Raw genomic sequence first — 104,535 nt, forward strand, 5'->3', positions numbered from 1 at the left:
CTTGTGTCATGTTCTTTTAAAAAATATTTGTTTTTCCGGGCGGTAGGAGCCCGTCCCTTTAATCCCAACATTCAGGAGGATCTCAGTGAGTTCGAGGCCAGCCTGGTCTACAGAGTTCCAGGACAGCCAAGGCTACACATAGAGACCCTGTCTCAAAACAAATCGTTTTTATTTTAAGCATAGGAGTGCTTTCCCTGCACACAACTAAGTACACTGCCAGCACGCCTAGTGCCCAAGGAGGCTTTGCAGACGCTAAGCAGGCACTCTGCTACATCCTCAGACCAAAGTGTCTGTTAAGAACAAGAGGCTGTTATTTTTGGGGGGCTGTGGGTAGGGGAGAGACGAGTGCCAGGGGCGGTAGCTATGTGGTTCTTCTAGTGTCCATCCATCCGTCTCTCTCAAATGTCCGGCACTGCTTGAACTCATTCCCTTGACCTTTCTGACGCCTCTGGGTCTTGGAGTTTCTGTTTCCCTCTTCCAACCCTGTTCCACATACCAGGGCCTGAGACTTTCCCACAAGGGAGGCATTTCCTGGAATAGAAGACTAAATCTCAGTAGAATGGAGTGAAAGACAGGCAGGGCTTGGGGAGAGAAGAGCGAGGTTAAGGGTACGGTTAGCGGAGGAAGGATAAAAGAACGGAGAGGGGAGCAACTCGGAAGCAGAAGGCCTAGCAGACATTGCTACTGCGTGAGCCTGTCTGAAAAGCAAGTCTAACAAAGTCTTAGGGTCTGAGAGACGAAGTGAAAATAGGGAGGAGCATAACAGTAGGTGGGAGGAGTTAGGGAGAAGAAGAAAGAAAAGAGGAATGAGGGGGTGGAGGCTGAGGTGGTGGTGGGGGGCGGAGGAAAAAGGAGGGGCTGAGCGCAGGCCCTGACGCGGGCAGCTTCCGGGCGCGGCCCGCCCAGCTAGGGCTGGCCATCGCCGCGGTCTCTTGCCTTGTATGGTCGGTGGACGCGGCTGCCCTACCCATGCGCCCTGCGAGCCGAAGCAGACGAAGCTCCGGAAATGCCCTATTGCGATCGGACCAAAGATTCTGGGGTCTGCAGATGCTAGAGGGCCGCGACCCCAACAGTGTTTGCACTCCCAATTTGTCAAGTCCCGGAACCCGAGAGTCGTAAAATAGAGTCTGGAATCCTCGCACTTCTTTAAAACCCCTATCCCAAACCCGGAGGGAGCATGTCTACAGTTCTAAACATTCATGAGGTTAAGGCAGGAGGTTTACCAAGAGTTACAGGCCGCTCGGGGTTCAGAAGGAGACCCAGGCTTCCCTTCTTTTCCGGCATAAATAAATAAATTCCATGAAGAGGCGGGTAAGAGGGCTCAGCATGTAAAGGCGCTTGCTGCCAAGCTGGAAGATCTGGTTCTATTCCCGGGACCCACTTTGTGGAAGAGAACGGATTCCTGTAGGTTGTGTCGCGACCTCCACACTAGTTCGCGCACGAGCGCTCACACATATACACGCTATAAGTTAAAAAATAAAGCCGGGCGTGGTGGCTTGCGCTTGTTATCTTAGCATTTCAGAGGCTGAGGTAGGAGGTTGCCGAGAGTTCCAGGCCAGCTTTAGCTAGAATCGACTTTGTTTCAAAACAAAAAACTAAACTAAAAAAACAAGTCCTCTGTCAAGAATTTGAAGTCCACCCCCGCTCTCTCCGCCGGGTGCAGGGTCTCCTAGAACCCGGCTTCGGGGTGACCCCCTGCCCCGGGCCACCCCGGCTCGCGTTCCGGCACATTCCGTCCTCCCCGCCCCGCCCCGCCCCGCCCTCCACCCTTGGCCCCGTGGGGACGGAAACATCCAGTCCCTGCCTGAGCTGGGTCAAGAGCCGGAGGGACAGGCCTGGAGCGCCCCCAACGCCGGGAGAACTAGCTCTCCTTGTTCCTAGTGGGTGACCTCATCTCACCACGCCCCCTCAGGTGAACAACCGAGCTGGTAACGTCATTTCCTGCCAGGTAAGCGCCACCAGGCAGCACATCTCCGTATCAAGTGTGGAGGTCAGTTTATGTACTATCCCATGTGTACCATCCCATGGCTTTAGGCCGTAGCAAAAAAGCAGACAAAAAACAAACTCCATCTCAGTTCACACTCAAGATTTTATTTAAAAATTCAAAAAATCCACAAAAATAGACCTGTAAGGTAACAATATATTACTTAATATATTATACTTTATACAGTATCCATTTTAATATTACAAAAAGGGAAACGAAATAGACGACCCAATATATATAAATACTATAAAATCTTATTACAATAAATAAAGTCATAAATAAAGGGCCCACTGGTTGGGGTAAGGGATTTGGCAATGGCTTTGGCTATTTGCTTTCGGAGGGAAATTTGAGCACCAGGAGTCTCCCTCAGGGGAGGATTCAACCACCAGACAGACACTGAACGTGGAACCCCGGGGGTCTAGTAAAAACTGGGATGGGGTTGTGGGAGCCAGCTCTTCACAGCACTTTCAGATTCCAGGAAACCAGAGTTGGGGAGGGGCTGGTGCACACGTAGATAACTCCACAACTGGGAAGCTAAGGATTTTCTAGAGTTCAAGGACAGCCTGGGCCACACGCGAGCGCCTCTCTCAGAAACAACCCAAGACCAGCTGTGTCCCTCAAATATGCTACATCTTAGGGATCCTAGGAAGCAATCCACCTAAACACTGAACTTGCGAACTAGGGACCTGCCCCAGCACAGCACCAGGGGAGGGGTTAATGCTTTTTGGAATGTCAGGGAGGCTCTTACTAACTTAGAAGTCTCCCTAGGTCCCCACAGCAATAAGCGCCACCCTCCTTGAGATCTAGCTGATCCCTACTGGGTAGGCACATTTTTCACTCAGAGACGGAGATGCGATTGAAGATGGGGAGACGCCTTGGGGGTGCAGGGGGCGGCCCAAACACCCCAGTCTCAAAGACGGGTGAGTCTGACCCACCCAGGCTGCTGCCGCTGCTGGCATAATCATCGGGATCGGATCCCAGGGAGTGTGCAGACGGGCTCCGAGCCAGGCCACCCAAGGGCCCCCAGATGGTGCTAGGGGTAGACCTTCGGCAGGAGGGGCAACAGGCTGGAATAGGCTCTCGTCGAGTCACAGGGGTCCCGGGGGCAGCAGAGAAGGCAGAGGGGGAAAGCGGAAGGTCCCCAGGTGGTGGTGGGGAGCTGGAGGGCGAGAAGGAGCATGAGGACAGGGAAGGGTCAGGAAAGCCAGGTGGTGGTGGTGAGGTTCTGCGGCCTGAGGGCAAGCCTGAGAAGCTGATGCTTTGGCGAAGCACGTGGGGCTGGCCCGGAGCAGCCAGGTCCTCGTTGGGGTTGTGGATGAAGTGGCATCGAGAGCCATAGGGACAACGGCCCTGGAGGTAGAACTTGTGGCAGAGTTCCGTTTTGTACTTGGGATGGCGATTGGCCTGGCGCAATTCACCCAGGCCGTGGGCAAACTGGCACTTAGCCCCATATCGACAACGCCCGCTCTCTGAGTAGGTCCGACAGAGCTCAGTCTTGTATCGAGAAGAGGTGGTGGGAGTTGCAGTAGGCGAAGTAGGTGAGGGTGACAGTTCAGGGCCCGGGCGGGGAGCCAAGGGTGCAAAACCAGGGGGTGGGGGTACCCAACCACAGCTTCGGCCCTCCACCAGGCTGGTGGAGCGGCCAGTCAGGCGCGAAGTGACCCCAGATGGGACGGAGTCTGACGAGTTTATGCTCCAAAGTGCTGGGGACTCAGTCCCTCCGTGGTCGGATGAAAGGTCAGGGTTCAGCGACAGGAGGCTCTGAGAGAGGAATAGGGTGGTTGGTTAGGCCACCAGAAAAGGTAAGGTGACGACGCCCCGCCCCAGTTGTAAAGAGCTTCACAAGCTTGCCATTCCGGTTTGTGGGTTCTCGGCCTGAGCCCCACCCGGATCACACAAACTCCAGGGAGAACCTGATTTGAGTGTTTCAACACGGCTGAAGCTAATCCAGAAGGATTTAGGAAGCCCAGTGTCCCCGACGGAACAAGAGATGGGACCCCCCAAACCAGAGCACACCCCTGGTCCCCAATTTTGGGCCTTTAGACCTCCCCGGATATGACCGCCCATAGTCGCTCCAGTTTCACAACTTGAGGAACCGGCCAAAGCCGACCCAGGCCAGATCTCTCTAGAACTATGACCGAGTCAACTTCCCCCCCCCCACAACCTTACACCCCCTAGGGCGCCAAACCGCGCCAGAGACAGCAAAAGGAACCAGGCAGGTGTGGGGTTGCTTCCGCCCCGCGCCAATGACAGCAGTGCGCCAGCTTTCCGTCCCCGGGGGCCCGTCGGTATCCGGACCGAGGCGCCGGGCTTATGGGCTCCCTTTCTACCTCCAGCCAGTTAGGGCTGGTCTGAGAGGGAAGGCGGGAGTCCACGGCCTAAGTTTGGGGTGCCGGGGACCCGGGCATGCCGTCTAGCGTATACTCACCTCATAGATGGCAGAGAGATCCATAGTGGCGCGAATGGCCATGGAGAGGAGACCGACAGTCGGGCCGCAAAAGTCTGGCTGTGGTCCGCAGCGAGAGCTTTCGCCTTTTATAGAGCTTTCTCCTGGGCGTGGCCAAGGGAGCTTCCCGGACGCGCCCCCGCGGCGTAGCCCCGCCCTCCGGGTTCTAGGCCCCTTCCGCCCCTCTGCTGGTTCTTTTGCTGAATGTGCCTGAACTTGGCTGGCGGGCAACCCCAGCCCCTCTCAGGAGGTAGTGGGGTGTTTCTAAGACTGGCTGGTGGTGATGGTAGTGGGGCGTCTGAGTAGTTTTCAGAGGTTGAAGACAGTCGGGAAGGGAACTGGGGCAGAAGTGGGGGCAGGGCTCCAGGGACAATTGACAAGGGCAGAGACTGAGAAGAGGGCGTGTGCGTGTGAGACAGACGGGGGCGGGGAGAGACAAACTGGAAGAGACAGAGATTGCCAGAAGCCGAGAGAAAAACAAAGAGACAGAGTGAGAGACGCACGCAAGTTAGGCCAGCTGGTTTAGGACTGTGGTTCCAGCCACTCAGGGAGGCTGAGGCAGGAGACTAGTAAAATTCAAGGCCTGGCTGGATTACAGAGTGGAAAATGAATTCTCGGTCAGCTTGGGTGACTTAGTGAGACCTTCGTCTTAAAAAGTAAAAAGGGTGAGCCGGGCAGTAGTGGCGCACTCCTTTAATCCCATCACTTGGGTGGCAGAGACAGGCGGATCTCTTGAGTTTGAGGCCAGTCGTATACAGAGCTAGTGCCAGGACAGCCAGGGCTACTCAGAAACCTTGTCTCGAAAACAAACAAACAAACAACAAAAAGTAAAAAGGGCCCAGCGATAGTAGCACACACCTTTAAAACCAGTTTAATCCCAGCACACCCGGAGGCCAAGGCAGGCGGGTCTCTGGAGTTCAAGGTCAGCCTGGTTGACCCAGTGAGTTCCAGGATTGCCTGGGCAAAGCAGAGAAAAACCCTGTTTCAAAACAAACCCCTTCCCTCCCCCCCTGGGAGCAGTGGCACACGGCTGTTATCAGGACACTTCAGGGGTAGAGGAAACAAGAGCAGACATTCAGTGCCAGTCCTAGCTATTGATCGAGGTCCAGGTCCTATTTCTAAAAAGCGAGAAACTACTGAGGTGGGGGCGGGAATAAAAAGAAGGCTCGGTGCTAGAGCGGTTTCTGGGCACTCCTTGACTTCAATCCCTATTACAGAAAAGAAAACAAAGAGGACGTATGTAGAGGCTGGAGAGATGGTAGGGAGAGGGTGTTGGGGAACAAAGGTAAAGAGGAAGTGGGTTACAGAAAGATAAAAAGCAAAGCTGAAACAAAAACTAAAACCTCCAGGCGCAGAACCAATGAGGCTGGACAGGGCCCCTTTCCCCAGTTGCCCTTTCAATTATTAAGAGTCTTCGTTCCCGAAAACTCAAGGAATTAGGGAGGAAGCTCGCCTCTATTGAAAGGGGGTTGGGGGAGGGACTGGGCACCTTCAACGTTGAATGGGTCTCTTGTAATGTAAGCAGTCTTAACTAAAGTTTAAATTCTCTCGAGGATCATTCTCCACCAGATCTGTAAGGTTTTTGTTTTTCAGCAGGACCTCCTGGCTGGCCTGGAACTCGGGATCTTCTGGTCCCCACCACCCAAGTAGTGTTAGGATTAGAGGTATGCCCCGCCGCCACACCCAAGTTTTAAAAAAAGTGTTTCTTCAAGGATATCGCCAGTGAAAAAGTGTGTTTGGGTACGGAGGTTATCATTGCTAGGAGTGTAATTACAATGCTGGGAAGTTCTTGTACGGTGCGTTGCGCACTTGTATTGAGGTGGGGAGATTCTGCCAGGCTTCTCACTGGTTTGCTTCATCGGAGCCCGGGGTGGAGGGGAATCCCTGGTGCAGCGCTTTCTGGGGCCAAGGGGCCTTCCTGGGCTGGTCCCGTGAGCTGGGCGGGCCCTGGGCTGCTGTGGCACGGTTGCGGCCTCCCGCTCGCCCGTGACTCACTCGCTAGGGCGGGGGGGGGGGGGGCTTCCTGGAAGCCGTGACGAGGACGCTCAGCCCGGACGCTTGGGTTCCTCTCCTGTAACCAGGGCTCCAGTCTGTTGTAAACAGTCTCGAGGACAACGGGAAAAGAAGGGAAGGAGGGGCCCCAAAAACTTGCCTCCCGCCCAGTTTACAAATCCCTGAGCCAGCCGATTTTAGGACCAAGCGCATGGAAAGGGGGTTGGGGTGGGGCATGCTGGGGTTTTCGGAGGCCAGCTGGGTCTGGATCATGGAGAAGTAATTCCAGTTTCGATTCCCTGGAGACTGGGAGCTTTTGCCATCCCTGACTCAATTTGGACCCCTCCTCTATCTGCTGAGTCACTGGGACGAAAGCCTGGCCGCCTGGGTCTCGGCTGCTCTCCAAAGGGTGCTGGGGTGGGGGGCAGAGGTGTAAGAATGACGATCCTCTGAAAATAATGACTTTATAAGCAGTAGGACTCACAAAGTGAGATGTCTTTATCTTAGAATACCGGGTCAGGTGCTCGGCTCTTCCCTGCTCCACCACCACCACCGCGCGCCCCGGGAGCCCTGGCCCCCAACCTCTGCTCTTAGCTTGTCCAGGGATCCAGACACAGGTGATATTAAGTGGGGCATGGCCTCCTTCAGACCTAGGCGTCCAGGCTCCACTCATTCTCCCTTAGACCCCTGGCTCTCCTCCTCAGACCTAGGGGCATCCAGGCTCCACTTCCCCCTAACACTTGAGATCCAGGCCCCAGCCCTTATTCTCTGGAAATAGGAGTCGGAGGGTCCTGTCCAACTCCCGCTTGGGTGCCCTCATCCCAGCAGGAAGTTCATGGCCTGACTCCTCCCTGCTCCCCACGTAGCCAGCTGGGAAAATCCGCGGCCCTGGCAGTGGCCGGGAATCCCCTCTGGAATGACGGTGGGGAAGGGGGATGGCCAAGGTCCTGCGAGGCACTCGGCCACGTCCTGTGCGCTCTGGGGTGGGGGCTGGGGGAGCGAAAGGGGTGGAAACCAGAGAGGCTAAAAATATAGCAAGCACTTCCGGCCGAGGTGAGGGGGGAGGAGAACTCAGAGCTGAGTTTCCAGAAAAACAAGCGGGGACAGGAAACCTGGGGGTGTGAGAGCCGGTGGGCCGGCGGGTAGGCGGGCTAGGGCCCACGTACTCCCGGCACGTGTGGGCCTGTGAGTGTGGTCTAGGCAGGGTGTTGCAGGGGAACAGCCAATATGCCAGCCTCCAGCGGGAGGGAGGTGTGCTTGCTACATGTGTGTTGTGGGGAGTCTTAAAGTTTCTAGGTAAGCAATGGGGGGCTTAGGTGCGGCCGACAAGTCTGTGTGTGTGACCTGTGCTTAAGGCCCCCATAGAGCAGGATCCTGTAAAAAAAAAAAAAAAAAAAAAAAAGTGAAGCCACCTGTCTGCCCCTGACTAGACCATGTGTGCTGCAAGTGGCCTCCGGAGGATTGTCAACTGTAACTCCTGCAGCTGTCTTTGAGGGGCTTCGTGGGAACTTCCACCCCACCCATCTGTGTGTAACGGAACCGCTGTGAGATGTGTGAGACTTGTGTGCCATTCCTAGCAGGTGCCTGGGTGATGGGAAGTAGAGTGTGGGCTTTCTGTGGCTCACTGGGCCCTGTTGTGCCATGTCTACAAATGGTATTTGTGGATCTGTGTCCTTGTTTGTGGCTGTCTTGGAGGTTGCCTGTTCCTGAGTGTGGTAAACCCAAGTCTGGACATAAGTTCCTCTGTGGACCAGTCACAAGGCAGTGGAAAACAGTGGACTTTGGTGCCTGACGTAGCAGTGGCACATGATGGGGCGAGTTGCTGGGGTGCTGGTTGTTGTGCTCCTGCGTCTGCCTGTGGGCAGAACAGACGTGCACACACCCGCACCTAGATACTGAGTCTGAGCCAATCTTATCTGTCCCCAGCGAATGAGGCTGCTCTGCCACAGCTGACTCAGCATGTGATGGGCAAAGTCTCGATGGTTGAGAGATAGCGGGTTAAGTGGTGGTTACAGGGTTCGGTAGTCACGTGGTCAGATGGTTGCTTTAGTACTTGCTCACGGAGCAGGGTCCATGTATGTGGGAGGGTGGCCAGTGTGCTAATCCCTACCGGGCGGGGGTGGAGAGCGTGCCCACGGTCAGTCAGCCTGCAGATATGAGACGCAAGCCCTGGGACTTGCAGCAGCTCTCCTACCCCTACCTCTCAAGTGCTGAGATTCCAAGCATGAGCCACTTTGGCTGGCTCTGTGGTTTTTCATCTCATACATAGACCCTCCCTGGCGTGGGGTTTTACACAGGCCTGTACAACTTCTCTGTGCCGGTAAGGTCGGGAAAAGGCCCTTTTGTGACCCCATCCAGGCTTCCTCCCCTGTGCTCCCTGAACCTAGCTAAAACCTCTTCACTCTTTGAGAGCACATTCCCGTCAGAGGCTGGCCAGTGCTCTGTGCTTCTCTACACTTTTGCTGGTGGTATCCCTAAGACCTAATATCCCCCTCCCCCAGTCTGATGTCACCTGCCTAGCAAGGGTTTCTTTGACAGAGTGCCTATTTCTGCCCAGGCTGGTCTCAAGCCATCCTCCTGCCTCAGGCTCTCAAATGCTAGTACAAGGCCACTAATGCACTTCTTTTTCAAACAAGTGTGTGTGTGCAAGTCAGAAGACAACTTGAGGCAGTTCCCTCCTTCCAACATGCAAGTCCCAGGGACTGAAGTTACCTAACTTGGTAACAAGCGTGGTTACCCATGGAGCCACCTCTAGGGCACAGACACCCATCTTTTTTCTCTTTGGAGACAGGATCTCACTTATGTAGCTGTCTGGACTCAAAACCTGCATTGACCCTCCTGCATGCTGCAATTACAGGCTTATGTACCATGCTGCATTTTGTTCATCTCTAGGAATATAGGAATCTTTGCTCACATTGCACAAGGCTGCCATCTTTTTTGAATGACTTTAGCTTGGTGCCCATCTTCTAGGGTGTGGGGTTGTGGAATACACTGTCGCCCCATGGTCTGCTGTCACCCGAGTATGGTTTTAAGCAGTTGGGCCTTGTATCTGATGCTGGATGCCACACCTACCAGCATGAGGTTTGTTGACATCAACTCTGCAGAGCCAGCTGTACCTGTCTTCCTGTACCACAGACTGCCATGTCTTAGCAAATGTACGGTGCGAGTCCCTGGCTGTAAACTCTCGTGTTCTGCCTTGGGCAGGTCAGTGTGTTTTCAGTTGTATGCAAGATCACTACATCCCTGAACCCTTTCTAGAAACAAGAAATGGTCAAGGTGTGTGCTGGGTGATCAGTTGATGCATCACTTTGGGAAATAGTTCCAGTTACATGTCATATGGGACTCTAAGTACCGCTGAGGGCTTGGCTTTTTTCTTTTGGCTGACATTAAGTTTTAGTATGTAGCCCAGGATAGCTTTGAACTTGCAATTTTCTTGCCTCTATGTCAAGGTATTTTGTAAGTGTAGTTAAAGCAAATGATGGTATAGCTCTGTAATCCTAAGAGTTGTGAGCCTGAAGCAAAATCCCAATTTCAAGACTAGCATGGGCTACTTGAGTCCCTGCCTCAAAAAGAATGATGAACATGGTGGCCTGCATCAAATCTGTAATCATCAGCACTTGTATGGAGAAGAGGGAGGTGAAGACAGGACAATCCCCAGGGAAGATTCTCCTATCTCAAACCAAGAGAGAAGGAGGGAACTGTCCCATCTAAAGTCTGTCTCTACTACCACACGAGTGCCCCCCTTTTGTGTACGTACATACACACACACACACACACACACACACACACACACACACACACGCACAGTGCTTGGGAAGCTAATGTGGTGGACTGCTGAGTTGGACGGCAGTCTGGACGTATTCTGAGGATGGTCTAGGTGGATTGAGACAACTCCAAATAAAAAGAAATTAGGACTGGGTGGTAGTGTTGAACATCTTTAATCCCAGCACTTGGGAAGTAGAGGCAGGCAGATCACTGTGAGTTCAAGGCCAGCCTAGAGTACAGAGCGAGTTCCAGGACAGGTACCAAAGCTAGAGAGAGAAACCCTGTCCCGAAAACCCAAAAATAAATAAATAAGTAAAATTTAAAAAGTGAAAAATTAGGCTCAAGATCAATGAAAATTTTAGGTAAGGACCTTTACTCCAGAGACCTGGGGAAATGAAGGGGGTGATTTAACTAGACAAAGGGCGGACTCAGGCTTCCCAGCACTGAAGGCAGGCAGGGAGGAGTGCCTAGTAGTGTGGTCACACTTGCACCTCAATGGCTTTCCAGCCTTCCCAGTAGGGGAACATGAGCTCCTGTAGATCACAGGTGTCCCCATGGTCTCAGGGTTTTTTTGTTTGTTTGATTTATTTTTTTGAGACAGGATTTTGCTGTAGTTTGGGAGCCTGTCCTGGAACTAGCTCTTGTAGACCAGGCTGGCCTCAAACTCAGAAATCCGCCTGCCTCTGCCTCCCAAGTGCTGGGATTTAAAGGCATGTGTCACCACCGCCTGGTGGTCTCAGAGGTTTTTGAAACAGGGTCCCGCCTGGTTCGTGGCATGGGAAACAGTCTGTCACTCTAGCCTTTCCACTGGCAGCTGGGCCCGGCTGGTAGCTCTATCTAGCACTTAACCAGGCCTGCAGCCTGTGGCTGAACTCCCACTCCCCTTGGGAAATGGGGTGCTTGTGGGGTTCTCCCTACCTCCCTCAAGCCCCCTTTCCAGGGCCTGCTTCCCGGAGGAGCTGGGTTCTTCCCCAGAACCCATGATTCATTCCTGCTAGGGCCTTTTCACTTCTGCTTTGGTGCTAAAAATATAGGGACCCAGGAGTCCCTTTGAGCAGGCCACACATTGCACAATGCTCCTTGCTAGAGCTCTGCTGACGCAGGGTCAAGCTGGGACCTAAACTGCTCTTAGTTGGTGTGTGCTGAGGTCAGGTCCTACATTTCTGCACTTCTCCTTTTCTGGGCCAGGAAGTCCCTTCTCTAGTCCCAGGTAACCCAGCAGTTTGGTTCCCCTTAACATACATATGGTCACACTTAGGAGTTGGGGGCAAAAGGCAACAAAAGGGGACTGGTAGAGAGGCAAGATTGGAGGAAGATGAGTTAAAAACTAGTGCATCCACTGGGATAGACTGAGGAAGATCTAAAGGGCCCAGTTAGTGCCACACCCAGGGCCAGGTGGGAGATGGAGGGGTGAGGGAGGAGGTAGAGTCCCTGACAGAGGTCGTCAGTGGCCCAGTGGGGAGGTCCACCCTAGGTCAGGGAGCACAGTGGGTGGCAGCAGAGGTGAGGCCTGGTCGGTGCGCCTGTAAGCCTTTGCTGCCCCCTGCTGGTTTCAACTACATTGTCCTGGCATGACAAATAAATCAGAAACAGGAGCCACCTGTTTTGCCTTAGGCTGCACTTCATTCTCCCTGCCCCTGCCCCCAAGACCTCAGAGACTGCCCCCAGGGCCGGCTGAGGCTGCAGTCGTCTTGCCTGTGACCTTGTTGGCACAGTCCAGCAGGGCAGTGTGAATGTCTTTGGCACAGGTAATCTGGGCTTTGATGACAGCCAGGTACTGAGGATAGGGCAAGCTGTCCGGTTGCACTGCATCTGGCTTGGTGGCTGTGGGTACCAATGTAGGAGAGTGCTTGGCGCTATCACAGCTCTGTGAAAGGCATTCGTGGGCCAGGCGCTGTGGGAAGGCAGGAAAGAGAACAGCATTGTTTCCAGGGACCTGTAACACTCCCCCATCACTCAATCTGGGGCTAAGCTGACCAGCTCTGGGTCTCCAAGGCCAGTGTCTGGTCTTGCCAGCCTCTCGCTGGACCACCTAGGGCATGGGGCCATGGGATCTCACTGGCACCAAGCTATTAAGTGTTTTTGCGGTGGCTTGAGTCACAGACTTGCTATGCAGACAAGGCTGGCCTCAAACTTTTAAACCCGACAACTTTATCCTCCTGAGAGCTAGGATTATGATTGTACACAACGGGCTAGTGACAGGTGGCTCTATAGGAAAGACACTTGCTGCCAAGCCTGATGAACTGAGTTCTATTTGCCCAGGATTCACACAGAGGAAGGAAAAAAAGAAATCAACCACTGCAGGACGTCTTCTGAACTCTTTTTTTTTTTTTTTTTTTTTTGGTTTTTCGAGACAGGGTTTCTCTGTGGCTTTAAAGCCTGTCCTGGAACTAGCTCTTGTAGACCAGGCTGAGCTACCGCCCAAATTGCTCGTCTTCTGAACTCTGAATGTGCACAAGCACACCCTGCCCACAACAAAATGTAATAATTTAGAAAAATTTAAAGTGTTGGGGTAGAGAGGTGGTTCAGAGGTTAAGAGCACTGGCTGCTCTTCCAGAGGTCCTGAGTTCAATTCCCAGCAACCACATGGTGACTCACGACCATCTGTAATGAGATCTGGTGCTCTCCTGCCCTGCAGACATGTATACAGGCAGAACACTGTACATATAATAAATAATTAACTCTTTAAAAAAAAGTGTAACGTCATGCTTAATTCCTTAAATGGGTTGAACAGGCGCCTCTCTTGTCTGGTGAGACAGGAACAGGTGTGTGAAACGGTACGGGCGCTACACTGTTTTAAGTCCTAACTGATGAACATTAGCTGCTGCTGTTGCCTGTCCTAAACCCCGGGCTTGACCGCCACTCCCTGGATGGCACCCACACCTAGTGGTTGTCCTCTCCCCTTAGGGGAATCATTCTATCCTGGTTCCCTCTCCTCTGCACACCGATGGGGCCTGCACCTCTGCTCCTAGCCTCCCACCCTCTCCCCAAACTGCTGCTTCTTGTGAGGCCTTGTTAGAGCAGACTCTCTTGGTAGGAGTAGTCCTCCTAATCCAGCTAAAGTTAATTCCATTTTGCAACAAAATTCCGATTAGCTGTTCCGTGTGGCAGACTGCAGTGTCCTTCTCCTAGCTAGATAGTGCTGCTGAGGCCAGCAGAAACCCTGATAAGAGCCGGGCGTAGGGTACATGCCTATACTCCCAGCGATGGGGAGGTGGATCAGGCCAGCTTGTTTCTTTCTGTTTCTTCCCTCCCCACCCCCAACAAAGCTGGGTGGCAAGGGCTGGATTTTGCAGTGGTGTACCTGGGTCCTGGTACCTATCCCACCATGTGGCTAATGAGCTAGCATCACCACGCTGGACTCTGAACCTGGCTTCAGTTCCTGTGCCCTTTTTAGGGGGTGAACAGCTCCAGAAATCATCTAACATGCTTCCTAATTTCAACTATAAGCTCTGGCTCTCACATGGAAACCCCTTCCCCAGAGTCCAGCAGTTGGATGGCCTGGCAAAGCCGTCAAGCTTCTATTTCTTATTTCTATCTGCCCCTCCTCCTTCCTCACAGCACAAACATGACTGTCTCCTTGGGGCTCCCACCTCCAGTTTTAGCTGTTCTTTTGTGTTTGTTTGTTTTGGTTTTTATGAGACAGGGATTCTTTGTGTAGCTTTGGAACCTGTCCTAGAACTCACTCTGTAGACCAGGCTGGTCTCAAACTCACAGAGATCCGCCTGTCTCTGCTAGGATTAAAGACATGCACTATCTCTGCACGGCTTGCACTTGGATTTTATCCAGAGTCTAATGAGACCTAGCCTATACCTCAGATGAGTCTCCTGACATTCCGAGGGGAACTGACTGGTAAGTGCAGTACTGGGGATTCAATCTACAGCTTTACTTGTGTTGGGTAAACACTAGCACTCAGCTACATCACCAATCTTCTTGCTTTTATTTATTTATTTTTTTTGAAATAGGTTTTGCTCTAGCCCAGGCTAGCCAGGAACTCATGGTAGATCTCCTGCATCAGTCTCTTAACTATTAAGATTACAGACACGAGCCACCATGCCCAGTTCTTTTTCCCTTTTTTTTTTTTTTTGGTTTTTCGAGACAGGGTTTCTCTGCAGCTTTTTTAGAGCCTGTCCTGGAACTAGCTCTTGTAGACCAGGCTGGCCTCGAACTCAGAGATCCGCCTGCCTCTGCCTCCCGAGTGCTGGGATTAAAGGCGTGCGCCACCACCGCCCGGCTTCTTTTTCCTTTTAAAGCAAGATCTCACCTACTCACCCAGACGGGTCTAGAATTTTGGCCCTCCTGCTTCAGCCTCTTAAGCAGCTGGGAAACTAGGACTACACCAGCAGGCTTGGTCCCTTAGGGGAATTTGTGCATGCATGTGGGTGAGGCAGTATGGACAAAGGTCAACCTCATATGTTGTTCCTCAGGACCTGTCCCCCTCCCTTTTGGGCAGGATCTTTCACTGCGCCCTGGAGCTAGTCAATTAGGCTGGGCTGTTAGCTACTGAGCCTCAATGATCAAATTATCTCCACCTCCCCAGCACTGGGATTACAGGCACGCACTGCCATGCCCAGCTTTTTATGTGGGTGTTAGGAAGCAAACAGGTCCTTACTGTTAGCATAGCAAACACTTTCCAACTACACTACCTCCCCATATGGCCACGGACCTGGCCTATGCTCCGCACTTGCTTCTCTGCCCGCCCACATCACAGGTCCCCATGCCCTTCTCCCAGCCAGATTGTCAGGTGGAGCTCCCTGGTCCACCAGCAGCCTTCTCTGTCACTCTCCCTACTCCAGGCTTCCGCGTGCTCCCGAGCATCCTCGTCCCACACAGGTTCAGCACTCCTGTCATCACACCCTTGGTCACACCGACCTGTCCCTCTACGGTCTTATATCTGTCACTGCACTGAACCAGAAGGCCGGTGAGGGTAAGAATCAGCTGAAGGACACGTGTGTCTCAGAGGAAGAGGCGATGGGTGACCGAATGACTGACGGTTCAGAGCTAGCTGTGGTACTGCATGTCATCTCAACAAGCTCAGAATCTGGAGGCAGGAGAATCACTGCCTCCAAAGTCTGAGGCCTGTCTGTTCTACAGACTAGTGTCAGGAGAGCCTGTATTACTGAGTGGTTTTATCTCAAAACAGCTCAAAAACAAGGTTGTTGCTAGGCAGTAGTGGAATGCACCTTTAAGCTCAGCACTAGGGAGGCAGAGAATGAATGAGAGAAAAGAATTTTAGCCGGGTTTGGTGGTGCACGCAGGCCTTTAATCCCAGCACTCAGGAGGCTGAGGCGGGCGGGTCTGTGAGTTCAAGGACAGCAAAGGCTACACAGAGAAACCCTGACTCGAAAAACCAACTAAGCGAACAAACAAACAAACAATGTTCTTGTGGGGAATTAATCAGAGCTTGGTCGCAAAGCATCTAGGAAGTTCCTTACCAAGCAGAGTTCCAGCTGATCACAGAGAGCGTAGAACTCTTCCAGACACTTGTCAAATCGCTGTATGGGTCCGTCACTGCTCTTCCTGTGGCCAGGGAGAAAAGGCTGTTTGAGGAATGATTTCCAATCTCCAGGACACCAGCATCAGTGTAGAACTAGAGACCACAGACTGGGGGTGGGGGTGGGGAGCCAGGCAAGCAAGGCTTTAAAAGGAGGGCGTGGGCCAGTGGGGGAGGAGTTTCTAAGGTAGAGGTGGGGAGAGGGGCTTTACTCACTGTCCATTGTCAATGTTAGTGTTCTGAATCAGGTTCTGGGCTGCAACCTTCATCAAAGTCTAGTTTTCAAAGGATAATGAGAGAAAAGTAAGATGTAGGAGGTGATGTCGCCCGAGGAGGAGCTGCACTCTCGCGAGCCTCAGGCCTTCTTTTCAGCTGGTGCCTCCAACCTGATAATACAGACTAAAGCTCATTGCCATTCCCAGAGGAATCTCTGCTGACATTTTCCTGGAGGCCTGCTCTCATTTAGGAACTCTCACCAGTAACTTCTGACAGACTCTTTACCAGTCAGCTCTGCTAGAGACGATACGTATGCCGGTCTTCTGCACAGGACTCAACCATCAGGGTTGTTTTTCCTTCAAACCTCGACAGGATTTCTCTGTGTAGCCCTGGCTATCCTGGAACTAAGTCTGTAGACCAGGTTGGCCTTGAACTCACAGAGATCCGCCCGCCTCTGCCTGCTGGGTGCTGGGATTAAAGGCGTGCGCCACCAAACCTGGCTAAAATTCTTTTCTCTCATTTATTCTCATTTTCTCTCCCTCTCCACAGGGTCTCGCTATGTAGCCCTGGCTGGCCTGGAACTCGCTCTGTAGACCAGGCTGGCCTGGAACTCAGAGATCCCCCTGCCTCTGCCTCCCGAGCGCTGGGATTAAAACGTGTACCACTACGACCGGCTGGACAGAGCCTCGCTTTGGTTGGACACTAACACACAGACAAGTCTAACTTCGCTTCCTTGTCTATCTCTCCTGCAACACCTCGCGCATCTTTTCGATCGCCCGCCGAACCCCGCTCGCTCCCCGCAGTGCGGTTCATCACCTGGAGACTCTCCTTCAGCTGCGGGATGAGCATCTTGTAGCGCTGCACAGGATCGAAGTCCTGTTGCTGCTGCTGCAGGAGCCCGCTTTGGCCGGGTCCCACTAGTTGCGTCGGTTGCGGCTGTTGCTGGGCACCCGGGCCACCGGCAGAACCGGGACCTGACACACCCGCTGCAGAGGAAACCGCCGAAGCCTGCTGCTGGGGGGCAGCCATTTCCCTCAGGTAGAATACCGGATGTACGTCACAAGCGCGTTTGCTCTGGTCTGTCTTCCGCCTCTTCAGTGTGGCGAACTTAGTTTGCTAGTTAGCTCCGCCTCCCAGACAGGTTAGCCAATGAGAGGAGAGGATGTGTGTTCGCCTCTGCCATCTCAAAACCGAGGCCAGGACTGGGATATCTTTCCACCAATCACAAGAGCGGTTCTCGCCTAGCTCCTCCCCTTCGCCCCCAGCTTGCCAATCAATGCGAGAGACTGACCGCACTCTGTCTCCCCGCAGGCCTTGCGGCCTGAGGCTACCTGTCCGCTCGTCAGCGTCTCCGCGGCTGTTGGGGCGGCGGCTGCGAGTCCGTGGCCGGCGCTGCCCGCGCTTTTCTTAAGGCTTACGAGGCTCGCCCGAGCCCTTCTCGCCAGTCCACCTCATCCCGCCTTTGCCCGCGGAGCCCGGCGCCCACCAGGGCCTCGCCTCAGATCCGGCGTCTCGAAGTCGGCACGCCCCTCCGCGTCGGCCCGCGGCCAGCGAGGACGCAGTCCCGGCCGCGATCGCCTGGTCGCGATGGCGCCCACCATCCAGACCCAGGCCCAGCGGGAAGATGGCCACAGGTAGGTCCCCTGCCACCTGCAGTTTGCTTTTGTGCTGTGAGCTGCTAGCCGGGAACTAGGCCGAGGGGTGCAATCGCTGGTTCCCTCAGGTCGGCTCGCGATGCGGTGCAGCGTTCACCCCTGACGGAGGGGCGGCCCCTGCTAGGCCTCTGTGGTCACTCCCTGGTTCTCTGCCATCCAGTTCCGGAATTCCACCTTGGGGAGTCTCAGGAAGGGACCTAGCCCTTAGTGCATTTCAGTGAAGCATGCGGGGCTCCGTCCTAAGGGCATCGAGCATCTGCCTTCTTTCGTGAAAGCGTCACTCCTTCAGAAATTCGGGGAAGCTTCTTTGCACACACCTGTCAAGCCCTTGACATCATTCTCTTTCTCAATTCCCCCAGGCCCAATTCCCACCGGACCTTGCCTGAGAGGTGAGCCCCACTACGTTTTCCTGGAGGGGTGGGACACGGACGCTGGCAGCATTGGCGGAGTGGTTGGGGGCCTTTTTTTCCCCGTGCTTTTGAATGTCTCATAAAGTGGCCTAGAATGACCTCAAACTCGCTATCGTGGCCATACCCAGCATCAGAAGCCTAGGGTTTTTTTTTTTTTTTAAATCGTGTGTGCACACACCTAGGCTATGTGTGGCAGTTAAAAGAGTAGTTATAGGATCAAATTTTTCCACACTATAGGTATAGGTCTGAGAGATTAAGCTCAGGACCTCAGGCGTGACAGCAGATGCCTTTACCTGCTGGCAGTCTTATTATCGTGAGGCTGTTTATTGTTGTTTAAAAATTATTATTCCTAATTTTTTCCTTGAGGCAGGGTTTGTGTAACTGGAACTCACTCTGTAGACCAGGCTGGCCTCAAACAGATATCCTCCTGCCTCTGCTTCCTGAGTGCTGGGGTTAAAGACCAGCAGCAGCCCAGCAATTCTTTCTTTTGAGACAGTCTTACTCTATAGTCCTGACTAGCCTGTAACTTGCTATGTAAACCATCACTAGCCTAAACTCTCAGCCGTCTGCCTGCCTCCCAAGTGCAGGGATTAAAAGCCTGTGCCACCAACTTCAGCTGTTTCTATTATTGCATGTTTTGTGCAGCTGCCTACAGAGGCCCAGGTGTCAGATCCCCCTGGATCTGGAGTTACAGGTGGTTGTCAGCAGCCTGGTATGGAACTTGTCTACAGGAGACAAGTACTCCCTCTTAACTGCTGAGTCACCTCTGCAAGCTTGTGAGACCTAATTTTGAGGCAGCCACTGTTCCCCTAGGTCTGGAGTGGTCTGTCGAGTCAAATACTGCAATAGCCTTCCTGACATCCCATTTGACCCCAAGTTCATCACCTACCCCTTCGACCAGAACAGGTAAGACTGAGCTCAAGGATGGAAAAACTACCAAGAAATAGTTCACTAAAGTTAAGGAGTACTTATTGCATCTTCCTCCCTTGTGCCGGCACATAGGAGGCGCTCCGTAGATACTAATAGACAAAGCAGCATGTAATACCCCTCTGAGAAGCTGCCCATGCTGGAAACATTGAGTTCCTCTTCACAGAGACTTAGCTTCTAAGAAGGGAGAATGTAGTGGGTGAGGGTGGATCAGGAAATTATAATAGGCATGTTTTCCCACCCAGGTTTGTTCAGTACAAAGCAACTTCCTTGGAGAAACAGCACAAACATGACCTTCTGACTGAGCCTGACCTGGGGGTCACCATTGATCTCATCAACCCTGACACCTATCGCATTGATCCCAATGGTGTGTGAGGAAACAGGGAGGGTCTGCTTTAGGCCAGCAAGGGCAGGCCTGGGCATCCCTCACAGTCCTGCCCCTCACTCCCTAGTTCTTCTGGATCCAGCTGATGAGAAGCTTTTGGAAGAGGAGATTCAGGCTCCCACCAGCTCTAAGAGGTAAGGTGGTACCATATGGGTACTGGGTTGGCTCTGCCAAGCATGGGACCCTGAGGTGTCTGGTCTGCTCCAGATCCCAGCAGCACGCGAAGGTGGTGCCATGGATGCGGAAGACAGAGTATATCTCCACTGAGTTCAACAGATATGGCATCTCCAATGAGAAGCCTGAGGTCAAGTAAGTAACAAACAGGTGGTAGGGGAAGCAGGCCAGACGTTAGAGTGTCCAGAGGCCCTGACAACTTTCCCTTCACTTCTAGGATTGGGGTCTCTGTGAAGCAGCAGTTCACAGAGGAAGAAATATACAAAGACAGGGACAGCCAGATTACAGCTATTGAGAAGACTTTTGAAGATGCCCAGAAATCGGTAATTGGAGGAAGGGGGTAAAAGCAAGAGAGCGGCTCAGGTTCTTCCTTTCTCACCCTTTTTGTTCTAACAGATCTCCCAGCATTACAGCAAGCCCCGAGTGACACCAGTGGAGGTCATGCCAGTCTTCCCAGACTTCAAGGTCAGGTTTGGGGTGGGAAGGAGGTAGGGTCAACTTCCTGTGTCTAACCAGTCCATACTAACTTTAGTGTCTTCTATTTCCCAGATGTGGATCAACCCATGTGCTCAGGTCATTTTTGATTCAGACCCAGCCCCTAAGGACACGAGTGGGGCAGCTGCACTAGAGATGATGTCTCAGGCCATGATCAGGTCAGTGGTCTTGCTTTATACCTTGGCCTGCTGCTTGTTGCCTCGCCCCCATTTGGGTGTTTTTGAAATAGGGTATGATTCTGTTGCTCAGGCTGACCTCCAACTCCGGGCATTCCTCTTGCCTCAACCTCTGGAAAGGTGAATTTACAGGCATGTCTCACCACACCCAGCTTTGTTACTTCTTTGCCTTTGACCTTTTCTTTCTTTTCCCTGCAACCAGGGGCATGATGGATGAGGAAGGGAACCAGTTTGTGGCTTATTTTCTACCTGTGGAAGAGACACTGAAGAAACGAAAACGGGACCAGGAGGAAGAGATGGACTATGCACCAGATGATGTGTAAGGGTTAGGTTTTGGAATTCTGAAGTGTGTCCCATTTACTACTCAGAACAAATGGGGCTGACCCTGTACCTCCTCCACAGGTATGACTACAAGATTGCTCGGGAATACAACTGGAATGTGAAGAACAAGGCCAGTAAGGGCTATGAGGAAAACTACTTCTTCATCTTCCGGGAGGGCGACGGGGTCTACTACAATGAACTGGAGACCAGGTACTCGGCACTGTTTCACTAGTTTGGCCCTGCAGTTTCTTTTTTAGTTTTTCAAGACAGGGTTTCTCTCTGTAGCTCTGGCTGACCTAGAACTCGCTGGTCTCAAATTCGAAGATCCACCTGCCTCTGCCTCCTGAGTGCTTGGATTAAGGTGTGCACTACTGCTCTGCTAGCCCTGTGGTTTTTGAGGTCACACAAGAACTACTCTGAGGTCATATGTACCTAAGGATTTGCTCTGTTTGTGTGAGCAGCAGGAGCATGCTTATTAATGTGGGCTTGACCTGGTTCTGGTTCTAATACCGTAAACCAGAAAGAAAATCTTCACACAATACAGGATATAAACATGGTCATTTTTCTCACACATGGTAGGCAAGTCCCCTGATACTGATACATTCCTAGTCTCAACAGTTTGTGTATAATGTGTTTATGTTCATTGAGGCCAGAGGGCTGCTGTCAGTTGTTTTCCTGTTGCTCTTACTTTGTGTGTGTGCATACGCAAATCAGGATAACTTGGGGGGAAAGAGTTTTCTCCTTCCGCCATGGCACTTTACCAACCCTTCAGCAGGTTTTACGTGAAATATTAGATACAACTGCAAGAGTGTCACTTCAGAATTCTTTGAGGGCTGAAAGCTAACTTGTCCTGTAGGCTGTGGTTTGCGTTTCTGTTCAGTACAGAGATGACAGGCTCTGATCCTGGAGTCTAGTTGAAGAAGTGAAAACAGACGGGGTAGCCGGGCGGTGGTGGTGCACGCCTTTAACCTCAGCACTCAGGAGGCAGAGATAGGCAGATCTCTCAGAGTTTGAGGCCATCCTGGTCTACATAGAGAGTTCCTGGACAGCAAGACTGTTTCACAGAAAAACCCTGTCTCAAAGGGGTGGGAGAACAGACAGACACACCAAAACAGGCAGAGTGATAGCACTAAGTGATTATTACAATTCAGCTTCATTATACTGCTGCTATGTTGTTCTTATTTAAAAGCCAGAAACCCAAAATTTGCCATTCCCTTGTTTTTATGAGTTGGGTAAGGGGCCTTGGGAAATTGCTCAGCAATGAATACTGGCTGCTCTTCCAGAGGACCCTGGTTCTTATCCCAGTTCTTACACAGCATCTAACTGCTTGTTACCTCTAGTTGCCAGGAGAATCTGATGCCCTCTCCTGGCTTCTGAGGGCACTGCATACACAGTACACACATACATGCATGCAAACAAAACACCATTCACTTAAAAGTACATATATCTTAAAGCAAAAGAAACCCCGTAAAGTTGGGTAAATCAAATCAGAGACATTAACTGCCCATAATTCCCATGTACATGTATGTATACTCTGTATTCTGATATGCTCTGGGTCATACATTGATAGGGAACCAGGTATCAAGTGAGACTGGTCCCAAAGATTTGTTATGTATATTGTTCTGCCTGCAGGCCAGAAGAGGGCACCAGATATCATTACAGATGGTTGTGAGTCACCATGTGGTAGCTGGGAATTGAACTTGGGGTCCTCTGGAAGAGCAGCCAGTGCTCTTAACCTCTGAGCCGTCTCTCCAGCCCCCTCGTGCAGTTTTTAACTGACTCTTCCACCTTTTACAATTGTCCACTGCAGGGTCCGTCTTAGTAAGCGTCGGGCCAAGGCTGGGGTTCAGTCAGGTACCAATGCTCTGCTTGTGGTCAAACACCGTGACATGAACGAAAAGGAATTAGAAGCCCAGGTAACAAGCTCTATTGGCCCAGGACACCCACAGGGAGGCTAGTGGTGGGTGAGGACAGGGTCAGAACACCTTCTATCTTCCCAATTCACTGGTTCCAGGAAGCACGAAAGGCTCAGTTGGAAAACCACGAACCAGAGGAAGAGGAGGAAGAGGAGATGGAGGCTGAAGAGAAAGAAGCTGGGGGCTCAGGTAAAGGACGGGTCACATCCAGGGAGCCCTGGGAGGGTGGGCAATGGGATCTCACCTGTCCCCGCTTCCTTGCAGATGAGGAGCACGAGAAGGGCAGCAGTAGTGAAAAGGAGGGCAGTGAGGATGAGCGCTCTGGCAGCGAGAGTGACCGGGAGGAGGGTGACAGGGAGGAGGCGAGCGACAAGAGTGGAAGCGGCGAGGATGAGAGCAGTGAGGATGAAGCTCGTGCTGCTCGGGACAAAGAGGAGATTTTCGGCAGTGACGCTGATTCAGAAGATGATGCTGACTCTGATGATGAGGAGAGAGGGCAGGCCCGTAGGGGCAGTGACAATGACTCTGACAGTGGCAGTGATGGGGGTGGCCAGCGGAGCCGCAGCCAGAGTAGGAGCCGCAGCCGCAGTCGGAGCGCCAGCCCTTTCCCCAGTGGCAGTGAGCACTCGGCTCAGGAGGATGGCAGTGAAGCTGCAGCTTCTGATTCCAGTGAGGCTGACAGTGACAGTGACTGAGCCTCAAGGCCTTCAGAGGAGGCCAGCACAGACACCATTAGGGCAGGGAAGCACTTTTCTACCTGTCTGTTCTGTGAGCCCTGTGTTCATCCCCACCCCTCAGTCTTTGCTGTTAATAAAGCTAACTTCTCTTGACTTCACCTCCCAGAGCCTGTGTTCCCCTTCCCCCAGTCCATCCCTACCCCTAGGTGTTCAAGGATCTCCACTTAAGTGATGCACAAAATCAAAGCCCCATGGATTTCCCAGGAAATGCACTGCAACAAAAAATCACAATCTTTTAGGTTTTGTTGTTTTTTTTTTTTTTTTCCAAAATAAGCCCAGACCATTAACAATTGAAACTCCAACAAATAAGTCTTCTCCAACAGCGAGAAAATGTACAGTTACTCAAAGCTGATTCTGCCAGTGGGGCTGGGGACAGAAGTGGGTAGGATAGGGTGAAACCATGGAGAGGGCTCGGGAGTCGGAGGGCCAGGGTCCTGCCTGTCAGAGTGGGGCCGCCTGCGTCCTGCACTCTGCTGTCAGGTGGGGGGCAAGCTCTCACCTCCCTCTGGGGGAGGGTATCCCTCACCACCTTCCAGTGCCAAGCAGGGTCAGTCACCCTGATGGGAAGTGAACAAGACAAGACTAGACCAGCTTGTGGAGGTGAGGGTCCCATGAGAGGGAAACCTGCTTATTTCAAACAGGTGGCCTTTCACCCCACTTCCCACGGTCAGTGGGAGGGGCCGGAGAAGCCTGGGGGTTAGAGGGGAATGAGCAAAAGGCACAGAAACCTGGAGGGCCGGGGTGGGGACTTGCATAGGTTGATGAGTGTGCAAGAGGTACATAAATACACCTGACACCCCGCCCAGCCCGGCACTGGGCGAGGTGGTGGGGACCACAAGCAGGTCCCCATTGCCACTCCACCCCCTGGCTTCTTCCTCCCTGGGCTCAGAGCAGGGGAGGTCCATAGACCAGGAGGCAGGGGCAAGGTCTGGGGGATGGGCTGATAGTGCAGGGAAGGCTGTGGTTTTCAATTTTTTTTTTTTTTGGTTTTTTGTTTTTTTCCCAACATTTTGTATCTTTAATAACATACACAATGGTTACCAGCCATATTCATAACAAAAGTTATTCATAAAATGTATCTAAAAATAACATTTTTTTCCTTTTCATGTGAAAAGCTTGAGAATGTCCCAATGAGGGTGTAGGTTGAGGGGGGGAGAGGAGTTTGGAATAGGGGACCCTGGCTTCCCCACAGCCTGAACCCCCAAATTCCCTCCCTCCATCTGGGCCCCAGCACCAGCCCTCATCAGTAATGGGGGGCAGAGGGTTTGTGTGACTCAGGCTGGGCCGCACCTCTGGGTTATGATATAGTGTTCCACTTACATGAGGTCATGACATAATGGGGGTAGGGGAAAGTTGACAGAAAGGGGATAGGCAAGAAAACAAAAACCCAACAATCCCCTTTCCCTTGTTCCAACCCACAAATCTTTTGCTAACAGACCTGGGGAGCAGAGAAGGGTTATGTTGGTAGGGGAAGGGGACATTAAGGCAACAGACTTCCTGACCTCACTGCGGGCCCGGGGCTGCCCACCTTCAACCTCTGCATCTAGGAGCCAGGGCTGGGATGGGGAAGGGCGAGGGGGTCTGAGGAGGGGGCTCTGCCCTCTCCTCTCATAAAGTTCAGGTTCCCCCTGCCACTGTCCTGGCTCAGAGAGAGGCCTGGGGATTCTAAAAATGACAGGGAATGATCAGAGAAAAACCGTTAAGAACTATATAAATATGTATCTTAAATAGGCCTAAGAAATTAATTGTAGAGAACCTCTGATAAACAGGGCAAGGAAGAGGGGGAGGAAGATGGTGAGTGTCCTGGGGCAGGAATGGTAGGAATGATGAAGGGTAGAAACCAGGGGAGAGGGGCTCTTCTCCAGTGACATACTGGTGAGCAGGCTGTCCACACTGCTTCCCCCACTGTCATGTTTCTGAAGGGCAGGCTGCACAAGGTGGTGGTCAATATCTCTAAGAAGTCTGCTCTCTTGGGGAAGGACAGGTGTCAGCAGTCTAGGAGGAGGCAGGGGTGGGATAGGGCTGGTGGGAGATTGGGGAGGGAAGGGGTAGGCAGTTTGGCCAGTCCTTGCCCCTTGCCCCGGCTGCCCTCTCTGATCCCTGGCCTCAGTCAAGATGGGCCTGGGAGTGAGCAAGGCATGTGCCAATGTTAAACAAAAGTTAAGAGGATGAGTAGAAAAATATCAGAATGTATAGCTGTGCCAGCCCACCCTCTCGCTGCCGAGAAGAAGCCTGTTGGGGGATGGCCCCCGCCCGCCGCCCAGGGAGCCTATGGGTGCGCTGGACTGTGGGTCCCGTCAGATGGTGGAGGTTTTGTCTGTCCCATCTGTGGTAAGAAAGGGAGGAAGGGAGGAAGATCAGGAGCTGGTGGGAGGCCTGAGGAAAGGCACTCACATAGCCTGTCATCCCAGGCAGGCCCTCCCTGGAGTCTGGCCTCCCCTTGGGACCCTCAGGATGGCTCCAAGTTGCTGGGTTCAGAGCTGGAAATGCTGGGTAGGTGGGAGCTAGGTCAGGGGAAGAGGAAATGCTCACCACCCAAGGCGTGTTCTGTCATGCTCAGACACAGAGACTCCAGGGTGGGATTGATCTCCAGGTCAGGCCCAGGTACCGGGCAGTCTGGATGGGAGAGAAGAAAATGGTGGTGGTGAGGAGAGGACCAATTAGAATGGAAAGGAAGGAAGGAATGGGAGACAGAGATTGCTGGCATGGGGCTGGGGCCAAGAGACAGAGTTCAAAAGCATGCATACAAAACGGTAGAAGACATGGCTGGGAAGAGACAAACACAGGCCTATGGGTGTCACAAAGAAGGCAGAGAGACAGCCAAGGTAGGAGTTTGGCAATGCAGAAAAAGCCAGATTTTTTTCGGACAGAGGAAGTGATATGAAGCTGAAGGAGCATTCCTGGAGGCCACAGATAGGCTCTGACTATTATGGACACGAATTCCAAGTTGCCTTGGGCAGTCTGAGCACCTGCCTTAGACACTGGGCAGTTTCTTGCCGACTAACGGCCCACCCTCTAAGCTTGGTGTAAAAGTTAAGCTAAAGCCCTTCTTGTACCCATTTATTTGGACATGTTCCTCCAGACAGGATGTACACCAGGCAGGATGAACAGGAGTCCTGAAGAGGACAGCAGCCACGAAGCCTATGCTCAAAACACTTCTCAAAAGGACCTATTTAGCACCTGCAAGAGAGCTTGGGAACCACACCAAGTGCCTCATCTCAGAACTCCTGAGTTTTTGAGCTTTACTCCTATGGTCTGACTTCTATCTCAAGTCTCATCTACAAACCCTGAGATTAGGTCCTAAGGAGACCCAATCTCTCTTAAAAACAAGCTTTGAACTTGAACAGTCTTTGTTTTTTTTTTTTAAATATTTATTATATATACAATATTCTGTCTGTGTGTATGCCTGCAGGCCAGAAGAGGGCACCAGACCTCATTATAGATGGCTGTGAGCCAACATGTGGTTGCCGGGAATTGAACTCAGGACCTCTGGGAGAGCAGGCAATGCTCTTAACCACTGAGCCATCTCTCCAGCCCCCTTGAACACTCTTTGTAGCTGATTGGTAACTGGTGAAGTGAGAACAAATCTGAGTACCCTTCCCACGAGTATCAAAGAGGGCTCTATCCAACAAGTGCTGGAAGGCTGCTTGACAGATCAATACACTGCCTGGAAAAATTCCCACCTTTTGGACCCATGGCACACCCACTCACCTAATACCGTTTATACAATATATGCTCACAGTGCACCAAGCCCTGCCCTTGAACGAGCAGTCTCTCTGGTACCACAGATGGAGGCCTATAGTGTCTCATCAATCAGAAACTCTACTGGCTACAAACTTTCTGACTGTAGAACTTAGGTCACCTGCAAATCTAAAACCTGTCCAGGGCAGCCCACTGAAGCCAGTTTCCTGTCACAGATGTCATGCCTAGCCCAAGCATGCAGAAGACGAGCCAGGAGCCACTATCCCTTGTCCAGTCAAGCAGGGACCCAGAGCTAGCATACTTTTGATCTGCCACCTGCCATTCACCCCTCTGACCTCCAGGCTAGCGTGAGCGGAGGAGAAAGAGTCCACCTTCACCACCCTTTACCACAGTACTTCATTTAAGAGGTAGAGTCATTGGTTCCAGAGGTCACTGACCTCTGACAGAACATAGGTGGGCTGACAGATTACAATCTCCTCTACGAAACCCTCCCTGACCTCTCAGACTCAACCCCTTCTGAGTACTAAGTGAAACTCTAAAGGAGAGGGTGACAAATCAATACCAACACTGAGACCATAGCATAGAAGAAAAGGCATGTTAGTAGAGGGGAGAGAAGGTACTTGGTGAAGGGGAGAGAGTCCCAATAGACTTAACAGATACAGAAGGAAAAACGCCTCCATTAAGACAGGGAGATGGTGCACAGCCAGGAGAGACCTGCTACAAATTCAGATGGGAGAGTGGATGTGAGACCCAGGTGAGGAGACAAAAGTCACCTGAGGAGGCAGGCCAGTCTGAATGCCACAGGCAAGCACCTCACCTGGAGGGAACATGAGAATAGCCTGGGGTGACGAGTGGACTGGGAGCGAGTGAGTACGCTGCACAGAGCTGCGGCTCTGGCTGGGCATGCTGTTACTGCCTCCAGGGTTGGCAAACCACAGGTTCTGCATAGAACATGGGGAGAAAGTCTCAGGATGAGTAGGGGAGACCAAGGCCCAAGGGCCGAGGCACAGACACATATCCCAGATACTGCCACCCTAAACCCAGAAGTACTTGGACTTCCATACTAGTCGGCTCACCTGTCGGCCCTGACCCCCAAGACTGGGGCTGGTAAGGGCATGTCGAGGAGAGACACCCCCAATGCCTGAAGGGCTCAGGAGGCCCATCCTGCCAGGTGGGAGGGCCCGAGGAGGCATTGGGAACTGCCGCTGGGTCCGCCGGGCCACACCCATCCCCACAGAGCCAGCTATGGGGAGTGAGTTGGAGCCAAATGCCCAGCTGTCAGAGAGCAGAGGGCAAGGTGTTAGCTTAGGCAGAAGGGTCCTTATTTCTTATCCTTCCCTCAACTCCAGTGGGTAGGACAAAAACCCCAATCTTCTCTGAGCAAGGATTCCCTGATTGTGTCCTTGCACCCTACATTCCTGTCTCTTCCTGACCCAAGGTAGATATGGGGAGCATAGAGAGGTTTCCTTGTTGTACCCTCAAAGCAGTTCTCCAAATGTCACTTCTCAAGGGAGAAGTGTTGTCTGGTGTGAGAAAGGATCCCAGAGTCTTCTGCATATAGGTAAGGAGACAAAGGTCCAGGAGCAGTGTCTACTCCACAGACATGTGCTGGGTTTTGGCCATCCCAGCATCCTGCTCTTTCTCTTCTGTGGTGCTGGATAGAGCCAGGGCCTCAAGCACAGTAGGCAAGCTCTCTGAACACAATGCCCCATACCTTGCATACTTGTGCTCTAACTGCCAGATCAGACTCTGGCTGCCTTGTTTTGCTGTTTCCCCAAGTCAGGGCATACTCCCTGTAGTTCTCTCTCTCTCTCTCTGGGAGACAGAGCTGATAAAGTATACACTAGGTCCACAAGAAGGCTCAGTAGGTTAAGGTGCTTGCCACCAAGACCAATGGACCTGAGACTGATCCCTGGAACCCAGAGAAATGACTCCTAAAAGCTGTCCTGTGATCCTCACTATGGCATGTGTGCCCCCACACACAAACATAAATAAGAGCTGAAAGAGCGCTGTGCTGTGTGTGACCTTGTGGCCTCCCTCTGGCAGCTGCAAAGTACCTATTACCTACTTCTGTGCTCCATAGCATGTAAGCTGATCATGTGGCATAAAGCTGCCCATTTCCCTGGGAATCTGATAAGAGTCAGAACTCCACTTTGTTCTCCAGATTTGAAAGGAAAGCTCTCTCTTTGTCCCTTCAAAGCCCCATTGTGGCTGCCTATGGACATGATGATACATCTCACCTAATGAAGTTTCTCTGGACTAAAGACCAACTCTCCCTCTTCAGAGCCCCATCTCTTAAGAATTTTTTCTCAAGGATGATCAAATGTCAGCACCTTTCCACAAATCAGTCTCTTTCCAAGAATCCCACCTCCCCATCCCCCCAGTCATGGATCTACTTGCCTTTGCCTCTTGAGTGCTGGGATTAAAGTCCTGTGCTATCACACCCATCCGTTTGCGCTCTACCTCCCTTTTTAAAAATTTTTCTAAATTAATTTATTAATTTATTTGAGACAGGGTTTCCCTATGCAGTCTTGATATCCTTGAATTCAGAGATAAAACTGCCTCTGCCTGCCTAGTTCTGGGATTAAAGGTTTGTACCCTCACACCTGGCCTTCATTTCTCTCTCTCTCTCTCTCTCTTTGGTTTTTTGAGACAGGGTTTCTCTGCAGCTTTAGAGCCTGTCCTGGAGCTAGCTCTTGTAGACCAGGCTGGTCTCGAACTCACAGAGATCCACCTGCCTCTGCCTCCCGAGTGCTGGGATTAAAGGCGTGCGCCACCACCGCCCGGCTTCATTTTTCTCTTTTAAGTTGTACATCACCTTGATTTTTAGAAACTCTGTACTGGAGGATTTGAGTAAGTATAGTAGGGGGTCCATTCCAAAACACAATCACCCCTTTAGGCACCCACATGCCACACTCCATGGGCCTAGGAAGGTGCCCACCTACCCCTTCTGCTGCCGGTAGTTCTGCATGTCTAATGCAGCTTTTCGCGGAAATGTCCGGAGGAGTTTCAGCACTTGCTGTTTCCAGGACAGCAGCCGCTTCTTCTGTGTCTCTGTGAAAGCCTAGAATTGGGGAGAAGGGGGATGCTGGAAAGAGGACCATGCTTACAGGTTAGCTGAGGGAGACTGAGTGCAGTCATCTCTCCTTGTGAGTAGGGGCAAGGAACCTTGAACCAGTACTGGCACCAAGAACAGGTGGCAGGTGGCCTCTTCCCACAGGTTGTGTACAAAAGCTGAGAAACCTTTGAAGGCAAGACTGGAGAGGATGGACTGGAACCTGGGCCCTGGTGCACTATGGGCTCTGAGAGGGGTAGAGCAGTCTCTTTCCCTCTTGGGAGCCCTAGTGAAGGTCTTACCTCATGAGTCAGGCACTTTTCGATGAGCTGGAGGTAACTAGTGATGTTCTCCTCATCTGGTCGGGACACCAGCAGCTGGGTGCATACTGAGGTACATGGGAAAGGGCAGAGCTTAGTCACAACATAACCTCTGTCCCACTGCAGCCTCCCCAGTACCAGCTGATGGGTGCAGAAGGACAAGAAACTTGGGCTGGGTGAGTCCCAATCTTGGGCTTTTGAAGGCAAGGGCTAGTACCATCAGCCCAGATTTGCCTGCAGGCAGAGGTTTAGACCCACTTAGTTTCAGCTCCTCTGAAGGTTCACCTCTAAGGTCTTTAAGGTTCACTTAGTATTCTGCTTCAGGATTCTGTGCTAGGCACTGGCTGCTCTCACCTTTGCCCATCACCCGTGTAAACTGGCTGGGGATGTCTCCGTCGGCGACGGGAGCTGGAGCTGGCTCACTGCTATCAGTGGGAGCTGGAGCTGGTGGAGAAGGATAGTTCTCTGCAGCTGGAGGGTCCTTGGCCTCAGTGCCCTTGTCTGTTCCAGGATGGGTGAGGGGAGGCTCAGCACCTGGCAGTAGCGGCTCCCCCCGACCCCCATCCTTGGCAGTAGGGGTGGCCTGAAGGACACTGTAGGCCTTGATAGGGGTGATGATGATCTGCTGCAGTTCCTGCAGAGCGTTCCGCAGATTGCCACCTTCCAGCACATCCTGCAAGGGAGGATGTAGCTACGTTAGGCACAGACCTCATGGTGGCACAAAAAATGACCACACAAGTGTGGTCACACGAAGGTCAGAGAAGCCCACATGGTATGCAAGGTTCCAAAACAGAGGTCAGATGAGAAAAGTTCTGGCTCTTCAGCCAGGTAAACTCTTTCTTCCCTTCAAGAAACAAGCAGAGAATCAGACTAAGACAGTCAAGGAGGAGGAAAAACCAGATGAAGCCAGCAGGGAAAGGAGAGGAGGATAAATGGAAGCAGATGCAGGATTGAGTAGAGAAGAAAGTAAAATGAAAAGATCTCTTGTACATCTGCAACTCACCCACAAAATAAAAACCTATCGGGTCTAATGTTGAAAGATGGAGACATTCTTGAATCACAAACCAGGACAGGGAGGGAACAGAGAGAGAGAGGGCAGGAGGAAGCCGCTCAGGCAGCACTAAGTGAGTCCTCTGATGACAACTTGCTCAAGGTCTTTGAAATCCAGCTGCCCAAGGTTGGGGCCACCAGAAGTCAGACTTCAATGAGGAAGCTGAGACAGCTGCCAAAGTTTGATCTTCCACCTGCCTGGAAGATGAGGATCCTAGGTACTCACCTTCTCCAGGGACTTGAGGACGCTCTGTCTTTCACGAAGCTTCTGGATGCTCAGGGCTATCTTGTGCCGGGCACCTTTGGTGACATTCTGTGACGAGGACAGAAGGAGACAGGAAGCTGGATACTGGTGAGGTACATGGGGTGTCCCAACAGAGACCAGGGACAGAGGAGGCTTGACAGCACCCAATGGTGCTGACCCAACACCTCCCCAGTAGTCCCTCAGATTCACCTGCGACTCTAGGTGCTGCTCTGTTAGGGTCATCATCTCTTCATAGCTCATCTGTGAGAACAAAGCAGCATACTTGTGCAAGCGGAGGCTCTTGAGCCATGAGGGCACATCTGTGGAAAAGGAGGGAGGATAGGTCAAGAGATGAATAATGAATACTGGTGGTGGTGGAGTTGTGGGGAAAAGATCAGGCCTAAGTTACCAATAGCCTTAGAAACTCCAGTGAGTTGGGAGGGGTTGGGATCAGAAGCTACCTCTACTGGCCTAGTGAAGCCCTTTCAGACATTCTTCCCCAGCAGACACCTGACCCACTGAGCTGCTAGGATGGCCTCAATGATTTAATCTCTTCTATCAATTATCTTGAGCTCTGGTTGCCTGTGAGGGGAGGGGCTATCTATTGCCTTCAGACCTGTCCCCTCTCTGAGGTGGCAGCTACAGCAATTCTGTCCTTTCAGCCCGCCCCACGCCCTGGAGAAGGGTTCTGGCACTGTCCTCTGAATGCACCTTTCATCCCGCTGCCATCCTCCTGGAAAGTGTTCCGGCTGGAGCCCTGCTCCTCCGTCTGCTCACTGCCAGAGGAGGCCACACTGCTCTGTGGCGAGAGGGGTGCGTGGTCGGGCGTGGTGAAAGCAGCCCGGGCCCCAAGCTCCTCTGGACTCGGCCACTCACCAGGGGCCTGGGGGCTTGTAGGGATGAGTGACATGGAGCGCTTCAGCGGGCTAGGGTGGATTTGGCAGGGGAGACCTGGCCAGAAAAGGAAAAGCAAGATGTCAGGTTGGGGGATCTGAGCATAAAAAAGATCATGGCCAGCTCAATCTTGTAATCTAATAAGGGGAATGGGAAGGAGCCAAGGGGCCTAAAGGGCACTGCCTATAGGTATTCAGCCTCTCACCAAACACCCAGCTTCCCAGCTTGCTGCCAGAGTCCTCTGAACTTGCCCCATTACTTTGCTCATACTCTCATCTAAACCCCAGGAGCTGTGGTTAGAGTTATTGTCATGCCTAACTGGATTCTTCCCTTCATTCTCACCACTTACTGCCCCCTTTCCTTTTTGGGGGTTCGAGACAGGGTTTCTCTGCCCTGGCTGTCCTGGAACTCCTCGCTCTGTAGACCAGACTGGCCTTGAACTCACAGAGATCTGCCTGCTTCTGCTTCCCAAATGCTGGGATTAAAGGCATGCAGCCCCCTTTCCTTACAGCAGCCATGCTGATTTTTTTATGGGTGGAGGCTTCTTAGAGATGGTTCTTAATTCGTAGCCAGGCTCTCAAACTCAGTGATCTTCCTATGTGATGGAATTACAGGCATGTGCCACCACACTCAACTAGACAGTGACACTTCCAAATATGCAAATTTGGCCTATTTAGATCCTGGTGGCTTCCTTCATACTGATAACAAAATTCAAACTCTTCCACACACCTGAAAACTCTGGTCCCTAATCACTCACCTCTCATCTCCTACAGCCCAGACCTTGGCTCACATCTCTGGACCAACCACTCCAGTCCTCTTTTGAGACGGGGCCTCTCAAAGTATTCTTGTGGTTCTGTCACTTAAGTACTAGCAGTAGATATATGTGACCACCCTGGTTTCTGAGCACCAAACATTTGCTGCAAACACTCAAGTTTACACCAAAGGATTCTGATGTTGGCTCATTTTCTTTCTGTTCCCTTTTCTGTGATACTGAAGAACAAACCCAGAGCCTCCTGCAAACCAGACAAGTACTCTACCACAGAACCCTACCACATTCTCAGCTCCCCAATCTTAGCAGCTGGCGGTCTCAAGCCACAGTTAACTGTCATCCTGCCAATGCCTTCTAGTCCTTCCCTCCCAATTATTCTCACCTTTAAGCACTCATCACAACCCAGACTCTTACATAGTTGTTTGTGTATTAACTAAACCCCTTTGTTAGACAGACAATCCATGAAGCAGAGATCTGTACTTGACATCATCAGATTCTAAGCAATCACAGAGGTGATGGACCAGGAAATTGTTTCCCTAGTACTTACAAATAAACCAAGTGCGTTGAGTCCCTTTTTACTTTGTGTGGGGTTGGATGGGTTGGGGGAGCTCAAGAAAGAGTATTGCTATAGTGTCCCGGAACTCACTATATAGCTCAGGCTAACCTCAAACTCATGATCCTCCTGCCTCAGTCTCTCACATATTGGGATTATAGGTATACATACCGTCATGCCTAGCTAATAAACTGCTTCTTTAACATGTCCTTTGACTGGACCCTATGTCTCCATTTTTTCCTGGACTGAATTCAAACTGATCAGCTAAGCAGCCTGGTAACTCAGGATGAAGTCAGTACCCTCTTCCCTAAGAGAATTTGCACTTGGTCTACTACATCTGAGGTAAGCAAAGGGCTCTGTGCTGACTCTCTAGACAACGCAGCATCCTCTGAACATCCAGATCTTGTCACTGCCATTTCCCTGTCCTAGCACTGCTTCACCATCCTTTTCTTTTTCTAAAAAAAATTTAATGAATTAATTAATTAAGTATACAATATTCTTTCTGCGTGTATGCCTGCAGGCCAGAAGAGGGCACCAGACCTCATTACAGATGGTTGTGAGCCACCATGTGGTTGCTGGGAATTGAACTCAGGACCTTTGGAAGAGCAGGCAATGCTCTTAACCTCTAAGCCATCTCTCCGGCCTTTCACCATCCTTTTCCATCAACTGCTTCGGCCTCTGTGTCTTGCTCAAGCACCTCCTTTGGCTACTGCAAGCCAGACACTTGTTGCCCTTGTGCTAGCCAGCTTCTTGTACTGGTCTGTGGACTTAGAAAGGAGAGCAACCTGACCCAATCATTTTTGCACCCCAAGCTCAGGGGCAGGATACAACACACAGTGGCCTTCCAATTGAGTTTCATAAAGAACAAATGAGTGCTAAGAGAGCCTGTGAGCTCAGCACAGGGAATCCAGGAGTTCCCGTGGCAGCCTAGAGAGAAACAGAGAAATCCAAAAAGCCTGGTTAGATGAGGACAAGGCCCAGGAAACAACTACTTTGCCCCAGTTCCCACAGGGGACTATGAGGAGAAAGAAAGAGTACAGGATGGGGTTCCTGTAAGCGTCCCAGTGACACCACACCCAGGAGGCCATCCTGGTACAGACCCAAAAAGCACCTTCTCTTACAATCTGGGACAATATCAATGCTCCTAGCCAGAAAGTTACCCAAGGGAAAAGACACTGATTGCCCCCACTGCATACAGATAGTGTCAGGCTCTGCTAGTGCCCAGGATCCTGTTGGAGTCCTCTACTCAGGGCTCCTTCCGAGTTTATGGACACTGTGGACTCTGGCTTCTGCCCCATTTGGGGCCTCTTGGAAGAAGATGGCACTCCAGGCCCCAGAGCTGGAAAACCCTCAATACAGGCTTTTGTGCCTGTCTTGGTGCCCCTGGCCACCTCCTTCCTCCCTTCTCAGCCAAGAAGTGGGTTGGTGAGGCTGAGAGGGCAGGAAATTACCCCGACTGGAGTGACCACGCAATTCCTGAGGAGTCCTGTTTGGCCTGTGTTGGGGTGGAGGCTGGCCACTGCCTGAGGATTATAAAAACAGGAATGCCGGCTGCAGATCCACAGCCTCACACTCTCCAAGAAATCCTGGTCTGTCCTTGGCAGTACACCAAACTCACCCTGCCTGCCCTCCCAGGCCAATCTTTGCTTCCCACTCAAAAATATTTTAATGGTTTCCTGCTTCCTGCAACTGTCTGACATCCAAAAGTTTCATTTATTCTTCAAAGTCCCAAAGAGTGTCCTTAAGATCTGACTTCAACTCCTAACTCACTCTGTCTCGGACAGAACTTGTCTCTTCGTCCATATGAAGTCTCCAATAGGTACAAGTTAGCTTAGCATGCACCAATATGATCACTTTTTTTTTTTTTTTTTTTAAGACAGGGTTTCTCTGTAGTTTTGGAGCCTGTCCTGGAACTAACTCTTGTAAACCAGGCTGGCCTCGAACTCACAGAGATCTGCCTGCCTCTGCCTCCGGAGTGCTGGGATTAAAGGCATGACTGATTACTGGAGAATCTTAAGATCTGCTGCACAATGACTATGCCTTTCGATCATGGGTGCCCTCTACATGAAATGGCTCATTCTTTTCTCTTGGTTCTTCAAAGCTGCTTGGAGTGCTGGGACTGTAGCTCAGTGGTGTGCAGCCTTGTCTAGTATAGTCAAGATTCTGAGTTCTACCCCTAGTGTTGCCAAAACAAAACAAAACACCTACTACTAGGGTTCTGAGCCAGGAAGCACAGTGGGTCATTTTTCGGCAGAGGTAGTGCAGTATAGGTATTCGGACTCTTGAGCTCCAGAGACACACAACCTGGACTTAATTCTGACATCATCTTGCAAGATGATGAACTAAGCCAAGTTTTAGTTTATAGTTATGAAGTCCTCAGAATTGCTTCTAGCAAAGTGCTCATTATTTCCCAGTCAGAACAATCAATGTTAATATAGCCTCCAAACCTGGTACAAGAAGTGCGGTACTCCAAAGCTAGAAAACAAATCCGAAGTAAATGGGGTCGCTAGAGTTCCCTGGAAATGCCTGAGAACACTATCATCCCTGACCTACTTTAACCAGAAAGGGGCTGGCGGAAGGGGCTGACCACCTAAGGCTAAACTGTGAGCACTCACCTTCAATTAGGTCATGCCAGCCATCACAGTTTGGAAAGCCACAGTGCCTCACACTGTTCATCTCAGCTAACAATTCAAAAACGTACCTTAACACCAGCTCCTCTTTTACCCAACCTCTGGGCCTAGCTGATTAGCAGGACAGCACTGGTCAGAGGCAGTTCTGGCCTAGACTACTCAAGTCTGAACCTTGGCCAGTTCCACTACTTGTTCTATGTGTGATCTATAATTTCTGCTCTTTGAGTTCTAAGTCCTCATTTGTGAAATCATAGGCCTAATGGTGTGTGAGGAGGCTTAACTGAGGCTGTATTTGCAATAATGCTGCTGAGAACACCTGGCACCAATGCTCCACTATCAACAGCTGACGCTCTGCAGTATCAAGTTTATAGATACTTCTCATGCTGGAAGCTAAGACCAGAGACCAAAATCCTGAGTGAGGTAGAGAGACCTCAGGCGATGGTATCCATCCCTGCCAGGGGTTCTCAGAAGCCAGTCAGGTATGAGATGGAGAGATGGTTCAGTGGTTGAGAGCACTTGTTGCTCTTGCAGAGGACCAGAGTTCAGTTCCCAGAACCCACATGGTGGCTCACAACCACCTGCAACTCTTGTTCTAGGGAACTTTCTTCTGGACTCTTCAAATACTATATGCACATGTTACACAGACAGGCTAGCAAAACATCCACCCACACAGTAAGTAAGTAAGTAAGTAAGTAAGTAAGTAAATAAATAAATGAAAGAAATGCTGAGGGGGTCTCAGGGGCTCATGTACGAGCACAACTACTTAACTCTCCCTCAAAAGCTGCCACTAGAAATATAGTCTGTGAAGCTCTAGATCTCTAGACTTTTCCAGAGAAGCTAGAAATTTGATTTGAAAAATTTTATATACTACATTTGTTTAAAACCAAACCAAATGTGAGTTCCCAAGACACATCTAAAGGTCAGATTCAGCTCTGAGAAGACCACTTCAAACTTCTGTACTGCCTTCCTCATAAAGCTGAGGCTCAGAGGGTGATGGGGCCACAAAGCAAGAGAAGACAGCCCATTCTATTTTCAAGCAGGTATAGCCACCCAGGAAGACAGCCCTCACCTGTGTTTGCATTGCTCCCAATACTGTTGATGGCCGGCGGCACTGAGCTGGATGGGTGGAAGGGTACATGTCCATTTTCTCGGGGTGGCTTGTCCTGCCAGCCTGGTCCTGCCTCTCCAGGGGTCAGCTCTGCAGGTCCCCCCCACTCATCTGAGCCCTGGCGTGAATGGTAGGAGGGCTCTGGTCGGGTGCGAAAACCACTAGCCAGCCGCTCTTCCAGATGGCTCAACCAGAGGGCGAGCGCATTGCGGTCCTCCAGCGTGGTGGCTGGGTGGATGAGGGCATAGGAGAGGAGTTGGCGGCTCTCCTCAATGAAGGCATTGCTCTCGATGGAGTAGGCCAGCACCTTCTGCAGCAGTCTCATGTACTCGGACTTGGCCTCTGTGTTGCCTGGTTGGAGTAGGGGCAGGTGGGATAGTAAGAGGGATACCACCTTCTCTTTGGACTCCTGTTGCCATTGGCTGACGATGGCTACAAAGGAAATAAAAATAAACATTAGGAATATGAGTAGACACTATCAAAAACCTAAAGCTCATGGTCTCTCCCTCAGTTCCAGTCTTTTCTACTTTTCCCATTTATTATTCTTGACCCAGTTCCTTGTAGAGCTGAGATCAAGCACAAGTTCCCTGCTTCTAAAGCCATTTTTCCTAGTTCTAACACTCCTGTCCTCAAAAACCTGCAGTGACCTTCAATCCAATCAGTCACACGGAAGCTCCTCCTACTACATGAAGGCTTGTTCCATTGCTATATACTATACTATATACTTGCCAATACTTCCTTTCCTCCATCCTGCCTAAATGGAGAAGGTGTTAAAATACAAGTTAAAAGCTTATTCTTGGGATGGAGAGATGGCTCAGAGGTTAAGAGCACTGACTGCTCTTCCAGAGGTCCTGAGTTCAATTCCCAGCAACCACATGGTGGCTTACAACCATCTATGAGATCTGGTGCCCTCTTCTGGCAGGCAGGCATACATGCAGACAGAACATTTTTTTTAAAAAAAGCTTATTCTCAGCTGTGTAGTAGTGGCACATGCCTTTATTCCCAGTACTTGGGAGACAGAGGCAAACAGATCTCTGGGTTCAAGGCCAGCCTGGTCTACAAAAGCAAGTTTCAGGATGGCCAGGGCTACACAGAGAAACCACATCTTGAAATCACTCCTCCTCACTCCCCTCCAAAAATAAGAAAAGAAAAAAGTTAGTTCTCTGGTATAAGATGGTCTAGCTGCTTCACCAGTTAGATTTTAGGTAAGTTATCATAAGATGATCCTCCCTGCATACAGCATGACCCAACTTAAGGTGTCAGACTCGCCTGTAAGTGCATTTACCAATTCAGTCACCTGCCAGCCCAGTTTAGTTAATTTAACACACCACACAAAAACAATGTGGAATACTTCATAAATTTGAGTATCATTACTGCATGTTAATTTTCACTATATTGTTCCAATTTTAGCATATGTTAAAAGCGAGCTTCAAATTCCACATCTTTCCCCACCCCCTTTAAGACAGACTCTCACTAGGTAGCTCAGACTGGCCCCAAATCCTAAATCCTCTTGCCTCAGCTTCCTGAGTGTTCCACTGTGCCCAGTCTCAGCTCTACTCTATCTGTAAAGGGAACTCAGAATCATTCCTACTCAGCATAGGTGCTAGAACTAAGTGAGACAGATCACAACTTAAGGTTAGTTCTCAGGAAACTGTAACTGTTTTTACTTTTTATTACTATTTAGTATATTCTACTGTTTTTTTTTCTCTTTCAACAGTATACAAAGATTCCAAAGGTATCAGTTAATCAGTCAGCCTTAGGAAACAGAATGGGATTTGGTCTCAGAAACCTAGATATAGCCAGGCCTGATAGTGTGGGCCTATAATCCCCGTTCAAGGCCTGGTAAATTCAGCCTTAGCAAGATCCTATCTCCAAAAGAGAGGCGGGGGAGGGAGGGAGGGAGAGAGGGGAGAGAGAGGAGAGAGAGGGAGGGAGGGAGCATGCACTGGGGATATGGCCCAGTAGTAAAGAGCACATACCTAGCATGTATGAGGCCTCAGATTCAAGATGGAAAAAAGTCATGTGTCCTCTAGCCACAAGGCAGAATGGATACACAGAAACTTGCCAAGGGCTCTTCTGTACCTTTTGTCCTAATTCTGTAGCCTGGAATTCACATTAGTTTCTAATTGTACTTAAACCTGTAGCTCTTGGAACGAATCATGAAACTCCCGACTCCTGGGGCCTGGCCCGGCTTGCACGTCTCTGCTTCATGCTTTCTTGGAGAGCTCCTGTTAAAGTGCTTGGGAATTCATCCACTCAAAGCCATCAACTTCGGCACCAGCCCAAGAGTAGCAGAACTAGCATTACAGCAAGCACTCCTCCTAAGGTCAGCAGTGATGGCTGACACTTACTGAGCCCATGCTAAGAGCACTGACTGCTGTCCATCCTTACCTTAACCATTTTACTATTTCTTTTTTTGTTTGTTTTTTTTTTTTTTCTGAGACAGGGTTTCTCTGTAGCTTTGGTGTCTGTCCTGGAACTCGCTCTTATAGAGCGAGCTGGCCTCGAACTCACAGAGATCCGCCTGCCTCTGCCTCCCGAGTGCACTTGACAAAATGCAAAGAAACTTTCACAACTTTTATTTTTCTGGTTTTTTGAGACAGGGTTTCTCAGTAGCTATCAAGCCAGTCCTGGAACTCACTCTGTAGAGTAGGCTGGCCTCAAACTCACAGAAAACTACCTGCCTCTGCCTCCCGAGAGCTGAGCTAAAGGCGTGCGCCACCACCATCTGGCCTAATTTTCACAACTTTAAAAACCCTTTTCCTTCATTTTATGTGTATGCATGTTTTGTCTATGTGTCTGTGCAACATTCGCATGCAATACCGGTGGAGGCCAGAGGAGGATGCCAGATCCCCAGATACTGGAGTTAAGACAGTTGAGAGCCACCACGCGAGTGCTGGGAATGGACCTGGGCCTCGTGAAGAGTAGTGAGTAGTAAGTGTTAAGAGTAGTGAGTAGTAAGTGTTAACACTGAGTCATCCTCCACGCTTTATGGTAACTTTCTATCTTCCAGATTTCACTCTTCTCACACAGTACCTGCCACTCAAGGCCAGGAAACTGCCTCCCCCCTCATCTATCTTCATCTGAATCAGCTCTCCAGGACCACTGAACTTTTCCTCCAACCACTGCAGTATTTAAAGGTCCTTCTGAAGTGGGGCAAGTCCTTCCTCAAGTCAGGAAGCTGCTTCTTCCCTACTCTCCCACCTCCATCTGGCACTGCATCACATAACTCTTGGATATCCCTTTTTTGGATTTATTTCCTAAACATTTTAAAAATTATTTTATTGGTGTTTTTAACCTGTATGTATATCTGTGTGAGGGTGCTGGATCCTGGAGTTACCGACAGTTGTGAGCTGCCATATGGGTACTGGGAATTGAACCCAGGTCCTCTAGAAGAGTAGTCAGTGCTCTTTAACCACTGAGCCATCACTCCAGCCCCTTATTTCCTAAACTTTTAATTCTTGATAAGCAATACAGCATGAAGAAATACAGTAATATTAAGGAAAAGTCGAAAGTCTTGCAGTCTAGCTGTCAGAGCAATATGCTTTCTCTTCTGTAAAAGGAGTACAGGGTTCCTGAGGTCTGGGCTGCTCAGATTTAGGGAATGGTGTCCATGAAAGATTAACAGTCTGCATGTAGTAAATGTGCAGGATGTGGCTCAGTGATGGGTGTTTCTCTCCATGCTCCTCTTGTAATCAGCCAGCCCCTTCATCCCTACCCTGACTTCTCAATTGCTGTTGTTGAGGCCTTACAGTGTAGCCAGAGGCATCTAGGACACAGAGAAGCCTTGTCTAAACCTTCCCCCACTCCCACAGTACTGCCAGGACCCCAGGGCTACGGGATGCAGCTTCTCCTCTGGTACTGCCAGGGACGTGACAGAATAGTCTCAAGGGCTGGGCTCAAAGAAGGACCTTGTTCTACTGCCCAGAAAGGAGAGTAGTTTTGGACCAATGAAGGCTAACCCTGGGGAAATGTGTGTTCATGTGTCTTGAGTGGTGGTGGTGGGAAGGGCGGTTCCTCCCAGGACTGGGAAGCATCAATGAGCACTGGAATGAATCCAAGGAATGTGCACAGCCTCAGGCCCCTTGGGGTGAGCACAGCTGGGGCTGCAGATGACGGGTGGAGATGAACTTCTAGTTTCCAGCCCAGATCAAAAAACTTTGGCCCAGAATTAAGGTACAGCAGGGGCCCAATGAATACCTGCACAATTGAACCCAGATGGTCTGTTGGTAGGTAGTAGTGTCTGTGTATAGTGTGCCCTCTCTGGGATCTCACAAATTCAGTCATTTGCCTTAAGTTCTGGCAGAGCATATTCTGCAAGTTCAAAAGGAAAAACCTGCCTGGGTAAAAAAATCTGAGCTGGGCAGTGGTGGCACATACCTTTAATCCCAGCTCAGATCTTTAATCCCAGGTGGATCTCTGTGAGTTCGGGGCCAGTCTGGTCTACAAAGCAAGTTCCAAGACAGCCAGAGCTACACAGAGAAGCCCTGTCTCAAAAAAGACAAAATATAAAAACAAAAAACAAACAAAAAATTTCTGTTTCCATGACTTAGTACACTGTAACCACTAGCCAGTCCTTTACATTCTCCGAATCTTGGTCATCTGTCTATATAATGCTGGCTATTGAAGTCCTGAGGTGACAGGGTTGCAGAGAGTCAACAGAAGGGCGCAAAACACCTGGCATGAGCACGGTCTCAGCACACAAACCCTCACCTCCACTGCTCCTGGGTAGAAATCTTCTTCCAGGTTGTCTCAGAGGTGCTGAGCTAGTGGTTCACTTAGCAGAGAACATCTGGGACTCCCCCTTAAGATTCCCCACAGGGGTGGGGAATTTTACAAAATTATTTACCAAAACCAGACACATGTCTGGCCTTAGAGTTAGAGGCATAATTTGTAGTGATGAAATTCTGGAGATGGGTGGACTGGGGTTGGGGGACCAAGCAATGCTGGGATGCCAGCAGTTGCTTCTCTCCTAACTGCAAATCTGGACTCTGAGGACATGGAGAGAGTAAAGGAGACTGTTGTGAGTGCCCTCCTTAGCACAGCGGCCACAGGGTAGACTGGTCAGACAACCCAAGCTAAGTAGGTCATGACCCTGGATTCTGGCAAATCATAGGAGCCAAATATATCTTTGAGACGATCATAAGAGCAAACCCATTTTTATGTGCTTAGCTATTGCAACAATCATGCTGGCCTCTGGCACTAGTCAGAGGGGCTGGGGTTTGGTTCCAGACATACCCTTCTCTGGCTTACCCCAGTTAACACAGACATCAGGGAGAACCAGGGGTTCACATTTTTGTTTGATGAACTATGTCAGTAGAGCCTGAAAGGGAAGGGTGGGGGCATCAGAGGATGAGCTCTGATGACTCACTTGCCATGGTCCCTTCTGACCTCAGTTTCCCCACCCAAATTCACAGAGCCAGAGAGGGAGAAGCTTAAACTTGCTAGATATGGGGACTGACTCAGAAGACTGGACATGAGGAGTGCAGGAAATGTAGCCCAGGAAGCCATAGGATAAGGGAGAAGAGATTTTAGCTGCCTAGGTTCAATCTCCTCCTACCACAGGACTCCATGGGAACACCCTTATGGCCCAAGGCATACTCAGTAAGAAAGAGAGCCATGATTGCTAGTAGAGCTCCAAACGGCAGAGAAGAACTGGGAGAAGTAGGGATGATAACAAATGGGAATCCCAGACCTCTCAGTCCTGGTTGGTGGTTGTTGTTTTGTCAACTTAATACAAACTAGAACTTTTCTAGAAAAAGGACTCTCAGAAGACTGGCCTATAGGCAAGCCTGTGAGACATTTTCTTGATTCATTTTCTGTGGGTGAGCCCAGACCACTGTAGGCAGGTATAAGAAGGCAGGTCAAGCAAGCTACTGAGGAAAAGGCCAGTAAGCAGTGTTCTTCAGTGGTATCTGCTTCAGTTCCTGCCTTGATATCCCTTTAGGATGGACCATAAGATGAATAAATCTTTCCTTCCCCAAGGTGCTTTTGATCAATGTTTTATCACAGCAATAGAAGGCAAACTAAGACACTCTTCTCCCCTGCTCAGGGACCTGGAGTCCCGCTTTTCTTTTCTGGTCTTGGATGTTACCTCAGATTCTGCTTCCTTAAAACCCATGTCCGCATGCCCTCCCAGATGCTTAAGTGGAAGGGCAGGCCTGGGCTGGAGCCCAGCAGTAAACCCATTTTCCTACTTCTCTAAGTCATTCACTGACTGCTCACTCACCACCTTCCTGGACAGATCCAGAATCAGTAGCAGCACCAGCATCCAGCCTGGTGCTTTGCCACTGGGTGACTATCAGAGCCAATCCTGGAGTGTTAGATCTAAGAGAACACTAGGTCTATTATTTTTGAAAAGTTCCTAGGGGACTGTAGCATGAAGTCAAGACTAGGACATACTAAGGTCAATTTCTCTCAGCTCCCTGGATTATCTATGAATCCAGGGAGATGGACAGCCAAGAACCAAACCCAGAGGTCGTACTGGAGAACTGGAGGAGGCAGCAGGGCCTCTGTCTTACTTCTTAGGCATCCTGATCTGAGGGGATCTTAAGAAATTCAGAGAAACTTCCACTGGAATAGGTGCCTCTTAATTAAGGACTATTAGGACAAATGTACTCAAGATTTGGCTAGTTGGTTAAGTATGAATCTTTCTGGGGAGGGCAGAAAAGAGGCTTATACCATGAGGAGAGCACTTATTATATTTTGATTTTTGTTAGTGCTGAGGATAGAGCTCACAGCTTCACATTTGCTAAGCAATCTCTCTACACTCAACTATATCCTACTATGTGTTAGATACTAAGAGCTATTGCTCTAGAATGTGCTGGAACCTCCTCCACAAAGAAAGTAGTATACTCAGAAAATGGCTAAGCCCACTATGGCACATCTACTCATAGCCAAGGCTGCAGACCTAGATCTAGAACCCTCATGTGCCTGCCATTCCAAGACAAGTATAGATGAACCAAAGGACATGGATCATCTTGGTCATTGCAAGAACCTGGATCACAGTAGGTGCAGGTGGCAGTGGTTCACGCCTTTAATCCCAGCACCGAGGAGACAGAGCCTGACAGATCTGTGAATTTGAGGCCAACCTGGTCTCGTTCCAGAACAACAAGTTCCAGAATAGCCAGGGCCACACAGAGAAACCCTGTCTCGTCCCTCTCTACTGCCCCCCCCACAAAAAGAACCTAGTTCCCAGATCCCTCTCTTAGGCACATTCCCGCAGGAGTCTGACTTATTGTGTCTGGGGAGGTGAGAATTGACAATCTGGATTTTAGTCATTCCACTCCCTCCCCCTAAGATTCTGATGACACAAGTGTGGGAAACACAAAGCAATGGAGAACCATAATGAGTAGAACAAGAGAAATATCAGACAGAGCTTCTCCCAAGAGCCAGATTCCAGTTCTAAGAGATAGAAACAAGCAGGAGAGTGGAGGGAGTCTACCTAAGGGTGTAACTGACAGGAGATGCCACCTCTTTAGTCTTAAAGATCTCACATTTATTAGGAGGAAGCATTCAAGGCCTCACAGACTTACCCACGAACACTTCCCTACAAGTGATGCTCTGCTATAATCCTGGCACTATGAGATATGCAAAGGCCTCCCTCTCTTCCCTCATTCTGTTTTCCTTACCTCTCTACACATCAAGTGCCAGCTTCATTGAAAACATGACAGGGATGTAAGACCTTGATTCGTATATTCACCATCATGCAATTCATTCCACAGTAGTCCTCCAGCCCTGGATGAGCTCTCCCCAAAATGCCAATGCAACTGTTTAGAAAGGGGCCTTCACAGCCAGGCATGATGGCACACGCCTTTAATTCCAGCTTTTGTGAGACAGAGGCAGGCAGATCTCTGTGCGTTCATGGCCAGCCTAGTCTACAAAGTGAGTTTCAGGACAGCCAGAGCCAAACAGAGAAGCCCTGCTTGGAAAAAACAAACAAAACAACCCTCCCCCAAAAAAACCACTATTTTGTATAAAATATAAAAAAATATATAAAAATATAAAAATATAAAATATATAAAATATAAAATATATAAAATATAAAATATATATTTTATATATAAATATTTATATATAAATAAATATATATATTTATATAAAATATAAAATATATAAAAATATAAAAAAACACTATTTTGTATAGAATATTGTTCACTGGCAATGTGGTAAGAGCAAATACTTTATTTTTTTTAAATATTTATTTATTATGTATACAATATTTTGTCTGTATGCCTGCAGGCCAGAAGAGGGCACCAAACCTCATTACAGATGGTTGTGAGCCACCATGTGATTGCTGGGAATTGAACTCAGGACCTTTAGGAAGAGCAGGCAATGCTCTTAACAGCTGAGCCATCTCTCCAGCCCGAGCAAATACTTTAGAAATACTTCCAAAGTAGGTGCTCCAGAGTCACCTAGGGATTCATTCTAGAGTTGCTTAAAAGGTCCTGACTACAACTTGGAGGAGCAAAATCAAGTGGCAGACAGAGCTAGCAGCCAACTGCTTCCAAGTCAAATTTGATTCCTACCCTCCAGCCCTGCAGGTTTCAATCTGTTGGGTGTGAACCCTCTGGGGGTCGCACAGCAGATATCTTCCTGCATATCAGATATTTACACTATGATTCATAATGGCAGCAAAATTACAATTATGTAGTAACAAAATAATTTTATGCCGCCGGGCGGTGGTGGCGCACACCTTTAATCCCAGCACCTTTAACCTTTGGGAGGGGGAGGCAGAGGCAGGCGGATCTTTTTGAGTTCGAGGCCAGCCTGGTCTACAAGAGCTACTTCCAGGACAGGCTTCAAAGCTACAGAGAAACCCTGTCTCGAAAAACCAATAAGAAATATAATAATAATAATAATTTTATGGTTGGAGGGCATCACAACATGAGTTATATGTGTATCAAAACTGTATTAAAGGGTCATAGCATTAGGAAGGTTGAGAATCACTGCTCTAGCCTATTCTGTATCTCAGGGCAAGTTACTTAGCTTCCCCATTCATAAAACAGACTTTCCTTACAGGTGCTGTGAGGGGTTAGACAACAATAAAGACAAAGTCACTGGAAGCATGAGTGCCCAGGCCTGTAACTCCAGACTAAACAGGCAGAGTCACTGCACTGCAAGCCCAATGGACTATTGGCTGAGATCCTGTCTCAAAAAAAAAAAAAAAAAAAAAAAAAAAAAAAAAAAAAAAAAAAAAAAAAAACTATGAGGTTGGAAAGATGGTTCAGTGGTTAACAGCACTGGGTGCTCTTCAGAGGTACTGAGTTCAATTCCCAGCAACCACATGGTGGCTCACAACCATCTGTAATGAGAGCTAGCACCCTCTTCTGGCTATAGGCATACATGCAGATAGAACATCATACATCAGAAATATATATATATATATATATATATATATATAACTATCAGCGGATGTAGTGGTGGTAGTGGTGGTGCATGCCTTTAATCCCAGCACTCAGGAAGCAGAGGTAGGCAATCTCTAACTTTGAAGCTAGCCTGGTCTACAAAGAATTGCAGGATATCCAGGGCTGTTACACAGAGAAACTCTGTCTCAAAAACAAACAAAACAATAACTATATAAAAAAGAAGGCCAAGAGTTGGGGTACACACCTTTAATCCCAGCACCCAGGAAGCAGAAGCAAGTGGATCTCTGAGTTTGAGGTCAGCCTGGTCTTTATATAGAGTTCCAGGCCAGGCAGGGCTGCAAAATGGGACCTTGTTTCAAAAGACACAAATAACTACCCCATCCGTAACATGGCAAAATTAAGAGAAAATGTGTTTACTCGTATTGCACAAATCATCTCATAGAACATGAGAATAGGGCAAGGAGACCCCACCTTTAACCTTCTGCAACAACTGGTTTTACTTGGAAGTTCTGAAAAGAATGAAAACCCTCAAAGGGCGCTCAAATCAACAGCAGCAAAGCACACAGCTGGCCTGATAAACAGATAAGGCTGGTGCTCAGAACAGGGTAGTAGGGGTGGGATGAAACTGCATAAAACACAGGCTTATTCCAAAGGACACCACCCCATCTCTCCAGTGTGGGTGGCACCCACACAGACCTCCATCCTTGGGTGCCAGAGCAGGGAGCCTTTTCTCCTGGTGGACAGGCTGGCGAGGGTGGGAGACCGCTGAGCTCTAAGTCTGCTATGGCCAAGCTGGGCTCTGACTGCTCTTTATCTGCCTGACTGAGCATCAGGCCAACATGACTCCTAATCTATGTAACTATCTTCTGTTGTGCCAGGATGCTTCTGTAGCTTGTATATCCAATTCAGTAAGAAATAACGATATTTCTATGATGACTGGGCCTGGGGAGTTAACAGAGGTCAGGTAGCTCTGTGGTTCCCTAAATCCCAATCTTAGAAACACATGCTGCAGTCCTCACATGTAAAATAGGGATGATAACAGTTCTAATCTCATAGGGTAGTTCTGAGGAGTATAAGTGTGACTGACAATAAAGACAACTGACAGTTACTAAGTTTTTACTGCTTACCAGGCACTCCTCCTGCATGAACTCACTGGCTCCTCAGAAGCACACTAAACATATGTGGAATTACCATCTTTAAAGATGAGGAAATTGAGGCATTATTATGGCAAATAATAACTATGACTTCAACCTAGACAATGTGACTCAAGAGCCATCAGATGACCTGATACAGGTTAAGAGGCACTTGGCTTGCAAAAGTTCCATGGAAACTGCTGTTGTGAGGCCAAAGGTAGAAAGAACAAGGGTACCTCTGCAAGGGGTCCCTCAGTTCCCTTCCCAGCTAGGTTTTGTTATCCACAACTCGCCCCCTTCTCTGACCTCCATCTCCCACCTGTGTCACTGAGATCAGCAGTGTTCACCCAGCTAGATGTCAAGGCTCAGAAGGACCCATGTTTTAGCAGTAGCCCTTGAGATGGTTCTCTGGACTGACTGACTGTTCCTGAACTCTAGGGACGGGTTCTAAGGATGTCTGGCTCACCCATCCCAGTGCCATCTTCAGTGAACAGAGTGCCTCTCCACTGGGTACTTAGGGAACTCTCTTGGAGCTGTCGTGCCTGTGGCCAATCTACTTTTGGAGGTGAAGGCTAGCACAGACAGCCTTTCTATGAGTTCTGAGATCCTTTCCTAGCTCTGGTGTCCTAGAGCCAGAAAAACAAATCACCACTCACCTTCCACCATGTCACTTCATGACTTGCCTGTTCCTTTTGGCAGCTCATACAAGCTACCCAAAACCACCCTTCCTCTATATGGGCAGTTCCAGTTTGTATTGCCCTCCTGGGAATCCCCATTCCACACCTGAGGAAAGCTGACAACAGCACAGCCCCAGGAGAGCAGACAAGCATAGAACAGACATTTCTCAGCACAACTGTTGTTGGTCTCCGTAGCATCTGGCACCTGCTCTTGCTCTCCCCACTGTACTCCCATCTCTAGGGGCAGACACTCACCAGCACTGTTGGCCTCTGACTCCAGCAGGTGGATATCATTGCAGTCCGCCAGCGAGTGTTCCAGGCAGAGCTGCAGAAAGCGGGCTTGGGTACGGGTGACCCGCTTCAGAAGCGACAGCAGAGCCACTGTCTGCTCACATTCATTCCAGCCCTTGAACCAGCTAGCGAGGATGCCTACTTGGTCTCGGAACATCATGGTGCCAGGCCTGGGGCCAGGGTTGGGGGACGGCGGTGGCAAGGGCCAGCGCCGTCACATGGTCTCGGCTCTGGGCTCCTGTTACCTCTCCCCTAAGGGCCAGGGCTTGAGGATGTCCCCTGGCGTGGTGGCAACGGGTGGTGGGGGGAGGAGGGAGCTTGCTTACATCAGGGGAGGTCTTGGTCCAGCCACACCTCTCCAGGCTCCTGGAAAAGAAAGCAAAGGGATCAGAGGAAGTGCAGGGCTTAAATTGTTATGATGAATATGGGCTGAGGATACTGTTCATGTTTCATGGAGTTTCTTCTGAGTTTTTGGGAGAAAGATGAAGCCAGCAGCAGACAATGAACTAGCTCCTCTCCAACTGTGGACCCAGGGAACAGGCATGACTAGCACCCCAAGACCAGACCCTCAGACAACGAACCAGCTCCTCTCTAACTGTGGACTCAGGAAACATGTATGACCGGTATTTCAAGACCAGACCCTCAGAGACTAAGGGGAAGAATTGTCTCACAACTGGACAGCACAGAACCAAAGGAGGTTGACCCAAATCAAAGATTAAGTCAGAAGGGTGTACCGAAACAGGAAGAAGAGATGCTGTGCATTTGGGAAAAGATCTGAATGATGGAAGGTCTGGCTCAAGGTGACATGACAGAACAAACACATGACCCGGAACACATCTGACCTTGTTAGTCTACGGCTGACTCCTCTCAGAGCTAGACAGTGACTGCTCACCAGCAAGCTCCCTAATTAACCAAAACCAACAATTCTGACTCAAGGGTGGAAGGTGGGATGGTGAATTCAGGAGATACCTCAGGTATGCAGATAGTATAGTACCTGTTGACAGCAGATAACAATCTGGTCACAAACTAGCTGATAAATATGAGCCCCGGGGCACAAACATGGACAGACCTGTTTAAAGATCACCACCATGAAGGAATCTCATGCCCTCAACACAGCTCTTCTACTCTGGAACAGACTTAGGTCTGAACTCTAAGACTCCACCTTTCTACTACAAGGTCCCCCCACCACCTGAAGCCTCCTCTTCAGTTCTTGAAGGCAACCTCAGCCCCAGACTCCAACGTGGAAGTCCCTTGATTTTCAGAACACCAGAATGTTATCCAAGAGACAATAGAGTACCAACTTGAAGGGAATGGGGCAAAATAAAAAGCAAAGACACTTGGTTGGGCGGTGGTGGCATATACCTTTAATCCTAGGGAGGCTGAAGCAGGCAGGTCTCTCTGAGTTTGAGGCCATTCTGGTCTACAGAGTGAGTTGCAAGACAGTCAGAACTACACAGAGAAACTGTCAACAACAGCAGCAGCAGCAAAGACACTCAAATAAGAAAATGTCCAAATTCTTAAGCAGGGACTATATAGAAGTTATTTGAAGTGGGCAAACAGCAGGTTTAATTTTTGACTAGCTTGTTTCTAGACAATCCTCTGGGGCCTTTCTCAAGTGTCTGGAGCTTAAAGTAACCACCCAACATTTCCCCATCTGTCTTGCAACCAGTGCCCTAAGTTCCATTTCCCTAGGGCTGCCCAAGAACTAAGAACTCTATACACAGACCTACAGTGTATAGAACCTGCAGGGCCCAGGCTTTAGGACATGTCTCCCATTATCCTGGCCTTACACATCCTGTTGGGGATAGCTGTATATGGCTAGGTTGCCTTGAAAAAGCCTGGTTGGCAAACTAGTATAGCCGTCAGTTCTTTTTGATGGAAGCAGTGGGAAAAAGGAAGAGAGAAAGTGAACTTTGTTCCAAGTTACACAGGTCTCCCATCAATAATTTTAAATGAGAAATCACAAGTCATCTCCTGGCTTAAAGTCTCCAATGACATCCAATGCACTTAAAGAATCTAAATAAATCCAAATTTACCTTGGCCAAAAGTACCCTGCATGACTCCTGTTGTCTCTCTAACCTCATGAAACAGGGCCTTCTTGTCCACTCGTCTCTCTTTCCCCTGCAGGCTAGCTCCTAAGTTGCTTGGGTCTCAGCACAATATCACTTCCTCAAAGACAGTCTCCCTGACTCTCTTCCAGTCACTCAAATGTATTAGTGCTCTCATTTCTTATAATATGACACTATGAAATACTGTCTTATGTTGATTTTTCTTCTCACCAAAATGCAAGCTATGCAGTCAGCCTGAGCCTAAAATAGTACTTTATTCATTAAAAAAAAACATTACATTTTATTTACTTTGTGTGTAAATGCCTGTATATGCACATGCCACAGAGCACATGTGGAGGTCAGAGGACAACTTGTGGGAGTTGGTTCTCCCTTTCGATCATGTGGGTACCAGAAAATTAAGGCTTGGTGGTAAGTGCCTTTACCTGCTGAGTCATCTCGCTGGTCCAGAGTGTACTTTAAAAACCAACCCAGACAGTTGTGGTAACACATGCCTTTAATTTCAGCACCAAAGAAGCAGAAACAGGTGGATCTCTTAGTTTGAAGTCAGCCTGTTCTATATATCAAGTTCTAGGATATCTAGGACTACACAGTGAGGCTGTTTCAGAGCAAAACAAGGCAAAACCCAAAACACTGGGCGGAATGAGGCCAAACAAGATTTTAAAAAACAAATACAAAAGCCTGCCTTGTTATCTTCAGGCTGATTCCTTTTAACTTGTGTGCGTGTGTGTGTGTGTGTGTGTGTGTGTGTGTGTGTGTGAGAGAGAGAGAGAGAGAGAGAGAGAGAACACATCATAGTTGCTTGCATGCATGCAAACATTTGTGCACATGTACACATTGCATGACAAGTAGGTATCTTTAGTTCCCCTGAAGCTGGCAGGTGTAAGCCACATGATATGAGTGCTGGGAACTGACCTCAGGTTCTCTGAAAGTGTAGTTAGTATGCACTCTTAACCACTGAGCCATCTCTCCAGACAAAACAAAGGGTCTAATTTATGTGGCCCAGGCTGGCCTGAACTCACAATCTTCCTTGCCTTAAACTAGAGACCTGAGATTACAGTGTGTATCACAATACCTGGTTCAATGGGAATACCCATCAATAGGGTATAACTAATAAACTGAGGCAGACTATGCAAGGGGAGGTGAAAACAAATCTAGTGAAGAGGGACAGCATGAGATACACAAGAGGTGGCTGTCTGTAATCCTAGCCTCCAGGAAGCTAAGGCTCGAGAATTAAGCTATGAATTCCAGGTCAATCCAAGATACAAAGTTACGATTCTGTAAAGAAAGTTCTATAGAAGTACGTACTTTGCACCACTAGTGTTTCACATGTAAAAGGATGAACTCCGGGAATTACTAATAAATTGTTATACCATTTCACTAGTTACAAGTCAACACATATTGTTTCTTTGACATTTTTAAAAAGAATTTTCAGCTTTTAATTCTAGTATTCAGGAGGCAGAAAAGAAGGTGGATTTCTGAGTTCAAGGACAGTCAGGTCTATACAGCCTACAGCTGTTCTAGAACAGCCAGGGCTACACAGAGAATACCAATCTTGAAAAACAAAGCAAAACAAAAGTTGTTCCCTAACCGCACACCCCAGATTGAGGCTTCTTTCTACTTACAGCAAGAAAGCACTGTGCTGTCCTGGACACAGGGTGGGTGAATGGAAGCTCTGTACCTCCTTTGCCTTCCCTGCTCCAACATTGTATAGCTGCAGGTTCCAAAGAGGAGCCGGTTGGCTCAACATAAAAAAAAAAATACTTTCTATATAATGGATCTGTCCAAGGATGGAGCTGGCCACCAAGTGAGAGGTGGTAAATGCCTGGTTGTTGGCAGTGGTCAAGCAGAGGATGAGTGGACACCTCTTGGGAGTGGGAGCAATTCCTCTACTAGGTAACAGCTCATGCAGTACGAGACCACGTTACTGTTTCAATGGAACATTTGTGATAGGAGGTTTGATATGCCAAGAGCATTTACAGTAAAAAGGATGGCCAAATTCTCAGGCAAAAACTGTGCACAATACTTTTTTTTTCAACAGGATTTCTGTGTATCTTTGCCTATCCTGAAACTCACTTTGTAGACCAGGCTGACCTCAAACTCACAGAGATCCATCCACCTCTGCCTCTGAGTGCTGGGATTAAAGGTGTGCACTACCACACCCAGTCAACTGTACACATTTCTGGGTTGTTACTTTTCCTAAGCAACAAGGCTACATCCCCAACAGCTGCTGACATCAATTTAGCTTCTTCCAGCAAAGCTTTGGGACAGAATGAGGTCTCAAATGTGATGCTCACCAGGCTAGACTTTGAAGAGAGCTGGCCACTGGGGACTACAGTGAGCTACAAGGTACACAGCCTGTTTAAAGGCAGAATACACTATTCCACTCTAATCAACTGTTGCCATGTGGGAATAGATTCATATTATTAGGTCTTCAGATTTTTGTTTTTAATAGAACAGAGGAAATCTGGCTCTGAAAAAAATTTCCCTATTTTTAAACCTTGGAAGCTAATTCACATTAAAACAGCAACTATGAACTACTACACAGCACAACAAAATCACAAAACACTGGCCATGGTTCTTGAAACCAAATAGAAATAGACCAGAAGCTGACTAACCACCACGCCCAACTCCATGGCTCTGACGGTCTGCAGTGGGCACTAGGGTTTCCACAAATCCACCTGTAAAGACCAAACTGTGGAAAATCATCCCTTAGCTAAACCCAAGGACCTGAGTTTGATCCACAGAACTCATGTGATGGGAACAAGTCCAAGTTTTCTTTCTGACCTACACACATACACACACTATAGCACGCACACACACACACACACACTAAGTAAAATATAATCCAATAAAGTTTTGATTTGTTTTTTTAAAAAAAATCTCTGTGAATTAGAGACCAGCCTGATCTATGTAGCAAGTTCTACCTAGAACTTAAGTCAGTCAGAGCTACATAGTCAGACTGTCTCAAAAATAAAATGAAATAAAAATAAATAAGCCATCCCTAATGGGGCTGGAGAGATTACTCAGTGGTTAAGAATACTTGGTGCTTCTGCAGAGGACTCAGGTTTGGTTCCCATCACCCACACAGCAGCTCACAAACATCTGGAACTCCAGTTCCAGGAAGTTCAATGCCTTCTTTTGGTCTCTGCAAATACTTGTGCATGTGGTGCACATATATTAAGGAGACAAAAACATTCTTATACATAAATCTTTAAAAAAATTGGAAAAGAATGACAAGAGGACTGCCATGAGTTTACAGCCAACTTGGGCTACATAGAAAAGTTTGAGGCCAGTCAGGGCTAAATATTCTATCTCAAAAAACAAAACAAGAAACAAACAAACAAAAAAACCTAACTTAAAAGTAGTGACCTTGGGGTAGGAGATAGCTCAGGGGTATGGCACTTGCCATACAAGCTTAAGGATTTGAGTTCATATTGCTAGAATCCAGGTAAAGTCAGAAGTGATAATCCCTGTCTGTAATCCTAGTGCTCCTACAGTGGTGTGAGAGATGAGACAGGAGAATCCCCAGAAGCTCAAATGCCATTCAATGGTGAACACAAAGCAACCCTTTCTCATCAAGGGAGAGAGCAAGGACCAATATTCAAAGTTGCTCTCAGACCTCTTAATTCCTGCCATAGCACACATGCACAACACACAAAGAGATAAAACAAAAAAGAAAAAAGTGATCCCTCTATCTTCAAGACAGAGGGGTGCTGAGTGTTGGATATAGATGGTAACTCATTAGACTAAATGGATGGCCCCTTTTCACTAAGGGCAGAGGACCTCAGCCCCTCTATCATAGCTGCTTGTTTGCAGAGAGCGAGTACCTGGACAAGGCATCAGCATTAAGTCTCCCATGGTACCTCTTGGCAGTACCATCCATCTTACTATGATGGGGTTATCTGTCAGTCATTCCATCTTCTGGTTCTAACAGTGAGTTCCCCTTGAACAATCAGCTGTTTTTCTTGGCTGCAGAAGTGGACATGGGATAGAGCCTGAACAAGTTCTCTTGGAACTCTCAACGTTAACTACTGAGGAAAGTAGCTCTAGGTTATTAGTCATTACCTCTGCTATCGTGCGGCTAGCGGCTACTTCTGAATGAAGCCAATACAGATGGAATATTCTCAAGAGGTGAGGGGAGAAGACCTAGGTCCACAGAGCCTGAAGCCTCTTTACTGGCTAGACCTTTCAGTTCCAGAGGCCAATAAATATATTCCTTAGGCCTATCTAAACTGGAGTTTTACTACTTAAAACAGTCTTGGCTACTTAAATGTAAAACTGCATCCATTGCTGCTCTCTTTGTCTTCACATGGCCAAACCTGACTCTATTTTTGAGGAAAGCCAGAAGAGATAGCCTACTATAGCAAGCTTCTAGACACCCAGCAACACTGCTGGCATCTGACCAGATTTAGAATGTGTAACTTTCTTGGGAAGTACCTACCAACCCCAGAGGTGAAAACTGGAACCAAGCAAACAGCTGAGATGTTCCAGGGAACACTTCCCCAGGCTTTTTCCCTGAGCCCAAATGTAAGACAGGGTCCACAGATAAGTGTTCAGCCAGCTCTCTTCATTTAGAAACAGACCTGGGTAGTCAGGGAACCTGGCTCAAACCCTAGTTCTCCCACTGACACTTGCTACTCTAACTTTTGGCAAATAATTCAGCTTCTTCAGTGAAGCTGTAAGAAGACTGAGACTAAACAATGTATAGGACGACAGCTAGCCCAAAGACTTTGCTCCTGCATCACATCCCGTCCCTCACAAGTCCTATTCTAACAGCTCTTCACAGGTAAGTTCGCCTGAATCCCCAAACATCTATTTTTTTACTGTTTGAGACAGGTTCTCCAGCTGGCCTTGAATTTGAGATACCCCTCCTTCAGCTTCTCAAGTGCTTGGGATCTAATTTAAAAGATATATGTAAGGCTTGAGGGAAGAGAGGTGTAACTCAATAGTACTGTGCTTGTCAAAGCATGTGAAAAGTCTGTGATTTAATCCTTATCATTACATACATACATAACACATAAATGGCACATACATTTATGAGACATAAATAGCCTTTTATAAATGGGAAAAATAAGTTAGACAGAGGGAAGACACTACTTACAACTGCGTAAGATCTGTAGGGCCCAAACACTATGCCTTCAGATCTCCTGTTCTTTTTTTTTCTTTTCAAGATTTATTTATTTATTATGTATATAGTGTTCTGCACCAGACTTCATTACAGATGGTTGTGAGCCACCATATGGTTGCTGGGAATTGAATTCAGGTCCTCTGGGAGATCAGTCAGTGCTCTAAACCTCTGAGTCATCTCTCCAGCCCCAAACCTGCTCTCAATAAAGATGCTGAAGCTTCCCGGAAGTCCCCATTGATGCCTAGAAGTTGGGCTTATGGGTTATGTAATGAAGTCTGGTGCAGAACACTATATACATAATAAATAAATAAATCTTGAAAAGAAAAAAAAAAGAACAGGAGATCTGAAGGCATAGTGTTTGGGCCCTACAGATCTTACGCAGTTGTAAGTAGTGTCTTCCCTCTGTCTAACTTATTTTTCCCATTTATAAAAGGCTATTATGTCTCATAAATGTATGTGCCATTTATGTGTTATGTATGTATGTAATGATAAGGATTAAATCACAGACTTTTCACATGCTTTGACAAGCACAGTACTATTGAGTTACACCCCTCTTCCCTCAACACCAGACCTCTGGTGCCTAGTTCTTCTATAGTTCTTGACCTAGGCCTTTGAGAAACACATTTTATGAACAAATAGGCTAGTTATCAAACCAGAGTGTGTCAAAAGACAAAAGAATCCAAAATATTTTTTGTAAGAACTATTGTTTTTAGAAATTTCAAAAATATGTACACACAAAAGAGTATATACTGTCTCAGCAAAAAAGAGCCTTTTCTGTTAATGAATTGTCCTAGGGAAACAGAGAGGAGAGAAGTCAACCAGGGCCACTGGACGCTAAGTGCATCATAGACACTCTGGGAAACCCTAGAGTACAAGGGAAATTGCTATTCCTTTTCCTATCCCAAAATCTCTTGACTTTCTATCTCCCACAGAACATTCCCTATTCCCTTGTCCTCCTATAAGTAAATCTTCACCTCTGTGGACATCTCAGACTCTTCTGTCATCTTAGTTTCTTTACTGTCCTAAAGATGTAGTCCCACCGTTCCCCCGCCCCCAGTCCCAGAACCACATGGTCTTGTTATGAAGCTGAACTGACTTAGAACTGGAGATCTCCCTGCCTTCTGAGTGCTGAGATGACAGGCATGTGCCCCCACAACCTCATGTTTTTCATGGGGTGGGGTGGGCGGGGTGAAACGGATAGGGTCTAGCTATTTAGCCCTGGATGACTTGGGACTCATGTAGGCCAATGTTGTTCCTAAACTCATAATGTTGAACTTCCTGCCTCTGCCTCCCAAGACCTGGAATGTTGGGATTTCAGGTATGAACACCCACCTGTTTTTTTGTTTTATTTTAAAGAAAAACAAATAGTAGTAGTAGTAGTAGTAGTAGTAATAATAATAATAATAATAATAATAATGATAATAATAATAAACAAAACCCCCCGGGCTGGAGAGATGGCTCAGAGGTTAAGAGCATTGCCTGCTCTTCCAAAGGTCCTGAGTTCAATTCCCAGCAACCACATGGTGGCTCACAACCATCTGCAATGGGGTCTGCTGCCCTCTTCTGGCCTGCAGGCATACACACAGAATATTGTATACATAATAAATAAATATTTAAAAAACAAAACAAAACAAAACAAAACCCCCAAGCCAAGTTCATTGAGCATACAAGTGTACAGCAGGTATGGCAGCAACAGGAGGACTATCTGTCTAGCTGTATTTTTCTTAAAGATTTATTTTATTTTCATTCTATGTGTGTGGGTGTTTTTGCCTGCAAGTGTGCAATAGCTGAAAAGGTCAGAAGAAAGTGTCAGATCCCCTGGAACCAGAATTTTAGATGGTGTGACCTGTCATGTGGTGGTAGGAACCGAACCAAAGTCCTCTGGAAGAACAGCCAGTGATCTTTAACTGCTGAACTATCTCATCTCTCCAGCCCCTAGATACTTTTTCTTAGTGGCAGCTACATATGTTCTTATCTGTGCCAGAAACATGGCTAAGCAGATTAAGATGCTTGTTACTAGCCGGGCAGTGGTGGCACACTCTTTTAATCTCAGCAATCGGGAGGCAGAGGCAGGTGAATGTGAGTTCAAGGCCAGCCTGGTCTACAAGAGCTAGTTCCAGAATAGGCTCCAAAGCTACAGAGAAAGCCTGATAACCTGAGTTGGATCCTTGAAATCCATATGGTAGAAGAAGAACCAATTCCCACAAGCTGTCCTCTGACTTTCACACGAGTGCATTATCATTTTTGCTCATAAACACATAAATGTTCCCAATCCTCCTCATCAAACTTCAGATCAGACCTGTCCCAATTTCCCTCACTTTCCTCAAAAATACATTCACAGATGGTGCTTCTTCAAAGGCTGCAGCTCCTTCAAGAGGCATGAGGGAAGGGAAAGTTGTGGTTGTATTATCCACTGCTACACCATAGCATCTGACAAAGAGCAGGTTCTCAAGAAACAGCTGTGATGCATTTCTCCACCGTGCAGCAGTCCTTCCTCTGCATGCAGCAATGCTAGGTTTAGAACGTCTCACTTCCTGGTCTTCCCACAACCGGTGCACTCCTCTTTCTTGCTTATCAGGCTCAATTGTCACCTCTTCAACAAGGCCATTTCTGGCCACTCCGTCTATAGTGATCACCTCTACACTCGTTCATTTCCTTCATAGCACATATCACACTCATGCTTCTCTTTAAAATGTTAGTGTTTTGTGTCTGTGTGAACACACATTGCCACAACATGCATGTGGAAGTCAGAAGACAACTTGTGGTGTCAGTACTCCCTCCTTTCACCTTTACATGGGTTCTGGGAATCAAACTCAGGTTGCCAGGCAAATGCTTTACCTAATGAGCCATCTTTTAATGCAGTACTTGCTCTTCTCCATCAAAATAAGAACTTTGTGAGTTTCAAGTCTTTGTTTCATTCTCAGCTAAATCTCCAATATCTAAAATATCTCCCTCTATAGATTAATGATCACTCACTGATAGGGATATTTAAGACTTGCATAGTTCTAGTTTGCTGAGCAGTGGTGGTGCTCACCATTAGTCCCAGCACTTGGGAGGCAGAGGAAGGAGGATTTCTGAGATCAAGGCCAGTCTGATCTATAGAGTGAGTTCCAGGGCTAAACAGAAAAAAAAATCCTTCCTCACAAAAAGAAAAAAAAAGAAAAGAGAAACCCTTGCATAGTTCATATACTGCTGTTTTATAACCTACTTTCAACCACAATCTATTTGACAAGTTTCCACTAAAACAAACAAAACCTCTCCAAAGTTCTAGGCCCTAGAAATCCAGACTATTACATTCTATGTTCTAAAGCCAGCAAATAAAACCACTCATCTCCTCCCTGCCTCTCCTAATGAGAGCCAGAAACAAAGTCTGTAGGATCATATTGGCCATTATATTTCTTTGGACCCAAATAATCACAGAGTAGAGGATTAGTCGAGGTGGGGACAAAGAAAAGAAGAACCGCCAGTACTCACAAAGCTCATGGGACGGACTCACAATCCTATATGCTTCAGTAAGAGACCCAGTTGCAGAGCACAGAACCCCAAACACAGCCAAGTAGTATCATCAACTGTCTCATAACTACTAAGGAGAAAAACTGTTTCAAACTGGGACTTTGAAGAGTTTTTTTCCCCCACTGCGGCTGCTAAAGAGGTAGAGTTTAAAGCTGGGGTTGCTGAGGGCAGTATCTGTCACCACAAGCAGAAACCTGTTAAGGAAGAAGCTACTAACTTAGTGGAGAAATGTGAAGGTCAGGATTATTATCTGAACCTCTGAATGCAGCTATAAGCAGTCTGGATTTTTCAAGTAATATGGGCCAATTAGCCCTCACCCCACTCCCCTGCACACCTCCCTCCCATGCCTGTTGGAGTTCAAAATCTCTCTTTTAAACTACTTTGTGCTAAGATTCTACCTTGGCTAGCATTAACTACTTTCTGCTCACAGCACTCAAGCATGTGTGAGACATTGTTCTAAGTACTTTACATCCATTAACTTAGTCCATAAAGTAAGATAACATTATCACCTTCATTTTTTTCAGCTGTGGAAACATAAGGGTCACGCCCAACCCCTATCTGAATAGAAAATCCAACTCTCTGACCCAAGGCACTATCATTTTGGAATGGGCAGGGTCCACAGACCTTCTATTAGTCCCACCTGTCCTTCACTTCACCATATGTAAAATGAAGATAATCATAGTTTATCTACCTCAGGGTCCCATGGATATGAGGCCACACGGACAAGGCACTTGAATAGTACCTAGCAAACATAAGTATTCAGTAAACAGCAATCCCTGTTACACCTGTGGGTCACTCCAGTGTAGCTATAAAATATCATGCAAATGAAAGAGTGCTTCCTTCAACTCTGCTCATATACAGAAGAAACTATGGGTGAGAGTGACGCTTTCTTGAGGCTTCAGATGTAGCTCAGTCATTAACCACTTTTCTTTTGTGCCCCAGGTCCTGAGTTCAATTCCCAGCACCATAAAAAAAAAAAAAAAAAAAAGCATAGTGTCTATTTAAACTGAGTTCCCTGCTTAGGAGCCCCTCATTGTGGTTCTGATTCCCATGAAACACTACCTCACCTAAATACTTTTTCCATGAAGTCTTTCCAAATAGCTGAATCCCCACAGCATATAATCTGCATCTCATGTACTCTGTGGTGCACCTGCCCAAGCCCTCTACTAGACAGTGAGCCCCCTAAAGACAGAGTTTATCTTGGGCTTTTCTATTTCTTTTTCTTGGCCCTGCAGAGGAATGGATTCTCTTGGAAAAAGTTGAGAGTAGTATAGAGATCTGAAACTCAGAGAGACTGAGAAGCTAACCAAGATGGGGTGAGGTAGGTCACCAGAAGAGAGAACACATGACAGCTCAGAATCAGCGCCAAGAATAGTTCCATGAACAGAAGCAGTGGGCAGGAGGATAGACAAGGGGACTGAACAGAGTGATGGATGAAAGGGAGAATGGGGCAGGAACGGTGTACTGCTCACTAATTCCCTGGAACACCTGGCACACTCAGATACAGCCTGTCCTTCTAGTTTCCTGTCCAGTGAGGGTTAAGTGGGCAAGTCAATATAAACTACAAGCAGGAAAGTGACTGGTGCTCTATGAAGTGCACGGAGGGTCCTTGGCAGTTAAGACATAGAAGACCTGAAGCTGCCCACAGGGAGAGAGAGAAATGAGATGAGTGGGACATGTGTGTTCAAGGAGGTAGCAATTTAAAGCAAAAGCAGCAAAAGCTCTAGGATGGGCCAGAGGGGCAGGTAGAAGGAGAAAGTGCTGAGGAAGAGCTGAAAGGGAACCATTCAGAGGCAGAATCTGAAGTAATTACTCAGAGGGTGGGGTAACCTTGTGGAGAAGCCAAGATCCTTCAAAGTGGGTAAGAAGTCTTTCTGGAGGATGGGTACTTCACATAGTAGATTCCCAGGAAAATAGGGATGCATAGCAGTGCTTAGAGGCACATCTTTAGGGCTCTTATAGAAGGACTTTTTTTACAGAAAGAGAAAGAACCTCTTAGAAACAGTGGTTCTCAAACTTGAGCATACATCGGAAACAACAGGATCATTTAAAACTAAGATTGCTGGGCTCTCCTCCGAAGTTTTCTGATTCTGTCTGAGTAAGACCCAAGAATTCACATTTTCCAACCAGTGCTGCTGCAGTTCTAACCATACTTTGAGAGCCACTGACAGAAGAAAAAGGGAATTCTTCAGTAAGGGGTCTTCAAAAATGAAAGGGATGAAATCGAAGTCCTAAACAAGTCTCTAAGTGGGTGTTAAAGATCTTTCCATGTCTGAACGGAGAGAGACCTATGAGGATGAGGAAGGAAGGAAGGTGGGTAGGTCAGTCAGTCAATCTGAGAGAAGAGTCTCCAAGCATTGGAATTTCTAGAAGTAGAGGAATTTGGGAGCTGGGAATCTGAAGAATGATGGGGTCTCTGAAGAAATAGTGGGGGAAGTAGGCTGAGACTCCAGAAGGGTCTATGATTCCAAAGAAATGAGAATGGGAGGATAAAAGAAAGTGAGAACAGATTTATCCTCATTGGGATAAATCTAACAGAGCCCTGAAATAAGATTGGGAATGTCAGAGGGGAAAACTGAGGGAGGGTTCCCAGAAAGTACCAGAGATTACTGACACAGAGTTTGGGAGGAAATTTCTCTAAAGAGTGTCTTGGGGAAAGGAGTGGTCTTCTGAGAGAGGTCCTGACAGAAGGATCCTTAAACACACACACACACTCACACACCCCACATGGGGGGTGGCTTTGATGAGAAACCTCAAGTAAAGTTAAAAAGAGCACACAGGGGATAGGGTAGGACAGGACTCCTAGAGAAGACCTGGTGTTATCAGAGTAGGCTTTTCACAAAATATTCTGGATGTTCATTTATACTGAAGGAAGATTAGGTAGGTGTGGAAGGCTTTCTAAAGATGGTTATGGAGAGTGGGGGTTCTGAGGAAGAGATAGCTAGGAGAAAGTCTTTTAGTAAGACAGTCAAAGAAATAGATCCAAAGGTCCTAGGGATGTCAGGGTCTCTGAGTAGTATTTTAAGGGCCGTTTCAGGGTTACTGGGGTTTCTGATGCTAGGGCATCCTGATGGCTGTTTCTTAGAGGGATATTTCAGGGTTGTACAGAGGAGTTTGAGAAAGCTATCTAAGGCTACAAGGGGTAAATTTCAGATTTTTGGGTTATCCAAGTAGAGTTCTAGAGAATACAGAGGCTGTGAGGGAACTTTCTGGAGTCCTTAGACAATTTTTTAAAATATGTGGTGTGTGTTACTGGAAAGGAATTGGGATACATAAGAGGGGATTTGGAACAGGTTTTTGGAATATGAGAAGAGCTCTCTGGAGACTTTAAAGATTAGTAAGTGTGGGGATTCAGGAGAAAATAGTTGGAGTACATAGAGGTAATCTAGTCTAGAACATTCCAAGGTGGGAAAAATTTGCAGAACATGAGGTCTCTGGGCCGGATTTTGGAAATCTATAGAAGGGTCCAAGAGATATGACAAGGGGGTGGGGTGCACATGAGAGATGGAAGCAATGAGAGGAGTGGTCCTCCAGGTGGGTTTTGAGATGGAAGAGCATTTCAATAGTATCTGAAGAATACTGCTCTGGGATATGCAAGCTTCTCAAGGAAGATGTAGGGTTCACCGGGGCATTCTGAAGTATTTGGGGGATAAGAGCGAAAATCTCTAAGATTTCTAGAATGAGGAAAGGTGAGTGGGTAAAATTCTGGGGTATGTGAAGAGGAAGTATGAGGAAGATGGATGGAATATGTAATGAGATTAGGGAGGGGTCTAAATACCGAAGGGGTGTCTGGGGGCTGTTTGGGGGCTTCGGGGAGGTTCCTGAGGGAGATGCCTGAGACTGATGAGGAGTAGCCACCAAGGAATGTGTTGCGATACTGGAGGAGGATGGGGAGGGGGGGGGACGGGGAAGCAGGGACGAAAGGGCGGGGATCCATAGGGAAGGTCCTCGGAGGAGGCAGTTGAAAGCTGAGGGTGGTCTCCGGGGAGGCCGCAGGAGCCGTGCCGGAGGACCAGGCAGATGCGTGCCGGGTCAAGACAGAGGTCCCCGCCCGGTCCCTCGACTATCCCCGGGGCGTGAGGGCTTGGGGAAGAAGCTGAGGAAGGGGCCCGGGTAGGGAGAAGTGGGCTGAGCGCGGGGTCCTAAAGGGTCCTCGGGGCTCCCCCGGCCTCCCGAGGCCAGAGTCCGCCGCCCGCCGCAGCCAGCGACGCGGGGTCCCTGAGGGGGCGGGGCCGGCCGCGCGGCCTGGGTCGCCCTGAGGGGAGCGCCGCGCGCCTCGACCGCCGCCGCCCCGCGCCCGCCGGCCCGGCCCTGCCCGAGACTCACCGCCTCGGCCTCCGCCGCCTCCGCAACCCGCGCCTCCTCAGGCAGCCGCCGCCACCCGCGCCGCTGCCGCCGCCGTCGCAGCCGTCGCCCCCTCTCCGGCCCCAGAGCTCCCCTCCCTCCTCCCGCACCGACCACCGCCACCGCCGCCGCCGCCGCCGCCGCCGCCGCCGCCGTCGTCGCGCTGCGTCACCGCGCCGTGCGTCACCGCCCCTGGCCCCGCCCCGGTGGGACACTGCGCGCCAGCATTAGCTCACACCCGATTGACGGACGGCAAACCCAGCCAACTGGCGGCGAGGGCAGCCCGAAGGGTGGGAGGTGTGCGGCGAGAAAGGCGGGGTTCTGGCCGGGAAGGGAGAGACGGGGCTGGAACGAGGCCTGAAGGCCCGCCCTCTCCTCACTGCGATTGGTCGGACTTGGGGGTGATGGGCAGACGGCCAGGCCCCGGGAGGAGGGCAAAGGGCCGGGAAGGGGAGGGGCGCGCGCCGCGTTGCTCCGGGCAACAGTCTGGCGGAGCCCGCGATTGGGCCTCCGGGCCCGCAGGGGTCAGCCTCGCGGCCGTCTAACTCAGCGGCGGCGAACCAAGTCACAATTCCTCATTCTGGCGTTCAAGGCCCCCCTCCTCCCTGCCCCTCGGTCACGCCCGGCCCAAGGTCTGTACAGTGTAGGGCCTTCGCCATTTGGGGTGACAATGCTGCATTCCGGCTCTTGGTGCGGATTGGCCGCGCCTAAAGTGACACAGATGAGCGAGGTCGGCCCTTTAAGGGTGGAAAGAAGAGAAGACCCCCGCACAAAAGAGACCGTCAATAAATGGAGATCGCTCCCGTCACTTTTGTCATGATCTTAGTCCGTCCACAAACTGTCCTGCGTCGGGATGAACTGATTGGAAAGGAGCCGGCGCTCCAGAAGAATGACAGCAATGTGGCTTGTTCTGAGAACTCCAGTCAGGGTGGAGTGTCTAGTTTACGACAGGCAGTAGTAGGAAATGAGCTGCGACCAGATGTTTGGCCACTGGAGGGAGTTTGCACTTGTGCTGAAGTGACTTGGGGGTGGGGGGGGGGGGATGCGGAAGGGATCCAAGACCCGGGAGGTCTTGAGTTAGAAGTTTAGAAGCCACGCCTCTGGTTTACACGGGGAGGTGGGATGGGAAGGAACGGGACGCCGGAGGAGTCCCGGGACCTACCTGGGTAGTTGGGGCGGGGTTGCATCTGGGAGGGACCCTGGGAAGGGGAGGAGATGGGAGAGACGCCTAGGTGACCCTCTGAAGTGCCTTTTGCCACTGGCTGGCCCCAGGGCGGAAGAGAAAGGTCCAGGACAAAGCTCTCTGGGAGATCGGGTCCCAGAGAAGAAGCTCAGTGTCGGACGCCCAACAGCGAAGTCAAAAGCATTGCCCCACCCAGCCACAAACTCAGGCTGAAGACCAGGATTTAAGGATCATTAGAGATGGTAATTGAAGCTTTGGGAGTGGGTGACCATTCCCAAAGAGTGTATGGGGGGATGAATGAAGACTAGGATCAGACGGGACTCTGAAAATGACTGAAAATGAGGACACTTGGTTTGAAAAAAGAAATGGACACTAAACGAAGACTGTAAAGTGGTAGCAAGAAGGAGTAGAAGGAACTGGGCGTAGTGGCGCAAGTCTTTAATCCCAACAAAGACAGAGGGGTAGAGGGGACTTCTCTGTAAATTAGAAGTCAGCCTGGTCTATGTATATAATGAGACCCTGTCTCAAAAAAAAAAAAAAAAAAAAAAAAAAAAAAAAAAAGGGGGGAGGGGAGGGGGGAGGGGGAGGGAGATAAGCCTGCAGGCCAGAAGAGGGCACAAGATCTCATTACAGATGGTTGTGAGCCACCATGTGGTTGTTGGGAATTGAACTCAGGACCTTCGGAAGAGCAGGCAGTGCTCTTAACCTCTAAGCCATCTCGCCAGCCCCTAGACTCTTTCTTATACTAGAAAAGTTGCACTTCTCCTTTCAAATGTGGGCTAACCACCCACCCCTTACTTGGAACTTTGCTTTGTTTTAAGACGTTTTTCTGAGGTGAAAGACGGATCCGCAGTTAGTAGGATTCACTGCTAGGCCAGAGGACCTGGCTTCAATTCCTAGCACCTGCATGGAGACTACAACTGTAATTTCAGTTCCAGGGGAATCTGCCATCCTCTTCTGACTTCTGCAGGAAAACACACATAAAAAGTTTTAAAATAGTTTAAGAGCCAGGTGTGGTGGTGCATGTTCTTAATCCCAGCACTCAAAAAGTGGAGGCAGGTGGACATCTGAATTAAAGGCCAGCCTGGTCCACAGAAGTGAGCTTCAGGACAGTCAGGGCTACTCAGAAAAACCCTGTCTCAAAAAAAAAAAAATACCCTATAAATCAATCAGTCAATCAATCTAGCATCGTGGCATGGAGTTTAAGAGAAAATTGGGAAACAGCAAGTATAGACAGTTGTTTTGGGAAAGTTTGGAAGAAAATAAGCAGCAGGTGTGTTTGCCAAGCCATACAAGTGACAGAGAACAAGAAGAATCAGTTCTGTTTTGCCGTGTGGGTTCAAACTTATGTGGTCAGGCTTTGCACCACACACCTGAATCTACTGAGCAAACTCCGTGACCCTGTTTGTTTTGAGACAGGGTCTCACTGTGTAGCCCTAGCTGTCCTGGAACTTGGCCATGTAAACCAGGCTGCCTTCAGATCCATAGAGGATCCATCTGCCTTTGGCTCCTGGGTACCAGGATGAAAGGCGTGCACCACCAAACCCAGCTATTTATTTTTGAGACATCTCAGCCCAGGTGGGCCTCAGAATGACCTTGAACTGTAGACCCTCCTGCCTGCTCCTCTCGAGTGCTAAATGTGCTACTTTATATAGTTTATATGGTGCTGGGGATTGTGCCCAGGGCATGCATACTAGACAAGTACTCCACCAATTGAGCTACAGTGCCAGCTAGATTAATGTTTGTTTATAGATCAGTTTTTATTGTATGTGTATGGGTCTTTTGCCTGCATGTTTTTCTGTGTGCCACATGCATGCCTGGTGCCCATGGAGACCAGAAGAGGGCATTGGATCCCCTGGAAGTAGAGTTATAGATAGTTCTTAGACTTCACGTGTGTTCTGGAAATGGAACGTGAGATTTCTGGACGAGCAGCCAGTGCTCTTAACTATTGCTCTATCCCCCTGCCCCCTTATTTTTGGTCTTTGGAGATGGTGTCTTGTTATATACCCCTAGCTGGCCAATACTCCTGCCTCAGCCTCCTGAGGATTACACGTGTCTCGCCACAAATGGCTGGAGACGAAGCTGTTCATTTTGAAAGTGGAAGAACTAACATTTCACTAGACCTCAGAGGAAGAGTCATCAAGGGACAGGGACAGATCATGGGAAGGGTTGGAAAATAGCTGTAGAGGTGGCCTGGCAGGTGGGATGGAGACCAGTGATGGGGTCTGTCCATTGTTAGAAAGGAGAGCCAGCACAGAAAGCCAAGCAGAGCTAGGGATTAGGAATATTTTTTCTTGCCTGTATTTATTCACTAAAATACATATGATTTTCTCATAAACTTTGTTTGTATTGCTTCTTTATAGAACAATTGAGTTTATTAATTGATTTTTTAAAATTTATGCATTTAAGTAGGTCATATTACCCAGGATTCCATTTCTAAGAAGGGGAACGGGAATATGAGTACTTCGTGTGTGTGTATGTGTGTGTGTTTTGCATGAGAACAAAAAGCCAGGCCTTGTGTGTATTAACACAAGCTTTTGCTGAGCTACACGCAACCCCTCAACACTCCTTTGTTTTATCAGATTTTCTGAAGTTTTTGCTTGTTGTTCCTTTTTATTCTTTAAGATTTATTTTACTTTGTGTGTGTGAGTGTTTTACCTGCAAATGTATGTATGTATACGACATGTATGTCTGGTAGCCACAGAGGTCCGAAACTGGTGTAGGATGCCCTGGAACTGGAGTTACAGAATGATCATGGACTACCGTGTAGGTGCTGGGAATCGAGCGCTGATCCTCACCAAGGGTAACCAGTGCTCTTTTGTTTTGTTGGTGTTGGTTTTTCGAGACAGGGTTTCTCTGTGTCACTCTGGCTGTCCTGGAACTTGCTCTCTAGACCAGGCTGGGTTCAGCTCACAGAGATCCACCTGCCTCTGCCTCCTGAGTGCTGAGATTAAAGGTGTGCACCAGCACCTCCAGGCTGCCAATGTTTTTAACTGCTCTTAGCTGGTGAGCCATCTCCGGAGCCCCGTTGTTTTTGTTTTGTTTGTTTTGTTTGTTTTTTAATTTTGTGTTCTCTCTCTCTGTCTCTCTCTGTGTCTCTCTGTCTCTCTCTGTGTCTCTCTCTCTGTGTCTCTGTCTCTCTCTCTCTCTCTCTCTCTCTCTCTCTCTCTCTCTCTCTCTCTCTCTCTCTCTCAGATCTCATGTAGGTCCAGGCTGGGTTCACTGTGGCCCTTGTTATCCTCAGACTTGGTATGTAGCCACAAGTGGCCTTAACTCTTGATCTCCTGTCTTTATCTTCCAAATGCCCAAATGCTAGAGTGAGAGGACTGGCTCTGTTTTGCTGTATTTGACAAAAAGCTGAAATATGTAGCCCAGGATGGCCTGCAAAATACTTTCTAAGAGCAATTCTGGCCAGGCTTGGTGGCACACACCTTTAATCCCAGCACTCAGAATGCAGAGGCAAGGGAATCTCTGTGAGTTCAAGGCCAGCTTGGTCTACAGTGCAAGTTCCAGGACAGCCAGGGCTACACAGAGAAACTTTGTCTCAAGAAACCAAAAACCAAACAAGCAAACAAACAAAAACCATGTTTTGAAGAAACGGAGGTCACAAGATGCCGGTCTAGTCTTGGAGTTTGTCATAAGCACTGAGAATCCTCGCACAGCTCCACTCCTGGACTACGTTCTAACAGTGGCCCTGGCAGGGCTGTCCTAGAAATCACTATAATGACCAGGCTGACCTCAGTCTCATGAAAATCCACCTGCTTCTGCCTGCGAAGTGCAGGAACTGAAGGTGTATTCCACGACACCGGGCTTGCTAACTATTGGGCATATCTGTCAATCTGGGGGATAACTGAAGCTGTTATCGTCACAGCGATCCCAGACCTGAGTCGTGGATTTCCTTAGCTGGGGCCGGATAGTGGGGCAAGCCTCACTGTGTATTCGAACCTCCATCTCAGTGGTCACAAGGCCTCCTGGGTTCTGGCAGATGCAGGGAAGGAAGGAAGGGGAGGAGCCCTTTGTGACAGTTGTCCCAGGCTGGGCATAAACAGGATGTGGTGTTAAGTGAAACCTTCCCCTTCCCAGTCCGCCCCTCAGCCTGGGTCCCCACCCCTAGAAGACAGCGGAACTGAGAGGAGGCCTGAGGACAGAAAAGCCATGGTCAGAGGGCCTGGGTGGCAAGGAAGGGCTTGGGCCTGCTGTTTAGGGTGGACTGGGTCAAGGAGGGTACCTGGATGAAGGTCAGCTGGAGGATGAAGGTCACAGGCAGGGAAGGAAGGTACCCAGCTGAGGCAAAGAATCTAGCTAGGGCAGAGAGGTGGTGGTTTTATTTTGGCCCCAAGCAAGCAGATCCTTGGGTTTTTCTGGACTAATCCATGAGTACCTACCAGGAAGGTAGAACCTGCCCTGTCTACACCCGGAGCTGAGCCGTGTGTCCCAGTGACTGGCACCCACCGAGGTGTTTGCCAAAGTCCTCTCACATGGGTTAGCTTCAGCTTCTTCCCTGGTTTATGGGGAAACTGAGTCAAGAAAAGAGCCAGGCTAGAGGCCAAGCCAGTTCAACTCCTCCCTGTCCTATTGGCAGTCGGACTCCCTGGTGGTGTGTGAAGTGGACCCGGAGTTAAAGGAAAAGCTGAGGAAATTCCGCTTCCGAAAAGAGACCGACAATGCAGCCATCATAAGTCAGTGACTTCTGCCCTATGGAAGGGTGGGGCAGGGGTGACAGGGAGAGAGGGCTGGGCTAGTGTCCTCTGGGATGGGAGGGACCTGTAACCTGTGTTCTATCCCTCTCCAGTGAAAGTGGACAAAGACCGGCAGATGGTGGTGCTGGAGGAAGAATTCCAGGTGAGGGCCAGGATGTGGGACCCCTGAATACAGTGAGAGGTCTGGGGACAGAGTTGGTAGATTGCTCCCTGGGTACCTCATAAACAAGGTACAATGACACATGCTTGTAATGCCAGCACTCTAGAGGTGGAGATGGGAGGGCCACAACGTTAGCTGGAGGCTAGTCCGGGCTGCAAGAGGCCCTGTATCAAAAAGTCAAACAAAGGTTGTGCACAGTGGTTCTGGTTTTTAATCCCAGAACTCAAAAGGCAGAGGCAGGCAGATCTCTCTGTGTTGGAAGCCAACCTGATCCTACATAGTGAGTTCAAGCCTTACCCCTGCCTTTAAAAAGAAACTAGCCAGGTATTTTATCTAGGGTTAACTATTGCTGTGACACCATGACCCACACAAGCTGGGGAGAAAGGGGTTATTTGGCTTGCATATCCTGAATCACAGTTCCACTGATGGGAGTCAGGGCAAGAACTCAAAGCCCACTGGAATCTGGAGGCAGGAGCTGAGGTGGAGGCCATGGAGGGAGTTGCTTACTGGTTTCCCATGGCTTGCTCAGCCTACTTTCTTGTAGAACCCAGGAATGACCCAAAACCCACAATGGTCTGAGTCTTCCTGTATCACTAAAGAAAGTGCCTTAGAGGCTTGTCTACAGCCCTTCTAATAGACACAATTTCTCAATTACGTTTTCTCCCCTCAGATGTCAAGGTGACATAAAACTAGCTAGCACCTAGGGCTTTCGTTCTAGATAAGGTAGCTCAAAGCCACCAACAACCCTGTATAACTGGATAAGCCTTCCATTTTGTGGCCTCGCTGTCCGCATTAGCCTTCCTTCCTTCCTTCTTTCTGGGGTTGAGGCTCTTTGCAGGGGAGGGTATTGACCAGGAGGAGCTGGGCTTCCTTGGGCCCCCTGAAAGGAAGTAGAGTGGAGTGGTTACCATGGGAACACTGATTCAAATCGGAACTCCAGCATTTACTGTCTTGTGCAATATGGAGCAAGTCCCTTGACATTGCTGTGCCTCAGTTTCTGTAGCTGGCAAGTGGGCATAATAAGACCTCCCTATATGGTTCTGAGAAAACTCAATGAATCTGCACACGCTTCGCTTCTTAGAACAATGACCCCGCACATTTCAAGCGCTCATTTAATGAACTGAATGATGGTCATTTGTTCACTCCCTCCCTCCCTCCCTCCCTCCCTCCCTCCCTCCCTGTCTCTCTTTCTCTAACTGAATGATGGTCATTTGTTCCCTCCCTCCCTCCCTCACTGTCTCTCTTTCTCTGAATGATGATCATTTATTCCCTCCCTCCCTCCCTCCCTCCCTGTCTCTCTTTCTCTAACTGAATGATGATCATTTGTTCTCTCTCTCAGAACATTTCTCCAGAGGAACTTAGATCTGAGTTGCCAGAGAGACAACCCAGGTAGGAATCCTGGGGGAAGGGGTGGTGTGGAGGACTATGGGTAGAGAGTGATAAAAGACCTACAAATTGGGGAGCCATGGGGCTCCAGTTCTGTCTATGTGCTCAGGATCTCTGAGTTTGAAGCCAAGAAGTCATAGTCTAGAAATTTTTGTTGATTTGATAAGATTTTATTACAGAATTTTATGCTAGTATGATAAGGATCTCTTTATTTTGTTTTATGTACATGAGTATTTTGCCTGCAGTTATATCTATGTACAATATGCATGCCTGGTGCCCATAGACATCAGAAGACAACATAGGATCTCCTGGACTTAGTTGTGAGCCACCATGTGGGTACTGGGAATGGAACCTAGGTCTTTGAAAGAGCAGCAAGTGCTCTTAACTTCTGAGCCATCTTTCCAGTCCTTATGCTAATAGTTTTTAAAGGGTAAACAAACCAGGAGGACATTTTAAAAATTAAAAAATATTTAAGGGGGCTGGAGAGAAGGCTCAGAGGTTAAGAGCACCGGCTGCTCTTCCAGAGGTCCTGAGTTCAATTCCCAGCAACCACATGGTGGCTCACAATCATCTGTACTGAGATCTGGTGCCCTCCTCTGGCGTGCGGGCATACATCGAGGCAGAATGTTGTAGACATAAAAAATAAATAAACCTTTAAAAAAATATTTAAGGCGAGGTTTGGTGGCACAGCGCCTGTAATCCCACACTTGGGAGGTGGAGGCAGGAGGATCTCTGTGAGTCAGAGGCCAGCCTGGTCTACCAAGTGAGTTCCAGGACAGTCAGAGCTAGAAAGTGAGCTCTTGTCTCAGAAAAATTTTTTGTATTTATGTGTATGGTTGTTTTGCATGCATGTATGTCTGTGCACCATGTACTCAGAGGCCAGAAAAGGGCTTTGGATGCCCTAGAACCGAGTGTTGTGAGCCACCTTGTGGGTGCTGGGAACTGAACCTAGTCCTCTGTGAGGGCAAAAATTGTTAACTGCTGGGACATATCTCTAGCAATTTGCCGGTTGCTGGTGGTGCTCACCTTTAACCCCAGCACTCGGGAGGCAGAGGCAGGTGGATCTCAGTGAATCTGAGGCCAGCCTGACCTATAGAGTGAGTTCCAAGACAGCCAGGATTGTTACACAAAGAAAGACTGTCTCAAGAAACCAAAATTTTTTTAAATTTATTATTTATGTATATGTGTGTATGTGAACCACCTGGTATGGTTCCTGGGAACTCATCTTCTGTCCTGTGCAAGGACAAAATGTTCTCAACCACAGAGTCATCTCTCCAGCCCCTCTTGCTGTTCCTTTGAAAAATGGTCTCACGTATCCCAGGCTGGCCTTGAACTCAATATGTAGCCAAGGTCAGCTTTCAATTCCAGGACTTGGCTGGAGAGATGGCTCTGAGGTTAAGAGCACTGGCTGCCCTTCCAGGGGCCCTGAGTTGACTTCCCAGCAACCACATGGTGGTGGCTCACAGCCCACTTTAATGAGATCTGGTGCCCTCTTCAGGCACACAGGTATGCACACAGGCAGAAAATGGTATACATAATAAATAAATGAATTCCAGGTCTTGCCCCGACCTCTCAAATGCACCCTGCCCTCTCTGATTTCCATCCATTTCTTACTCAGCCTTCTGAGTGCTGATACCACAGGCCTATGCCAGGTTCAGCCTCTGAGTGTTGGTACCACAGGCCTATGCCAGGTTCAGCCTCTGAGTGCTGGTACCACAGGCCTATGCCACTGTGCCTGACTCAAACTGGTCTGTCCACATCTTTCATCTTGACTCAATTCTATTTTGGTCTCTCCAGTTTTGGACCTCATTCCCAGGCTCAGGGACCTTTGATAACTGCAAAGACCCAGGGCCCAGAACTGGGCCTCGCCCCTGGGAGGTTCAATGCTGATGTTCTTCCGACTTTGTCTTTTGTGTGAAATCTGACCCGTTGGAGGTGGTGCGTAGCATCCTGACTCACATCCAGTTCCACCTCCTGGGTCAGGCACCAGCTCTCAGCATCTCCTTGTGATTGCTGTGCCCTCAGGTCCCATTGCTGTAGTAGGGAAGCGTGGGGCCCAGCACAAGTCCCACATCACACGCATGTTCCAGGGTATCTCCCTGGGCGTCTGTGCTCCAAGTGATATCCCCGTGGCTGAGAAAGCTCAACATTAATTTGGTTTTTTTTTTCTTTTTTCCCCCACGGCACAAGAGGGTGTGGGAATGTTCACACACACAGTAAACACACACACACACACACACACACACACACACACACACACACGGGACACAGAACCGCTCTGTGACAACACACGGACCCGGGGTTCAAACTTGGGACCTCGCATGCGCAAGCACCACGCTTAACAGGCTGAGCTATCGCCCAGCTCACTTACGTTTTTTTTTTTCTTTTTGTTTTTTCAAGACAGGGTTTCTCAGTAGCTATGGAGCCTGTCCTAGAACTTACTCTGTAGACCAGACTGGCCTTGAACTGACAGAGATCCATTTGCCTCTGCCTCCTGAGTGCTGGGATTAAAGGCATGTTACACCACTGCCCAGCTAAATTAAATTTTTTTAAGTAGAAACAGGAACTGATAAAGTCCAGGCTGGCCTCAAACTCACTGTATAGCTGAGGTTAACTCAGCCTAAGCTCCTCCTGCATCCCTCGCAAGTGTTGGGATTACAGGTGGGTGCTGCCATGACCAGCTCTGGATCCAAGGACATTAACTCAAAGAACAGCGACTGGACTGCTTCCTGGGTTCTAGTGTGACTTTCCTTTCTCTGCCGTAGGTTCGTGGTTTACAGCTACAAGTACATGCATGCCGATGGCAGGGTGTCTTACCCTCTGTGCTTCATCTTCTCCAGCCCTGTGGGTGAGACACAGTTCTAACTGTCCTGAGGAAAGGGTCTTAGAGGCCGAGGAGCAGTGTGTGTGTGCATGCGTGTGTGCGTGCGGGTGTGTGTATGGATATGGAGGTGTATGTAAGTGGGTACAGGCACCTATAAGTATGGATATGGTAGAGCACCAGCCCAGGATGCTGCAAGCCCCGAGTTCTATTCCAAAAGCACCATCAAAAAAAAAAAAAAAAAAGTATGTTGGTGCATGCCTTTAATGCCAGCACACAGACTGTCTGTGAATTTGAGACCAGCCTGGTCTGCATAGTAAGTTCCAGGACAACCAGGGCTATAGAGACCGACCCTGTTTCAAACAAACAAACAAACAAACAAACACAAAACAACCCCCTTCCAAAAAAAGTACCTTGAAGGTACTGTAGCCAGACATAGTTGTGTTCTGCCTGTAGTCTCAGCCCTCGGGAGGCTGAGGCTTGAAGGAGCGTGAGTCCCAGGCTAGCCTGGGCTACAGAGTGAAACCTTATCTGAACAACAAACGGGGCAGGGGTGGTGACTCAAGCCCTTAGTTCCCACACCCAGGAGGGCACCTAGGAGGCAGGGGCAAGCAGATCTTTGTAAATTCAAGGTCAGTCTTGTCTATATAGTGAGTTCAAGACCAGTCTGGGCTACATAGAGAGACCCTGCCTAAGAAAAGAAAGTGTAATCATGTATATGTGTGGGGTACGTTGTATGTGTGAGCTGTGAAGTGCAGGTAGGCACTTAGATTCGTCAAGAGTGCACACATTCTTGTTCATGTTACCAGGAAGTCCCCACCAGAGGCCTGAATCTTCCTTTTCCCAGATACCTTCACTGTAACCGGAAGCTCCTAAACAAATCTAGAAACCCCGAGTACAGCCTTCAGGGTCCTGCTACAATCCTCCTTAAACTGCAGTGTCTACATAACCGCTAGAGTTTTACCAGCCCGGAGTCGTGCCCCCAGCCACACCCATTCTTCTCTTCTCCACACAGGCTGCAAGCCTGAGCAACAAATGATGTACGCGGGGAGCAAAAACAGACTGGTGCAGACGGCGGAGCTTACGAAGGTCCAGAGGGGGCCCCAGCTCTGGAGAGGCTGGGTGACCCTGGGGTCTGGGGGAGGAAGCCAGGGGTTAAAACCCTGGGGACTGTGGAGCAGACCCCTGGATCTGAGAGAGGAGGGTTGGGCCTGGATCCTCAGATCTGAGGGAAGGGTTGGGCTTGGACTAGAGGGTCTGAGGGAGGAGGGCTGCTCTGGGACTCCAGGGTCTGAGGGAGGAGGGCTGCTCTGGGACTCCAGGGTCTGAGGGAGGAGGGCTGCTCTGGGGCTCCAGGGTCTGAGGGAGGAGGGCTGCTCTGGGACTCCTGGGGTTGAGGGAGGAGGGCTGGGGTCTGGATTCCTTAGTTCGAGGGGTTAGGAAGCCTCACTGGATCATAATGCTGAGACCTCTTTCTCTCTACCCAGGTGTTTGAAATCCGCACCACAGACGACCTCACAGAGTCCTGGCTTCAGGAAAAGTTAGCTTTCTTTCGTTGACCTTTGAGTCAGGGATATGGAATCCTTACGCTTAAATACTCAGACTCCTAGGCTGATGAACATCCAAGAGCTAAATAAAAGTTTTAAAATCAGGAATTTAGCGACCCTTAACTCGGCTCTGATGAGGTTCTGATGCCTCTTTGTCGGTGCGGGCCGACAGTCCCTGCAGTTCCAGCTTGTGGCCGGCAGGGGGAGAACGCTTCCAGTGGAACAAAACTGGCTGCGGGAGGAAAAGACACCTGTTTCTTAGACACCAAGGGAGGGGACTGTGGAGCCTCCTGGGATGGAATGGGAAACTGGGGTGGCCTGGATCCCCTTAAGGAATTTTGGGTGAATGTTAGAATTTGTGAAGGGATCACTCCTAAGAGGGAAAAGGCCCTTAAGAGGAGAAAGTGCAGTACCCCCTCTCTTCACCTCTTCTTCCACTCTGGGATTAGAAGGCATCTTTTGGTACTAAATGCTATGTGTCTCAGACGAGTCCTCAGGTAGAAAGAATTTAAAGGCCAAATATATATATCAAAATATCAAAATGTAATTGCTTCTGGCACCAGGAGGATGATAGGGGATGGATAGCTTCAAGGTTGGACTGAAGGCCCAGAACTGTGGGCAGTGAAGAGGATTCAGGACTCAGTGAACCCCAGAGGGCTTGAAGACTCAGGGAAGGGGAGACTCCCTACGCTCTTGTCTTTTCTCTTTCTTTTCTTCCAGGACCTCTGGGCACTGAATTCTCTCAGACCTGTCTCTCTCTGAAGGCCATGTATTCAGCACCCAGGGTATACAGGGCTCTGAGCCTGGCCGTCACGAGAGAGGTGGATCTACTTCCTGTGCTACGCTCACTATCTCCCATATTTTCTCAGTCCTCACACCAGGGGCCCCTGGAACTCCCTTCCTCCACCTTTTTCCAGGTTCCCTGTTGAGAGGTGGCCGTTGCCATGGTAACAATGACACAGTGACCTTGGTCCTGGGCTGTCCCTCCCCCAACCCTGGTGCTCCTAGGGGAGGGCCTAAAAGGGAATTCATGTCCTGCCTCTCCTTCCACGCCCTCAGATTCTTCACCCCACCCTGCCCCTTCTTTCCCTGTCTCTAGTCAAGACAAGCCCTTCCCAGAGAAATTCTGAATAACATATCTCTAAACTGGGCCATGAAGAAATGTCTTTAGCCTTCCATGTTCTGGGGGCTTTTGGATCAAGCTTGTCTCCTCCCTGCTAGAGGCCCCACTCCCCTAAATTTTGAGACAGGGTTTCTCTGGGTAACCTTGGTTGTCCTGGAACTCTCTGTGGACCGGGCTGGCCTCAAACTCAGAGATCCACCTGCCTCTGCCTCCCTCCCGGGTTCTGGGATCAAAGGTGTGCCACCACTACCTGGCCCCAAGTTACTTCTGATCACAATCTCAGTCCCCAGTGGCTGGGGGTGGGGTGGGAAAGAGGTCTGGGGACCACAGGGACATCTAATGAAGAGGTCAGGGAACCCCTGGCTTGCCAAGATTAGAGAGGCAATGAGACTTGTCCAAGATTACACACTCATGACCGCAAATGCTCCACAAGTACAGGCACCAAACAGGCATCAGCTTCATTCCTACAGTGCACGACAAAGAGGTGGCCACGATGAAGAAACCGAGGCACAGAAGCTGAAGCCACAGACTATCACGTCCAGGGGCCACACTGCACTGTTTTAGGCAGGAATCTCAGTAGCTGTTGCCTTCCTTCCTCCCTACCCTATCCTTCAGAATTGAACTTGCTTTAGGTTGTAATGTATGGGACTCGCTCAATCAAGAGCAAGTTTGGAAAGCAAGAACCAGAGGGTCCAGAACAGATTATCCGATGAAGAGTCAGTATAACGGGGGCTTTTTATTGATGTAATGTATTTTATTAATGTATGTATGTATGTATGCGAGCACGGGTGTGTATGTGTGTGTATGTGTGTGCATGTGTACATGCGGGACAGCCAGAGGACAACTTTCAGGAGTTGTCCTTGTGAGTTCCAGGGATCGAACTCAGATCTTCAGTCTTGGCCAGAGGTGCCAGTGGGTACTGAGCCATCTCGCCAGCCCAAGCTCTCTATGTTTTGAATCTGCACTCTGTTTTCCCAGGGCAACTTCTTTCTATTCTTGGACACAGGGCAGGGCTTATGTTTGAGAAGCTCAGAAGGGATTTAGCACAGAATAAAGACTCCCAGCCTAGGCAGAAAGTCAGGATTCTAAAGGGCAAGAAGGCAAAGATGGAGGGTGTGGTTTACTCAGAAGAGGTGGGGCTTGTACTTGTGGGCGGAGCCTAGGATGGATATTATTTACTTACTCACTAAGAATCTAGAGTTTCAGGCGGGGCATGGTAGCACACGCCTTTAGTCGAAACACTGAGAGGCAGAGGCAGGCGGATCTCTTTCTGCATTCAAAGCCAACTTGGTTTACAGAACAAATTTGGGGCCAGCCCATTAAGAGTGGGATTAATGCTTTGGGGCGGGGCCTAAGAGGCAGCAGGTAGGACCAGAATTGGTGAAGAATTCTAGGCTTGGTTATCAGTATGTATTGGAAGTCTGCTGCAAGAATTGGGGCTCCAGTTAGACACTGTAGTGTGTACTTTCAGTGGTCCATACCCCTGCCTGCTTCATAGACACTTCACTTAGCCGTCGTGTCTCCGTTATCCTCCCTCTTCCCCTCACCTCCAGCCCGGGCCTGACTTCACCCGTCTTTCCCTTTCATTTTTATGCTATACTGCCCCTTGTTATCGACCTGTGTGACCCTGGGCAAGGGACTAAGCCTCTGTCTGCCTCAATGATTCTCATTTGTGAAATGGGGATAGTCAGGGCAGCTCCTTACCCGAAGGCCCCAGAACCATTGCCACCTGCAGTATGGCTGCATTTATGTTCATATTTGCTGCCGTGATTCTCCTGTTCCCTTATGAGTGGTACGTGCATGTACGTGTGTGTGTGAGTGTGTGTGGTCAGAGGTCAACTTCAGGTGTTCTTTCTTAGGAGTGGTTCATCTTTTTTTTTTGTTTTGTTTTGTTTTGTTTTTCGAGACAGGGTTTCTCTGCAGCTTTTTTAGAGCCTGTCCTGGAACTAGCTCTTGTAGACCAGGCTGGCCTGAAACTCACAGAGATCTGCCTGCCTCTGCCTCCCGAGTGCTGGGGATTAAAGGCGTGCGCCACCACTGCCCGGCTTTATCTTTTTTTTTTAATTGTAAAAAGTCATATGCCTGGCAATGGTGATACTTTTAATCCCAGAACAAAAAAAAATATTTTATGTGTATGGGTACAATGTCTGTGTAGCACTTGCCTATCTGGTGCCTGTGGGGGTCAGAAGAGGGAGCTTGATCCCCTGAAACTGGAATTACAGAAAGTTGTGAGCTGCCATGTAGGTAGGTGCTGGGAATTGAACCTGGGTCCATTTGAAGCCAGTGTTCTTAAGAGATGAGCCATCTCTCCAGCACAGGTTTTACTTTGTTCGTGGGACAGATTCTCTCACTGGGACCTAGGGCTGGCAGGTTAGGCTACACTGGGTGGCCAAAAAGCCCCAGGGATCTGCCTGTCTCAGCCACCATCCTCCCTGTGCTGCACCGCAAGGGCTTTGCAGGCTGAGTGATCTCCCCAGTCCCTCCTTCTACTCTGTTTCTTCAAACCTGTACCTCCTTGCTCTAGCTAGAAGATGGAGTGCAGTTGGTGTTTGGAAGGCATGGACAGGTGGAGTCTGGAGAGGGGAGACTAGGAGCTCCCCTGGAGCTCCTCTTGGTTTTGACTTGAACCATCATTTACCAAAGAGGAGATCTGTGGTGGTGAGTTGGTTCTGAGAGTGTGCCTAGGAAGGATTTACAGGGCTTGGGGAGGAGTTCCATGGCGGGGTGGGGGGGGGGTGCCTAATGGGAAGTGTTTGAGACACTGGGGCTGCAAAAAGATAGATTAGATTTTGAGGGAAGGCTTTGCCGAGTTTGGGGTTCCTATGTGTATCTCAGAAGGAGATGCAACATGGCCTGAGATACCCATGGGCTCTAAGGAAAGGATGTTGAGGTCAGCTCTGTGCAGGGCAGGAGCTGGACGCTAAGGGTGGAAAGAAGGAAGAAACAAGGTATTCTGGGATCCATGGAGTCACAGAGGTCGCAAGGGCTGAAGGCAGCAGGACTGATTGCTGGGGATGGGTGGGAAATGGGGGCAGATAAACCAAGGGAGGGGGCTGAAAGGAATGGTGACAGTTCCAAGGTCCCCAAGGGTGTTGGATGATGACCTGAGGTATAGTTGGGGAAGTGAGAAGCATTTAAGGGTCTTCCATGGGCAGAAGAGAAGTTTGGGGTCCCTTAGACATTAGCCATTATTTACAATTCGTCCTGGTGGGCAGGGAAATGAAGGTCCTTGATAGAGGAAGGACATCGTTGGGATGGACCTAGTTTTTTTTCTCTGAATAGCTATGAAACACGGTCTGGTTTCCCAGGGTTCCCCAAAAAGTCAAGCTATGGTGGGCTCTTTCTGGACACTGACATATAGTCTGAGACCTATGTGGATTTTGGGGTGTGGTCTGGGGGCCATCTGAGTGTTGGGTATGGGCGTGGGGTGGGATCTGGATCCCCTGGGATGCTGTGATATGATCTGAGGTCCCTCTGGAATTAGAGGTGTATGGTCTAGCTTTCCTGACAGGGTGTGCCCACCCCCACCCCCATCTGAGGTCACGAAACAGAGTAGAACACAGTCTTGCTTCCAGGTGGCTTACCAGCATGGTCTGGGGTCTCAAAGGAGGTAAGACCCGCCACTCCGAGGGTGTGATGGAGAGATCTGGTGTGTGTGTGTGGGGGGGGGGGGGGTCCAAGAAGCCGCTGGGGCGTGGTCTGGAGGGACAGAGGTGGGGCCGGGGCCCAGGCTGGACCCCGGCTCTCCGCAGTGGAGAGGGGGTCTGCGGCGACCTGGGCGTGCGTGTGGCCGCCCCACCTAGGGCCGGCGCCCCCTCCCCCCCTTGCGGCGGCGACGCGAAGGGCGGAGCGCGGCGGCGCGCGGGAGGGAGGGCGGGAGGCGGGCGGGAGGCGGCCCCGCGGCACCGCGCCCCCTCCCCCGGCCCTCCCCCCACCATGGCGCGGCGCGAGGCGGCGGCGGCGGGGCCGGGCCCCGGGCCCCCTCCCCCGGGCTGGGTGAGCGCGGCCCGCGGCGGTCCCCGGGGCTCTTTGGAAGCGGCGGGCGGGGGCGCGGGGATGAGCGTGCCCGTGTGTCCGCGGCGCTGCGGCGGGGCCCGGCGTGCGCCCGCCCGCGGCCCTGTGTGTGCCCGGCGCCCCACCGGTGTGGCCATCCGGGCGTGTGTGGGGCCGCGGTCGGCCGTGCGTGTGCATGTGTGCATGTGTGCCTGTGTGCGCGCGTGTGTCCCACACACTCCGGGGCGCCGGATCTGGGGGGCTGTGGCGCGCCCGTCCGAGGGGCTGTGTGCAGGTGTGTGCGGGGGCTGTGCGCCCAGGTGTGCGGGACTCTCAGTGGGCCTGTGCGCGCGTGCGGCTGGCTGCGTTGGGGGTCTGTGTCCGGCGGGGTTGGATGTCCATCCGAGGGGCTGCGGAGCCGGGTGTGTTCGCTTGGGTGTCCATCCGTGGTGTGTGTGTGTGTGTGTGTGTGTGTGTGTGTGTTGGATGCGGGTTGGATGTCTCCGAGGGCGTGTGTGTGTGTCTGTGTGTCTGTGTCAGGTACCCTGCTGGGGTAGGGGCTGAGGCTCAGCACATAGTGGGGCCAGGCCTCTGTATGGATGGGGGGGGGGCTTGGCTGCTCCCGCGGTCCATGTCAACTGGGGGGGGGGTCCTCAGTGATCCTTGGGGGGAGACGGCCATGTCTTCCTCCTCTTCTCAGTGGCTGGTTGGGGAGGGGGATGGGAGGCCGGGAGGTGGACAGATGGAGGGATGAGAGGCCGAGGGGATGGACAGATGGGCCCTGGGGTGGGGGGTGAGGGTTGGAGAGTGGAGGGTGGGGGTGAAGACCTGGCCCTTTTCACCCCACTCCACCCTAACTCCCCCACCTGCCGTGTATCTGCAAATAGGGCCTCAGTTGCCTATATCTTGATGACAAGGCTGGGGAAACTCTAGGGGTTGCTGGTGGCAGAATCTTTTGGGAACCGGGCTTTGGGACTCAACCTCTTCCTCCCTATGAAGTCCCACCTGCTGAACTATGAACTTTGACCCTGGCTTGTACCTGGTTCTTTTGGGGGTGGGGTGTAAAGGGTGTTAGAATGTGTTTGGCCTGGGAAGTAGGTGGGGCAGGAGTTCAGGGCCTGAGGACCGGGTGGCAGCGACAATGAGTGTGGAGCTGTTTGAGCTGTTGACTGTGCTCTGTGCTTTGGTATCTTGTGTGCATTTACAAGTGTGCTAGTTCCTCACGGGACTGTGGTGTGAGTGTGTCTGTGATGCGTGAGCCTCTCAGAGTGGCTGCAAAGTGCCCGTGTGCTTGTTCACGGCTCTCAGCTTTGTCAGTGTGTGCTTGTGCTAAGGGTTTTGGGTACATGTGTGAAGTGTGTGTCTGCTGTACCTGTGTGTGTCTGGTGGTGCTTTTGCAGCTTCATGGCTGCACAGTGGGAACATGTGAAGTTGCATGAATGTGTCTAGGTGTGTAAGAGTGTGCACCTATGTATCTTTCATTGTGCAGGTGAGTCTTGTGTGTGTGGGCCACTGTGTGTTGACAAGGGTGCAAGAGCTATATAGATGCAGATGCCTGGGTCTCTGTTAAGGGGCATATAGGTCTCTCTGTATCTGTACATTTGTGAATGTGTAGGGAGACTCTCTCTCTCTCTTTCTGTATGTGTGTGTATTCAGTCCTTGAGGGTGTGTGTCTCTCTTGGGAGTCCTCTTCTACTCTTGTCTCTGGGGATCAGGTGCTATATGTTTAGGCATGTACCTTGCACCTGTGCCTCAGACACAAGATTGACCCTATTTCTGGGTCCTAAGTGTGGCCTTTATATAGCATGTAAGGCATAGTCTGTGGTTCTGGAACTCAAATGTGAGTGTATCCTAGCCTCCGTGCCCTGCAGGGTAGGGAGCAGCCAGACTGGGGTGATGCCCCTGTAGAGCTTGGGTTGAGGCTCACATTCATTTGGTATAGGCTCACCAATGTTGATGTGGATTCAGATGTGACAGCATGATAGGAACCGCCTGACCTCTGCGCTCTGGGTGCCACTCGGGTCTTTGAAGATGGGAAGCCCATTTGAGAACTCTTGAGTTCTAAAGGATAAGCTGTCTAGTCCAGGCTCCTGGGGCTCAAAAAGAGAAGCCTGGGAATTTAGAATTCTTGGGCTGCTAAGAGCGGTGGGTAGATTCCATACTCCAGAAAACTGAGGCAGGTGGGGGAGGGGTGAGGGTCCAGCTCTTCGGAGACACCAGATGGCAAAGCTCAACGTCTTGGACTCCTGGGGTTTTGCTCAGTCCCCAAAGGTTTGGACATGACTTTTGGGTCCCTCTAAGAGTCTGAAGCTCCTGTATCAGGGATCCTGAGAAAGTGATCACTTGACTCAGATGCTCTTCAAGCTAGGCCTCAATGACTAGAAAGAAGCTGGAAGATGCTAACAGTGGTTTTGTTCCTTTGCAGGTACCGGCCCAGGCCCTGACTTCTTGAAGAGAGGTAAGTATACTATAGCCTTGGGCTGGGCAAGGGATGTGGGGTGTGCCTTGGGCTGGGCAAGGGATGTGGGGTGTGCCTTGGGCTGGGCAAGGGATGTGGGGTGTGTCTTGGGCTGGGCAAGGGATGTGGGGTGTGTCTTGGGCTGGGCAAGGGATGTGGGGTGTGCCTTGGGCTGGGCAAGGGATGTGGGGTGTGCCTTGGGCTGGGCAAGGGATGTGGGGTGATAGCACCCACTGCAAGCCAGCCCAGGCCCAGAGCTCTACCTAAGTGTATCTAAGTGCAGAATGCCACAGTGTCCAGGGAGGCAGGTGCCCACTCCCACTCAAGAGTAGGAATAAGTCATTTGAACATTGTAGTTGTGTAAGAGGTCATCTCATGCTGGTTAGGAGGTTCAGAGGGGCCCTATATGTCAGGATATAACATCTTTCAAGATAGGTAAGGGGTCACGAAAATGGGGTCTCACTCTATCACTAAGGGTTCATAAATGTTTCTAGGTATGGATTAACCCCTGCCAGTATGATAATACAAGCCTGTTATCCCGTTACTCAATGGGCTGAGGCAGAAGAATTGTGAGTTTGAGGCCAGCCTGGGCTACACAGTGAAACCTAGTTTCAGAAAAAGGAGGAGGAAGAGGGAAAAAGGCAGGAGGAGGAGGAGAAGAGAAGAGAAAAAGAAGGAGGAGGGAAAAGCATACTTGTAGAGCACTTGCTTAGAATCCATTAGTGAGGGGCTAGGGGTGTGGCTTAGCCCATAGCACATTTGCTTAGCATGCACAAGGCCCTGAGTTTCCATCCCCAGCATCTCACACATACACACACAGTATTTGTGTCATCTAACATTTATGTAGCATGTATATAGTCTAAGGATAGGCTAAGCATGATATGTGTGTGTGTGTGTGTGTGTGTGTGTGTGTGTGTGTGTATGCATATGCTGTTCTGGAACTCACTTTGTAGACCAGTAGACCAGGGCTGGCCTCGAACTCACTGAGATCCGCCTGCCTCTGCTTCCTAAGTGCTGAGATTAAAGGCGTGAGTGCATTACCACTACCCAGCTACTAAATACTTTTATTGAACCCTCTCCAAAGCCATGTGAGGTATCTGGGAGTCATCATTGTCACAAATGAGTACAGGGGGCCACAGAAGGTGATATTGTTTCATCCAAGTAACACAGCTGGGCATTGGGGTGTGAACCCTCGCAGAGGGATGGGATTCTGACCCCAGGTGCTGCAGTGCCTTCGGGTAACAGATGGCTGTCTTCACTGCAGCTGTCCTACATGCGTCTGCTGCAGCTGTGCAAGGAGAAACTCTATGCTTGCTTCAGAGAACAGGGTTCTGGGCCTACAGACCCAAAGCAAGCAGGTGCCTGCAGGGCTGCCAATGGTGGAGGCTCTCGTGCCAGACTTGGGCCTCAGTACAGAACTGCAGCCTAGAGGGAGAGGAAGGCAGAATGGGGGTGGGGTGCTCAGAGATGCTGGGCTGCCCTGGCCCTGCCTCAGTTTCTTTCCTCCTGTTTTGTCTCTCCAGCTCTTTCCTTCGCTTGTCTCTCCCTTCATCCTTCTTCTGTCTATCTCTGGTTCAATCTCTTTGCTGTGTTTTCTTCTTCAATGAGATTTTTTTAAAATTCTTTGTTCCATTGTTACCTGCTTTTTCGTCTCTTCCTTGGTTTCTTGAGACTGGGTCTCCATATGTAACCCAGGCTAGCCTATATCTTTGAACCTCTGGGATTAAAGGTGTCTGCCACCATACCTGACTGTCCCCTTTTTGCAGTGCTGGGGAGGGAACCCAGAACCTCAAGTATGTTAGGCAAGCATGCCACCACTGAGCCACACCCCTAGTCTCTCTTGGCTGGATTCTAGGCAAGTGCTCTCCCACTGAGCCACGCCCCCAGCTCTTCATTGGGGGTTTCCAGACACATGTTCTGCTGAGCCACACCTGGAGCCTACTTCACTGCTTTGGGATGCTGCTTTGTCTTTTTGCCCTGCTCCCTTTCAGTGGCTCTCACTGTCAGTCCATTCCTCCCCACTTGGGCCCTTCTGACTCTCGCAGCCTTTCTCCAGCTTTCTTGGTCCCAGTCTTCTTCCCCTGGACTAAAAGATCAAGGTCACACATGGCCCACAGATTCCTTGGAGGTTGGTCAACAGGGGCTGGGGCTTAGGACGGGGTGGGAGGAAAATAGCTTCAAGGACGCCCCCTTCCCATCCTTTCCTCTTTGCCCCCTCTCTACCGCCCACCCTGTGTTGTGATGGGAGCTGACACATCGTGGGTTGCAGCTGCTGGAGGGGGAATCCCCGCCGGAAGATTTTGCCTGGAGCAGAGGCATAGTGTGTGTGCATGCATGCGCCTCTGGGCATGTATGGGCCTCCTGTGTACTTACTGTTGGTACCAGTCACCCCCTGCTCAGGAGCTCAGCTGAACCTAGAAAGAAACCGTACTCAGAGGAGGTCTTCCCCAGACTGATGGTGATGCTTTTTTCTTAACTTTTCCCACCTTTTCTGTTCTGTTTTGTTTTTTTGTCCACCGACTTAGGTGGAGGACCTTAACATTCATGGAGTGCTTACTGCGTGCTGGGCTCCGTCTGTGCTCAGTGGTTCCCATGCATATACTCGGTGAAGATGTTATTATCTTAGCATACAAAGTCCAGAAATTTTAGCCTGTCCCGGTGTGGTAGCATGCTCCTGTGATCCCAGTACCTGGAAGGCTGAAGCAGGAGGATCAAGACTTCAAGACCAGCCTCAACTGTATAACAAGTTGTAGAACAAGGTGTACTACATACTATCCTGTCTTAAAAATACAAGACAGATATGGTGGATAGGCCCTTAATCAGGCAGGTGGCTCTCTGAATTCAAGGCCAGTCTGATCTACATAGTGAGACCTTGTCTCAGTAACAACAAAACTTACTACTGGGGAGATTTGTGAGTTCAAACCCAGCCTGGGCTACACAGTAACACCACCATGCTGCAAACCAACAAGCGGAAAACAACAATGCAAACTTAAAAAGGGGAGAAAAATAAAGAAATTATGGCTTCGGTATGGGAATCATTACTGCGGTCTCCTAGAGTTAGTAAATGAGAGAACCAGAATTTGTGCTCAGATGTCTTTGATTGTAAAGCACCTGTTAGCCAGCAAGATGGCCCATCAGAGAAGGAGCTTGCTGCACAAGCTTAGCAACCTGTGTTTGCTTCCTGGGAGCTGCATGAAGGTGGAGTGGAAGAACCAGTTCCACAAAGTTGTCCTCTGACCCTGCCACACATACACAGTATTAATAATATTTAAAATGATATCACCCACTCTTAGCATCACACACTGTGTTTGGTATGTGTTAGGCACTCAGTGGTGTTGCAGGTAATAATTTTTAGTATGTGCTAAACCTATTGTACGTGGCAGGCGCTGTTCTGACAGCTGCGCATCTGAGTGTACATAATTCTCACCAAAGTAAGGCCTGTTTCTTCTCTCCATTTTACAGATGAAGAAACCGAGATTCAGAAAGGTTCAGACACGTGCCCGAGGTCGCACAGCTAGTAAGTGTCGCAGCTGGAACTCGAAATAAGAGTGTATGCTTGACATCCTTGGTCCTAAGTTTCGGCCAACAGTGATTTGAGAATATTTGGTGGGCTGGGAAGTCATGGGCAATTGGGGAGGCTCTTAGAAGCATGGCAGGTGGAGGGTAGAAGACTTCAGAGAAATGCAGTGGTGATTTGCCAATTACTATGGAAATTTTGTTATCAGATCTGGGTGTTTTGGCCCAGACCTGTAATCCTAGCACTTAGAAGGCAGACACAGGAGGATCATGAATTCAAAGCCAACCTGCGATGCAGTGATACTTTGTCTCAGAAAAAGAAAGGCGAGGTGGTGGCCCTGGCATTTAATCCTAGCTCTTGGGAGGCAGAGGCAGGCTGATCTTTGTGAGTTTGAGGCCAGCCTGACCTACAATGGGTGTTCCTGCCAGTCCAGGCTACACAGTGAGACCCTGCCTCATAAATGAATGAATGAATAAATATTTTTAAAAAAAGGTGGCCATGTATGCCAGCTGCTTTGAAGTCTTGTTCAGAACTCATTCATTGGAAGTTAAAGGATCCAGTTTGACTTTCAGCAGCACATTAGGGTTGCAGGGGTGTTGACAAGCCAGGTAGCCTGGTTGACTATATTCCTCCCCTCCAGGTATCACCTCCTGCTTCTCCTGCCTCCCCCCTGCACCATGGCTCCAGGGCTCTTCTCGCCAACACCTGCTGCTCTTCCCTTTCTGCTGCTGCTCTGGGCAGGGGCATCTCGGGGCCAGCCCTGCCCCGGTCGCTGCATCTGCCAGAACGTGGCACCTACGCTGACCATGCTGTGTGCCAAGACTGGTCTGCTCTTCGTGCCACCCGCCATCGACAGGCGCGTGGTAGAGCTGAGGCTCACTGACAATTTCATTGCGGCTGTGCGTCGTCGAGACTTTGCCAACATGACCAGCCTGGTCCACCTCACCCTGTCTCGCAACACTATTGGTCAGGTGGCAGCCGGCGCCTTTGCTGACCTTCGTGCTCTCAGGGCCCTGCACCTCGACAGCAACCGCCTGGCAGAGGTACGCGGAGACCAGCTCCGGGGCTTGGGTAACCTCCGCCACTTGATCCTGGGTAACAATCAGATCCGTAAGGTGGAGTCGGCAGCTTTTGACGCCTTCCTGTCCACTGTGGAGGATCTGGATCTGTCCTACAACAACCTGGAGGCACTGCCGTGGGAGGCGGTGGGTCAGATGGTGAACTTGAACACCCTCACTCTGGACCACAACCTCATTGATCATATTGCCGAGGGTACCTTCGTGCAGCTGCACAAACTCGTGCGCTTGGACATGACTTCTAACCGTCTGCATAAACTGCCCCCCGACGGGCTTTTCCTGAGGTCCCAGGGTGGTGGGCCCAAGCCACCCACCCCACTGACCGTCAGCTTTGGTGGCAATCCGCTGCATTGCAACTGTGAACTGCTCTGGCTGCGGCGCCTGACCAGGGAGGATGACTTGGAGACATGTGCCACGCCTGAGCATCTCACTGACCGCTACTTCTGGTCCATCCCAGAGGAGGAATTTCTGTGTGAGCCCCCGCTCATCACGCGGCAGGCAGGGGGCAAGGCCCTGGTAGTAGAGGGCCAGGCTGTTAGTCTGCGCTGCCGGGCGGTGGGTGACCCTGAGCCCGTGGTGCATTGGGTGGCACCTGATGGGCGGCTGCTGGGGAACTCCAGCCGGACCCGGGTCCGTGGGGATGGAACGCTGGATGTGACCATCACCACCTTGAGGGACAGCGGTACCTTCACTTGCATAGCCTCCAATGCTGCGGGGGAAGCCACTGCACCGGTGGAGGTATGTGTGGTACCTCTGCCACTGATGGCGCCCCCGCCTGCTGCCCCACCGCCTCTCACTGAGCCTGGTTCTTCTGACATCGCCACACCAGGCCGACCTGGTGCCAATGATTCAGCCACTGAACGCCGGCTTGTGGCTGCTGAACTCACATCCAGCTCCGTGCTCATCCGCTGGCCGGCCCAGAGGCCAGTGCCTGGCATCCGCATGTACCAAGTGCAATACAACAGCTCTGCGGATGACTCTCTGGTCTACAGGTGAGTGGGGTGCTGCCGCCCCCGGAACTCCTCTCCAACCCTAGCATCCTGCCCTCTGTCCCATCTGCTCATCCATCCCGTTAACCTTGCTTAGACGGGGCTTTGGATAGACCTGTAGTTGCCTCCTTTTCTGCTGTGCTGTCTTTGTGTTTCTTGAACTTAGGAGATGTTTATGGAAAACAATGTGAGCCAGTGTAGGGCTGGGCTGAGTTATAAAAGTGACCAGGTCCTGGTGCTTCAGGCTTGTGATCCTAGCCTTTGGGAAGCTGAGGCTGGAGGATTGCAAGGACAAGGATGGCCTGGACAACTTGGAGACATTCAGTCTCAAAATTTTAAAAGTAGAAAAAAGAGGACTGGAGTTGGAGCTCAGTTATAGGGTGATAGAGCCCCTGCCTAGAATTCCCAGTGAGGGCCTGGGGGTGTAACTCAGTGGTAGAGCCCGTGCCTAGAATTCCCCAGTGAGGGCTGGGGTGTGGCTCAGTGGTAGAGCCCCTGCCTAGAATTCCCCAGTAAGGGCCTGGGGGTGTAACTCAGTGGTAGAGCCTCTGCCTAGAATCCCCCAGTGAGGGCTGGGGTGTGGCTCAGTGGTAGAGCCCCTGCCTAGAATCCCCCAGTGAGGGGCTGGGGTGTGGCTCAGTGGTAGAGCCCCTGCCTAGAATCACCCAGTGAGGAGCTGGGGTGTGGCTCAGGGGTGGAATACCAGCTAAGCTGGGGAGGTACTGAATTCCATTCCCAGTACCATACAACAAATATCTCACAGGGTTCATGGACAGCATCACTTGCTCTCCAGAGGCCTCTCATCATGAATTCCATCAGTTAAACATTATGGCACATAAAACACACGTGTTTATGGTTATGTTTCTATTTATGTCACTAGTACTATTCCAATCAGATACATTATAGAAACAGAAAGCAAAAAGCATGAGAAAAATAGAAAGTAATGTTCTAGTTTGGTTTCTATTACTGCAATAAACACTGTGACCAAGGCAGGCGGTGGTGGTGCACACCTTTAATCCCAGCACTTAGGAGGCAGAGGCAGGCAGATCCCTGAGTTTGAGTCTGATCTACAGTGTGAGTTCTAGGACAGCCAGGGCTGCACAGAAAAACCTTGTCCCAAAGCAACAACGAAACAATATAAAAAAACCACTATGGCCACCAAAAACCAAACCAAACCAAACAAACCCCACCCTGACCAAAAACAACTTGGGAAGGAAAGGGTTTATTTTTGTCTTACAGCTCTAAGGCCACAGTCCATCACTGAGGGGAGTCAGGGCCGGAACTCAAGGCAGGAACCGGGAAGCAAGAACTGAAGCAGAGGCCATGGAGGAGTGCTGCTTACTAGCTTGCTCCCTATGCTTTCTTATACAATTCAGGACCTCCTGCCCATGGGTGGCTCCACCCACACTGAGCTGGGTCCTCCCATTCTGTGTCAATCATTAGTCAAGAAAATGCCCCCAGACTTCCCTATAGACCATCTGATGGGAACATTTTCTCTGTTGAGGTTCCCAGATGACCGTAGCTTGTGTCAAGTTGCCAAAAGTCTAATGAGTACTTCCAAGTTACTTCCGCCATTGTCTGGGGTAGAACAGGCCTGCAGCATGGATAGCTGTCAGCTGCTTTCCTTGCCATCTCCAGGCAAGGGTCTGTTGCCTTTTTCTCCCCCCTGTCTGTCTCTACTTTCTCTTCCTCCATTGCTCATTTAGCCTCAGCACTGCACAGGGCCCTGACTTGGGTGTGTCTGTGGGTTATAGAGAAGGAAAGAGAAGGGTGAGCTGGAAATGCACAGGGTTTCTCTGTGTACCCCTGGCTGTCCTGGAGCTCATTCTGTAGACCAGGCTGGCCTCGAACTCACAGAGATCTGCCTGATTCTGCCTCCTGAGTGCTAAGATTAAAGGTGTGCGCCACCACCGCCCGGCCCTGAAAATAAGAACTTGTAAAGAAATAATTACCTACCTCACTTCCATCCTTACTTGGGAGACAGCAGGTGTTCAATATGTGTTTTCTGAATGTGAAGGTCAGCTCTGAGGCAGACATAGTGGCACATGCCTGTGATCCAAGCTGTGAGGGGCTGAAGCAAGACAATCTTCCTCTCAAGGTCAGTCCATAGTATGTAGTGGCTGAGATCAGTCCAAGAGCTACATAGCAAGATCTTGTCTCAACAAACAAAACAATTTTTAAAAAGGCAGCTTAGCTGTTTCCAATGTGACCATTGGTACCTGGGTGCCGAGGAGTCCAGTGGGGCCTGAGCCTTGTGGTCTGGCCATCTTGGTAGTGTGTCAGTGTGGCTCTCAGCTACAGACCCTGGCACACAGCAGGAATGACACACAGTGGGCACTTGGTAAAGGGCTGCTGGCTGCATAGACACATCTTGATTGCCTTCCTTGTGTATTGTAGATGGCTGCTGAGTGCCTAGCCCCATGCTTCTCTTCCTTTGGGTTATCAGAGGATCTAGAACCATTCCCCATCTGTGGTCGTCCCAACAACTTGAGCGTGCTCAGCCCTTTACAAAAAAGCCTGTCTCTTGGCCGCCCCCTCTGCTTGCCAGGGGCCTCTCTTTCCTCTTGGCTCTGCTTGTCTTTTGGTTTTGAGACAGGCTTTCATCCTGGTAGTCTTGACTAGACTTTGTGTAGTACCAGGCTGGCACAGAATTCTGGAAGCTGAGATTTTAGGGACTATGTCAAGTATACAATTCCTCCTTTTGCTTCTGGCTGTCAAGCACTGATGACATCGCTGACTCTCTCATATGGCCTCCCTAGATAGATTAGATTGACCCATTCTTACAAGCAGTCAGCAAACCAAGACACCAAAGAGAAGCCTTCATAAACTCTGTCCAAGGCTGTGGCCGTATTCTACTTCCAACTTTGCTATGAAGCAGTTGCCATCACTCCCATTTATTTTATTTAAAGAATTTAAAATTACTTTTTCTATTTGTGCATGTGGCTCACTTAACATCTTTAACTTACGTTTATTTGTGTGGGGGGGTATTTGTGTCATAGCGTGCATGTAGCGATCAGAGAACAGCTTGTGGGAATCAGTTCTCTCCTGCCACCATGTGAATCTTGGGGATTGAACTCTGGTTGATAGATTTGGTGGCAAGTTCTCTTACCCACTGAGCCATCTTGCCAGCCTTTATTTTATTTTATTTTTATTCATTTATTTCTTTGTAGTATTGTTGGTTGAAACCAGGTTCTCACATGTGCTGGGCAATCTGTAATTCTCCTCGCCTTTTACTTGGGAATTCTAGGCAGGGGCTCTACCACTGAGCCACACCCCAGCCCCTCACTGGGGGATTCTAGACAGGGGCTCTACCACTGAGCCACACACCAGCCCTCACTGGGGGATTCTAGGCAGGGGCTCCACCACTGAGTCACACCCCAGCCCCTCACTGGGGGATTCTAGACAGGGGCTCTACCACTGAGCCACACCCCAGCCCCTCACTGGGGGATTCTAGGCAGGGGCTCCACCACTGAGCCACACCCCAGCCCCTCACTGGGGGATTCTAGGCAGGGGCTCCACCACACCCTCCATTCTCTTTCTTTTCAGACACAGAACTTGAGGCGCTGTGGGAGAGATCATTTGCTCTCAGATGCAGAAAGCGGCAGAGCTATTTTTCATGTGCTTGAACGCATACTTATTGAATACCTAGTGTTTGCCAGGCAGGGATGGAGGGGAATGGATGATGCATATCTGTCAGTCATTCAGATTGTGTGTGTGTGTGTGTGTGTGTGTGTGTGTTTCCCCATCTCTCTTCACTGCTCCTCTCTGATCCCTCTGATCCACAGTCATCATGTGACAGGGTGAGAAAACGTTTAAAACTCAGCCTGTTAGCAGCTCTTGGTGATCCCAACCTGGGCAAGTTACCAGGACTCCTCTTCTCTCCAGAGGGCCTCAGTTCTGCCCTGCATCCTCCATTGCAGATGCTTGTACGTAGACCAGCACTGCAGGAGTTAACTTCCTCTCTGCAGCCATGGGCTGAGGTGACATCCAACGAGAAGCCTGCTTGGCTGCTTGCTCTGGTCTGGCAGCCAATGAGAAGCTCGTGGGCTCTGGCTTTCTTAAGGAGCCAGTGACTGTCCTTGAGAAGGGGGAAGCCCCTAGCAACTGGTTATTTGGGGAGAAGAAGCAAGTCTCTGGCAGAGAAAAAGGGAAAGTTAATTCAAGAAGGTCAGGGAAGCTGGAGGTGGGTGGTCTATATAAAGCTAGGAGCCTAATGAGAACATCAAGTGCCTTTTTGATACGGTGGGACCTATGCTTGAAGTCGTGGAGTGAAGGGTGGTGGCTGGTGACAGGGACCTTCATGGTGGGGGTCTCAAGACCAAGGCTGGCAGGCCTGTGGAGCTCTGACAGGTAAGCCTGGGCAGGGATGAGGCAGGACTTTTTAGAAGGGGCGGGACTTGTTCTCCGGGGTCTCAAACAGAGGAAGAGGCGGAGCTCATCCCCGGTTAGCCACTCAGGTCCTTGACAGGAGAGAAGAGTTTGTGGGTTTGGGTGCTGGGTGTGTCACTCAGGGTGCACTTCACACTCCTGGGTTCCCCGAAGCTGGAAGCTGCCCAAACAGACTGTGCCGAGACACGCTCATCAACAAAAGAGAACAAAGTCTCGGAGGGAATGCTGGGAGGGAATGCCCTAACGTGGTCATAGAGGAATATAGAGGCTGCAGCTGGTGAGATGGCTTAGGGGGTCAAGATGCTTTCTACCCAGCCTAATGACCTGAGTCACACATGTCCCAATCCCTGGGACACACATGGTGGAAGGAGAGAGCATACTCTGCAAGTTGTGCTCTGACCTCCTCCTTACACACACACACACACACACACACACACACACATTAATAAATGTAATTTAGATGAGGTCAGGGCTGCTAAGGGTGATATTGCTGTAGACCAAATGTAATTTATAAAGAGAGAGAGAGAGAGAGAGAGAGAGAGAGAGAGAGAGAGAGAGAGAGAGAGAGAGGGAGAAGAGGACAGGTAGCCTTAGAATGGGAGCCCACAAGAGCTGCTAGCAACATGATGGGCTATTAGCTAGTAGCGAGGTCCTTAGCTTTAGATAATCAGGTTTTAGATGTTAACTCATCCATTCCCCATGCTATCACTAGGATGTGGGGATTCTTACTGTCCCCATTAGAAATGTTAAATGATGCACAGAGAAGTTAAGAAACTTGTGATTTTCTGCAGATCGCAGAAAAGAGATCCTATCCCAGAGTTGTGACTCCCAGATGTTTAACTGAAGAATTTTGCTATATAGTGTACCTCATTTGAGGAGACTGGCCTATAGAAAAAAAAGAAAAAGAAAAGAAGAAAGAAAAAGGAAGAAAAGAAACCCATGCTTCTTAGTCAGTTGTAGATGAGATTTGGGGAGTATGGGTCAATGAATTGATTTCCGGAATTCTGATGGTACAGTAATTGTCATACATATAACAGCTGGTTGCCTCTAGAGGAGCTGTCTCAAGGTGACTCGAAGGGACATGACTTGTAAGCCAGAGTGCACTTAGAAGGGGAATGAATGGGAAAGTGTAGCTCAGGTGCTTGGGAAACTGAGCTAGGAGCCAGAGCTTTTACCCAGAGCTGGGGTATATTATGCAGCATGCCTTCTCCCGCAAAGGCAAGAATGTATATCAAGGTGGAATTATGGCTGGGAATGGAGCTAAACTGGTAGAATGCTTAAAGGAAGACCGGCGTCTGATCCCTACCTCACAAAACCAAACCAAACAAACTAAGAGGACGTGGAGGTGCATGTCTGTAAGCCTGAGATCTCAGCATTCAGGAGGTGGAGACAGGATGAAAACCAGGGACTGAAAGTCCAGCCATTGCCCTCGCAGGGATAAATCAATTATTGACGTCAGTATCCATCTGAAAGAAGGAAGGACATGAAGATTAGAGGGAGTGGCCACAACACTGAGCTCCTTAAATGGTAGATATATGCAGATGACAATTGTCCACCAAGTGAGTAGAGTCCCAGTAGGTGATGCTCAAGGTAAGTCGGTCTGAAGGCGGGGCATATAGATACGGGGGCGTGGTCCTGAGCCGCGATCCAGAAAGGCTGACTTTATTGATGGAGGAGGGCCTCAAATGGCTGCTGTACACACCTGTGGCTTTGTTTCCCTTGGTGGGGGCATAAAGTAATGGGGTGTGGTTAAGATCCGTCCTGATCCCACCCCTTTCCGCAGGATGATCCCATCTACCAGCCAGACCTTCCTGGTGAATGATCTGGCGGCTGGCCGCGCCTATGACTTGTGTGTGCTGGCAGTCTACGACGACGGGGCCACCGCTCTGCCGGCTACCAGAGTGGTGGGCTGTGTGCAGTTCACCACGGCGGGAGATCCCGCACCGTGCCGCCCGCTGAGGGCTCACTTCTTGGGCGGTACCATGATCATCGCCATCGGGGGCGTCATTGTAGCCTCGGTCCTCGTTTTCATCGTTCTACTCATGATTCGCTACAAGGTGTACGGCGATGGGGACAGCCGTCGCATCAAGGGCACGTCCAGGTCGCCCCCTCGGGTCAGCCACGTGTGCTCTCAGACCAACGGAGCCGGCTCGGGCTCGCAGCAGCCCTCTGCCCCACCGGCTCCAGACCGCTACGAGGCGCTGCGGGAGGTGGCGGTCCCTGCAGCCATTGAGGCAAAGGCAACCGAGGCAGAGGCGACTTCTACTGAGCTAGAGGTGGTGCTGGGACGCTCTCTGGGTGGCTCGGCCACCTCGCTGTGCTTGCTGCCCTCCGAGGAAACTTCTGGGGAGGAATCTAGAGCCGTAACTGGTCCTCGAAGGAGCCGTTCGGGGGCCTTGGGGCCTCCAACTTCAGCGCCCCCGACGCTAGCTCTGGTTCCTGGGGGAGCCCCGGCCCGACCGAGGCCACAACAACGCTATTCCTTTGACGGGGACTACGGAGCGCTATTCCAGAGCCACAGTTACCCGCGCCGCGCCCGCCGGACAAAGCGCCACCGGTCCACGCCACACCTGGACGGGGCCGGAGGGGGCGCGGCCGGGGAAGATGGAGACCTGGGGCTGGGCTCCGCCCGGGCACGCCTGGCCTTCACCAGCACCGAATGGATGCTGGAGAGTACCGTGTGAGCGGCGGGCGCACGGGCACCGGGACGCCTGTGGGGCCGCACTTAGTTGCCCAGCCCGGCTGGATGCAGGGAAGGCTGGAGAGAAGGGATGCGCGAGGGGCGGGGCCAGCCGCAGTCAGGGCCGAGCCCACTCGAGTCCGTGATTGGAGGTGGGCCGCCGGCCTCTCCGACTCCACTCCTCCGCCCCGCCCCCCGCGCGCTCGCGGACCTTGCCGGAGCCGGTGCCTTACACAGCGAAGCGCGGGGAGGGGCGGGGCCCCCCCACACTGCAGCACTGAGACACGAGTCCCCTCCCCCACCTGGGACCCTGGGGCAGGGGCGAGGGGCCCATTCCTTGTATCTGGCTGGACTAGATCTCATTCTGCCCCGCGGCGGCCTCCAAAGCCTCCAGTCCCCTCGACCCCAGTCCCCTCCCTGGTCCCACCTAGTCTGGTTTGGAGGGAGGGGCTCCTCTTTTCTCCTCTCTGTGTCCTCGTCTTTCCTCCCCACTGTCGTCTGTCTGTCTTTCCGTACTTGTCTCCCTTTTTTCTGTCCCATGGTCTTCTCTTCCTCCGACCGCCGTTGAATTTTTAGTTTATTTTTTTTTTTGTCCTGTGTCCTTGTCTCTCCTGATTCCCTCTCCTCACCATCTCCCGGGCAGGTCCCACAAAGGACCAGACTCTTCCCTCTGCCTTCCTTCTCCCCACAACAAATCCCCACACAGACAAAATCCAAAAACCAAATCCCTCTATCGGAGCCGGGACCCTCCGCCGCAGCAGAATTAAACTTTTTTTCTGTGTCTGAGGCGGCTCTGCTGACCAGTGGTGTGTGTGTGTGTGTGTGTGTGTGTGTGTGTGTGTGTGTGGTGTGCGCGTGCCTGTGTGTGTGTGGTGTGCGCGCGCGCCTGTCTCGGGAGAGGAGGACTCTGAATCAGACTGAAGAGAGCATGACAGTGAGGATCGAGAAACTGGCAGACAGACTCAGAGGCGGGAAGTAGCAAAAAATGACTGACAGGTGGCCAATGTGTGGGTAACCCTTAAACCAACCAAACCTCACAGTAACCCTAGGAAGTCGGTACCGTTAGCTCACTCTGCAGGTGAGGACACTGAGGCCAGGTGGGTTAGACAACATGTTCCGGCATAACCAGAAAGGCGGAAAATTGAGATGAGTTTATTTAATAGTAATTTCACCTGGGCATAATGACCCTCACCTTTAATCCCACAATTTACAGGGCGGAGGCAGGCGGATCACAGTGATCTCAAGTCCAGCCTGGTCTACATAATGAGTTCCAGACCAGCTAGGGCTACATAGTCTATCTCAAAACAACAAAAAAGTAATTCCACATAGTATTTACTTATTTGGTGTGTGTGTAAAACATGTATGTGCTGGTACACTCATCCATATGTGACTGGGGAGGTCAGAGGTACATGTCGGCTGTCTTCCTCCATCATTCCCCACATTATTTTTTGAGGCAGTCTCTCACAGGAGCTCATCAATTTGACTAACTGGCTGGCCAGTGAATTCCTGGCTTCTCCGATATTCACTTCTGCCTCCAGCACTGGAGTTATAGATGTGTTATTTATGTGGGTTCTGGGGGTCTTAACTGAGGTCCCCATGTTTGCTTGACAAATTTTATTTTACCAACGGAGACATCTCAGGCACATATACACACCTATATATACATATGGGAGTGTGTATGCTTATATGTGTGTGTGTATATAGTTGTTTTTGACAGGGTCTCCTATGTAGCGCTGGGTTTCTCTGAAAACCCCCTATAGAGGGTGGGTTAACCTCCCAACTTTGTGATTCTCTTGCCTCTACCAAATGCTGGGATTGTGGGTTTGCACTGCCATACCTGATGTCAGGCTGACTTCAGTGTGTGGTAGTCTCCCTCTGTCTACCTCCTGAGTGCAGAGACTGTATACATGCAACATCACAACCAGCAGTTTTTTGTTTTGTTTTGTTTTTTTTTTTTTTTTGAGACAGGATCTTGATATATATATATATAGCCCAGGCTGGCCTTGAACTTTCAGCTGTCCTCCCTTAAGCCTCTGGAGGGCCAGGTGTATGGGTATATATCTTGGGAAAACAGATTTAACAGTGCGGGTAGAAATTGGGCATGGTGGAGCATGCCCGTAATCTTGGGTGGTAGAAGCAGGAGAGTTAGAAGTTCAAGACTGTGCTGGCAAGTTGGCTCAGTGAGTAAAGACACTTGCCACCAAGCCTGACAATCAAAATTTGACCCCTGGGACCCACGAGCCATAGCAAATGTACACCCCCAACAAACAAGTAAACAAGCAAATAAAAATGTTTTTATAGTTCAAGACTAGGGGTTCAGTGTTAAGAGCACTTGCTAATCTCATGGAGAGCTCAGGTTTGATTCCCAGCACCCACATGGCAGCTCTGCAGTTCCAGGGGATCCCATGTCCTCTTCTTGCTTCCGTGGACATGTGTGTGATGCATGGGCATACACACATAAATCAAAAATTTTTAAAGAATAAAAAGTTCAAGACTGTCATCTACATGCAGAATTTGAGACCAGCATGTGGCTACATGAGACCCTGATTTTGTTGTTGTTGTTGTTTGTTTGTTTTTGGGTTTTTTTTTTTTTGCTTGCTTTTGCCAAATAAATAAAGAATAAAAAGGCAGGTGGATTTGGGCAAGATGACACAATTAGACTCCCAGCTACTCAGGAGGCTAGGGCAGGATGATTTCTTGAGCCCAGGAGTTTGAGGCCAGTCTGGGCAACATAGCTAGACACTGTCTCAAAACTGCAAACATCAATAATAGTAAAAGGCAGACGGACCAATTTCTGACCCATCCTCAACTTTAAGCCCTTTCAACTGGGCAGTTACCCCCTCTCCTGGCTGCCCACATTGTAGAGGATAGACGTCCATGGTCCTGTTTTACAGACAGAAGGCACAACCAGAAGAAAGGGAAGCCTCTTGTTAGAGGGCTCCACCCTGGTCTGCTTCCCATGAAGAAAGTGGAATTGGCAGTTTGCCTCCCGAGTTGTGTCTGGAGGCTGGGGAATGGCTTCAGTGACCCTAGCTGAACTTGAGTCTCCAAAGCCAGATGTTAAGGGAGTAGAACTCTGCTTACCTGTGTGAGCAAGAGAGAAGGTAAGTGAAGCAGGGTCTGCTGGAGCAGTGGAGGGCAATGGAGGAGGGGCTCACTAAAGACTGAGAACTTCCCCGGGGAGGCGAAAGTGGTTTGGGGTATGGTAGGGGCTCTGGGCATCTCAGTCTTTGCAGATACCTTGCTATGAAAACTTGTTCCTAATTCTGGGGAAAAATGAAGAAGGCTTCAAGCCAGCCAGGGGCCCCCTGAGGCCTGGGGAGGAGGAAAGCAAGACAGAAATAGAAACAGAGCCAGAGGGAGGAAGCTGGCCTGGGCAGAGAGGGTGGGAGGCAGCAAGGACAGCAGCTCTGGAGAATTCCAGGCCAGGTGGATCCCTCACCCACTGGCCCAATATACATATCACTCACAACGATACCTAGGTATGGCGTGCTCCTACCAGCTGGGCCCTGTGCTCACACATCCTGCCTAATGTGAGTCAGTATAGTGTAATGAAAGGTGGTTACTCCCGTAAGAAGCAGGCTCACAATATGTAGCTCTGGTTGCCCTGCTCAGCTTTACTGAGCATGTACCTTAATGCCTGACTCAGGGTAGGAGCCTTAGCAATGAAAAAAATAGATGAGCTGCTGGGCACATGCCTGCAGTTTAGCACTTGGGAGGCAGAGGCAGGCGGATCTCTGTGAGTTTGAGGCCAGAGAGTTCCAGGACAGCCAGGACTGTTACACAGAGAAACCCTATCTTGAAAAACAATAAAATAAAATAAAATAAAAAATGCCACAAAGAAAGAAATGTTCCTGGTGGAACAGGTCTATGATCCCAGCACTCTGGAGGCTGAGGCAGGGGGATCGGAAGTTTGTTGTCGTTTGCTACATAGTAAGTTTGAGGTCAGCCTGGAATAATTGTTTTCTTCAAAAAAAAAAAAAAGACATTTTTCATTTGTTTTTCTCCTTTCTGCTTAATTTATTGGTTATGAAGATATGAGACTTGCAATTTCCGCAGCCATTTTGTGGCCATGCCGCACTGAGACTAGAATGGAACACTATCATTAGTTTTTAAAGGAAGGTAGAGGAAAACACAGGAAAACAGGTCTATGACAAACCCGTAAACCCCAAAGAGAGTCAGATGACACCAGAATGTATTGATATTTTATTTATTTATTATTTTATGTGTATGGATGTTTTGCCTACATGCCTATCTGTGTACAGTGTCTGTGCTTGGTGCCAGAGGAGGCCAGAAAAGGAACTGCAGTTATGGATGGAACCATGTATGTACTGGGACTCAAACCTGGATCCTCTGGAAGAGCAGCCACTGCTCTAAAATATGAAGCTACCTCTCCAGCCCCATAACAGAATGTTTCAGATATTTAAAACATATTAGCTGGATTCTCTTGTCATCTACCCCCAGCCCCAGTGTCTCACTATAGAACCCTGGCTGACCTAGAATTTCCTACTTGAGCTCACTCACTGAAATCCATCTGCCTCTGCCTCGAAAGTGCTGGGATTAAAGGTGTCCACTAACCATGCCAGGTTTTTGGACAAGATCTTACGTAGCCAAGGATGGCCTTAAATTCATGATCCTTCTGCCTCTGCCTCCAAAGTGCTGGGATTATAGGCATGAACCACTGTACTTGGCTTCTCTTTCTTTCTTTTTTTTTTTTTTTTTTTTTTTTTTTTTGGTTTTTCGAGACAGGGTTTCCCTGTAGTTTCTAGAGCCTGTCCTGGAACTAGCTCTTTTAGACCAGGCTGGCCTCGAACTCAGAGATCCGTTGGCTTCTCTTTCTTAAACTACATACACTCATCCATCCATCCATCCATCCATCCATCCATCTATCCATCCATCCATTCATCCATCCATTCATTCATTGTGTATGCATGTGGTGCATGTGGAAGACAAAGAACAATTTGCATGATTAGTTTTCTCCTTTCCACCTTGTGAGTCCCTGGGATTGAATTTAGGTCATCAAACTTAGTGACAAGTGCCTTAATTCACTGAATCATCCCACCAGCTCTTTATCTATCATCTATCTAGCTTTCTTTCTTTCTTTCTTTCTTTCTTTCTTTCTTTCTTTCTTTCTTTCTTTCTTTCTTTCTTTCTCTTATCTATCTATCTTCTATCTATCTAATCTAACTTCTATCTATATATATCCTATCTATCTTCTATCTATCTATCTATCTATCTAACTATCTATCTATCTTCTAATCTAACTTCTATCTATATATATCATCTATCTATAATCATCTATCTATATATCTTCTATTTATCTATCATCTATCTTCTATCTATATATCATCTATATATATATATATATCTTCTATCTATCATCTATCTATCTACCTATTTACCTTTATATCAAATTTTATTTCTATTTGTTGATTTTGTTTGAGACAGGGTCTTGTTTTGAGACAGGGTCCTTGCTGTCCTGGAACTCCCTACGTAGACCAGCCTGAGCTACAACTCACAGAGACCTGCCTGCCTCTGCTTCCCGAGTGCTAGGATTAAAGGAGTGCACCACCACCACCCAGCTTCAACTTTTTTAAAAGTTTGTGTGGGGTGGGTGTGCACATGAGTGTAGTGCCCACAGAGGCCAGAGATGCCGGATCCCCTGCAGATTCGGTTCCAGACAGATGTGGGTCCTGGAACTGAACTTGGGTCCTCTGCAAAAACAGCAAGGGCTCTTAACAGCTAAGTTATCTCTCCAGCTGCACCCCAACCCCTCAACTCCCCACATCACCGTGCCCCACAGTTCCACAGAATCTTGGGGAAAATTGTGATTTTATCAACTACCAACAAAGTATATTCACTCTGTCTCATCTATCTATTTCTCTCTCTCTCTCTCTCTCTCTCTCTCTCTCTCTCTCTCTCTCTCTCTCTCTCAATCATCTATCTATCTATCTATCTATCTATCTATCTATCTATCTATCTATCTATCTATCTGAGTTTCACTATGTAGTTCTGGCTGAGTTCAAACTTATTTTTTTTTAATATTTATTTATTTTCTTATGTAAACAATATTCTGTTTGTTTACAGAATATTCTGTCTGTGTGTATGCCTGCACGCCAGAAGAGGGCATCAGAACTCATTACAGATGGTTGTGAGCCACCATGTGGTTGCTGGGAATTGAACTCAGGACCTTTGGAAGAGCAGGCAATGCTCTTAACCTCTGAGCCATCTCTCCAGCCCTTGAGTTCAAACTTATGTATTTCCATATTTTGATGACAGAAGCGATACACTCTTGGGGCTGGAGAGACGGCTGGCTCAGGTGGTAAAGTGCTAGCCCCACAAGTATGAGGACCCGAGTTCGATTCTCCAGAGTGGAGGAAAGTCAGGCATGGTGGCATGTGCTTATAATCCACTGCCAGGGATGCAGAAATGGGAGGGTCTGTGGTGCTCACCGTACAGCTAGCATAACCTAATTGACAAGCCACAGGACAACTAGGAAGTAAAACAAAGCTAGGTGGTCAGTTATTGAGGGATGGCAGCTGAGGTCTTTGTCCTCCAGGTGCACTCACAAGCACATCTACATGCACATGAACACACACAAACACACACGCAAGCAAGCATGAAGTTGCAAGGTCAGTGTTCAATAGAGTGTTGCCCTGACCACCTCACCGTCTCTCTGCTCTGGATCTAATGGCATTCATCTTTCTAGGGACAGATTGTTGGGAATAGAGGTTTCTCTCTAGTCTCACATCTGTTTTGCTTTTTTTTGAGATATGACATCAAGCCACCCAGGCTGTATCTTCGGATGACTGTGAACCGCTGATTGTCATGCCTCCACTTTCTCAGGGCTGAGATTACAGTCATGCACCACCATTACACCCAGAGTAATACACATGTTCTTTTATTTATGTATTTAATGAATTACATTTGGGGGACTGGAGAGATGGCTCAGTGGTTAAGAGCACTGTCTTCTCTTCCAGGGGACCTGGGTTTGATACCCTGCACCCACATAGTGGCTCACAATCCTTTGTAACCACAGTTATGGCGATCTTGTGCCCTTTTCTGGCTGTTGTGGGCAATGCATGTACAAGATGCACAGACACACCAGAACACCCATGTGCAGAAGGTAATAATAATTTTAAAATGTACACACTCTAGGGTGGCTGTGGGGATCAGAGGATGAGTTGGAGAGTAAGTTCTTTCCTTCCACTGTGTGGTTCCTGGATACCAAGCTCATGTCCACAGTGTTAGTGCTGAACAGTCTTGTGGAACACAATACATTTGGGTTTTTTTGTTTTTGTTTTTGTTTTGTTTTTTTTGAGACAGGGTTTCTTTGTGTAGCCCTGGCTGCCTTGGAACTCACTCTGTAGATCAGGCTGGCCTTGAACTCACAGAGATCCTCCTGTCTCTGTCTCTCAAGTGCTGGAATTAAAGGTGTGTGCCATCACTGCCCGGCAATACACATCTTCTTATGTATGATGACAAATTTCTTTTTATTTCTGCCATATGAGTTTGGTTTTCTTTTTTCTTTTTTTTTCTTTTTTTTTCTTTTTTTACTTTGTGTGCATTGGTGTTTTGCCTGCCTACTTGCATGTCTGTGTGGGGGTGTTGAATCCCCTGGAAATGGAACTACAGACAACTATGAACTGTCGTGTGGGTGCTGGGAATTGAAACCAGGTCCTCTAGAAAAGCAGCCAGTACTCTTAACTCACTGAGCCATCTCTCCAGGCCCAAGCTGGGTTTTCTTTAGATGTATGTGTGTCTGTGTTTTGCATGCATGTGTATGAGCTTGTATGTGCATGTGGAGGCCAAAGGTCAACACCAGTTGTCTTCTGAATTGATCTCCATCTTTTTTTTTTAAACATGTGATTATTTTTATGTTATACACACACATGAGTGCCAGCATATATGTATACACACTAAGGGTATGTCTGATGCCCATGGAAGCCAGAAGAGAGCATCATATCCCCAGGACTAGAATTATGTATGTATGGTTGTGAGCCACCTTGTGGGTGCTGGGATTCCAGTTCAGGTCCTCTGCAAGAGCAGCCAGTGCTCCTAACTGCTGAGCAGTCTCTCCAACCCCTAGTCTGCATGTTTTAATGTGTATGTACTCGCTCGTACATGCGCCTGTGCATGGAGGCCTGACATGCGTGTTATGTGTCTTCTCCATTGTTTTCCACCTTATTTTTCAGCCAAGGTCTATAACTAATCTATAACTAAATCTGAAGCTTACCAACTGCTAGAATGGGTGGACAGCTAGCCCCAGGGATCCTTGTCCTGCGTCCACTTCCAAAGTTGACTGTATCTTTTTTTTTTTTTTTTTTACATGGGTGCTGGGGATCAAACCTAAAGTTCTCACCCTTGTACAACCTCTGCAGCTCATGTTGTGTTTTCCAGTTTCTTATTATAAGATGATGACAGCTTCCTGAATGAGAGAGACCCCCTCATCTGTCCCAGAGACATTTAAAAGAGAGATAACATGGTACATACAGACTAGAGAAAGACTTATAAGCATGTCTGTAAGCATGTGTGAATGTGGACAGGCCACAGTGACACATCTTTGGTTAGT

At 49.5% G+C, this 104,535-nt stretch overlaps 6 protein-coding genes across 8 annotated transcripts; 3 read left to right on the top strand and 3 right to left on the bottom strand.

Moving 5' to 3' along the window:
• Positions 1–2,071: 2,071 nt before the first annotated feature.
• On the bottom strand, positions 2,072–4,529 carry Zfp36 (ZFP36 ring finger protein). Its single transcript, XM_038339651.2, has 2 exons — positions 4,413–4,529; positions 2,072–3,745 (listed from the first exon to the last, which is right to left on the bottom strand). The coding sequence occupies exons 1-2, from the start codon at positions 4,452–4,454 to the stop codon at positions 2,819–2,821; spliced, it is 969 nt and encodes a 322-aa protein (XP_038195579.1). The 5' UTR covers positions 4,455–4,529; the 3' UTR covers positions 2,072–2,818.
• A 6,010-nt stretch (positions 4,530–10,539) lies between these two features.
• On the bottom strand, positions 10,540–16,982 carry Med29 (mediator complex subunit 29). Its single transcript, XM_038340584.2, has 4 exons — positions 16,714–16,982; positions 15,898–15,956; positions 15,623–15,707; positions 10,540–12,081 (listed from the first exon to the last, which is right to left on the bottom strand). Exons 1-4 carry the CDS (start codon positions 16,924–16,926, stop codon positions 11,839–11,841), a joined length of 600 nt encoding a protein of 199 aa, XP_038196512.1. The 5' UTR covers positions 16,927–16,982; the 3' UTR covers positions 10,540–11,838.
• Positions 16,983–17,187: 205 nt separating this feature from the next.
• Paf1 (PAF1 homolog, Paf1/RNA polymerase II complex component) lies at positions 17,188–23,191 on the top strand. The gene is made up of 14 exons (XM_038339170.1): positions 17,188–17,531; positions 17,912–17,941; positions 18,776–18,868; positions 19,135–19,256; positions 19,342–19,408; positions 19,482–19,583; positions 19,666–19,771; positions 19,845–19,913; positions 19,998–20,101; positions 20,322–20,438; positions 20,522–20,650; positions 22,251–22,356; positions 22,455–22,545; positions 22,621–23,191. The coding sequence occupies exons 1-14, from the start codon at positions 17,485–17,487 to the stop codon at positions 23,049–23,051; spliced, it is 1,614 nt and encodes a 537-aa protein (XP_038195098.1). The 5' UTR covers positions 17,188–17,484; the 3' UTR covers positions 23,052–23,191.
• Positions 23,192–25,214: 2,023 nt separating this feature from the next.
• On the bottom strand, positions 25,215–63,976 carry Samd4b (sterile alpha motif domain containing 4B). 2 transcript variants are annotated; one of them, XM_038339896.1, is made up of 13 exons: positions 63,924–63,976; positions 48,852–49,253; positions 37,380–37,850; positions 32,341–32,415; positions 31,675–31,784; positions 31,447–31,533; positions 30,525–30,843; positions 30,153–30,238; positions 29,741–29,859; positions 27,872–28,070; positions 27,613–27,736; positions 25,626–25,709; positions 25,215–25,419 (listed from the first exon to the last, which is right to left on the bottom strand). In XM_038339896.1, exons 2-13 carry the CDS (start codon positions 49,045–49,047, stop codon positions 25,391–25,393), a joined length of 1,899 nt encoding a protein of 632 aa, XP_038195824.1. In that variant the 5' UTR covers positions 49,048–49,253; positions 63,924–63,976; the 3' UTR covers positions 25,215–25,390. The 2 variants fall into 2 exon arrangements, with proteins under 2 accessions (XP_038195824.1, XP_038195823.1); XM_038339895.1 differs by having other exon boundaries at positions 32,176–32,415.
• Positions 63,977–65,169: 1,193 nt separating this feature from the next.
• Positions 65,170–75,846, top strand: Gmfg (glia maturation factor gamma). 2 transcript variants are annotated; one of them, XM_038339823.1, is made up of 7 exons: positions 65,170–65,366; positions 69,707–69,803; positions 69,917–69,966; positions 71,324–71,373; positions 74,136–74,218; positions 75,207–75,280; positions 75,679–75,846. In XM_038339823.1, the coding sequence occupies exons 1-7, from the start codon at positions 65,364–65,366 to the stop codon at positions 75,748–75,750; spliced, it is 429 nt and encodes a 142-aa protein (XP_038195751.1). In that variant the 5' UTR covers positions 65,170–65,363; the 3' UTR covers positions 75,751–75,846. The 2 variants fall into 2 exon arrangements, with proteins under 2 accessions (XP_038195751.1, XP_038195750.1); XM_038339822.1 differs by lacking the exon at positions 65,170–65,366 and adding an exon at positions 69,213–69,282.
• Positions 75,847–80,802: 4,956 nt separating this feature from the next.
• On the top strand, positions 80,803–96,626 carry Lrfn1 (leucine rich repeat and fibronectin type III domain containing 1). Its single transcript, XM_038339668.1, has 5 exons — positions 80,803–80,857; positions 83,280–83,312; positions 86,775–86,829; positions 87,470–88,897; positions 95,067–96,626. Exons 4-5 carry the CDS (start codon positions 87,507–87,509, stop codon positions 95,965–95,967), a joined length of 2,292 nt encoding a protein of 763 aa, XP_038195596.1. The 5' UTR covers positions 80,803–80,857; positions 83,280–83,312; positions 86,775–86,829; positions 87,470–87,506; the 3' UTR covers positions 95,968–96,626.
• Positions 96,627–104,535: the final 7,909 nt, after the last annotated feature.

This window comes from Arvicola amphibius, chromosome 8 (assembly GCF_903992535.2).
Source record: "Arvicola amphibius chromosome 8, mArvAmp1.2, whole genome shotgun sequence".
Classification (NCBI taxonomy): Eukaryota; Metazoa; Chordata; class Mammalia; order Rodentia; family Cricetidae; genus Arvicola; species Arvicola amphibius.

Coding starts and splice junctions, on each gene's coding strand:
- Med29 (XM_038340584.2), bottom strand. CDS start 16,926: ATGGCTGCCCCCCAGCAGCAGGCTTCGGCGGTTTCCTCTGCAGCGGGT. Junction 15,957..16,713: donor AGCTGAAGGAGAGTCTCCAG/GTGATGAACCGC, acceptor TTTGAAAACTAG/ACTTTGATGAAGGTTGCAGC. Junction 15,708..15,897: donor ACTAACATTGACAATGGACA/GTGAGTAAAGCC, acceptor CCCTGGCCACAG/GAAGAGCAGTGACGGACCCA.
- Lrfn1 (XM_038339668.1), top strand. CDS start 87,507: ATGGCTCCAGGGCTCTTCTCGCCAACACCTGCTGCTCTTCCCTTTCTG. Junction 88,898..95,066: donor GATGACTCTCTGGTCTACAG/GTGAGTGGGGTG, acceptor CCCTTTCCGCAG/GATGATCCCATCTACCAGCC.
- Paf1 (XM_038339170.1), top strand. CDS start 17,485: ATGGCGCCCACCATCCAGACCCAGGCCCAGCGGGAAGATGGCCACAG. Junction 20,102..20,321: donor ATGTCTCAGGCCATGATCAG/GTCAGTGGTCTT, acceptor CCCTGCAACCAG/GGGCATGATGGATGAGGAAG. Junction 20,651..22,250: donor TACAATGAACTGGAGACCAG/GTACTCGGCACT, acceptor TGTCCACTGCAG/GGTCCGTCTTAGTAAGCGTC.
- Samd4b (XM_038339895.1), bottom strand. CDS start 49,047: ATGATGTTCCGAGACCAAGTAGGCATCCTCGCTAGCTGGTTCAAGGGC. Junction 27,737..27,871: donor TTGGGGGTCAGGGCCGACAG/GTGAGCCGACTA, acceptor TGTTCTATGCAG/AACCTGTGGTTTGCCAACCC. Junction 25,420..25,625: donor GACAGAACACGCCTTGGGTG/GTGAGCATTTCC, acceptor TTCTTACCACAG/ATGGGACAGACAAAACCTCC.
- Zfp36 (XM_038339651.2), bottom strand. CDS start 4,454: ATGGCCATTCGCGCCACTATGGATCTCTCTGCCATCTATGAG. Junction 3,746..4,412: donor ATCTCTCTGCCATCTATGAG/GTGAGTATACGC, acceptor TTCCTCTCTCAG/AGCCTCCTGTCGCTGAACCC.
- Gmfg (XM_038339823.1), top strand. Junction 74,219..75,206: donor CATCTTCTCCAGCCCTGTGG/GTGAGACACAGT, acceptor TTCTCCACACAG/GCTGCAAGCCTGAGCAACAA. Junction 75,281..75,678: donor AGACGGCGGAGCTTACGAAG/GTCCAGAGGGGG, acceptor CTCTCTACCCAG/GTGTTTGAAATCCGCACCAC.